Source organism: Salvelinus alpinus, chromosome 15, assembly GCF_045679555.1.
Source record: "Salvelinus alpinus chromosome 15, SLU_Salpinus.1, whole genome shotgun sequence".
In the NCBI taxonomy this organism is placed as follows: domain Eukaryota; kingdom Metazoa; phylum Chordata; class Actinopteri; order Salmoniformes; family Salmonidae; genus Salvelinus; species Salvelinus alpinus.
This window is the reverse complement of record NC_092100.1, coordinates 55,743,709-55,878,543: the sequence shown is the minus strand read 5'-3', so window position 1 is coordinate 55,878,543 and position 134,835 is coordinate 55,743,709. Positions and strand designations below refer to the sequence as shown.

General features: G+C 43.2%; 4 protein-coding genes and 1 pseudogene across 5 annotated transcripts; 3 read left to right on the top strand and 2 right to left on the bottom strand.

Annotated features, from left to right (window-relative positions):
• Positions 1 to 4,615, bottom strand: part of LOC139539355 (netrin-4-like) — an 11,447-nt pseudogene extending 6,832 nt beyond the window's left edge.
• Positions 4,616 to 13,482: 8,867 nt separating this feature from the next.
• On the top strand, positions 13,483 to 14,919 carry LOC139540386 (small nuclear ribonucleoprotein F-like). Its single transcript, XM_071344170.1, has 4 exons — positions 13,483 to 13,617; positions 13,930 to 14,055; positions 14,284 to 14,348; positions 14,628 to 14,919. The coding sequence occupies exons 1-4, from the start codon at positions 13,615 to 13,617 to the stop codon at positions 14,695 to 14,697; spliced, it is 264 nt and encodes an 87-aa protein (XP_071200271.1). The 5' UTR covers positions 13,483 to 13,614; the 3' UTR covers positions 14,698 to 14,919.
• Positions 14,920 to 45,045: 30,126 nt separating this feature from the next.
• LOC139540384 (ETS domain-containing protein Elk-3-like) lies at positions 45,046 to 57,705 on the top strand. The gene is made up of 5 exons (XM_071344169.1): positions 45,046 to 45,464; positions 51,282 to 51,490; positions 52,278 to 53,147; positions 55,064 to 55,186; positions 56,688 to 57,705. The coding sequence occupies exons 2-5, from the start codon at positions 51,284 to 51,286 to the stop codon at positions 56,784 to 56,786; spliced, it is 1,299 nt and encodes a 432-aa protein (XP_071200270.1). The 5' UTR covers positions 45,046 to 45,464; positions 51,282 to 51,283; the 3' UTR covers positions 56,787 to 57,705.
• Positions 57,706 to 57,875: 170 nt separating this feature from the next.
• On the bottom strand, positions 57,876 to 111,185 carry LOC139540383 (cyclin-dependent kinase 17-like). 2 transcript variants are annotated; one of them, XM_071344167.1, is made up of 16 exons: positions 110,787 to 111,185; positions 85,445 to 85,593; positions 81,229 to 81,405; positions 80,727 to 80,860; positions 67,285 to 67,410; positions 66,291 to 66,347; positions 63,476 to 63,685; positions 63,033 to 63,095; positions 62,581 to 62,704; positions 62,198 to 62,318; positions 61,780 to 61,877; positions 61,079 to 61,184; positions 60,336 to 60,378; positions 60,099 to 60,189; positions 59,788 to 59,865; positions 57,876 to 59,564 (listed from the first exon to the last, which is right to left on the bottom strand). In XM_071344167.1, exons 1-16 carry the CDS (start codon positions 110,840 to 110,842, stop codon positions 59,527 to 59,529), a joined length of 1,671 nt encoding a protein of 556 aa, XP_071200268.1. In that variant the 5' UTR covers positions 110,843 to 111,185; the 3' UTR covers positions 57,876 to 59,526. The 2 variants fall into 2 exon arrangements, with proteins under 2 accessions (XP_071200268.1, XP_071200269.1); XM_071344168.1 differs by lacking the exon at positions 66,291 to 66,347.
• A 15,142-nt stretch (positions 111,186 to 126,327) lies between these two features.
• On the top strand, positions 126,328 to 132,043 carry LOC139540382 (unique cartilage matrix-associated protein-like). Its single transcript, XM_071344166.1, has 5 exons — positions 126,328 to 126,447; positions 126,697 to 126,765; positions 127,026 to 127,121; positions 129,704 to 129,802; positions 131,745 to 132,043. The coding sequence occupies exons 1-5, from the start codon at positions 126,396 to 126,398 to the stop codon at positions 131,840 to 131,842; spliced, it is 414 nt and encodes a 137-aa protein (XP_071200267.1). The 5' UTR covers positions 126,328 to 126,395; the 3' UTR covers positions 131,843 to 132,043.
• Positions 132,044 to 134,835: the final 2,792 nt, after the last annotated feature.

Below are 134,835 nucleotides of genomic sequence, written 5' to 3'. Positions count from 1 at the left end.
ATACCCCTTGACTTATTCCACATTTTGTTGTGTTACTGCCTGAATTCAAAATGGATTAAGTATATGTTTTTCTCACTCATCTACACACAATACCCCATAATGACAAAGTGAAAATATGTTTTTCGATTTTTTTTGAAAATGAAATATCACATTTACATAAGTATACACAGCCCCTGAGTCAATACATGTTAGAATCCCCCTTGGCAACGATTACAGCTTTGAGTCTTTCTGGGTAAGTCTCTAAGAGCTTTGCACACCTGGATTGTACAATATTTGCATATTATTCTTTTTTAAATTCTTCAAGCTCTGTTAAGTTGATTGTTAATCATTTTTATACATTTCTATACATCTATACCATTTTCAAGTCTTGCCATAGATTTTCAAGCCGATTTAAGTCAAAACTGTAACTAGGACACTCAGGAACATTCAATGTCGTCTTGGTTAGCAACTCCAGTGTATATTTGGCCTTGTGTTTTAGGTAATTGTCCTGTTGTCACGTTAGTCGAAAGGAGCGGACCAAGGCGCAGCGTGCGTAGAGTTCCACATACTTTATTACAAAGTGAAACTTAACAAAAACAAAGAATAAACGAACGTCCAGTACAGCGCGCACTTAGGCACTAACTGAAAACAATATCCCACAACACAGGTGGGAACAATGGGCAACTTAAGTATGATCCCCAATTAGAGACAACGATAATCAGCTGCCTCTAATTGGGAACCATACAAATACCAACATAGAAATAGAAATGCTAGAAACCCCCCTAGTCACGCTCTGACCTATGGTTAGGGCGTGACACCTGTTGACAGATGAATTTGTCTCCCAGTGTGTTGGAAAACAGACTGAACCAGGTTTGTCTCTATGGTTTTTCCTGGGCTTAGCCCTATTCCGTTTATTTTTATCCCCAAAAACTCCCTCCTTGCCGATGACAAGCATACTCATAACATGATGCAGACACCACGATGCTTGAAAATATGAAGAGTGGTACTCAGTGATGTGTTGTGTTGAATTTTCCACAAACATAACGCTTTGTATTCAGAACAGAAAGTTAATTTCTTTGCCACTCTGTCATTTAGGTGAGTATTGTGGAGTAACTACAATGTTGGTGACCAATCCTCAGTTCTCCTATTACAGCCATTAAACTTTGTAACTGTTTTAAAGTCACCATTGGCCTCATTGTGAAATCCCTGTGTCACGTCGTGTATGTACGTGGCAGGGAAGTCAAGCGCAGGAGAATTAAACTTGGTATATTACATTTACATTTACATTTAAGTCATTTAGCAGACGCTCTTATCCAGAGCGACTTACAAATTGGTGCATTCACCTTATGATATCCAGTGGAACAACCACTTTACAATAGTGCATCTAACTCTTTTAAGGGGGGGGGGTTAGAAGGATTACTTTATCCTATCCTAGGTATTCCTTAAAGAGGTGGGGTTTCAGGTGTCTCCGGAAGGTGGTGATTGACTCCGCTGACCTGGCGTCGTGAGGGAGTTTGTTCCACCATTGGGGTGCCAGAGCAGCGAACAGTTTTGACTGGGCTGAGCGGGAACTGTACTTCCTCAGAGGTAGGGAGGCGAGCAGGCCAGAGGTGGATGAACGCAGTGCCCTTGTTTGGGTGTAGGGCCTGATCAGAGCCTGAAGGTACGGAGGTGCCGTTCCCCTCACAGCTCCGTAGGCAAGCACCATGGTCTTGTAGCGGATGCGAGCTTCAACTGGAAGCCAGTGGAGAAAGCGGAGGAGCGGGGTGACGTGAGAGAACTTGGGAAAGTTGAACACCAGACGGGCTGCGGCGTTCTGGATGAGTTGTAGGGGTTTAATGGCACAGGCAGGGAGCCCAGCCAACAGCGAGTTGCAGTAATCCAGACGGGAGATGACAAGTGCCTGGATTAGGACCTGCGCCGCTTCCTGCGTGAGGCAGGGTCGTACTCTGCGAATGTTGTAGAGCATGAACCTACAGGAACGGGTCACCGCCTTGATGTTAGTTGAGAACGACAGGGTGTTGTCCAGGATCACGCCAAGGTTCTTAGCACTCTGGGAGGAGGACACAATGGAGTTGTCAACCGTGATGGCGAGATCATGGAACGGGCAGTCCTTCCCCGGGAGGAAGAGCAGCTCCGTCTTGCCGAGGTTCAGCTTGAGGTGGTGATCCGTCATCCACACTGATATGTCTGCCAGACATGCAGAGATGCGATTCACCACCTGGTTATCAGAGGGGGGAAAGGAGAAGATTAATTGTTAATTATTAGTATTTAATAACTTAAAACATAAACTCCAAAACCAAAGTCCATAATAAAATAAATGTGGGTGCAAGAACCCGTCGCACACCAATCCATAAAACATGAACATAACATTAAACAATCTCTGATAAGGACATGAGGGGAAACAGAGGGTTAAATACACAACATATAATGAATGGGATTGGAACCAGGTGTGTAAGAAGACCAGACAAAACCAATGGAAAATGAAACATAGATCAATGATGGCTAGAAGACCGGTGACGTCGATCGCCGAGCACCGCCCGAACAAGGAGAGGCCTCGGGGATGACCCGGAGGACGAGGCGCAGGGCGATCCGGATGGAGACGGTGGAACTCTCGTAGCAGGGAAGGATCTAACACGTCCTCCACCGGAACCCAGCAGCTCTCCTCTGGACCGTACCCCTCGCAGTCCACGAGGTACTGAAGGCCCCTCGCCCGACATATTCGAATCCAGGATGGATCGAACGGAGTACGCCGGGACCCCCTCAATATCCAGAAGGGGTGGAGGAACCTGCCGCACCTCAGCCTCCTGGAGCGGGCCAGCCACCACTGGCCTGAGGAGAGAAACATGGAACGAGGGGTTAAAACGGTAATTGGGGGGAAGCTGTAACCTATAACATACCTCGTTCACTCTCCTCAGGACTTTAAATGGCCCCACAAACTGCGGATCCAGCTTCCGGCAGGGCAGGCAGAGGGGCAGGTTTCGGGTCGAGAGCCTCACTGCGGTGACGGTCTGCGCCAACTTTCTGGCGCAGTACAGCGCACTGAAGGTGGACGTGGGCGGCATCCCATGTTTCCTCCGCACGCTGGAACCAGTCGTCCACCGCAGGAGCCTCTGTCTGACTATGATGCCATGGAGCCAGAACCGGCTGATACCCCAATACACACTGAAATGGAGAAAGGTTAGTGGTGGAGTGGCGGAGCAAGTTCTGGGCCGCCCACTCCCCCGGCCGGTCCTGGCAATAAGACCTCAGAAACCTACCCACATCCTGGTTAACTCTCTCTACCTGCCCGTTACTCTCAGGGTGAAAACCTGAGGTAAGGCTGACCGAGACCCCCAGACGTTCCATGAACGCCTTCCAGGCCCTTGACGTAAATTGGGGACCCCGATCAGACACTATATCCTCAGGCACCCCGTAGTGCCCGGAAGATGTGTGTAAACAGGGCCTCCGCAGTCTGTAGGGCCGTAGGGAGACCGGGCAAAGGGAGGAGATGACAGGACTTAGAAAAATGATCCACAACAACCAGGATCGTGGTGTTTCCCTGTGAAGGTGGAAGATCTGTCTGGATAAAATCTTTTTTATCCACCTGTCTGGATAAAATCCACAGACAGGTGCAACCACGGCCGTTGTGGAACGGGTAAGGGTTGTAACTTACCTCTGAGCAGGTGTCTAGGAGCCTTGCACTGGGCGTACACTGAGAAGGAGGAAACATAAACCTTTACGTCTCTTTCTAAAGTGAGCCACCAGTACCTCCCACTAAGACAGCGCACCGTCCGACCGATCCCAGGATGACCAGAGGACGGTGACGTGTGGGCCCAATAGATCAGCCGATCGCGGACAGCAGACGGAACGTACAGACGACCAGCTGGACACTGAGGGGGGAGCGGGCTCTGCACGTGACGCCTGCTCAATGTCCACGTCCAGCTCCCACACTACCGGCGCCACCAAGCAAGAGGCTGGGAGTATATGGGAGTGGGATCCATGGACCGCTCCTCTGTGTCATACAGCCGGGACAGTGCGTCTGCCTTGACGTTCTGGGAGCCTGGTCTGTAAGAGAGGGTAAACACAAAACGGGTGAAAAACATGGCCCACCTTGCCTGACGAGGATTCATTCTCCTCGCTGCCCGGATGTACTCCAGATTGCGGTGGTCAGTCCAGATGAGAAAGGGGTGTTTAGCCCCCTCAAGCCAATGTCTCCAACATTCAAAGCTTTAACGACAGCCAACAGCTCCCGGTCCCCCACATCATAGTTTCGCTCCGCCGGGCTGAGCTTCTTAGAGAAGAAGGCACAGGGGCGGAGTTTTGGTGGCGTACCCGAGCGCTGAGAGAGCACAGCTCCTATCCCAGCCTCGGAGGCGTCCACCTCTACTATGAAGACCAAAGAGGGATCCGGATGCGCCAACACAGGAGCCGAGGTAAACAGAGCATTGACGTGCCTAAAAGCCCCATCAACCCCAGCTGACCACTGCAAGCGCACTGGGTCCCCCTTCAACAGTGAGGTAATGGGAGCAGCTACCTGACCAAAACCCCGGATTACCCTCCGGTAGTAGTTGGCAAACCCTAAGAATCGCTTCACCTCCTTCACCGTGGTGGGAGTCGGCCAATTACACACGGCTGCAATGCGGTCACTCTCCATCTCCACTGCCCTAAGGAAGATGCCCTAGGAAGGAGACGGACTGTTGACAGAACAATAATTTCTCAGCCTTGACATACAGGTCATGCTCCAACAGGCGACCAAGCACCTTGCGCACCAGGGACACATGCTCGGTGCGTGTAGCGGAGTATATCAGAATGTCATCGATATACACCACTACACCCTGCCCGTGCAGGTCCCTGAAAATCTCGTCTACAAAGGATTGGAAGACTGATGGAGCATTCATCAACCCGTACGGCATGACGAAGTACTCATAATGCCCTGAGGTGGTACTAAATGCCGTCTTCCACTCGTCTCCCTCTCGGATACGCACCAGGTTGTACGCACTCCTGAGATCCAGTTTAGTGAAGAAGCGCGCCCCGTGCATTGACTCAATGGCCGTGGCGATAAGAGGTATCGGGTAACTGTACCTCACCGTGATTTGATTTAGACCTCGATAATCAATGCACGGGCGCAGACCTCCATCCTTCTTCACAAAAAAGAAACTCGAGGAGACGGGTGAAGTGGAGAACCGAATGTACCCCTGACGCAGGGAATTGGAGACATATGTCTCCATAGCCACCGTCTCCACTTGCGACAGGGGATACACGTGACTCCTGGGAAGTGCAGCATCTACCAGGAGATCTATCGCACAATCCCCCCATCGATGGGGTGGTAATTGAGTCACCTTCTTTTTACAGAAGGCGAGAGCCAAATCGGCATATTCTGGGGGGATGCACAGGGTGGAGACCTGGTCTGGACTTTCCACCGTAGTAGCACCAACGGAAACCCCTAAACACCTACCTAAGCACTCCTGCGACCACCCCATGAGAGCCCTCTGTGGCCAAGAAATAGTGGGGTTAAGATAAGCTAACCAGGGTAGGCCTAGCACCACTGGATATGCAGGAGAGTCAATAAGGAAAAGACTCTTGGCAGAAGTCGTGAAGTCGTGACACCCTGAGCGGTTTGGAAAACCTCCCTGATCTTTGTGGTTGAATCTGTGTTTGAAATTCACTGCTCGACTGAGGTACCTTACAGATAATTGTATGTGTGGGGTACAGAGATGAGGTAGTCAGAAAAAAATCGTTAACCTATTATTGCACACAGAGTGAGTCCATGCAAGGTATTATGTGACTTGTTAAGCACATTTGTGACCGACCGGCTCAAATCGGCCTTAAGTAGCAAAATTTGAAATTGTGTTTTTTACATTGGATAAAAGTAGAGACCCAGAGCTACAAAATGGTAAATAATACACTGCATTTTTTAGGAACAATGGGAAAGTAATTCTGTTTTGAAAGTTGATAAACTTGTAAACTCACTTTTGAGAAAATGGCCTTTAAATGTTTTGGTACCTAGTGAAGAGCTCTTCTTTGTCTACACCCATTTAGCACCATTCACACCCTCTTAAGCTTTAGCCCCACCCCTCTCGGTTCGCTCTTGGAGCGTTCAGAGCACACACTTGATGCTCTGGCCGATGATTTGTTTACCTCTGTATAACATGACAACAGCCTAACCAGCAACAATTTCATTATGCTTTTTTACCAACGTTTACTGACACCGGCCATATTCAACGGGTGTTGTGCGTTCGTAAATTCATCAGTTATTCTGCACTCTGGCATACTCAGACTGAATTTACGAACGCACCCGAAATGGTTTCTTGCATAGTGGAGTCTTTTGTTAAGACATGTAGCTAAACAATGAACCTAGCTAAGTAAACAGCGTGTAAGACCATAAAATGTGTAAGATCATATGTTAGCTAGCGAGCCAGCCAGCTAGCGTTAGCTAGTTAAACAACAACGAACATAGTACCAAATCATGTCGTTACTACCCTGCATGAATCTGCTGGGAGTTAACCAACCAGGTTCAATGTTAGGCTCTAACTAGCAAAAAAAATGGCTCTAAGATACGAATAATAACATCATGCACGTAACGTTAGCTAGTGAGCCAGCCAACTAGCTAACATTAGGCTCTAACTAGCTAAGCAAACAGCTCTGGGATATGAATAATAACATCATACACGTAACGTTAGCTAGGGAGCCAGCCAGCTAGCTAGCTAACAGTACACTTTAGCTTGAAATGAAACCACTTTGTCAAAATTAGAAACATGTCATATCTGAAAATGTAGCTAGCTAGACTATCATGGATGCCATGTCATGGTTGCCCTTAGTTTGAAGATGAAATCCGGAGACAGGTGTTTTCTCCATCTCTTTAGCTATCATACTCTAATTCCACTGATTTCAAAACTTGATCCTCCAGAAAGTGGATATCAACACTTATGCAGCTCCACTTCACGATACGTTTTTTTTTTTAAATGCAGCGTTTGACAGGATTACCAACACAGACTGACCAGTTCAAATAGACAGAAGTCTTCTAAATGGCAGACCAATCTTAACTCTTCTCTCGGCATGTCCAGCCCAGTCATTATCTCAGCCAATCATGGCTAGTGGGAAGGTTGCTGACTTTTTCTGTTGCTTAACCAACTAGGCTCTAATTTAACAATTTTATTCGGATTTACAGATGGCATACAAGTGTGTTATTAAAGCACATGAACGTTCACGTGTTCCAGAAGGCATTTCTGCCAAAACACATTTTGATAAATCAAAAAGTTTATGTTCAAATGGCTCCTGTGAAGTATTGACCCACTACATATGCCTAGTTTCCTGAAACAAGTCACATTTTTACTCCTGAACTTATTTAGGCTTGCCATAACAAAGGAGTTGAATACTTATTGATTCAAGACATTTCAGCTTTTAAATTAATTAAATGTGTAAAAATTACTAAAAACATAATTCCACTTTGACATTATGGGGTACTGTGTTTATGTCCGTGACAAAATCTCAATGTAATCAATTTTAAATTCAGGCTGTAACACAACAAAATGTGGAAAACATCGAGGGATGTGAATACTTTCTGAAGACACTGTAGATGATTGATGATGAGAGTGAGTCAGAGAGAGTGTGAAAGGACTGATGGGCTAAGATAAATAGGTGAGGGTGTCCGAGTTCAGGTCATGGCTGTAAATACATGAGGTCAGGAGTAATTGCTTCTCACTCTGAACACGACTCGCCACTGTCTCACTAAATCATCCACACTCTCTACGTTTTCTCACTTTGGCCTGACTCTTTGTCAAACTCATTCCGTGGATGCCCGAGAGTCTGCGTGTTTTCTCTCCCCCCGTGTATTTGATTGATGAATTAAGGTCACTAATTAGTAAGGAACTCCCCACGTCTGGTTGTCTAGGGCTTAATTGAAAGGAGAGGAAAAAAACCTGCAGACACTAGGGCCTCCATGGAATGAGTTTGACACCCCTGTGTGAGTACATATAATGTTGGAGGGAGGAGTGTGTGTGTGTGTGTGTGTGTGTGTGTGTGTGTGTGTGTGTGTGTGTGTGTGTGTGTGTGTGTGTGTGTGTGTGTGTGTGTGTGTGTGTGTGTGTGTGTGTGTGTGTGTGTGTGTGTGTGTGTGTGTGTGTGTGTGTGTGTGTGTGTGTGTGAGAGTGAGTGAATCATTATTTCTTTGAGCCCGACCTGTCACTCGCTCACTGAATCATTCTCTTTCTGTTTTTCTTACTTTGGCCTGACTTGAGTGTGTGTGTGTGTAAAACTGCGTCAAAATAAGACTCGTCTCCATGCACAATTTGTTTTGTTACGAAAACATTCAACGATGCTGTGTGTCCTATGTTGTAAGGTTTGTGTTCATGTTTCAGTGTGTGTGCGTGCGTGTGTTTTGTGTTGGAGGTAGAAGAGAGAAGCATTCTGTTCCCCCCCAGGCATCCCAATCCTAGCGGATCAGGTTCAGAATGATGCGACTCTCTCTCGTCACTCTGACTGACGGGATTCTGCTTTATGTCTCTGGGGAACGGGGTTCATGTCTGCATGTTTACATTTTCATGGGTTATGTTCAGAGTCCTCGAATGATTAGATGGGTCAGGGCTGGGTTGATGCACCTTCAGCCTTTGACTATGCATCAGCAACATGTTTTCAATCCACACAACAAAAAAATCCCAAAGCATGGAAAACTGTTTCAGGAAGGATGTCTAATCTTCGTCTGTCTTTTTTGCTCTCCCTCATTGGCAGCAGGATGAAAGAAATACAGAACAAAGAGAAAGGCCTCTATTCTTGTTCATCCCTATTGTTTGTATTCTGTTGTCCTTCTACTATGCTGAACTTGTGTATGTGTGAACGCGACAAAGGAACACCCGAGGATAAAGGTGAAGGCAGCTTCCTGACGAAACGCTGGTGAATAGACAGACAGACGGAAGGACGGCGGGCAGACAGACACAGGCAGCCTGTTCCTCTACTACTGCTGTGCTTTATTTCTAGACTTTAAAAGGGTACTCCCTGCCTCTCTCTCCTCCCTACCCTCAGTACTTCCTGTCACCTAGTGACCCATGGAGAACTGGAGAGACCCTTGGAGGGAATCCGTCTACGTCCCTGTAAAAGTCAGACAATCAACCAGACATACTAGACAGCTAGTGTGAAATGTAACGCCTTGTATAATGCTATATGTGGAATGCTATATGGCACTTGAAATGACCCCTTCTATATTCTCCTCTGTTAGAATAGGTAAGGTTAAAGCAGATTTCTAATGTAACACGGCGTATGTGGCCCGGCCTATTATGGCACAGTTCATTAGATTCCTGCCTCCGCACCTTAAGACCCACAGTCCAAGTCCAATTTTCAGCCACCTTCTTCCTCCCTACACAGTGTCTGTAGTGTTTCTCAATGAGGAGAGAAATCATTACTAACATCATAGAAGGAGTACTGCAGGTTAAAGGGCAGTATTGATTGTTAATAAGGGAACTTGATGACAGGGTGGATGATATAGTGTCACTGTATTAAGAACAAATTACAAGCTGAAAGGGTCACATGATGAGAGACAAGATTGCAGATGGGCTGTGTCTGAAAACATTACTAGTCATCAAATCCTTGCTTCCTCCATCCTTGATAATTCCATTCCAACCAGGGTCTCCAATCAGGGTCTCTCCTGGACCTCCTCCTCCAAAGTTTAACAGCTAACATTTTCAGACATAGCCAGGATGTAGAAAAAGCAAAGTGCATGGGCTTTGTTTTCCTTGTGGCTTTCAGTAGCAGATATGTGCCCAGCACATATCTGCTACTGAAAGCCACAGTAGCAGTAGCAGATATGGGTGGATGTTGTCCCTGTTTCTACGGGTCAAGGCCATGCACAGCATAAGGATGTGATGGATACCACTAACCTCATGACCATGGTGTTAAAAGCATCACAAAGTCACGTTATTGACAGAACCTGATATTATTTATGTAGTGATTGAATATTATTTGCAGCTGTCAGGTAATGGGAAAACAGTAGAATACCAGCAACCAAAAAATGGGTGTTTACTTAGATATTACATGGTAAAATGGTAATTACACAATAATAACCTATGAGTTTGTTTCTTTGGGGTGGTGGGGTGGTGTTGAAGTGTTTTGTTGAAGTATGTGGAAGTGACAGATGGATAACTCAAGCTGTTCTGAAGTAACTGTAGCCTGCTGTAGCTAGGTGAGGACATCTGTTTGTTTTATGGATGCTGTTCCCTCCCCCCTCTCTCCCCCCAGGGGGTAATCAGGGCCTCTCCTGGACCCTGCATGGAGCACAGAGCACTGAGGACCAAACAGGAGGATAATCTGGATGGAGGATAGGGAAGGGGCTAGGAGCTGGGATCAGTGCGTGCATTATGATCGGAATGTCTACCGCCCCAATGCAGTGACCCTGCTTTAGGCTCCATGTCTGTGTGAGAAAGTGTGTGTAAAGTAATGCCCGTGTGTGTGTGTGTTACTACAACACACACACACGCACACACACACACACATGGGCATTACTTTACACACACTTTCTCACACAAACATGGAGCCTAAAGCAGGGTCACTGCATTGGGGCGGTAGACATTCCGATCATAATGTGTGTGTGTGTGCGTGCGTGCGTGCGTGCGTGCGTGCGTGTGTGCGTGTTGTAGTAACGACCATGTGTAGCACTCAGACAAACAACATATTTTATTACAATGTTTTGACTGCTAATTACATGCTGGCCTTCTGTCAAGCGGGTCAAAATAAGGTCAATGCTGTATATCTTCATCATTGACACAACCACAATATCTGGTTAGTCAACACCTTCAGAACTGTTATGGAACCAACTAGACAGCCTACTTTTAACACTGTACTTGCTAAGTGTAGGGGTTGTAGACTTGTAAATCTGGCTCAATGTCCTGTGTGTACCAGGCTGCCTCAGGCGGTGTCATATCCAGATGCTACCAGACTGTGCCAGTAGGGTAGTGTTATCCTAACAGATTGGTCACTCTCCATCAATGACAGGTGCAGATCAGGAATGGTTTTCATTATGTTGTTGTATCCTTGTTACATATCTCTTTAATGATACAGATCGTTTCTCAGGTTGTCCTCTCCCCTGGTAGATGATGCATGGACAATAGGATTACTGACCATGGTAGAAACATGTCCTGGCAATTGGGATCAATGCCGCTGAGGCATATCCTGTGTCTGGGTGGGAATTAGACCTTCAAATATGTTATCTGTGATTTATTAATCGTGCCTGTTGCAACGGGAACCGTTAGAACAGTTTATAAAGTGCAAACCCTGTCCACCTGTCACTCCAGGCAGGCTAAAGCATACTCTTTAATAATTGAACGATTTTTTAAGTGTTTGAATCCAGGTCTGGTAGGAATTGATGAGTCTCGCAGGACTGCAGCCAACTTTTTCTAGCTCTGATTTTGGGCACCCTAACTGAATCCATTGCTAAGGAATTCTGCAACATTGTCAAAAAAAATGTAAGTCATCATCAGTAGACTAGGCTCTATCACTGTCACGGCTCAGGAGAAGACCCAGATGCAGACAGTTTCGAAGTAACATGGTTTATTACAAAAGCAGAGAGGGGCAGGCAAACGACAGGTCAAGGGCAGGCAGAGTTCAGTAGTCCAGTGCAGTCCGAAGGTACAGAACAGCCGACAGGCCCAGGGTCAGGGCAGGCAGAGGTCAATAATCCAGGGTGGTATAACAAGGTAAAAAATGACAAGCAGGCTCAGGGTCAAGACAGGCAGAATGGTCAAAAACCGGGAAAGCTAGAAAACAGGAACTAGAGGTGGACAGGAGCACGGGAAAAAACGTTGGTAGGCTTGACGAAACAAAACGAACTGGCAACAGACAAACAGAGAACACGGGTATAAGTACACTGGGGATAATTGGGAAGATGGGCGACACCTGGAGCGGGGTGGAGACAAGCACAAAGACAGGTGAAACAGATCAGGGTGTGACAGTACCCCCCCCCCCCCCCCCCCGCTCAGGGTGCCGGCGTTGGAACTCAGCGATGAAGCCTGGGTCCAGGATGTCCCTGACGGGGAACCAGCACCTCTCCTCCAGGCCATAACCCTCCCAGTCAACCAGGTACTGGAATCCCCTGCCCCTCGGTCAATCCTTCAGGAGGCGCCTCACCGTGTACGCCGGTTGGCCGTCAATGAGACGGGGGAAGAGGGGTAGGCCTAGAAACAGAAGACAAAGGGCTGTGAGACATAGCTTTAATCCTAGACACATGAAAAGTGGGATGTATACGGAGGGTAGGGGGGACCAGAAGACGAACAGCAGAGGGGCTAATAATCTTGGAGATGGGGAAAGGGCCGACCAATTCAATCATCAAGTTTGCAGACGACACAACAGTAGTAGGCCTGATTACCAAGCATGACGAGACAGTCTACAGGGAGGAGGTGAGGGCCCTGGGAGTGTGGTGCCAGGAAAATAACCTCTCACCCAACATAAACAAAACAAAGGAGCTGATCATGGACTTCAGGAAACAGCAGAGCACCCCCCCCCTATCCACATTGACAGGATTGCAGTGGAGAAGGTGAAAAGCTTCAAGTTCCTCGGCATACACATCACTGACAAACTGAAATGGTCCACCCACACAGACACTGTGGTGATGAAGGCGCAACAGCGCCTCTTCAACCTCAGGAGACTGAAGAAATTTGTCTTGGCACCTAAAACCCTCACAAACTTTTAGAGATGCACAATTGAGAGCATCCTGTCGGGCTGTATCACTGCCTGGTACGGCAACTGCACTGCCCGCAATCGCAGGGCACTCCAGACGGTGGTGCGGTATGCACAACACATCACCGGGGGAAGACGACCTGCTCTCCAGGACACCTACAGCACCCGATGTCACAGGAAGGCCAAAAAGATAATTGAGGACAACCACCACCCGAGCCACTGCCTGTTCACCCCGCTATCATCCAGAAGGCGACGTCAGTACAGGTGCTTTAAAGCTGGGGCCGAGAGACTGAAAAACAGCTTCTATCTCAAGGCCATCAGACTGTTAAATAGCCATCACTGGCACCTTAGTGGCTGCTGCCCTAAATACATAGACTTGAAATCACTGGCCACTAGTCACTTTAATAATGTTTACATATTTTGCACTACTCATCTCATATATATACTGTATTATATTCTATTCTACTGTATTTTATTATATGCCGCTACGACATTGCTCGTCCAAATATTTATATATGTGTATGTGACCAATACAATTTGATTTGATTTGAATAGTAGATCTTTGCCAGAAAAGAGGGATAGGCCAATGAGTGATATATGTTTCAGTTAGGTTGGTTCTTAGTGTTCATAGAAATGGTTATCAACTGTACCGCAGAGATGGAACGTAAGTCACAGAAAATAGATGTTGTGGTGGCAGCTGCAGAAAAGTACTTGGGGGTACGAGATTTGACTTCAGAAAAGTTACAGGGTGTATTGAGTGGTAATGTCCCGTCCTCTCATGTCGTTGGCCTGGGGTTGGATCAGAGAGATTAGAAGAAGAAGAAGAAGAAGAAGAAGAAGAAGAAGAAGAAGAATGTACACTCCAGTCCAATTGGTGGCAGTAGTGCACCTTTTGGTTGCCAAACGCCATTAAAAAAAAACAGAAAAGTTCACCACTACTTCCTGCAACCAACAACAGCGTGTAGGTGTCGTTGGAGCTTATACAAAATCAAAATGGTAAATATAGACTATACTATGAGGTGTTGGATGAGTATTGATAATATGTAGTGAAGGGCCAGGCTATCATAAATTGAATTTGAGTAGCTATCATAAATTTGTGCGCTTTTGTTGGGATTATCCATATAGCTAGCTAGTTAGCAGCTAAGTTAGCTAGCTAACTTGTTAGCCGCTTTTGCTTTGCACTGTATGTGAAAGGCTAGTTTGACTAGCTATGAATTTAAGTAGCTAGCTGTGAGATGGAGCTAATGTGATCAAATGTACACTAATGCTAGCTAGTCTCAACAACACATGTGAACGATATAATTTCAGAGTTTACCGCTGAATCCCAAACCGTTCCTGAACGGTCTTACTGGCAAGCCCGTGATGGTGAAGCTGAAGTGGGGTATGGAATACAAGGGATACCTGGTGTCCGTGGACAGCTACATGAACATGCAGGTACGTGGACCAGGCGATGTCTAAAATGTGTGAACATTATTATCCTCAAATGGTCAAATGCACCAATGTACAGCATGTTCTGGAATGATTACCCAATGTGCACACAACTACATCCAGAGCCATACATAATGTACATGTCTGGTTTTGCATTGCCATTTGTAACATATCTATAATAACAGTCAATATCTATAAAGTCTAGCTATAAAATCTATTGTCTCTGATTTATAGTTGGCCAACACTGAAGAGTATGTAGATGGAGCGTTGGCTGGACACCTAGGAGAGGTGCTTGTCAGGTAAGTTCAGTGGAATGCTCATCGCTTTACTTGCACTTCACATAGCTTATGATTACACACACATTAGCCTGGTCCCAGATCTGTTTGTGCTGCCTTGTTCACTCCTATTATGGTCATCATAGTTTGGTGTGACAATGACCATAGGAGTTTCAAGACAACACAAACAGACCTGGGACCAGGCTACACGCATATCAACTGATTGTAGAATTAGCCCTTCTCTCTGTCATAGAACCAGCCTGCACTGAGCTAACAGTTTCCATGTGTTTCCCCTCCGCACAGATGCAACAATGTCCTGTTCATAAGAGGAGTAGAAGAGGAGGAAGAGGATGGGGAAATGAAAGAAGCTTGAAAGCTGAATGCTTCAGCAGGCTTCTTCTACTTTCTTTAGTTTTTTTTTTTTTTTTTTCATCCGGTCGCTAATCTTGTTCACTGAATTAGTCCTCATTTTTTAATGAAAAACATTTTGTTGTGAAAACAGTTATGTATTTTTTATATGATGATGATGAACCAAGCTGTTGTGCCTCTCAGGGCACAAGGATAATAAAATTGTGCATATTGCACTTTTCAGGAACATCTTTTTATGGTATTATTTTGTGGTGAGGCAAGAATATTAAACAATTGAGTTATTTTATCAAAGTGTACAGGACATTTAATTATCGATCTAACTGACGTAACAGACAATGGCACATTTACGAATAGTGCATTTTTGTAAATCATTTGGCTAGCTAAAATATAGACCTAACATAAAAGCTCATTTATAATCAGTAATTGTCTTCAGACGCCAACCTTACGACAATTCGATCTGAACTGAAATTAAGAGCGGTCTGGCATGATCATACAGAGTGTATGTCACTGTTTCTCATTTTTCACACAGGGTGGCATTCCTTAGCCTGGCGGGCTGTTTTGGGAACTGTTAGGTACAATTAAAAGTATACTTCAGGCACCACTATACCACTGAATACTCTCCCAAGTATTCAAATGCTAATGTCTGTTCGGATATTCAAATAACCGTGCCCATCCTTATTTGTCAGCCCGGTACTTTCCAAAGGAGAAGATCCTGAACTTATGCTCCAGCTCAGAGGTCTTTTCCTCCCTCAGAATGGTGTTTATCAGGATGTCTATCTGCTGCACTCGTATGCGGGTCTCACTCTTCATGTATGTTACACAAGTAGATGGACACAGTGTTTGCAGTTAGGCTGAGTGCCTGTCGGCTTTCATATGCCTACCCCAAATGTAGTTGTATTAAAAATAAACTATCGCATATACATAAGTATTCAGACCCTTTACTCAGTACTTTGAAGCACCCTTGGCAACGATTACAGCCTCGAGTCTTCTTGGGTATGACGCTGCAAGCTTTGCACACCTGTATTTGGTGAGTTTTTCCCGTTTGGGATGGGGAGCGTCGCTGTACGGCTATTTTAACGTCTTTCCAGAGATGTTCGATCGGCTTCAAGTCCGGGCTCTGGCTGGGCCACTCAAGGACATTCAGAGACTGCGTTGTCTTGGCTGTGTGATTAGGGTCATTGTCCTGTTGGAAGGTGAACCTTCGCCCCAGTCTGAGGTCCTGAGTGCTCTGGAGCAGGTTTTTGAGGATCTCTGTACTTTGCTCTGTTCATCTTTCCCTCGATCCTGACTAATCTCCCAGTCCCTGCCGCTGAAAAACATCCACACAGCATGATGCTGCCACCATCATGCTTCACCGTAGGGATAGTGCCAGGTTTCCTCCAGATGTGACGCTTGGCATTCAGGCCAGAAAATCTTGTTTCTCATGGTCTGAGAGTCTTTAGGTGCCTTTTGGCAAACTCGCAAACGGGCTGTCGTGCCTTTTACTAAGGAGTGGCTTCCGTCTGTCCACTCTACCATAAAGGCCTGATTGGTGGAGTGCTGCTGAGATGGTTGTCCTTCTGGAAGGTGCTCTGATCTCCATAGAGGAACCCTGGAGCTCTTTCAGAGTGCCAGCTTTAGGAAGAGTCTTGGTGGTTCCTAACTTCTTCCATTTAAGAATGATGGAGGGCACTGTGTTCTTGGGCACCTTCAATGCTGCAGAAATGTTTTAGTACCCTTCCCCAGATGTTAACCTCGACATAATCCTGTCTCGGATCTCTACGGCCAATTCCTTCGACCTCATGGCTTGGATTTTGCACTGACATGCACTGTCAACTGCACTGTGTGTGCCTTTCCAAATCATCTTCAATCAATTGAATTTACCACAGGTGGAGTCCAATCAAGTTGTAGAAACATCTCAAGGATGATCAATGAAAACAGGATGCACCTGAGCTCAATTTCGAGTCTCATAGCAAATAGTCTGAATACCTTATGTAAATAAGGTATTTCAGTTTTTTATTTTTAATACATTTGCAGACATTTCTAAAAAACGGTTTTTGCTTTCTCATTGTGTATATTAATGATAGTTTAATTTTTTTTAATCCATTTTAGAATAAGGCTTTAACATAACAAATTGTGGAAAAAGTCCAAATGTTTGAATACTTTGGTATTGGTCGTGTTCATTAGACATGAAACGGAAGAAATGAGGGACTGCTTGGATTTGTCCAATACGAATTGTATGCCCAACTGCCCTTCCTTACAATGTATTTATGTTCAGCACTCTCCTATTATGCAGACAATGCAGTCTAGTCTATCTCTAACTATATACAGTATTTAGCTGGTAGCCTATTTACACAGTGTACAAAACATTAAGAACACCTTCCTAATATTGAGTTGCATCCCCTTTTGCCCTCAGAACAGCCTCAGTTCATTGAGGCATGGACTCTACAAGATGTAGAAAACGTTCCACAGGGATGCTGGCCCATGTTGACTCCACTACCTCCCACAGTTGTGTCAAGTTGGCTGGATGTCCTTTGGGTGGTGGAACATTCTTGATACACACGGAAAACTGTTGAGCGTGAAAAGCCCAGCAGCGTTGCAGTTCTTGATACACTCAAATAATTTCGCCTGTCACATGCCATGCCCTGACGCAGGAAAAAAATTGATTTAGTTTTGGTACCAGACTAACTTATGATTTTGTTTGAAGAGCATACAGACTGGCTGCTTACTGCCAGTTCACCCTATGTGCACACGGGATAATTGGATAAGGTGTACAGCAAATCCCTGTGTGTGTGATCTCTTCCATAAGGCGCACATACCCAGAAGCAAGTGGCATCTACATAGGGTTTGAGTTTAAACAAAGCCAGTTAATTTAGTAAATCTAGCCTCCTGTACTTATTTCAAGACATAGATCTAATGCCAGCGCCTTGTGTAAAAAATTGTATTAGTTAGCTCGTCCACTATAACAACAAGTTCAAGTGGAACCAGAGAAACTTGCTTGGAAGATACAACTACTTTCAAAGTGCACTTTACCCGCTGGCCCTGTTGCTAGAGTAGTGACTTAAACTAAACTAGCTTTGGCTGCCATCTATTGTCAAGGAATGGTAACTACACTGGGCAGCTTGTTGGCAGGCTCAAAGAAGACTAATAATATTAGCAGATGCTTTTATCCAAAGCGGACTGGGTACATGGTGGTGGAAACAGATCACAGAAAGAAGATTACAATGCATAGTAAATTACAGGGTTATTACGTTGTTTTTACAAGTTCCAATATAACAAGAAGAGGATTCACAGGAAAGGCTGTGAAAGGCTGTGGTCTTTGCCTCATGCACAAGATCAATAGACACTACAACAGTAGCTTACCTAAAAGGAGCAAACAGCAATTGCTCCATACATATTTGCACTTGTAAATTAATGAAATGTACCCATTGACTCTTGAAGAATATGACTTATAAATGTCTCATGAGCTTAGTTCAACTGTCGTACCCCATCAGAACCCAAAATATAAGCTTGTTTTATTCCAACGTTTGTATTTAAAAAAAAAAAAATAACATTTAAACAAACACAATATAGCCCCAAAACATGGTTAAAACTATAACTTTGCTATCATGGATGGCCAGTACTTCCACCGATTGCTCTGTCTATGAATTTGAGAGTGATTAAATTTCTCCAGCCCCATCCCTGAGTTTTTTACCGAATCAGGGGCATGGAGAACACTTTGTTATTTTTTCTACTGCTTTAAGAAGTTAAGTTGCAGATTAAATACACACCAAAATATTACAGATACTATAAAAATGTCCCATCACTCAGACAATTAATACAAAGCATGCAACACAGCAAGCAATCAATAAATCAAATGTATTTTACAAAGCCCTTTTTACATCAAAATAATAACAACCACAATGGTTATAGAGGGTGCAACAGTTCAACACCTCAGGAGCAAATGTCGGCTGGCTTTTCATAGCCGAGCATTCGGAGGTTGAGACAGCAGGTCCGGGAGAGAGAGTCGAAACAGCAGGTCCGAGACAAGGAAACACGTCTGTTTAAAAGGTGAAAAAAAAATCTGTGGAAAAGCAATTCCACCCCGATTCCCTTTATGGATGGGTGTATCTTTGAATTCGCTGTTGAATGGCCTGCTCCTTCTCCATTTTCGGAAACACCAGTCCGCTTCCCCAAGGTGACCGCCACTCTCTCTTTTTGGGCACTCAAGAGAGTCTGCTGGGATGGTCCTAGATATAAGTTACACAAATCATTTTAGGTAATTTCCTCTCAACCAGCAGAGGAACTACCATCACAAACTGACTTGGCCATCTGTACTGTTGACCACAAGGCTATGTGCATAAACTTCTTTCACCCCATATTGTCAACTATTTTTATGTCTACATCTGACATAATATAGCACACTTACCATGGGCACAGCGGTCAACGATGCAGTCTAGAAGCTCAGGCCTGAAACACCATGTCTTCTCCCCCTTGGTGGGTTTCAACACAAATGCCCTGGCAGCCTTGGAGAACTCTTGCTTGAAACGGAGCACTCCCTCATTTGTTGTAGCCTGATGTCTGTCCACCGAATAATTGTGGCCACCTGGAGTCTTGCAGCATCCCCTGTAGGCCGGACTTGTTCCTCCTGGGCACGTATTTAGTGTACAGGGCATGTACACTCTCAAGTTCACCTATCTGAACACACTTCGTCACCTACAATAGAAAATGAATGTAACTAGAGATGAATAAGTAGGCTCCTACAATTATACTACAACCAATTGATAATCAATCAATTGGTTGTAGTTATTCACATAGGAATGCACAAATAACTAAAACAAGGTTTGAAAAACGTGCTTATCCATTTACTAAAAATGTTGCAATATATATCCAGAAATAGTTTAGAGTTTATTTACCTTCGAGATCCTTCAACAATCTCGGGTTGAGGATGTGTGCCTTCTTCAGGTGTGAAGGGGGGGGGGGGGGGGGGGGTGCTCACAGCAGTTGAGTGGTGCTCATTCGTAACGTGGTGAACTGTGGTGATCCACTTTTCTTTTAGCACCTGGACACTCCCACCAGCAGCGGCAGCACAGTACCGCAAGTGGTGTGTTAATGCCCTTGCCCATGGCAGTACCTGAGACAGACAGGGAATAAATGAGACACCTGAGTCACTGACTTGAATCACCATGATCATATAGTTCTGATCTTACTATCGAATACATGACAGTACCTCTGGCTTCCCGACGGCCACCGGCTTTTTCCTCACACCTTTGGCCATGTGCCAAAAGCTCATACTCATGCCAGATACTGTATGAGCATAGGAGTCCCTCAAGTGCACCCTCACATGTGGATGCCTGTCAGTGGCCAGGGTTTCAATACTGCATCCATGGGCCTGTTAGGAAAATAATAAAAGCATTATTACTAAAAAAGGTACCCAAGTGCTCTTCGTACATCCACCAAATACACACTTACAACCCTTCGGCAAGCTACAAAATATAGGTTAGGCTATAGCTTACCTCAAAATGATTTTAAAATAACTTTTAGGTTTCAGCATGCGATTGCTTTTCTTAAATATGTTTAATGGTGTGTATTATGTGTTTTACTATAGTGTGTTTTGTCGGGCTGTTGTGTTTTATTTATGTATTGCGTTTTATTTGGAAGCGTATACAGGGCTCTCTTGTAAAATAGTTTTATCTCAATGTTTACGCATGAAGGTTAATTAAAAAAATTATGTGTTGCAGGCATCTCACTAATCCCTCTGTCCCTCTGTCCAACCAGTAGCCATTCTTCAATTGGGTCACATGCACATGCACACCTGATCCTGGGCAGGATCAGGTGGGAAGCAGAGTCCAGGATGGTGTAAGTGCCAAAGAAGGCACATTGGCCTGGCGAATCACACCGTGCGTCTCCAGATACAATCAGTGGACTGTCACCAATTCTAGCCAGAATGGTCTCTGTGTGCTGGGTCCACATGTGTGTAACCTCTGGCACAATGTAGATGCGAGGTTGGTTTGCAAACTGTCGCAGTGACATGGACACCAGGCTGAGGCAACATGTTTCCACAAATGTGGAGTGGGAGCCGCCAGTTAGGAAGACCGGTGATGGTACCAACAGATTCCCTGCAAACATTTCCCACTCTGGTCTGGGACTCCAACTTCCTCCTGGGGTCCACAACACACTCGGTCTCCATGGTGATGGAAAAACCATTTCTTTTCAGGGATGAACTGATGACACCTGCTCGACATCCTGGCTCATGAACAACTCCTTCAGCATGCTATGTTTCAGATCTTGCACACACTCGTTGATAGTATCTCATGGTTCACACTGTGATGATTGTAATTCTGAGCTCTCAGTTTCATACAGCGGATCCTGGTCTTCCCTCATCTCACTCGTTCTCTCTGTCAGCTCCATCTGTGGCGGTGGTGAGCGCAATCTAGCTAGGCCTCGAGCTCTTTGGTGATGGCCCCGGTGAACCTCTTCTCCACCGCAGTACAGGAACACTCTGACACCCAGGGGTCAGTTTGGCATGCTGTACTAATCATTATTTCCTGTTGGTAGAAAAAAATGAAGGCATCTGTTAGGCTATAGCTACATTCTTCACAAATCACTATTATGCAGACAATGCAGTCTAGCCTATCTATAACTATATACAGTATTTTGTGTACAAGTATATTGTATATCCATTATTTTGTGTACAAGTATATAAAACATTAGGAACAACACTTTAATATTAAGTTGTACCCCCTTTTGCCCTCAGAACTGCCTCAATTTGTTAGGGCATGGACTCTACAGTACAAGGTGTCAAAAGTACAAGGATGCTGGCCCATGTTGACTCCAATGCTACCCACAGTTGGGTCAAGTTGGCTGGATGTCCTTTGGGTGGTGTATTCTTGATACACACGTGAAACTGTTGAGCATGAAAAGCCCAGCTGCGTTGCAGTTGTTGACCCAAACTGGTGCGCCTGGCACCTACTAACATAGCTGTTCCAAGCCACTTAAATCTTTTGTTATTGTAATCATTTTTTGAATATTCGATGATGGTTGTTGACGTCATCCGCCTATATTCAATGGAGAGAGACAATTTCGATATAAAGTGTTTTTCTCAAAGTTGCCTGGATGTTACGTCTCCTACTTACTTCAGTACACTCATAACAACTTAAGCATTGCGAACTTCTATTCGATCAAATAAACCTCGATCGAATAAACCTTAAAGCAAATAAGCGATCCATTTTTTATTGACCAAATTCGACAATCTCTCATTGACCAAACAAAAACTCCTTGCTGGTGGGCGAAACAACAACAAAAACGCCACCTGCCGGAGGGAGACAGATGTTCCACCTCGTTGGGCCTCTCTTCCTCTTCCTCACTTCCTCCTCGAGGATGACAGATTGTGTCTTCGAATGAACAGTAGCCTTAGAAATAACATGGATTTGCATGTACCTCCTACACAGGATGAAAACATTTTGAGGCATTAAGATGTCATCTTAAAAACAAACAAACGTTTTGTTAAGACAAATGAACCCAAATATATTATTTGGCATTAACAAGCTACCTATCTTGTATTTAACTAGGCAAGACAGTTGAGAACAAATTCTGATTTACAATGACGGCCTACCTAGGAACAGTGGGTTAAACTGCCTTGTTCAGGGACAGAACGACTGATTTTTATCTTGTCAGCTCAGGTATTCGATCTTGCAATCTTTCAGTTACTGGCACAACGCTCTAACCACTAGGCTACCTGCCGCCCCATGCTATATCAGCACAGTACAGGGGAATTTATTTTTCGGCAAACATTAGCTATGTCAACTTCAGTCTAGCTATCTGAGGTGGAGATCACAAAGCATGCCAAAAACAAATCTTTCAGCAAAATGTATTAATTGACAATCTGAGGTGGACGCTAGCTAGCTAGCTATCTAATAACAGGGTTACACGGAGAAACTGTGTTGCGATTTTAGTTGCAGTTGAGTTGCTTGCTAGCTGCTGGAGGTGATGCACAAAGTGGCGCTGACCACAGCTCAATAAACCCTGTTGACGATCAAAATACTAAATATAGAGATGCTTTTATGTTAAGAAATGCACATGTTTGAATACATCTCTTTGCTTTACTTCGTAAAGTGCTTCCATTCCCCTTTAAAGCTGCTTTATGGATTGTAAATACTGTACTGTGTGAGAGAGAGGGCCCCTTATGAAAAAAGATTGCAGTCAGAGTGCAGTATAACTCCAGTCAAAATGCACTATAACTGCAATATGCTGCAAATACTGTGTCCAAAAGAACACTGTTTTTTTACTACAGTAATTTTGCAGTATAACTGCAGTTTACTCTGCAATTACCGTGTCCAAAAAAAACACAGTCGACTGCAGTTACTGCACTTTTACTGCAGTTTCAAAACGGCAATCTTTTTTTGTAATGGGTGTTTGGGCACTGTATGATTCTTGAATCAATTTGGCTCATTGGACAGGTAAGCTTGTGTGGCCTACAACTTCGCGGCTGTGCCGTTGTTGCTCCTAGACGTTTCCACTTCACAATAACAGCACTTACAGTTGAACAGGGCAGCACTAGCAGGGCAGAAATTTGATAAACTGGCAGGAGAATGGCCTTACTGAAGATCTCAGTGACTTTCAACGTGGCACCGTCATAGGATGCCACCTTTCCAACAAGTCAATGTTTGTCTATGGAGATTGCATAGTTGTGCGCTCTATTTTATACGCCTGTCACCAACGGGTGTGCCTGAAATAGCAAAATCCACAAATGTTGCATTTGTATTTATTATGGATCCCCATTAGCTGCTGCTCCCTGGGGTCCAGCAAAATTAAGGCAGTTTATACAATTTTAAAACATTACAATACATTCACAGATTTCACAACACTGCGTGCCCTCAGGTCCCTACTCCACCACTACCACATACTGTATCTACATTACTAAATCCATGTGTATATATAGTGTGTATGTTATCGTGTGTGTGTGTGTGTGTGTGTGTGTATATATATATATATATATATATATATATATATATGTGTGTGTGTCTGGGCCAATGTTTGTGTTGCTTCACAGTCCCCGCTGTTCCATAAGGTGTTTTTTTAACTGTTTTTTAAATCTAATTTTACTGCTTGCATCAGTTACTTGATGTGGAATAGAGTTCCATGTAGTCGTGGCTCTATGATTTGAAGGGGTGTCCACAGATTTGAAGTATATATAGTGTATTCAACAGCAGGAGTGTTTTGGGCAAAAACTGGTTGAATTAATGTAGTTTTCACATACTTTATACCAACATAAATCTATTCGATGATGTTGACAGAATGTGGGAAACTGATTCTATTTGCAGAAAGTCATCAACATAAGGGCATTTCGTATTTTTTACAACTTTGAACCTAAATCCAATTGACATGGTGACATTTTTTTCTTTTCACGTTGAATTCACGTTAGTTGACAACTCAATGTAAATGTAAAATTTGATGTTGAACTGACGTCTTTGCCCTTTGTGGGGTGAACAGGCAGTGGCTCGGGTGGTTGTTGTCCTGGATGATCTTTTTGGCCTTCCTGTGACATCGGGTGGTGTAGGTGTCCTGGAGGGCAGGTAGTTTGCCCCCGGTGATGTGTTGTGCAGACCTCACTACCCTCTCGAGAGCCTTACGGTTATGGGCGGAGCAGTTGCCATACCAGGCGGTGATACAGCCCGACAGGATGCTCTCGAATGTGCATCTGTAAAAGTTTGTGAGTGTTTTTGGTGACAAGCCGAATTTCATCAGCCTCCTGAGGTTGAAGAGGCGCTGCTGCGCCTTCTTCACCACGCTGTCTGTGTGGTTGGACCATTTCAGTTTGTCCGTGATATGTACGCAGAGGAACTTAAAATGTACCTACTTACCTGAACTGTATCTAAATATCGTTCCGATGTGAAATGTCGAACTTTCACCTGAATCCTCAATGTTTGATTTGTTCCAATCTCTGCACATGAGAATGAAATCATTGACACACGTTTCGAATGTAAACTATTCATGCAACATTTCACACTTGTTATGCATGACTGCGTGGCTGCGAATTACTTCAACACCATTAAGTTTGCTGATGACACAACAGTGGTAGGCCTGATCACCGACGACGACGAGACAGCCTATAGGGAGGAGGTCAGAGACCTGGCCTTGTGGTGCCAGGACAACAACCCCTCCCTCAACGTGATCAAGACAAAGGAGATGATTGTGGACTACAGGAAAAAGAGGTCCGAGCACGCCCCCATTCTCATCGACGGGGCTGCAGTGGAGCAGGTTGAGAGATTCAAGTTCCTTGGTGTCCACATCACCAACAAACTAACATGGTCCAAGCACACCAAGACAGTCGTGAATAGGGCACGACAAAACCTATTCCCCCTCAGGAGACTGAAAAGGTTTTGCATGGGTCCTCAGATCATCAAAAGGTTCTACAGCCAGCTGCACCATCGAGAGCATCCTGACTGGTTGGATCACTGGCTGGTATGGCAACTGCTTGGCCTCCGACCGCAAGGAAGGCCCTAAAAATTGTCAAAGACTCCAACCACCCTAGTCATAGACTGTTCTCTCTGCTACCACACGGCAAGCGGTACCAGAGCGCCAAGTCTAGGTCCAAGAGGCTTCTAAACAGCTTCTACCCCAAAGCCATAAAACTCCTGAACACCTAATCAAATGACTACCCAGACTATTTGCATTGCCCCCCCTTTACACCGCTGCTACTCTGTGTTGTTATCACCTATGCATAGTCTCTTTAATAACTCAACCTACATGTGTCATGTTTGCTCCCGCTCTTCCCTTCCCCTGGCGCTTGAGGGCGCCAGATTACCCTGCATCACACGCTCCTGCCATCCATCACCCACACCTGCCTTCTCTCGTCACTCGCATCAGCGTTAATGGACTCACCTGGACTCACTTATTACATGTTAATTTCCTCCCCTATATTTGTCTGTTCCCTTGCTCTGTTCCCTGCTGCTGCATTGATTGTTTCTTGTCTAAGTTTTTGTTTGCTGACGCTGTGCTTGTCTCGTTATATGTCCGTCATTTATTAAATGTTACTCCCCGTACCTGCTTCGTCTCTCCAGCGTCATTTTGCGTGACAACATGTACATACTACCTCAACTAACCGGTGCCCCCGCACATTGACTCTGTACCGGTACCCCCCTGTATATAGTCTCGCTATTGTTATTTTACTGCTGCTCTTTAATTACTTGTTACTTTTATTTCTTATTCTTATCCATATTTTTTTAAACTGCATTGTTGGTTAGGGGCTCGTAAGTAAGAATTTCACTGTAAGGTCTACACATGTGACTAATAAAATTTGATTTGATTTGTATAACTTCAACTCAATCTTCTATCTATTTCCACCATGTATCCATACAGAAGTAGCTTAGGCCTACATTTTTTTCTCTTTAAATTAATTTAAATCCAGTGCCAATTTACCAGTGTGGATAATATTACCTAATTTCATGTAAATATAATTTACATACTGGATTCTAATCACACTCAATTGGGTGCAATGGGGTGGTTTCTCTCCATGCCATAAAATTGCTTGGTACAGCATTATGTCTTGCACAGAAACTTATTCAGTTGCATTTCTCAGAAAAGACATATTTACACAGTTCCTGTGTTTGACAGTTGGCCCCTAGTGTGTTTCTTTTGAAGTAAGCCTGTTCTACCACCAACTCCCAAATCCACTTGAGTGAGAGTGATACAAATCCAGTTGTTGGATATTTATTGTAGAATTTCAATGGATCATTTTATTACAATAACATTATCATGTGATTACTCATTTATGGAGTGCCAAAGCAGTGGTATTCTAACTTTTTCACAGGGACCCCATTTTTTCCACTAGAATTTCTGGGGACCCCATTTTATCCCCAATAATTGATTGCGACCCCACCCCAAATCTAATGACCCAGCCTTTCAGCCGTACATTTAGATTGTTACATCAACGAATGACCTACAATTCCTTGCATTTTCATCTCTTATCAAAATGAAAACGAACCAATAAATACAATTTTATTGAGTAAATGTATCCTTCATATTATCTTTCTCAAAAACGTCTGTATATTGCCCCATACATGAATCCATATTTTGCATAAACATGAAGAATACAGTGTGGACATGTAGGCCTAATGTAAGAATCTTCAGAATTTTCGGTTTATCTTCAGTTACGGGGAATCACCAGTGTAAAAACGCAAAATAGAATACCAAATCCATTTTCAGTGACGATTGAAAACATATTTGTTTACTGTTTAAATTCTTCAGGTGGACATTGAAGGTTTGAATTCATTATTTAGGGATAGATTCAATCCGTATCGTGGAAGTATCGCGGAAGATCCCCATTATAGTTCGATTGAAATTAAGACACAATGTTCACGCAGACTGCATTCATGGTTCAATCGGAATTTACGTTCAAACTTATTTAGGATCTTCCACAACAATTACGCGATAAGGATGGCATCCAGCCCTCACTCTAATTACAAAGTAACTTCTGTGCAAAATGTTTTTATAATTTCACATTGCTTTGTGAGTAATTGATTAAAGTTGAATACATTAAATCATGCTCTATCTATAGAGAATAAAATATAAACACAACATGACAAGTGTTTCATGATCTGAAATAAAAGATTCCAGGAATTTTCAATACGCACAAAAAGCTTTGTGCACAAATTTGTTTGCATCCGTGTTAGTGAGCATTTCTCCTTTGCCAAGATAATCCATCCACCTGACAGGGATGGCATATCAAGAAGCTGATTGAACAGCATGATCATTACAAAGGTGCAACTTGTGCTGGGGACAATAAAAGGCCACTTTAAAAATGTGTAGTTTTGTCACACAACACAATGCTACAGATGTCGCAAGTTTTGAGGGAGCTGGCGTGGTTGCAGGAATGTCCACCAAGGCTGTTGCCAGAGAATTGAATGTTGATTTCTCTACGATAAGCCGCCGACAACATTGTTTTAGAGAATTTTGGAAGTACTTCCAACTGGCCTCACAACTGCAGACCATGTGTAACCACGCCAGCCCAGGACCTTCACATCCACCTTCTTCACCGGCGGGATCGTCTGAGACCAGCCACCCGGACAGATAGCAGAAAGCATGTATGGCATCGTGTGGGCGAGCGGTTTGCTGATGTCAACGTTGTGAACAGAGTGCCCCATGGTAGCAGTAGGGTTATGGTATGGGCAGGCATAACCTACGGACAACGAACACAATTGCATTTTAGCGATGTCAATTTGAATGCACAAAGTATCAGTATCTGGTGTGAGAAGATCCTGAGGCTCATTGTCGTGCCAGTCATCCGCCGGCACCTCATGTTTCAGCATAATAATGCACAGCCCCATGTCGCAAGGATCTGTACACAATTCCTGGAAGCTGAAAATGTCCCAGTTCTTCCATGGCCTCACCAGACATTTCAGCCACAGTTTTTTTAATTTTTTAATTTAATTAATTTTTTATTTTTTATTAACAACAAATCAATACAGAAAGTACATAAGGGAACACAAGTATATATAGATGATATATAATGGACAATCGATCTAGGGCAGGGGTGTCAAACTCATTTCGCATCGTGGGCCACATACGGCCTAGGGAGATGTCAAGTGGGCCGGACCATTAAAATTATACCATACTCTGCTATAAATAACCAAAATATCATGTCTTTCCTTTGTTTTGGTGTAAAGAAGCACAGTGCGAACAACCACCTCCATGACGTGGTCCATTTTCAGCGACTTGCAACACAATGCCTCCTGGTGCAAAATACAGTGAAATGTCCAGAAACGATCTCCTCCATTAAGGGCTTGTACTTTGTCTTTGAACTTTGTCGCGACACCTGCTTTCTTTCCGACCATGGATGGCGCGCCGTCTGTAGCCAGGCTGACAGCGCGGGACCAGTCCACTCCAACTCTGTCCAATGCAGCAACGACAGAGCCGAAAATGTCCTCGGCTGTTGTGGTGTCCATCATTGGCACCAACTCAAGAAACTCTTCAGTAACAGTCAATGTCTCATCAACTCCTCGAATAAATATGGCCAGTTGGGCCACGTCTGTGATGTCAGTGCTCTCGTCAATTGCCACGGAAAATGCAATAAATGACTTGACTCTCTGTTTCAATTGACTGTCTAAATCTGCCGATAGTTCCGAAATCCTCTCTGCTATAGTATTCCTCGTCAGGCTAATATTGGCAAAAGCTTGTCGCTTCTCGGGACATACAAGTTCAGCCGCCTTCATCATGCATCGTTTAACAAAGTCACCGTCGGAATACGGCTTCGATGCTAATGCTATTTCGCTAGCAATTAGGTAGCTGGCTTTTACCGCTGCTTCACTGACTTCTCGGCTCTGGATGAAAGTTGACTGCTGTTTCCTCAGACCCGCCAGCAATTCGTTAATCTTATCTCTTCTCAGTTGTCCTTGCAAGCCGTCATATTTTTCGCTGTGATGAGTCTCGTAGTGGCGTCGAATATTATATTCCTTCAATACCGAAACTTGTTGCAAACACACCAAGCACGAAGGTTTTCCGTGCATCTCTGTAAATAAATAGGACGTGGTCCATTTTTCTTTGAAAATTCTACACTCCTTATCTACTTTTCTCCGTTTGGATAACGACATTTTGGCTAATGAGGGTGTAGCGGAGCGGTAGAGACCAAGGTATTAACAACGTCGTAACAAGCAGCAGATGGCGCATTGATACCGTCTGCTGTTTTCAGTCTGTCTCAGTGATGCGGCTTGTCTTCTACTCTGATGGAAAGAGTGCGCCCCTTAGCGGATAATCCATGAATTGCAGCGAATTAAAAATATTAATTCCATGTCTTTTATGCATTTTTTCCACTTTCAAATTATCCTGCAGGCCTGATCGAACCTCCTTGGGGGCCGGTTCCGGCCCGCGGGCCGTATGTTTGACACCCCTGATCTAGGGGGTACAAATATCACATTACAATTACACAAGGACCTTAAGGGACATACATACACTTACAATTTTAACAGCTTTTTTGTTAGTAGAGTATTTAACTGTCTTAAAATACAGTTCAATTCAAAGTACAGTTCAAAGAAAATTTGTTTTTTTGTTAGTAAATTTACATTTGTGTATATGAAATTTGGCCAAAAGAATAATGAAATGAATTACATAAAAATGTTTCAGCTTATTTTTATCGTATGTAAAGAATCCAAGCAGTACATCTCTCCACAATAGTGTAAAATCTTCATAAATGTGTTCAATTATAAATCTACTGATGTCTTGCCACAGTTTTCTTACATGTATACAATGCCAAAAAAGATGCAACACTGTTTCTGGGTGGTCATTACAAAAGGAGCAATTTGAATTTATGTTTTCCTTAAACTTCTTCATATAGTGGTTGGCAGGGTAATATTTATGAATAATTTTAAATGAAACCTCCTTAATTTTGTTAACCAGTAGGTATGTGTGTGGCAACATCCAAACTTTTTTCCAACAGATATTATCAATAAATCCATTCCAATAAGGCATGACATAAGGTATAGATACAACATCCTGCTGAAACAAGGTTCGTATCGCTCTGTTGTTGAATGGGCCAAAAGAGAAACAAATCTTTCCTACTGATGAGTCAACAGGGTCAATAGAAGGTAGGTTCTGAGGGTCAGGTCTTGACACGTTCCTGAATAACAGAGCAACACCTGAGGGAATGGCGTCTAAAACAATTGCAAAATCTTTAGGTGTTACAGGGACTTTGTACAGAGATAAGAATTCCTTATAACTGAGTAAAAGACCCTCTGCATTTACCAGTTGGCTCACCAATAGGATATTATTTCAGAACCAATATTCTAAAAACAAAGAAGTATTTTTATATAATATATCCCGATTATTCCATACATAATATCTGTGTGGAGAAAAATTGTGTTTATAAATTAAGGACCATGACAAGAAAACCTGCCGATGAAAAGCAGAAAGTTTCACTGGAATTTTGTCAATATTATAATTGCACAACAACATGAAGTTAAGGCCACCAAAAGTAGAGAAGACATGATGAGGAATAAAATTCCAGAAAGAAGTGGGTCTTCTTAGGAATTGTTTTATCCAATTGATCTTAAAAGTATTATTTAAAGTAGTAAAGTCCAGAAAATTCTGTCCACCATTCTCATAAGTGTTCATTACAACAGTTTTCCTAATGTAATGGGTACGGTTTCTCCAAAGAAAGTTGAAAAGAATCTGGTCTATCTCCTTGCTTATTTTACTGTCAAGATATAAAGATAGAGCGCCATATGTTAGTCTAGAGATACCTTCGGCCTTGGTTATTAGGACTCTACCTTTTAAAGATAAGTCCCTCTGTAGCCATTGATTTAGCTTCTTCTGGGTATTTTTAATAAGAGGGTTAAAATTTAGTAAGCCTCTAGACTTCTGATCCTTTGTAATGGTTATGCCTAAATATGTAAGTTCTTCTTTTACTGGAATACCATAATATGAAGGTGTCACACAATCTTTGACAGCTATGAGTTCACATTTATTAATGTTAAGGTATAGACCAGACGCTTTGGAAAAGGATTGTATCACATTGATCGATATGGGAATTTGGTTAGCGTCTTTCAGAAAAAGTGTAGTATTATCAGCCAGCTGGCTTGTAATAATTTCTTTACCAGCTATGGAAATACCTTGTACAGGACAATTTTTTAAAGAATTTGCAAGAAGTTGGGTGATTAATAAAAACAGATACGGGGAGATAGGACAACCTTGCCTAATTCCTCTCTTTAACTCAAATCTAGGTGAGGTGCCATATTTCAATTTGATAGAGCTGTTACCATTTGCATAGAGAGTCTTAATAGCCTTACAGAAAAAATCCCCAAAGCCAAGTCTCTCAAGGGAGTGGAAGAGAAACTGATGCTCTACTGTGTCAAATGCCTTATAAAAATCTAAAAATAAAATGAAGCTATCCTCAGTTATTAGGTCTGAGTAGTCAAGTATGTCTAATAGTAGTCTGATATTGTTAGAAACATGTCTGTTCCTCATAAAGCCAGACTGTGTTTCATCAATGATTGCATCCAGGACTTCTTTCATTCTTTTTGCAAGTAGTAAGGCTAATATCTTACAGTCATTATTAAGAAGACAAATTGGACGCCAGTTATCGATGAGCAACACTTCTTTTTTAGGCTTAGGTATCAGTGTTATTAACCCCTGACTCATTGTAGGAGGGAGAACATTGTTTTTAATACTCTCTAAAAAGACTTCAAATAGGAAGGGAGCTATTTGTTCAGAAAATAATTTGTAAAATTCTGATGTAATTCTATCAACACCTGGTGATTTATTGTTCTTTAGATGTTTGATAGACTCTATAATCTCTTCAACTTTGATGGGTTCATCACACTGTTTAGATTCTATATCACTGATAGAGTGAACATTATTCAGTGAGTTAAAAAAACATATCTGTGGATTCCTGACAGTAGTAGAGCTATACAATTTTCTGTAAAAATTGCTACAGTATTTAGAGATTATTTTTTGGTCATCTGTAATAACACCGTCAATGTTTAATTTATGGATAGCGTTATTTTTAGAGTGAAATTTCTCAAGTCTAAAGAAATAGGATGAATTCTGTTCTCCCTCCTCAATCCATTTTTTCCTAGATCTAATAAAGGCTCCTTCTGCTTTTACTCTATATATATTATCCAGTTTATTTTGTAACTCAATTAGTTCCATCTTCTCCTCCCCCGAGAGGCCGGCTGAGGACCTCTGAGAAAGGGAAGTTATCTTAATGATCACCTTTTCCTCCTCAGCTCGACATGTCACCCACTGATCACGTTTTGGATGCTATGGAACGACGTGTACGACAGCGTGTTCCAGTTCCCGCCAATATCTAGCAACTTCGCACAGCCATTGAAGAGGAGAAGGACGTGAATCCACAGGCCACAATCAGCAGCCTGATTAACTCTATGCAAAGGAGATGTGTCACGCTACATAAGACAAATGGTGGTCACACCAGATACTGATTTTAGTTCAGTATAGTTTCCGTGACGAATAAGATTAGAAATCTACTGTCTAGCCTCAATCAATGCAGGAGTTATCCGACAACTCCTTATTCAAAACGAATATAGAATAAATAATAATTATTGCAGTGGCTGGGGTTGCGGAAGGAAGAAAATATTTATCTGAAATACAGAGAGACAATACATTTAGACAAAGATGATATTGATATGAATGATATTAACGATTATTTCACTCGAGTCGGACTCGTTTCCATGGTGATGAGAAGGCAGTAGGAGAGAAGGGGCGGGACTCAGCAACTCCATCTTATACTTAAGCAATAAGGCCCGAGGGGGTGTGGTAAAGGGCCAATATACCATGGCTAATGGCTGTTCTTATACAGACACAACGCGGAGTGCTAGGACACAGCCCGTAGCCGTGGTATATTGGCCATATATCACAAACCCCTGAGGTGCCTTATTGCTATTATAAACTGGTTACCAACATAATTAGAGCAGTAAAAATAAATGTATACCACGACTTTCAGGCAATCAGCATTCAGGGCTCGAACCACTCAGTTTATACTGTAACTCTCAATGTATGGCTGAGCCATGTTCCACACCTGGAAAATGACATCAAATACACAAACCTGGTTAAAAGCGTTTTGCTAAATGACCGTATTTATATTTATTGAATAAATATAGGCTCAGAGTGACATCTATAATGACCACACACTTGCCTTCTGGTCTAGAAGAAGATGATGGACAGCATCAATGTCTGGTGACATGAACCTATACTTGATCCAGGGCCTGAGAAGAGGGGAGAGACATAGAGGGTGAGGAGACAGAGGGTGAGGAGAGGACGGGGGAGTCAGAGGGTGGAGTAGAAGAGATGGAGGCAGAGGGTGGGGGAGAAGAGATGGAGGCAGAGGGTGGGGGAGAAGAGATGGAGGCAGAGGGTGGGGGAGAAGAGATGGAGGCAGAGGGTGGGGGAGAAGAGATGGAGGCAGAGGGTGGGGGAGAAGAGATGGAGGCAGAGGGTGGGGGAGAAGAGATGGAGGCAGAGGGTGGGGGAGAAGAGATGGAGGCAGAGGGTGGAGTAGAAGAGATGGAGGCAGAGGGTGGGGGAGAAGAGATGGAGGCAGAGGGTGGGGGAGAAGAGATGGAGGCAGAGGGTGGGGGAGAAGAGATGGAGGCAGAGGGTGGGGGAGAAGAGATGGAGGCAGAGGGTGGGGGAGAAGAGATGGAGGCAGAGGGTGGAGTAGAAGAGATGGAGGCAGAGGGTGGGGGAGAAGAGATGGAGGCAGAGGGTGGGGGAGAAGAGATGGAGGCAGAGGGTGGGGGAGAAGAGATGGAGGCAGAGGGTGGGGGAGAAGAGATGGAGGCAGAGGGTGGGGGAGAAGAGATGGAGGCAGAGGGTGGAGTAGAAGAGATGGAGGCAGAGGGTGGGGGAGAAGAGATGGAGGCAGAGGGTGGGGGAGAAGAGATGGAGGCAGAGGGTGGGGGAGAAGAGATGGAGGCAGAGGGTGGAGTAGAAGAGATGGAGGCAGAGGGTGGAGTAGAAGAGATGGAGGCAGAGGGTGGAGTAGAAGAGATGGAGGCAGAGGGTGGAGTAGAAGAGATGGAGGCAGAGGGTGGAGTAGAAGAGATGGAGGCAGAGGGTGGGGGAGAAGAGCGAGGAGAATTGATGGGAGGAGAAGAGACGGAAGGCTCGGGCGTGTAGGAGAAGAGGGGGACGCAGAAAGGGGGAGCGAATCAGGGGAGTAGGAGACAGAGAATGATGAGAAGAGGGGTCACAGGAAGAAGAGGGACATTGGATAAATATTAACCAATGTGCTCAATAATTTCAGGGGACTGAGATGTGTGTTACAGTGTGTACACACTGGCCCGATCTGTTTGACTTACTTTGGTTACACTGCGGTACAAGGTCATAGACCTTCTCCAATGGTGTTGTGGTAAGCGGGGGGTGGAAGAACTCGATGCCCTGGCAGGCAGCTAGCAGCTCCATAGCAAGAACTGTAGGGGGAGGTAGAGGGACAGGTTACGGACCATTCATCACAGAATAACACATCATTCACATTAAGATGTTTATTTCTGATTGGATGAGTATCATCCGGAAGAGTATTATACAAGTTATTATACAGGATAAAATGTAATACAATTCTTATTTAATTTTGTATTAATGGTCAACGCACAGAAATATACCAAAATAGAGAACAAAAAAAAAGTATTTTTTCTGTTTGTATGAATTCCGCTACTGCTGTTGTCAGAATCACTGTAAAGTTACATACTGAGAATATCCACTGTCAGTAGAAGTAAGCCTAGGACATTTTCAAAGTAACTGGATCAATGTTTCCCAATTCAGACTAAGCTGAACAACCCTTCAACTACGTAAACATCAGTATGAGCCTCATTAGCTTCCAGTTGTTTGATGCTCACTATTTACATTACCATAATACTACTCATGATCAAAAGCATTTTGGTTTTGATTGAGTGATCCATTTGATACTCACAGCTCGTGGCGGGAAAACTATTCAACAATTAATTGAAACCTTGTGCAGACATGCCCCACCCCAGACTAGAACCAATGAAAATATTTCCTTATTTTTGCTGCTTGTATGTCACACCCTGATTTGTTTCACCTGTCTTTGTGCTTGTCTACACCCCCTCCATGTGTCGCCCATCTTCCCCAGTGTATTTATACCTGTGTTCTCTGTTTGTCTGTTGCCAGTTTGTTTTGTTCGTCAAGCCTACCAGCAGTTTTCCCATTGCGCATGTCTGTTACTGGTTTCCCGGTTTTGAGCATTCTGTCTTCTCTGACCCTGAGCCAGCCTCCTGTTCTGTACCTTGTCACATCACACTGGATTATTGACATCTGCCTACTCTTACCCTGAGACTGCCTGCCATTCTCTACCGCTTGGACTCTGCTCTGGATTACCAACCTCTGCCTGCCCTTGACCTGTTCTAGTAGTAAACATGTGTTACTACATCTGGGTCTTCCCTAAAACGTGATAGTATAATTTCAAATCCAAAGTGCTGGAGTACAGATCCAAAACAACAAAACATGTGTCACTGTCCTAATATATTTGGAGCTAACTGTATTAATCTTAACTTTGGTAGCTGTGTGGTTAAAAAGAAAGGCATATACTACAATTGAAGTCAGCAGTTTACATACACCTTAGCCAAATACATTTAAACTCAGTTTTTCACAATTCCTGACATTTAATCCTAGTAAAAATTCCCTGTCTTAGGCATGTTAGGATCACCACTTTATTTTAAGAATGTGAAATGTCAGAATAATAGTAGAGAGAATGATTTTTTTCAGCTTTTATTTCTTTCATCACATTCCCAGTGGGTCAGAAGTTTATATACACTCAATTAGTATTTGGTAGCATTGCCTTTAAATTGTTTAACTTGGGTCAAACGTTTCGGGTAGCCTTCCACAAGCTTCCCACAATAAGTTGGGTGAAATTTGGCCCATTCCTCCTGACAGAGCTGGTGTAACTGAGTCAGATTTGTAGGCCTCCTTGCTCTCACACGCTTTTTCAGTGTTTCAATATATCAACAAAAAAAATTCCCTCCTCATGATGCCATCTATTTTGTGAAGTGCACCAGTCCCTCCTGCAGCAAAGCACCCCCACAACATGGTGTGGCCACCCCCGTGCTTCACGGTTGGGATGGTGTTCTTCGGCTTGCAAGCCTCCCCCTTTTTCCTCCAAACATAACGATGGTCATTACGGCCAAACAATTCTATTTGTATTTCATCAGACCAGAGGACAATTCTCCAAAATGTACGATCTTTGTCCCCATGTGCAGGCTTCCTTGCTTAGCGGTCTTTCCGGTTATGTCGATATAGGACTCGTTTTATTGTAGATATAGATACTTTTGTACCTGTTTCCTCCAGCATCTTCACAAGGTCCTTTGCTGTTGTTCTGGGATTGATTTGCACTTTTCGCACCAAAGTACGTTCATCTCTAGGAGACAGAACGCGTCTCCTTCCTGAGCGGTATGGCGGCTGCGAGGTCCCATGGCGTTTTTACTTGCGTACTATTGTTGGTACAGATGAACGTGGTACCTTCAGGCGTTTGGAAATTGCTCCCAAGGATGAACCAGACTTGTGGAGGTCTACAATTTTTTTTCTGAGGTCTTTGCTGATTTCTTTAGATTTTCCCATGATGTCAAGCAAAGAGGCACTGAGTTTGAAGGTCGGCCTTGAAATACATCCACAGTTACACCTCCAATTGACTCAAATGATGTCAATTAGCCCATCAGAAGCTTCTAAAGCCATGACATAATTTTCTGGAATTTTCCAAGCTGTTTAAAGGCACAGTCAACTTAGTGTATGTAAACTTCTGACCCACTAGAATTGTGATACAGTGAATTATAAGTGAAATAATCTGTCTGTAAACAATTGTTGGAAAAATTACTTGTGTCATGCACAAACTAGATGTCCTAACCGACTTGCCAAAACTATAGTTTGTTAACAAGAAATTTGTGGAGCGGTTGAAAAACGAGTTCTTATGACTCCAACCTAAGTGTATGTAAACTTCCGACTTCAACTGTATGTCCTCTATCATCTCACTTAGTTCTAAAACGCAGAAAAACTCAGAACTAGGTCCACCAGAATCCTTTGATACCTTCACTGGGTAAAGGAAGGAAGTTCCCTCCAGAGATGGTCTCCCCTCTCTCTGCAAACACTATCTGATTCAGACATTAAGGATAAAACTAGCACTGAAGGTAAGAATTGTCAAATTTGGTTTGGGGAATAGTTGGTGAATAGTTCACACACACACACGCACAACACACAACACACACAGCGAAGGGCAGTGGCAGTGGCGTTGTTGGCAGTGGCGCTGTTGGCAGTGGCACTGTTGATCTCTGTATTGATCATTTTCTGGGCAAAGTCTATTGTGTTGTTGGCAATACCGTACTGGGAATACTGGGATGCAAGGAGAGAATACAGACAAGGCTGAGTGAGAATGGTTGAAACATTGAAATAGAATGGGATATGTCCATTCTAGTCATTCTATTTGTATTGGTTGAACTCTGACCCCCATATTAAGTCGACTGAGGAGTATAGTGTAGGCATCCTGGACACCAGAACCGATGGCCCTCTGCATAGAGAAAGACGAAGAAAAATATGACTTTATTGTCCAATAACTACTTTATTCCAACTCCTCTAAAAGACACACACATGGACGCACACACACAAACACACACACACACACACACACACACACACACACACACACACACACACACACACACACACACACACACACACACAGATTGGAGAGGTTGGAGCAGAGGGTCTGCAGTAGTACAGCAACCTAATCCATTCACTCACCTGCGATCTCTGAGGGGTGGTGGTCTGAGTCCAGTAGGGTGCGGAACCTCCTGGCCACTTCTATCTGTCCTGGATGGGGCCACAGGGCGTGGATATCTGGAATGATGGAGGACTGAGTTAGCATAGCATAAGAACATCAGTCTCTATCATGATGTTTTAGATCGGCTGTTGTTGTTGGCAGTTGGTAAGAGCGTTAGAAATGCCAAAGTTGTGGGTTTATGTCCCGCAGTGATTACTTACACACACTAAGGGCTAGATTCTAGATCCATGCTAACCGACATCCACATAGCGGTTGTTTTGGCGGTGTCGGAGGTGGAACTGCACTAGAGCTGTCAAATCCACAATCCTTGCATTACCTTATCGCGGACACTGCTATTAGATGCAACAAAACAACACCCAACATTATATCCAACAAATCCCATGCAGCCACCAAAATTTGTGATGTTCTATTGTCTACACCTCGATTAGACTGATATATAAATCCTCCCATTATAATGAACATGGAAACATGCATTATTTAATCAACAGAGCCGACACTTTCTATTGACGTTTTGAACTTCTAACGAGGTAGGGATAATAAGGAAGGGAGTGGTGACACACAAGAGCAGACTCTCAACGATTTCACAGCTCATACCACAGTGGCACCCTCAACACCGCCGAAACATACGCTATACGGTTGTAGACCAACTTTGGTTCTGATTGATTCGTAGTCTAAAAGTGTATGCACTAGGGTTGAATGGCGGAAACCCGATTACCGATATTTACCACCTAAAACCGCTCCTTTTTCCCGGGGTAAGTAACTATGAGAAACCAATAAATCATAATAAATTATTTATATCAACAGCATGACATGAAATGGACATGTTAAACGCAGTGTTTTTTAAAATCCAGTTGGATAAACACTCCAAACAGCCTACCCGACTGCTCGCATGGTCCTAAAGCACACTGTTGCCTTGTTTTGTATCACAATCCAATGATAAAACTGGGGGGGTACAAAAATGCAATTTTAGATTATGGGGGGGACATGTCCCCCCTGTCCCCAGTGAAAGTTTCACCCCTTGTTAAATTATATGAAATGTCTAAATTTAGCTTCTCTACAGCCTTCTCTCTGCATGACCAATCATCAATGCTCATGGTGGGGACAGACAGCCCATCTCGGTATGTACCGCAGTTCTCAATGCAAGCAGACCTATCATCTCATCATGGTAACTTTTTGTTCTTGTGACAGGTAGGGCTACATTTGCTGCAGCATAGCGTATGCTACAGTAATATAAGAAGTGAATGTGGGTCTAATTTACACATCTCCATCTGGCTATCGGGGGTTACCATATTTTTTTATTGTAAAGATAATCGTTTTAATTGCAGCTGCAGAGTTTTAAAACAGCCTATCACTTGAATATTGCTGCTTTAAATCAGAGCATGCGCGAGCAGTCTCTCTCCATCAATTCCATTCAAATTGCATCCAAAATAGATAATCCTGTTCAAAACGTATATATATATATACAGTATATGTCCTAGCCTACCTCTTTCAGGTAATACATTCAATGCAGTATTAGCCTTATAATTAGCTAATTAATGATGGGTTACGCATAATAAGCTTCTAACTTACAGTCTCTGTCTCTTGCGCAATACGCACGTACCTGTGATCTGCTGACCTCTCTCTTTAAAAAAAAAAATGCTCCTTAGCTCTTGGAGTCCCATGCAGGAAAAGCTAGACTAGAATAGCTTGCTGGACCTTCTTTTTTTTAGCATTTCTTATACCAATAGATTATTCGAAAAGGGACGCAAGCTCTTGTTTTCTGAACGTTAAATACAGCAGCCAACAGAACTCACGGGTAATTTGAAAGAAGAGCGAACGCGTGATGGCGGTAGGCTATGGCAGTTATTTATTCAGACCCATTCAATCTTCGTGAAGAGAAGTGAAAGCCGTCTGCATCTAATTCTAGTCATATATTATTTAAGCATGTCATTAGAATGATCAAGATAAGGACAACAAAACGTATTTCATTTAACTGTTGAAAGCGAGGACGGAATGAGCAACAATAGAGAGAGAAAGGAGGTAGGCCAATAGGCCCTATTTCAAATTCAAATCTAATTTGCTAGCCTAAACTTGTAACTTTGTAGGCCGCATGTGCTGCACCAGAATCACATGTTCTCTCAGCTTTATCAGGGTTTGAACAAGGTGCATAATTCCAGTCCATATAATACAGTATAATACAAACCATTACAGTAATACAGTTCACACTCAAAAAGATTAGCCTACTGGAGCTAGTTTCATTTATTTACCCAAGAGAGCATAGAGCTAGCTAAATCTATGGGCTTTTATGTTTTTCTATCGTGAGTAATGTGCAGTAGCCTATAAGGCTAGTATATAACACACAGTATGTATTGGATAAAGGCACAGTCACAGTTTGTGCTTTTTTGGGCTTGTGCTCATAACATGTCTTTAATATAGGGCTCATAAAATGTATTTAATGCATCAGGCTCAGGTAGCATCATGCTTGAATGTCCGATCAAAGCTCTAATCAAATCCAGACATAGGTCTAATAATATGCTTTGGAATGACATTTCTGGTTTTGGCAGGAAATTCTGGGTTACCCAGGAGGAGAGTGATCTATTCTCGGGATGGAACATTTGTAAAACACATGGAAAATATTCAACCGTAGTATTCACTCACTGTACTCACTGGTCCGATTTAGCATCTCAGCAGGGCTAACTGTAACCCGTAACTCTAGATTTAACCCTAACCCTCCCTGCTCACCGCTGTCGAAGGCCTTAGAGGTCCCCTTGAGCACTTCCAGGGTGATAGCAGCCATGATGTCCGCCTGCCTGGCGATGGCCAGCCAGTTTTGTGTTTCTTTGATTTCTCTTGTGTCACTACCCCTGTTCTGTAATGCCAATTGTGACAACTATATAATATACATTGTTTGTCATGTAATTTGTAATGTCTGTTATGACTATAATGCATTTTTTGTGGACCCCTAGTGGTCATAAGGCATCAGCTAATGGCGATCCAAAGAATAAAGAGGGATAGAGAGGAGTGGAGCCATACGAAAGGAGCAGTGAGTGGACCACATAGCTCAATACAGAGTAACATGGGAATGTTGTAAAAACAATGGGAATGTTGTACAGAGTAACATGGGAATGGGTAGAGTTGACTTGAAGAGAGTACACTGATCCAACACAAGACACACTTGTGTACTATTGACAAGTCAAACATTGGTGTATTATCCCATCAACAAACCAAGCCGGAGTTGGAGACCCATGTTTGGGAGCATCAAAGACAGAGGAGGCTGGTGGGAGGAGCTATTTTAGGACGGGCTCATTGTAATGGCTGGAATGGAATAAATGGAACAGAGCCAAACAGAGACCGAAAAACAGCTTCTATCTCCGGGCTATCAGACTGTTAAATAGCCATCACTAACACATTAGACTTGAAATCACTGGCCACTTTAATAAATGGAGCAGATCAAATTGTATTTGTCACATGCGCCGAATACAACAGATGTAGACCTTACAGTGAAATGCTTACTTACAAGCCCCTAACCAACAATGCAGTTTTAAGAAAATACAAACAACAAAAAAAAGTAAGAGAAAAAAATAACAAATAATTAAAGAGCAGCAGTAAATAACAATAGCGGGGATATATACAGGGGGCACCGGTGTCGAGGTAATTGAGGTAATATGTACATGTAGGTAGAGTTATTAGTGACTAGTGACTTATTATTAGTGACTATGCGTGCTTCCTGTTTTCATTTTTTCTTGAAAGCAGGAATCAGGAGGCTAGAATTATGGTCAGATTTGCCAAATGGAGGGCGAGGGAGAGCTTTATATGCGTCTCTGTTTGTGGAGTAAAGGTGGTCTAGAGTTTCTTTCCCTCTGGTTGCGCATTTAACATGCTGATAGAAATTTGGCAAAACGGATTTAAGTTTCCCTGCATTAATGTCCCCGGCTACTAGGAGCGCCGCCTCTGGGTGAGTGTGTTTTTGTTGTTGCTTATGGTGGAATACAGCTCATTCATTGCTGTCTTAGTGCCAGCCTCTGACTGTGGTGGTATGTAACACAGCTACGAAGAATACAGATGAAAACTTTCTCGGTAGGTAGTGTGGTCTACAGCTTATCATGAGATACTCTACCTCAGGCAAGCAATAGCTCAAGACTTCCTTAGATATCGTTCACCAGCTGTTATTTACAAAAATACATAGTCCACTGCCCCTTGTCTTACCAGGCGCCGCTGTTCTATCCAGTCGGTACATCGTATAACCAGCCAGCTGTATGTTGATATTGTCGTCGTTCAGCCACGACTCTGTGAAGCATAAGATGTTACAGTTTTTAATGTCCCGTTGGTAGTTTAATCTTCCGCGTAACTCTGCGATTTTATTCTCCAAGGATTGCACGTTTGCTAGCAGAATGGAGGGAAGTGGGGGTTTATTTGATCGCCTACAAATTCTCAGAAGGCAGCCCGCCCTTCGGCCCCTCTTTCTCTGCCTCTTGTTCACACAGATAACGGGGATCTGGGCCTGTTCCCGAGGAAGCTGTATATCCTTCGCATCGGGCTCGTCAGTCTGCCTTCTTCTTCGGCGCCATCTTACAGTGATGTGGCTTACGTATTTGGCGTTGGCTCATCTACTCTTGGGTGACCACATCTTGCCTTCTCCCAGAGTCAAATGAGAGAGGGGGGGCAGATCTCCACTGGCACCAACTTTCCCCTTCTCAGGGAGGAAGGACAGGCAGGACACTACGAGGACAAACAATCAGAGTGGTTAGAGACAGACCCCACTCAACAAAGTTTGTTTTATTCAAAGATCCTTCTCTGACCCATTTAATGGAAGCAATGGAACCAAAATAACTAACAGAACCAGTGGAACCAAAATAACTAAAGGAACCAACAGAACCAATGGAACCAATAGAACCACTGGAACCAATAGAGCCAATGGAACCAAAATAACTAATAGAACCAATGTATTGAACCAATGGAACCAAAATAATTAATAGAACCAATGTATTGAACCAATGGAACCAAAATAACTAATAGAACCAATGGAACCAATAGAATCAATGGAACCAATCGAAGCAAAATAATTAATGAAACCAATAGAACCAATGGAACCCAAATAACTAATGAAACAAACAGTACCAATAGAACCAATGGAACTAATGGAACCAAAATAACTAATGGAACCAACAGAACCAATAAAACCAATGAAATGTAGGCTACCCCTGAGGTCAGACTGAGGTGAGTCAGGGTTAAGGAGTTTACCATTGAAGGCCTGGATCATTCTATGCAGGGTTTCCAGGGAGATTCCACTGTATCCTTTAGCAAGGACATTAATCCTCAGAGCCAACAACATCCTGGTCCTCTCTGGGTTGCCCACACATAAACACCAGAGTGGAATGGGAAAGTTTAAAATCACTGATGTTCTGTCCATGGTATAGACCAGACCAGTGAAAATAAAAGTGAATATATAAGAATGGATATGTGCATAGGGAATATACAAGAATTACAAAAATACATAATTTGCATGAATTGAAATCAGGTTTTTGAGGTATGTGCTTTCTTAGTGGAAAACTTGGACCAGTTAGATATCAATACATGTACTGTAGCTATGTTATATATTAGGTCACTAACCTGCAGAGTGTGATCGCACCAGATTCTCCTATAGCTCCCTATGGGAATACAACACATGGCCACATAGTAAGCAAACAATGCACCAATGTCATCATAAAATATTCAGTGAAAAAGGAGAGAGTACTGTACTTGAGCTTGTGGACAGGAATGACAGTCCGAGTTAATATGCCAAACTCTTTAGTGGTTCCATAGACAATCAGAGAGACAGAAAGATGGTTGCATATAGGTTAATTCTCTGATGACAGTGGAATTTGTTGCATTCTATTCCTCGGATAGCTTTAATCTTGTGAGGACAGACGCTGGGAGACGAGAAGCAAGTACAGGGAGTGGATATTTAATGAATAACCGACAAGAAACAAACAAGGACAGCGTCTGGACAGGGGAAACATAGCGACATTAACGCTGACAAACGACTGTAATTGATACGCAACAAATTATTTGATAAAGGTTTTTAGTTTATTTACCAATTTTGATAAAGTCATTGTCTTCGAGGACATATTTGATGGGTGATGTCATCACCGTCCAACAGCCTCTGGCCTTGCACCTCCTCGCAAGGAAGCGAATGTCTTTCACCGCCTTCATGTCCCGGTTGCCCGGCATGTTCTTGGTGTAGCGTTTGAGCGCCTCATACCCCAGCCATTGGATGGTGAAGGGGGACTCGCCAGCCATTCGTCCCGAATGTGAACAGCATAGCGAGGCGCGTCACTTAGGATTCCGTTACTGTAGTAAAATGATTCCCTAGCGTCGCTATCCAAGGTACCAGGTTCAGGTTCAGGGGGCAAAAGGCAACAGCAAATCACGCCTCATTGTTTACCTTTCTCCATGGTGCGGTGGAATTGACTGGATTCAAAGAAACGTTTGGTGTGCTGTATATTTTCCATAGATCCGTGGTAGCCTACTGCCAATGGCTGAAGCTTACATGTAATAACAAAAAACACCATGGTCATTTTATCAACAGGTCAGTTGAAATTGTGGGCATTGCAGCCATTTTTCTCGTTTTGTAGGTGTCTCTAATATCCACCTATTTATTTTGTCAGTCAAGTTCTTGCTAAATAAACATATCATAGTTGAGGGTTATCTTCCGGTATTCCTATTCTTCACATAGGTTCTGTTTTTGGGAAAAAACATGCTTACAGGGAATATGTTATCAGGCTTTGACTCCAAACCCCATTAACCATGATTTCTTCAAATGTTGGCTATGGTTTTCAATAGGCTTGCTGTCACGTATTAAATCGATGTTTGTCAAAGAGGATGACTAGACATTTGCCCAACGCACCAACTCTGGTCTAAGCTAGTTCCAAAATCAATGTATCTGCCCTGACAATTATGCACCATTACGCACACAACATGGAGCAGCGGACATTGTGTTAACGTGTTACTTTTAAATCAGTGTCAATAGTAAAGAGTAAGGCCTAACTCAACAATCTATTCACTACAGACTATCCCATTTTGCCTCAGTAACTTTCTCTCTCGCACACTCATACGCTTTAGAATTAGCCATGACGTCACTTGAAATGTAGAGTAGTTGGAGAGTTACAATATTGCCATGTGTGTTATAATCGAAAGCTACTTGTTGGCCATCGGCGGGTAGATAGAGAGAGAGAGAGAGAGAGAGAGAGAGAGAGAGAGAGAAAGAGAGAGAGAGAGAGAGAGAGAGAGAGAGAGAGAGAGAGAAAGGAGGAGAGTAAAGCGTGTTTACACAGACGGTGAACCGCCTGGGGAATCGTAGGGGAGAGGAAGTCGGCCGGCTCTCTGTCTGCCTGCTCCAACTTCCTGCAAAAAAAAAAAAAAAAAGCCTGGATCTTATTTCAGTCCAGCAGAGCTGTGTAGCCTAACTAGACGACAGTCAGCATGGAAAAACAAGGGATCATACCAATTTAATCATAAAAGTTTTGTAAGGAGGGGAAGGAAAGGCAAGCAAGATATCGCAGGTAATGTGAAAACAAGGGATTTGCGTTTATTATTAGGTTATTATGTTTTTTTTATGGATGGCTTTGATAGAGAAAATGGGACATATATTTGAATGTGAGTGGTTGAATTAGGTATTAGGTCTCTGTTATTGTAGATGATAGCCTATATTTGGTGTGAGCAGGAGAATGACATAGTTTGTTTGTAGCCTAACCAAAGTTCGACGGACATAAACTTGTACGTATTGTTGCTGTTTATTCACATTGCTGTGTATTCATATTTATTCAACTGTAAACTCAATGTGCCAGAGGAAAAGTTTCTGGTTTGTCTCGTACGGAGTACACCACATTTCTAAGAGCTTCCGGTTTGAATCTGTCTGGTAGTGAACATCTTGAAAATGAATCAGTAAGGCCGAAAAAGAAATAGACAGTCTTGGAGAGTCTGCTTATTTCTACTCCGTATAATCCTATCTCCCTTGTGAATTATATTTTAATAGTCTATTCTAAAGGAAGAGAACGAGACAGACAGACATATAAATAGATCATTAAAAAAAGGGGGTACAACAGCGCTACCTAGATTCAACTGAACATACAGCAGCTTGTGCTTCACCTTCTGAGGCTATGCAAAGACTACGGCGCTTGCTCGCGATGTCTGGTTGGATTTTCCAGCGACGGACTGTGAATGTGAACAGGAAGAGAGCAGATTTAGTCATGGCTAAGTAATGTCTGCACACAGCACCTAATCACATTAGGAGTTTCCGTTCCCCAAACACTGGATGGCTTTGTACGGCGGCGCACCAGCAGTGTGACTTTTCAATCGTAGGCGACACTCTGAGCATCTGCAAAAGAGGCAAAGGATATTCACAACTCACAGCTTTGTGTGGGTGGCTAGGGTGAAGGGACAGGGGCTGGCTGTCGCAATTGTCGCATTAGAGACGGGGAGAGAGAGACTGGGAGACCGGAGGGAGAAAGAGAGGAAGACAGAGAAAGAAAGGGAGGGGGGACAGGGGCGTTTTTAGAACATGTCATTCATGTCAAAAGTGAAATAAAAGACGATTAATTTAGTACACAAGAACTCTGACTAACCAGCAAGAGCATGATTCTTATGACAAAGATGTCAGATGTGTTGTAATGAGTGCTGAGGTGATGTGGAAAGTACAACTCAAATAACCTTGAACATAGAACACTCTACCAAACAGTAATGTGTTGTCTCAGTACATGTCCCAGGGGTGGAGTGGGAGGACAGTTTGACTTGATCTCATGACCCAGGCAGAGTCGGAAGTGGAAGAGGATTGGGGAAATGCTCTCATAGTGCGGGATCCCCCACTCCCTACCATACATATGCCCTTGAAAGTAGAATAGGAGGAAGTCCTGACTTTGACAGTTTTGTGTGTTTCACATGGCAGATAGAAAACACTAGGGATCGATTGTGCCAGAAACATGTTGAATCAGCTTTGACGGTGTGTGTGGGGGACGGTTTCAACCTGGTCTCAGAGCATTTCATATAACTCTGTATGTAAATCTGAGAAATGCCATTTAGTATGATATGTTGTGTTTCGTATGGTATGTATTCATTTGTGGATGTCCATCACCCATTTCGTATGATATGTTACGAATTACAATTCGTATTATGTTGCAAATTTGCAAAATATGTTACGAATTTGCGAAACATAAGATATGTTACGATTTAGCAAAACGTATGATATTTTACAAATTCTAGCTAGGTGGTAACTTTAGCTAGGCTAGGGGTTAGGATTAGGGGTTAGGGTTAATGTTAGGGTTTAGTTTAAGCGTTAAGTTAAAGGGTTAAGGTTAGGGGAATGGTTAGCTAAAAGGGTTAAGGTTAGGGTTAGTTGAAGGGTTAGCTAAAATGGTTAGGGTTTGGAGAAACATGCTAAGTAGCTAAAAAGTAGTAAGTAACTAAAAAGTTGCTAATTAGCTCAAATGCTAAAGTTGTCCGTGATGAGATTCAAACTCACTAGACATTCGCGTTAATTGCCCACCTATCCACCCCGACCAACCACCATACTTTCGTTTTTGGCCTTAAGTAACCATCTGTCTTATGTAACCATACGAAACGTAACATATTTACTAAATGGAGTGTCTCAGATTTACGTACAGAATAATACGAAATGCTTTGAGACCAGGTTGGGGTGTGTGTGTGGCTGTGTGTGTGTGTGTGTGTGTGTGTGTGTGTGTGTGTGTGTGTGTGTGTGTGTGTGTGTGTGTGTGTGTGTGTGTGTGTGTGTGTGTGTGTGTGTGTGTGTGTGTGTGTGTGTGTGTGTGTGTGTGTGTGTGTGTGTGTGCGCGTGTGTGTGTGTGTACAGTGTCTTCAAAAAGCATTCAAAACCCTTGACCTTTTTCCACATTTTGTTGTGTTACTGCCTGAATTCAAAATGAATGAAACTGGCCAACACACAATACCCCATCATGTCAAAGTGGAGTAATGTTCTTCTATATTTTTACAAATGAATTAAAAATTAAAATCTGAACTGTCTTGAGTCAATTAATATTCAAACCCTTTGTATGGCAAACCTAAATATGTTCAGGAGTAAAAATGTGAATAACAAGACACATAATCATTTGTATAAACTCAATCTGTGTGCAATAACAGTGTTTAACATGATTTTTGAATGACTGCCTCATCTCTGTACGACACACGTACAATTATCTGTAAGGTCCCTCAGTCAAGCAGTGAATTTCAAACAGATTCAACCAAGGTATTCCAATGCCTTGCAAAGAAGGGAACCTATTGGTAGATGGGTAAAAAAAAAAGCAGACATTGAATATCCCTTTGAGCATGGTGAAGTTGTTCATTACACTTTGAATGGTGTATTGATACACCCAGTCACTACAAAGATACAGACGTCCTTCCTAACACAGTTGCCGGAGAGGAAGGAAACCGCTAAGGGGTTTCACCATGATGCCAATGTTGACTTTAAAACAGTTACAGAGTTTAATGGCAGTGATAGAAGAAAACTGAGGATCGATCAACAACATTGTAGTTACTCTACAATACTAACCTAATTGACAGAGTGAAAAGAAGGAAGCTTGTACAGAATACAAATATTCCCAAACATGCATCCTGTAAAGTAATACTGCAAAACATGTGGCAAAGCAATTCACTTTTTGTCCTGAATACAAAGTGTTATGTTTGGGGCAAATCCAATACAACACATTACTGAGTACCACTCTCCATATTTTCAAGCACAGTGGTGGCTGCATCATGTTATGGGTATGCTTGAAATCGTTAAGGACTGGGGAGTTTTTCAGGATAAAAAAGAAACGGAATGGAGCTAAGCACAGGAAAAATCCTAGAGGATATCCTGGTTCAGTCTGCTTTCCACCAGACATTGGGAGATGAATTCCCCTTTCAGCAGGACAAAAACCTAAAACACAAAGCCAAATCGACACTGGAGTTGCTTACCAAGAAGACAGTGAATGTTCCTGAGTGGCCGAGTTACAGTTTTAACTTAAATCTGCTTGTAAATCTATGGCAAGACCTGAAAACGGTTGCCTAGCAATGATCAACAACCAATTTGACAGAGCTTGAAGAATTTTGGAAATAATAATGGACAAATATTGTACAATCCAGGTGTTCACAGCTCTTAGAGACCTACCCAGAAAGACTCACAGCTGTAATCGCTGCCAAAGGTGCTTTTACAAAGTATTGACTCAGGGGAGTGAATACTTAAGGAAATTAGATATTCAGTATTTAATTTTCATACATTTTCAAACATTTATAATAACAGTTTTCAGTTTGACATTATGGGGCATTGTGTGTAGACGGGTGACAAAAAAAATCTATTTAATCCATTTTGAATTTAGGCTGTACACAATTTTTTGGGGAATAAGACAAGGGTATGAATATCAAATCAAATCAAATTTATTTATATAGCCCTTCGTACATCAGCTGATATCTCAAAGTGCTGTACAGAAACCCAGCCTAAAACCCCAAACAGCAAGCAATGCAGGTGTAGAAGCACGGTGGCTAGGAAAAACTCCCTAGAAAGGCCAAAACCTAGGAAGAAACCTAGAGAGGAACCAGGCTATGAGGGGTGGCCAGTCCTCTTCTGGCTGTGCCAGGTGGAGATCATAACAGAACATGGCCAAGATGTTCAAATGTTCATAAATGACCAGCATGGTCACATAATAATAATCACAGTAGTTGTTGAGGGTGTAGCAAGTCAGCACCTCAGGAGTAAATGTCATGAATACTCTCTGAAGGCACTGTATGTACTATGAACATGTGTGTATACGTGTGTGTACGTATGTGTGTGTGAGTAAGTGTGTGTGTGTACTATGTTCATGTGTATGTACGTTTGTTTGTACGTACGTGTGTCTGGGTGTGTATGTGTACGTGTGTGGTGTACAGTACGTGTGTCTGGGTGTGTATGTGTACGTGTGTGGTGTACAGTACGTGTGTGTGTAGTTGAGAAGGCATTAATTGATCAGGGTCACTGACATTTCACTTTTCTCATCACAACAACAATCAGTGAGTTTGCCTGTCTCAGCTGTTGAAAGAGAGACAGACGAGAACAATTTCCCAGGGTCATGTCCAAAAAGGCACCCAATTCCCTATGAAGTGCACTACTTCTGATCAGACTAGTCTGTGTGCTAGTCTCGGTTCTACCAGGCAGACAGGGGCTCATAGGGATACACATTCCTTTACTAAACGACAAACCCACCCTGGTCTCTCTCTCTTTCTCTCTCTCTGGGCCCGTCATACTTCCTGTAGCCTCAGCCAGGTTGGACCGCACATACTTCTGGTTTGAGCTGTTGTTCCTGCTTTTCTTTTTCTTTTTCTCTCTCTCATCTGCTAGTCTGTTACTTTACACTACACACTAATCAGTACTGTTATATTCCACACTATGGCTTTTCTTTACATTACAAATATCACAGTACAGGCCACTACAATGTAATACCACAGATAGAACAATGAGCCAGATATTTCACCAGAGTTATTGATGTGAAGCATCCGCTTGGCGTTTACACTCACTACCAATTATGGTAGTGAGAGGAAGCCCAGTGCCCGGCAGTGGGAGAAGATGGAACAAGATGGATTTTGGCCGACGTTCTGCACATTTTTCTCATCGATGAAACATCTGATCTCAATACACTTTTCTGTTCCCAAAACTAGAATCTGTTATGAACAGAGTGGATTAAGTTATGTAGACTTTACCCTTTGCCAAAAATTGCGTTGTTTAGAAGGAGTGCACAGGCGAATTGAGTTATTGCACACGCGGACCTCACAGAGGAGGTGTTCCCTAGCGGAAATATACAGGCGCGTGTTATAATGCGCCAATAGGAACTCGCCAGCTCGTGCTTGGCTCTGCCCACTGTTCCCATTGGAAACAGCAGGTTATGGTCTATCTTGTTTGAGTCATAAAGAAATATGTGGTAATCCTTTAGGTCTGCTAAATGACTTAAATGTAAATGTAAATGTGTACAATACAGTAAATGCTTATTGATCCATTATAGAATCAACAGAAAATGGTATTTTATATATAGAATCCTTACAGTGGCTGGCCGTCACTCTCCGGTGGCTGGCCGGCTTATCTAACCTCCAGGCTACCGCTGCCCATGAACAGTACCGTAACCCTGGTCCCATGTTGATGATGTCAGTTGTGTTTGAGAAAGGTCCCCACTGGCAGACAGTTCATGTCCCTCTAGGTGTGAACAGTGCCATCGCGTTGCGGCAGTCCTTGGAACTTGCCAACAATTGTTGAAGTTGGATGATGTTGATGTTGGTGATGTTGATGTTGGTGATGTTGTCGCAGTCCCATACTGAGGATGTCGGGTGTGTTCTTCTAACCACGGCCCTTATAACCCTTGCTGTAGGTATGGACAGCGCCATCACGTTGTGGCAGTTCCTGCTGCAACTTCTCCTGGACCAGAGCCACAAGCACCTGATCTGCTGGACGTCCACTGACGGAGAGTTCAAGCTGCTCAAGTCAGAGGAGGTGGCCAAGCTGTGGGGGCTCCGCAAGAACAAGACTAATATGAACTACGACAAGCTGAGCAGAGCCCTGAGATACTACTATGACAAGGTGCAATACACTCGCACTACACTTACACATAATAACACTACCCCGACACTACACCAACTGTACTACACGTACATAACACGACCGACATGAACTATGAGAAACTAACCAGAGAGCTCATGTACTACTATGGCAAGGTAGAATACAATCATATCACAATGCATTCTTATTACAAAAAAAAGGATTCTCAAAAGGTTCTTTGGAGAGGTTCTTTCATCCAGATTATTTGTTTGGTTCTAAGTAGCACCTTTCTTTCAAACAGTGTACTCAAGCACACACAAGTATCTATGATTTTTTTTTTTTTTTTTTAACATTTGGTTCCATGTGACCTTTCTCAAAACATTACTTGAGTGAGCCCATTCACATCAGTGTTAAACACTCTCACATGGGGGGACAATCTCACTTGGTTGTTCTTCTTTTTCAACCAAAGATCCCCACCGGGAGATAGTTCCACTTCCTCTTCTCACCTTACCAACAGCACAGCCATATACAGTGGTGCGTCTCTCAAACACATGTACGGGCCATTTTGCAATCATTTTGGGTGGCTTTGCTAGAATATTTCGATGACAGAAATGTGGTGAAATCAAAATGGCCCCGTCGACACTGAACATTCAGAGTTCTGTAATTCATTGACAACAGAAATTGAAATGTGTATGGTTGTTGTCGGCGTATAAATGTGTAACAGAGCTTTTGATTATTAACGAAGGAATATGAAGAAAATGCGAGGTAAATCAGGGACTCATTTGAAGGTTCAACCTGCACACTAATCCCACCCTCCTCTCTGTTCCAGAACATCATCAAGAAAGTCATCGGACAGAAGTTTGTCTACAAGTTTGTCTCATTCCCGGAGATCCTGAAGATGGACCCTGCGGCAGTAGAGATGGGCTTGACGTCCGGCATGGTGACCCTCCATGAGGATGACGTCCAGGACATAGACGTAGAGGAGGATGAGGAGGAGGCACAGCAGCAGAGGAGAGCCGTGGGGGCAGCGTTGGGGGCGGCTGCTGCGGCTCAGCAGGCTGCGTGTCGTAACGACTACCTCCGCTCTGGTCTCTACTCCTCCTTCAGCGTCAGCTCCCTCCATCATCCTCCAGAGGAGCTGCTCAGAGCCTTGAGGGAGAGGCAGGAGAGACAGCAGGACGAAGCCCGGTCCGGAGTCATCCGCTTCGGGGCTGGTACCACAGAGAGAACTCCGCCCTCACCCTCCCTCATCAAGCCTTCATCACAATCCTTCAGCATCCACAGTCCATCGAAACCCTCCCCCCTCCACCACCATCACCACCGGCGCTCCCCGTCCGCCTCCCCACCCAGCCCTAACCCCCAGCCGGGACCAGGGCGAGGAGGCTGGAGCCCAGAGGCTGAAGAGGAGGAGGGGGAGGACTCTGACCAGGGGGCCCAGCCCTTGAATCTCTCCTCAGGGCACAGAGAGAGAGAGAGGGCCCTGCAGCCTCCGGAGAAGAGGACCAGTGGTGGTAGTAGGGGTAGTGGTAGTAGTCATGGAGACAGGGAACATGGACTCCCACCCAAAACAAAGAAGCCCAAAGCCCTAGAGATCCCTGCCCACTCCCTGCTCCTGACAGGAAGTGACATTGGCTCCATAGCTCTTAACAGTCCCGCCCTGCCGTCCGGGTCCCTCACCCCGGCCTTCTTCACTGCACAGGTGAATTCTACTGCTATATAGCATGTTATAGGCTACTTGGCAGAAGCTTTTATCTAAAGCGTATTGTGTTGCAGTGATTTTCTATTTCCATCTCATCTGTACTGTTGCCTGTCTGGCCGTGGGGGGATGGGCATTATATTTTCTCAATTGTCAAAAAATAACTGAAAAAACTGACCAGGTAGAAGCCAGCCTACTCTATTAGAAAAAAATAGTTCCAAAAGGGTTCTTTGGCTGTTCCCATAGGATAATCCTTTTTGGTTCCAGGTATAACCATCATGGGTTCCAAGTAGAACCCTCTGTGGAAAGGGTTCTACATAGAACCCAAAAGGGGTTCTACCGGGAACCAAAAAGGGTTCTTCAAAGGATTTTCCTGTGGGGACAGCCGAAGAACCCTTTTAGGTTCTAGGGATCACCTTTTGTTCTAATAATGACTTTCCAATATTATTGTTTTCAGTCTTTTCCAATCAGTGTAGATTAAGGAAAGGAGACGAGGAGAGGACATATTTTTTAGACAGAGGAGAAAGAGCCATGGATCTTATCCAGACCTGAGGTCATCAGTCTCCCTAAAGTCCAGCTAAAGTAGCAAGGCTCTGCCACTGGCCACAGTCTGGCTCTGGAAACACTTATAGATGATATGGGCCATGGAAGATCCTGGGCCACTCTTCAGTACAATTTTATTGAGCTTACTCTCTGTTAAAAAGTTGCATTCCAACTCAAGCAGCATTAAAAATCCACATCACAAAGACGCATTTTTTTTTACAATGTTTCTTTTTTGTGAAAAAGTTATCAGTATCCCTGCTAGGCCACATTTGCATCATCATTACACCAGAACAGAAAACTTCTGCACACAGTGAGATACAGCCTATACAGCAGGGATCATCAACTAGACTCAGCCACGGGCCGATTTTCTCATGAACGGCTGGAGGGTGGGCCAGAACAATTACAAATCATTTGTAGGCTGCAAATTGAAGCCCAAACAGATATGTTTGACTAAAACGAAATAATTTCAAACCTTGCTAACATTTGTATACAATCGCGTGTCTCTTTATTATGTGGGGAATTCTTGGCAACCGATTTCTTAAATTAATGTCACTTGGAGATTATTTCCTGGTGTTTTTACAGTTGTTTTTGTCCAACAATGAATTTTTTTTTTTTTAATTTTTTAAAATGAAGAATTGGGGGGCCAAATAAAAACACCCACGGGCCAAATTCGGGCCCACGTGCCACCAATTGGGGAACCCTGATACACAGCAACAACAGAGCTGAACAACACCAACAGTTTATTGGGGTGCAAAGTGAGATCAGAGGGAAAAACCCGAGATTTACACAAAGCCTGTCCTCATTAGAGAGAGAGGGAGCGAGAAAGAGAGTGAGAGAGAGAAAAATGAGAAAGACAGAGAAAGAGGGGAAGAGGCCCTAATTGATGCCATATGCTCCAATCATTCCATTAATAGTGAAGGAAAAAGGCAGGCAGACCAGGCTCTGCTCTGCTCCCCCAACAAAACAGGCTTATTTCTCTCTCTGGAGGTGAATTAATTCAAACATATGGTGCTCTCTAGCCTCTGCAAGCGTTCCAAGGAAGGGCTGTGATGCCTAAGGAGTGAAACCCTAATCCACAACAATCACCCCTCTCCCCACTACCTCGCCCCTGTATCAAAAGGAGAAACCACAGACATTTGTTTTTGCTGTTCATAATAACACCAAGCTGAGAGAAATTACCATTTTAAATTTCAGGATGTTTTCACATTGAGTCACCTTATAAAAAAAGTGAATACTACTTTCAAAATGTATTATACCTCAAGTGAAGTTTTTTTTATTTCAAACAGTTGTCATTGCAGTTACTACCACTGATCCAAATCTCACATACTCTTTACTATCTCTGCACCCCCCTCCCCCTCTTCCTTCTCCCTCCCTAGACTCCGTCTGGCCTGCTGCTGGCTCACAGCCCTCTGTTATCAGGCATCCACTTCTGGAGCAGTCTTAGTCCCATAGCCCCTCTGAGCCCTGCACGGCTCCAAGGACACGGATCTCTGTTCCAGGTAAGCATGAGAAGGGAAAGAGGGGAGAGGAGGAGGGAGAGGGTAAGGAGGGAGAGCGATAAAGGAAGGGAGAGAGCAGTCTTAGTCCCATAGCCCTTTCTGAGCCCTGCACGGCTCCAAGGACACGGATCTCTGTTCCAGGTAAGCAAGAGAAGGGAAAGAGGGGAGAGGAGGAGGGAGAGGGTAAGGAGGGAGAGCGATAAAGGAAGGGAGAGAGAGCAGCCTGTGTCCTGTAGCCACTCTGAGCCCGGGCACGGCTGCAAGGCCATTGATCACTGTTCCAGGTAAGCAAGAGAAGGAGCGAGGGAGGGAGACGTTAGGGGAAAGAAAAGAGAAGTGCTGAATGGACCGTTTGTTCGTTTACTGAAGCTTGTTTGTTTATTCCTGAAGACTTGTTCCTCTATCTGTTGACATTCTCCATCCAACAGCATAGTGTATGCAAATGTGTGTCAGGCAGAATAAATGTCAGCATTTCTCTCCATGTCTCCCTTTCTCAAAACCCTTGACCTGCCCTGGTAATATTAACACGTAACGTTTTCCACGTTCCTCTTCATCCATTTGATCTCAAGTACACTTACCTGTAATTCCACATTCCAGGTCATTTTAAGATGTTCTATTATGGGGTACTTAGTGTGTGTGTGACGTAGACAACAAGATGAGGCGACATGAGCGGTCTTTGTTACTGACTGAGTTTGACTGCAGTAACAGAGTCTGACCTGGCGAGGTGTGTTACTTTAGGAGAAGTTTTCTCGTCTCTCAAGTCAGTATACCTCCGTCCAGCGGTTCCGGAGGTGTCCAGTTTCAGGACTCTGCAAATGCAGACAGGGAGAGGATATCCTGTGAATACTTCCTGTTTGAGCCCAAGGGAGCCGAGGCAGACTGAACAGTGTGGACAGGTTTCTGAGGGGGCGGATCCTGGACCACATCCAAAATGGAACCCTATCCTCTATATAGTATGCTACTTTTGAACAGAGCCTTATGGGCCAAAAGTAGTGCATTATGTCGGGAAGTGTGCCGTTTGGGAATGTAGGCCTGCTCCTCATTTGTGCAGCTAGGCTGCTAGCTAGCTCCCTCTGCTCCCATCAACACACGCACACAAGCCTAAGTGGCCTCTTTATGTACAATGCACTCACTTCTCCCTCTATACAGCCTGTTGTGGTGGTAGAAACGATCAGAGAGGAGTGAGAAGGGAGGGAAGGAAGGAAGAGGCACACAGTGCATAGAACAACAGGAAACCGGGAAACTGGACCAGTGACAACACGACAGTTCCTCTCGTGATAGGAGCATTGGCAGAGAGACCTGGCAAAGGCTTCTGTGAAGTGAAAACATTGTGAATTTGTTGGAAGATATAAAGCACTCGAGGGCAGCATTAAATACAGTGTACAGGCCTCTTTTTTCTTCATCCACACTTCTGTTTGCCAAGCACTAGTTTTAGAAAGTTTGGGATGTACAGCATACTGACACTTGAGTAGCATTGGCTGAATGCTCTCTCTCTCCACAGTTTCCCAGTCTAATGAATGGACACCTCCCGGTCCCCCTGCCAAACCTGGATGGGTCCCCCTCCCCCCTGCTCCTGTCCTCTGCCAATCACAAGTCCTGATTCAGACTCTCAAAACCCAAACCAGCCTGTTGGTTCTACTTTGATCATCAAGCATCTCTTCTCAAAGGACTCATCATTAGTCTTCTGTTTATTTACAGGCAAACTTGCTTTTGATTTTGGGGGGTCTCAAAAACTCCACATCATCCACCTCTATAAGTAGTAGTATTATCAGCATCTTCATCGTTAGCCTTCAGTTTCTGCAAAATTATTTTACGATGTAAATACTCATGATTGACTCTGCATTACATGGCATGTTGACCTCACTTTTTATTGCACTTAAGTTGGTTAAAGTTCCAGTTGCGTCGTTGAAAGCACTTGGTTAAAGCCATTACACCATGAGGTCTGTGAGACCTCTGGCGTGTTATAATTAAGTACACTTCCACAGCAGGACCCTGTCCAAGTGGACAATGGTTAGGGTTAGCCTGTCTCTAAGGTCTGTTTGTTCCATCTTGACAATGGTGTGACAGCGAAGAAGACGGCAACACAGCACAAACAGGTCTAGGACCAGGCTAGTTAAGCATAGCTTAGCGATGTTTAACAACATGTAAGACAGGATCCACATGTCAGCTACCAACTTCCCTCTCCAAGCACAGGGCTTGGTTGTTTTAATCTTGTAAAAATGATATTTCTTTTTGTCTTTTTTATGATCTTCATAACAGAATGTGAAACATTGTTTCCATTGAATTGTATTATATGCAGTGTGCTTTTCAAATAGTACCAGCTGTGCCTTTTTAAAATGTTCGATTTTTCCTCCTTAAAAAAGAAAAGAAAAAGTTCTATAAAGAGGAGATTCCAAATCAATGAAAAAGCTTTGTAACACTTTGTAATGTTTTTGTTATGCAGTATATATTCTGTATCATTTTATATGGGTGAAAAGTGTTGTTGTTTTGAATAAACCTGGAGGCATTGAATGCTGCAACTCTGTCTGTCTGTCTGTCTGTCTGTCTGTCTGTCTGTCTGTCTGTCTGTCTGTCTGTCTGTCTGTCTGTCTGTCTGTCTGTCTGTCTGTCTGTCTGTCTGTCTGTCTGTGAGTGATAGAGGCTAACTAGAGGAACAGATGGAGCAGAAGTAACACATCAGAAGTAGAAGTATTTTTCATCTTCAGTTTAATTGTATTTTCTCTGGAGAAAAAAAATCAAGCTCAAATAAAAAAAGGAGGGCATCCCAACAACATGCCACACCAATAATAACAATGATCCACAAATAAACTTTATGTAATAGTATCATAAAAGGTAACAGGTAACACTGTTAAGTAGACCATATGCAAACTCAGTACTGTATTCACCTAGGGGAAAAACTAGGCCTGTATTCATAAAGCGTCTCCGGGTAGGAGTGCTGATCTAGGATCAGGTCCTCCCAGTCCATGTAATGTTACTCATAGTCTCTTCTCCGAGCCGCTGGAGCGCGCAGAGCCGAGTGCCCAGAGTCTTATTCATTCTGATCATAAAAGGTATAACTGATCCGAGATCAGCACTCCTACTCTTGAAATGCTTCATAAATATGGGCCGTGGACTAGTACTAAGAGCACCCTGAATATAATTGGAAGGGTCCATCCGAAATAGCACCCTATACTCAACTACCTTTGACTAGAAGCCCATAGGCTCTGGTCAAAAGAAGTGCACTATACAAGGAGTAGGATGCTATTTCGGAAGCAACCAAGAAGTTCAGTGACTGTATGTGTACTTCTTTTCCCCATACAGAGCATGCATGCAACACAATTACGATGAAAGCAATCCAAAATAAGGAACCATTTTACAGATGGATGAAGGAGGGTCGGAATGAATGAATGGATGGATGACAGTGGTTGGACAGTACAGTGGGATTTCAGCTCCGCTCACACACCCTTCATGACAGACAAAGTTTGGTGCAATAGAGAGAAGAGTTGTCATCATGTTGTGGTAAAATACGCGATCCAGGTCGCCTACTGTACACTGTCGTCACGTTGTGCAGGGTGTTAGATTGTCAGGTCATATTGATATATTTACTGCAATTTTAAAAACACAGTACGGTGGAAGCTCCAGTTCTACATTGTTTATACCCACTAACAACGATGTGAACCTGTTTTCACCAAGTCAATCACTGCTCCCATATCTGCTATCCAAATGGAGGTACCGTATTTCAGGTTGACCACAGCTGGATATGGTCAGGGCTGAACTGGCCTCAACAGTATCTTGTGAAATGAAAGGTCCAGAAATATGGATGATGTTTGAATACATCACCATGCACGTCAACAGATAAGAGAACATCCAAAACGTCAGACTGCAACAGCGAAGATGTCGGTCGGGTCAGGGTTGGTCGGGGTCTGTCTGTCTGTCTTACACTCACACTTAGAGGAGTTTTGAGGTGGAAATAATATAAATAAATGATGACAAAACCACAAAAAGAATAAAACACCACTTCAAAATAATGAAAAATCTATACACATTGCATGTTTTGTTTTTTAAAGTGACTGAGCCAGTTAGAATCTTCTAGACAGTAGTTGGATTTTTAGCAGCAAATTCTCTATTCCCCAATAAATATAAATGTATAAACCTCTCTTTTATTGGGCCAGTTTCACTGGGCCAGAACCCCAGGGGCCAAACCGTACTGTAGATAGGGGACCCTGGCAGATGGAGGGGGGGCCACGTAGAGGGAGGAGGGATGGGGGGTTATCCTACCCCCCTGGCCCTTGTAGACATCCATCTCTGGGACTGAACTATCTCTGACTGTATGACTATACAGTTAGCTGTTGAACAGGAACCTAGAAGAGCATGCTCTGCCTTCTGTTCCTGCCGTTGCCTAAGGGATAAAACAAAAGCAAAGCACAAATTCATAATTTTAAGGGACTACTGTGGTTTTATCATAAACCACTAGGTAAATGAAGACTATTAGGTGATAATAAATAAACACCTTTTTTCAGGGTATTAATGTATATTTAAATATCTTTTTATTATTGTTTTTCGTTTTTGAAAAACGGAAACATAATAGGTATTAATATTGATCCCTGGGGGACACCACTCACCTGACTCGGGATAGTTAGAGTTCCTATAGCCAGGATCTCTCTGCAGTTGGACCTCCTTCAGCGTAAATAGGGATATGCCTGAGACACACACACACATGCAAAAGAGAGAAAAGGAAAAAAGATAAGGAACCCACACCCCGCAGAACAGCGTTACCGTAGCCAGAACAATTAGATGTCCATATTTAGAACACTCAGAGCTTTGTTACACAGTTGCAGCTGACTACTTGAGTGTGCAGACTGCCGACTCATATCACTGGAACAGTAAGCAGAGCCTGCCAAGTCTCCAGCCCTGCTTCCATCTCATCACTCACTCTCTGGCAGTGTGTATGCGTGCGTCCCCAGGCTCTTGAAGTAGGGCTGTCTCATTGACTCGTCTGCAGACATCCGCTTCTTGGACTCGTACTGGAAAAGCAACGACAGAGAAACATTACAATGTGTGTGTGTGTGTGTGTGTGTGTGTGTGTGTGTGTGTGTGTGTGTGTGTGTGTGTGTGAGTTAATGAGTTAATGTGTTTTTAACCGTCCCTATTCAAATATAGTGGAACTCACTTTTAGAAATGAAAGCAGGAGGTCGATGCCGTCAGTGTCCAACCTGAGAACAGAGAATCACAGAGAGAGAGAGAGAGAGAGAGAGAGAGTTAGAGAGAGAGAGAGGCAGAGAGAAACAGGGAGAGAGAGAGAAATACAGAGGGGGAAGAGACAAGGGAGAGAACAGAGGGATAGGAGAGAGAGAAACAGAGGGAGAGAAAGACAGTGGGAGGGAAAGAGAGGCAGAGGCAGAGAGACACAGAGAGAGTGGGGGGGGGGGTAGAGAACAGAGGGAGGGGTGTTAGATCGGTGGGAGTGACTCATGGTGGTATAGCAAACTACAGGAAGGAAGCAGAGTCGACTATTCCACAGGATTTACTTCACAGGAAGTGAAGTGAACACACACACAGAAAGCAGCACAGCACACACTTTTGGAAAACTTTTCTCTTACAAAGTCCTTTTTTGAAAGCAGAACGGCCAAGGTACTTCACTAAAAAAGAAACACCTGGATTTTTACACATAAGCCATTTACTTTGGGGGCTGACAAGAGACATGTGGTGTAGCTACTTGTTTGTGGGAATCTGTGGAAATCACTAGGGAAAAGGCGTCTGATAAGGGGTGAAATCCTAACTTACATTCAAGTCAAATGGTCACTTAGTCATGCATTGGTGACAATTTGAGAACATCTTGTTCATGTTGTTAGGACCGTATTTGTTCATATTAACCCCCTCAGCTCCAACCCCAGGCAGGCAACCCTTACATACCTGGGTGCATGGTTGATAAGGGGCTGTGTCTTGTACTTGGGGAACTTGTAGGACTTGAACTCGTCCATGGAAGAGATCCCAGGCCAGCTGTCCTCTGTGGGTGTGCCTGTTTCAGGGCGGTGGGGGGGGAGAAGATTTTCAGACATACAGGTGAGCTTAAAGACCCAGTGCAGTCGAAAACATGATTCTCCTGTGCTTTATATACATTCCAACACTATGAGGTTGGAGTAATACTGTGAACTTGGGAGAATTATGATAATGCCCTTTTAGTGTAAGAGCTGTTTGAAAAGACAGCCTGAGTTGGAAGTCCCAAACCTCTTTGCCAATAACAGCTAATTTTCTGTTTTCTGTTTTCCACAGTCCAAGACAGTCCTAGCTAAATTAAACAACCACAGTACGGTACTTAATTGTTACCCATAAATTATTTGATATTGAGATAAAAACAGCTGCATTGGAGCTTTAATCATAAAAGATGACTGCCTATACAAAGACGTAGGTTAAAAATAGACTTGGATAAACTACTTTTCCAAAGACAATTGTATGTGTGGTGCTGTGACATATACAAGCAGACCGAAGTTATTAATAACACACAACAGTGCACAACATTCAATGACATATGTGAGAGAGAGCAGAGAGCGAATTGATTTAATCGTAGCATGTCATGTCGTATTGCGCTCCTGCCACCAGATGGCAGCACTCACCCAGCAGTCTAAAGATGAGATGCAGTTCATCCTCCACAGTAGAACCAGGGAACAGAGGCCTCCCGGCAGACATCTCGTAGAAGATACACCCCACACCCCTGGGGTCAGATGGATTAGGTCAGGGTTCAAATAGATGTAGAACAAGTCAATGCCTGTCTTTATTAGGGGAGTCTATACACCCCCTTTCACTGAACTTTTCCTGCCCTTCGCTCTAAATTAGGTGCATGGCTATTCTCATTATTCAGGGGTAACATAAGGACTGCCAAAAGTGTGATAGATATAGGGGTCAAGATGGCTTTCAGTTTTGCATATATCATTCAGATTAGATTAAAAGAGCATGGCTCATTATAACCCTCAAGCAACACTCATGGTTCTATGTTGGTTCTCTCATGGTTCTAGATCACCTCAGCCCACTCACCACATGTCTATCTGTGTGGAGTACTCTGAGGAGCCCATTAGAACGTCAGGAGGCCGGTACCAGAGCGTCACCACCTCGTTGGAGTATGTCTTAGTGGGGACTGACTTGGCCCGGGCCAGACCTGGGACAAAATAACAATGAGGGACATTTCGGTCAGACTTTACAATGTCAGCAATCATGCCAAACTGAGCCAAGCTGACCTGGACTGCGCTGGCCTGGTTCCGCCTCCACCGTAGTTGCTGGAACCAGACCATGTGAAAAGAAAATATCCGAGCCAGCTCAGTACGGTTCAGGTTAGCACGATCGTGTGCAAAGCGTATTTGAGGAACAACCAGCGTTTTCAACCTCTAGAACCCAGGGCAGAATGAGAACGGATCTCTCACCGAAGTCGGCCAGTTTGAGTTCTCCTCGGTCGTTGATGAGCAGGTTCTGAGGCTTCAGATCTCTGTGAAGAACCTTCCGCTTGTGACAGTACGCCAGCCCTCGCAAGATCTGGAACAAGAATATCTGAGCCAAAACAACAAAGATGGTCAGCTCTCTCAAGGTAGTCAGATACTCGCAACTGTGTAAACACCAGCAAAAGTATTATTATCCGAAGCTATGCGAGTGGGGGGAAAAGGGTGTAGTAGTTTCCCTAAAATCTCCATTCGATAAGAATAACTTTATTTTTCCCAGAGAGAACTTCCATTTGTGGTGTGACACACTTCAATTCTTTGAGTTGACGTTGCGCTAGTCACCAGCAGAGAGCAGAGTGAGGATGTTCTCTACTACAGAAGGAGTCTGCGGAGACAGGGAGGCCTCGGCGGGCAGCCTGTAGTGTACTGTAGACACTCACCTTGACGTTCTGCATGCTCAGGATGTTCCCACAGTCGTCCATGTACTGCTTCAGGTCCTTGTCCTGCAGGAGAGAAGACAAGAGGAGTCACTGGACGCAGCAGCAACAGAGAAACACCACGACACAATTACCTCGTACCCTCCACACCGACTCGGTACAGGTAGCCTGTGAGCGTAGCCAAGTTATCGTTACTCATTGTGTATTTATTCCTCGTCTTTCTGTTCTTTTTTTCTATTTTTTCTCTCAGCATTGTCGGGAAGGGCCCGCAAGTAAGCATTTCACTGTTAGTCTACACCTGTTGTTTACAAAGCATGTGAGAAAAGAACGTTTGATTTGATTGATTTGACCAGGCTGTACTGTTCCTGAAACTATCATGTGCTGTCGCATCCTATTCGTCCTATCTTCAGTGATATGCGGCATCAGAAAGAGGATGCTGTTCTCACCAGGTACTCGAAGACGAGCGTCAGGGACTTGTCTGTGTGGATGATGTCGTGCAGGGTCACTATGTTGGCGTGCTTCAGGTCCTTCAGTAAGGACACCTCTCTGATTGCAGTGCAAGGTGCTCCCTCCTCGTGCTCCAGTCTGATCTCCTTCAGAGCCACCAGGTTGTCTGTCAGTTTACTCCTTCCTTTAAACACTGTAGCATACGTCCCCTGGAGGGAGAGAAGGGAGAGAGAGGGATGAGAGAGGTTGTCTATCAGTTTACTCCCCCCCCTTAAACACTGTTAGCATACATCCCCTGGAGGGATAGAGAGATGGGTGAGAAACTTTAACTTTTGAGTGAGACCTCACTTACTTAGCGGTTAGGCTTAAACACCACGTTACACTCCGGCCCCCATAAAACCAGAGGGATGAGAGATTAGAGAGACAGAGAGGGAGAAGGATGACAGTGAGCGAGAGAGAGAGAGAAAGGGAGTGAGAGGGAAAGAGGGATGAAAGAACTAACAGATCCAATTGGACAGACAAGTGATTGTGCGCGTCTGAGATCAACTATATTACCTTTGGACTGCGCACAGTTACGGATCTACAAATCACCTTGCATCCTAATTAAAGGGGAAATGTGACGTTCAAACAACAAGCTATTCTGGAAAAAAGGTGAGGGACGGGGCTGGCAAAATGTACCCACTCAAATTCATAGACAGAGTTATGAATGCAAAGACTGACCATCCATGATTTTAATTATTATTATAATGTTTTGCTATACAGAGTTTGTTTACAACACAATTACAATGTTTATCAACAGTGGAGTAAAACAACCATATATTTTAGATTCTGATGGGGAACGACAGTTGAACTGAGCTCATGAGCCATTTATAAGTTGTATTCTTCAAGAATCAATGGCTATATACAGTGGGGAGAACAAGTATTTGATACACTGCCGATTTTGCAGGTTTTCCTACTTACAAAGCATGTAGAGGTCTGTCATTTTTATCATAGGTACACTTCAACTGTGAGAGACGGAATCTAAAACAAAAATCCAGAAAATCACATTGTATGATTTTTAAATAATTAATTTGCATTTTATTGCATGACATAAGTATTTGATCACCTACCAACCAGTAAGAATTCCGGCTCTCACAGACCTGTTAGTTTTTCTTTAAGAAGCCCTCCTGTTCTCCACTCATTACCTGTATTAACTGCACCTGTTTGAACTCGTTACCTGTATAAAAGACACCTGTCCACACACAATCAAACAGATTCCAACCTCTCCACAATGGCCAAGACCAGAGAGCTGTGTAAGGACATCAGGGATAAAATTGTAGACCTGCACAAGGCTGGGATGGGCTACAGGACAATAGGCAAGCAGCTTGGTGAGAAGGAAACAACTGTTGGCGCAATTATTAGAAAATGGAAGAAGTTCAAGATGACGGTCAATCACCCTCGGTCTGGGGCTCCATGCAAGATTTCACCTCGTGGGGCATCAATGATCATGAGGAAGGTGAGGGATCAGCCCAGAACTACACGGCAGGACCTGGTCAATGACCTGAAGAGAGCTGGGACCACAGTCTCAAAGAAAACCATTAGTAACACACTACGCCGTCATGGATTAAAATCCTGCAGCGCACGCAAGGTCCCCCTGCTTAAGCCAGTGCATGTCCAGGCCTGTCTGAAGTTTGCCAATGACCATCTGGATGATCCAGAGGAGGAATGGGAGAAGGTCATGTGGTCTGATGAGACAAAAATAGAGCTTTTTGGTCTAACTCCACTCGCCGTGTTTGGAGGAAGAAGAAGTATGAGTACAACCCCAAGAACACCATCCCAACCGTGAAGCATGGAGGTGGAAACATCATTCTTTGGGGATGCTTTTCTGCAAAGGGGACAGGACGACTGCACCGTATTGAGGGGAGGATGGATGGGGCCATGTATCGCGAGATCTTGGCCAACAACCTCCTTCCCTCAGTAAGAGCATTGAAGATGGGTCGTGGCTGGGTCTTCCAGCATGACAACGACACGAAGCACACAGCCATGGCAACTAAGGAGTGGCTCCGTAAGAAGCATCTCAAGGTCCTGGAGTGGCCTAGCCAGTCTCCAGACCTGAACCCAATAGAAAATCTTTGGAGGGAGCTGAAAGTCCGTATTGCCCAGCGACAGCCCCGAAACCTGAAGGATCTGGAGAAGATCTGTAGGGAGGAGTGGGCCAAAATCCCTGCTGCAGTGTGTGCAAACCTAGTCAAGAACTACAGGAAACGTATGATCTCTGTAATTGCAAACAAAGGTTTCTGTACCAAATATTAAGTTCTGCTTTTCTGATGTATCAAATACTTATGTCATGCAATAAAATGCAAATTAATTACTTAAAAATCATACAATGTGATTTTCTGGATTTTTGTTTTAGATTCCGTCTCTCATAGTTGAAGTGTACCTATGATAAATTACAGACCTCTACATGCTTTGTAAGTAGGAAAACCTGCAAAATCGGCAGTGTATCAAATACTTGTTCTCCCCACTGTATAATTCATTTAAACGTCCAAAAATGGATGCAGCATATTGCCCCTTTAACTAATCATGATGTGATCAAGATCATTTGAGATTCTGTGCTCTGCTCAAACGGATCCCCTCACACACTGATTTTCAGCTAAGAGTAGAGGTCAAGGTCTCGGTCCATTCAATGACCAGGTGAAGGTGCAATGACTGAGTGTCTAAGTCTGATTAATGACCATGGGAGACGAGCAGGTGTGGCCTTTAAGATAGCGGGAGATTTGGGTGATGACAAGAGTGGAAAAACACACACACACACACACACACACACACACACACCTCTCCTAATTTGTCCAGTTTGATGTAGGTCTCCAGCTTGCCGAATCCAATTTCTGACTAAGAGAGGAAAAAGAGAGGAGTAAACAATATTATTAATGAGACTTATGTCCTCGTTAGCAGTGACGGGTTCACACACACACACACACACACACACACACAGACACACACACGCAGGCATGCACACACTTCACAAATCCTTCTAACGGCCTCACGTGTGTGTGTGTGAGAGAGAGAGAGAGAGAGAGAGAGAGAGAGAGAGAGAGAGAGAGAGAGAGAGAGAGAGAGAGAGAGAGCGTGAGTGAGTGCGTGCGTGCACATGTATGTGCATGCTCTATATGTTTCCATCCCATCCCTTCCTCCACTGACTGGGGCTAATTCCATCTAACACTGGAGGGACCATTAGCATATGGCACGAGAGGAAGCAGAGGAGAGGCAGTTTTGGTGCATGTGAGTGGAAGCATGTGATTCGCTCAACAGAACAGAAAACCGTACTGTTCCTCTATTCTCATCCCGACAGAGGCAAAAGCATTAACACATACACTCACTCACACACGGAACACAATTATGCAGTGTGCTCGCTGACAGATGCCCGAAGCATAAACACTAACACGGAGCACAATTATGCAGCGGTGCTGACGCAGGTCACTCTGAGGCTAGATGTAAACAGATGACAACAGAAAAGACAGTCCAGGTGTGAGCCCTCTCTCATCTTCGGTCGCACTTTCTTTCGCTCTCCCCAAAAGTCTCTCTCGATCTGTTTTTCTCTGACCGACTTACAGTCTTCTCTCACACAGTTTTGATCTACATGTTGTCCGTCTATTTCTCTCGCTCTTTCGCTCGGTTTCTCTCCTAGAGGCGGCGTCTCAGTGGCTGGTCGAAGGAGGGGCTTATATATTATATATATATGATATAGATAGATATGTCTCTCCTTTCCCTCCATCTCCCCCATCCTTCCCATCTCCCCAGTGTGTGTGTGTGTGTGTGTGTCTCTCACCAGTGATGCTCTTCGGGAGCGGCGGCTGAGGGGCTGGTCAAAGGAGGGGCTCGTCAGCTGTAGTTTCTCCAGGTAACCGTCTGGGATACGGATGTCGGCAGGCAGGGACAGACGCTTGTTCAGATCCTACACACACAAAGAGAGACCAGAGAGAGAGAGAGACCAGAGAGAGAGAGACCAGAGAGAGAGAGAGAGACCAGAGAGAGAGAGAGACCAGAGAGAGAGAGAGACCAGAGAGAGAGACCAGAGAGAGAGAGAGAGAGACCAAAGAGAGAGAGAGAGACCAAAGAGAGAGGGAAATAGAGGGAAAGAGAGAGAGAGAGAGAGGTAGAGAGACAGATCGACAGAGACAGACAAAAAAAACGACAGACAGCCAGAGAGAAAGAGACAGTGAAAACAGTGAGTAAACACGCAAGTGTAAATCCTGAACACACGGCGTTAAACCTTAGATAAACAGAGCAAGTTCCAAACAAATACTGTGGATCCTAAACTAAATGGTGGAAGAGACCCTTGGACCAACACAGCCGCTGCTAGCCCCATGAACAACCTACTTTAGACTCCATTAGCTCAGGGTTTTCCAAAACGTGCACCCAAAGGGGGGCCCAGGACCGAGTTTGGGAAAATCTGTAGTAATGTGTGTGTGTGTGAGTGTACATAATGAAGGGTGGCCCCTGAGGCTGTGTAACAGACATGGGATCATGTTATCCCCAGACGAGCCTTGTCCCAAAACATGAACCTGATGACGTGTTATATAAAAACTACTAAACACACACACCCACCCACCCACCCTGGATAACTTCCCATAATGCAATTCCTCTATTTGTTAGATTACTGAATGCTAATATCTTTGGCTGTGTTAAATCCACTCCCACCCCTTCTGAAGCAACACTGAAGTCACACCGGGACACTATAAATACTGAACTTTCAACAAATGACCAGTGTTGACTCATATAAACCTAGTGTTGAGATAATCTACAATTTATTGGCGTTGACTCCTATATACAGTGGGGAGAACAAGTATTTGATACACTGCCGATTTTGCAGGTTTTCCTACTTACAAAGCATGTAGAGGTCTGTCATTTTTATCATAGGTACACTTCAACTGTGAGAGACGGAATCTAAAACAAAAATCCAGAAAATCACATTGTATGATTTTTAAGTAATTAATTTGCATTTTATTGCATGACATAAGTATTTGATCACCTACCAACCAGTAAGAATTCCGGCTCTCACAGACCTGTTAGTTTTTCTTTAAGAAGCCCTCCTGTTCTCCACTCATTACCTGTATTAACTGCAACTGTTTGTACTCGTTACCTGTATAAAAGACACCTGTCCACACACTCAATCAAACAGACTCCAACCTCTCCACAATGGCCAAGACCAGAGAGCTGTGTAAGGACATCAGGGATAAATTGTAGACCTGTACAAGGCTGGGATGGGCTACAGGACAATAGCCAAGCAGCTTGGTGAGAAGGCAACAACTGTTGGCACAATTATTAGAAAATGGAAGAAGTTCAAGATGACGGTCAATCACCCTCGGTCTGGGGCTCCATGCAAGATCTCACCTCGTGGGGCATCAATGATTATGAGGAATGTGAGGGATCAGCCCAGAACTACACGGCAGGACCTGGTCAATGACCTGAAGAGAGCTGGGACCACAGTCTCAAAGAAAACCATTAGTAACACACTACGCCGTCATGGATTAAAATCCTGCAGCGCACGCAAGGTCCCCCTGCTCAAGCCAGCGCATGTCCAGGCCCGTCTGAAGTTTGCCAATGACCATCTGGATGATCCAGAGGAGGAATGGGAGAAGGTCATGTGGTCTGATGAGACAAAAATAGAGCTTTTTGCTCTAAACTCCACTCGCCGTGTTTGGAGGAATAGAAGGATGAGTACAACCCCAAGAACACCATCCCAACCGTGAAGCATGGAGGTGGAAACATCATTCTTTGGGGATGCTTTTCTGCAAAGGGGACAGGACGACTGCACCGTATTGAGGGGAGGATGGATGGGGCCATGTATCGCGAGATCTTGACCAACAACCTCCTTCCCTCAGTAAGAGCATTGAAGATGGGTCGTGGCTGGGTCTTCCAGCATGACAACGACCCGAAACACACAGCCAGGGCAACTAAGGAGTGGCTCCGTAAGAAGCATCTCAAGGTCCTGGAGTGGCCTAGCCAGTCTCCAGACCTGAACCCAATAGAAAATCTTTGGAGGGAGCCGAAAGTCCGTATTGCCCAGCGACAGCCCCGAAACCTGAAGGATCTGGAGAAGGTCTGTATGGAGGAGTGGGCCAAAATCCCTGCTGCAGTGTGTGCAAACCTGGTCAAGAACTACAGGAAACGTATGATCTCTGTAATTGCAAACTAAGGTTTCTGTACCAAATATTCAGTTCTGCTTTTCTGATGTATCAAATACTTATGTCATGCAATAAAATGCAAATTAATTACTTAAAAATCATACAATGTGATTTTCTGGATTTTTGTTTTAGATTCCGTCTCTCACAGTTGAAGTGTACCTATGATAAAAATTACAGACCTCTACATGCTTTGTAAGTAGGAAAACCTGCAAAATTGTCAGTGTATCAAATACTTGTTCTCCCCACTGTATACTATTTAGACACTGACTGACTTGACCCTTTGTGTTTGTCTGACTCAACGTGACTATGACCTCATCTGCCCTTTGGTTGCATGTTGTAACTAGCGGGATTTTGATTTATACTCCATATGTTAATAGAATATCAGTATGTTTATGCCTTAGGTAAGTGTTATTGCGGCTATTCCTGGACTGTCATTCTATTTGTTTAAATGACAGAATCCTATTGGTCGAATTTGATCCCTCCAATGCCAGGATTGGCGATATTGGGGGAAGGGGGTGTTGACCTCTGAACCCCCCACCCTCTCCAGTCGTCCAATCAGCCGGTCCTAATCCTGTACAACGGTGCCCATCTGGAACGCATTACAGTCTGTAATCCCAGGCAGTGATGTAATCCCCAAAACAGCCATGCTTCCTCCCTAGTCTAGCACTACATTAGTTGGGTAAGAAATCCCGCTCCGCGCTCAAAGTCCTTTCCAACCGCTCTGCTAAAAACCGCTCCACGGTCACAGGGGAAGGGAAAGAAACTGCCGCTCCAAATTCACTCCATTCATTAAAATCACAATTTAACCAACACCCATCTGTTTTTGCGACTACCTCGACCTACCATTTGGTTTCGAAGTACTGAAACTAAACCATATGATTTGAAAGAAAAGCATTTGAGTTAAACATCAAAAGGTGAATGTAAGAAGTGTTCATCATTTCAAATAGGCTACATGTCATATTAAACAGCATATAAACACTCTAAATAGGTCAGGAGCCAGACAGGGAGACTAAGAAGGAAGGCAAATGAATTATTTAGGCTATATTATCTCAATTATTTCAAGGCTTTGGCCTACAAAGAAATACATTGTGAAGCTTTTGCGAGTAGGCTGGTAGGAAGTCAGAGGTATTAAGCTCAACATTTTATTTGATTAAATAATTATAGTCTATAAATTGTGCATATAGGCTGTGACTTACTTAGAATGAAATACAAATGAAACAAACAGTGCCTTTTAATTAATTGAGATAAAAAATCTGTGGTTTCAGGCTCATGCGATGGTGCCTGGAGATCAGGCCAGCAGTGAAGAATATCCTCTCCACACTTGCAGAGCCACTGGGGATGCTAAACACCCTTTATGCCACTCTTGCCAGGCTGGGCAGGAATGCAGAGTTCTTTTTTTTATATATATACTGTATGTAGCCATAAAGGTTTATTGAAAGTTGGAACATGAAAGTTGGAATATGCCAGGCCTATTGGGCCAAAATCAATTACGGCCTTTTGTATAGATAATAGAACAAAAATGAAGGAAACTTTTAAAGAGATAATTTGTTTTGTTTATAATGAGACAGTTAATTATCTACCCACCTCGTCCTTGTCTTTTAGCATGTGCAAGTCCACCGTCATGCTTTCGGGATATGTGTCTTTTCAGATTTCACAATCATTCTTTAGTTCTGGACATTACATCACAAGAAATGGCTCTTGGTTCTCATCTTTGTAGGTATCCTTTATTTTGCACCTGCGTGTGTTATCAGTTTCTTTATGAAAATATTTTGCGAATTCCATGACAGTAGCTAAAGCAAGGGGCTATAGCAGCACACAAGTAACCTACAAATGCATGCTGGGCCGAGCATGCCCTGAACTCGTGAAGTGAGCGCTACCGGGGTGCTATTGGAGGGAAATTGGAGCGGCCGAGAAGGCCAACGTTCCAGCCTTTGGGAATCTCGCTCCGTGCTCCAGTCAAATTGGGCACGCTCCTCGCTCCGCTCCAGCTCCACTCACATACTCTGCCACAGACACAGTGGCGGCTCAGTCACGGAGAACAGGGAATCCCCTCCTGCTATTTGGACGCTGTGTGTTTTAAGTGTGTATGATGTATATGATCAGCCTGGGTACCAGTCTGTTAAAGTCATCATTCCACTCCGTGCCGCTCCTTGAAGTGAAATGTTAGCAAAACAGTTTCTGCATTTCAGGCTAGTGTATGATGTTTTATACATTTCGTATGGTGGATAATACATTCTATTCTTCTCCTCTGTGCCTTACAGGCAACGTCACCCCGGCGTGCTGGTATGAGCTGTGTGATAGGCTCCAAGGAGGCTCCAAGGATCTGCTATTGATGGAGCAGTGGAACAGAAAGGCTCCTCGTGTGTATAGCTCCTTTCGCTCTCCCTGATGACACTTTCGCCACTCACCAGGCATGGGATGTGTTGTGGTGCTCTGGGCTGAAGCTGTGCTGGCTGAAGGGAGCCAATCGGACGGCTCAAACCAACACACAAAAAGCAGGACTCTGTGAGGAGATTCAAACAGTCTCTCCTGTCTACAGGAGGTAGAGTTTGTGGAGGTAGAGACAGGAGGTAGAGTTTGTGGTGTTTCACGTTACAGTGTAGCCCCCCTGAAATAAGCTGAACGTATTTGGGGGTTTGGTTGTTTTTAATATGGCCTGAACACTTGGCCTGCATCCCAAATGGCACCCTAATCCCTATGTTGTGCAGTACTTTTGACCAGGGCCCATATAGTGGACTTCATAGGGAATAGGGTGCCATTTGGAATGCAGTGACAGGAGCCCCTGACAAATCTCCAGAGGTCCTGTGGTCAAAACAACCAATAAACACAGCTGGAGTGGACCTCCAATCAGACGCTCCCCCTCGAACGTCTCCCTGGTGATGGCCCAGCAAGTCGTAAAGAACATACAGTGGGTTTCCCTGTCTCAGAGTTCAACCAGTGCACCGCACAACCAGACTCAAACCAGTCATATAGTACATTGACAGATAATACTCTCTCTCTCTCTCTGTACTGTCATACTACACTATTTTGAAATAAAATCAAATAAATACATAAATACTTATCAAAGTTTTCTAGTCGCTCACACAGATTTGCAGAAATGCTTGTGTTTCTAGTTCCAACAGTGCCGTAATACCTAGCAATAGAAAATAAAACAAATAACACAATTCAGAAAAATAACAAAATAAGTTATATAGGATGAGCCATGACTAGAATACAGTATATACACATATAAAGTGGGTGAAACAGTATGTAAACATTATTTAAGTGATCAGTGTTCTATGACTATGTACATAGGGCAGCAGTCTCTAAAGTCCAGGGTAGAGTCCCGTGTGGTAGAACAGTGACTAAGGTGGTGACTGTTCAACAGTCTGATTCGCCTTCTTCACCTCACCGTCTGTGTGAAGGGACCATTTCAGGTTGTCACTGATGTGCACGCCAAGCAACTTGAAGCTTTTGACCCTCTCCACTGCGGCCCCGTCCATGTGAATGGGGCCGTGCTCTCTCTGCGGTCTTCTGTGGTCCACGATCAGCACCTTTGTTGTGTTGAGGGAGAGGTTATTTTCCTGGCACCACCCTGCCAGGGTTCTCACCTCCTCCATGTAGGCGGTCTCATCGTTGTTGGTAATCAGGCCTACCACCAATCAGGCCTCTGTCGTCAGCAAACATGATGATCGAGTTGGAGACGTGCTTGGCCACGAACAGGGAGTACAGGAGGGGGCTGAGCATGCACACCCCTGGGGCCACCGTGCTGAGGATCAGCGTGGCAGAGGTGTTGTTGCCTACCTTCACCACTTGGGGTCGGCCCGTCAGGAAGTCCAGGACCCAGTTGCACAGGGCGGGGTTCAGACCCAGGGCCCTGATCTTATTGATGAGCTTGGAGGGCACTACTGTGTTGAAGGCTGAGCTGTAGTCGATGAACAGCATTCATAGGTATTTTCTCTTATCCAGGTGGGATAGGGAAGGGTGCAGTGCAATGTCGATTGCGTTGTCCATGGATCTGTTGAGGCAATATGCGAATTGGTAGTGGGTCTAGGGTGTCGGGTAAGGTGAAGATGATATGGTACTACACCAACCTCTAGTTAAGGTGAGTGCGACGGTGCGATAGTCATTTAGTTCAGTTACTTTCTCTTTTCTGGGTATATGAACAATGGTGGACATCTTGAAGCTAGTGGGGACAACAGACTGGGATATGGAGAAATTGAATATGTCCGTAAACACTCCAGCCAGCTGGTCTGCACATGCTCTGAGGACGCGGCTTGGAATGCCGTCTGGGCCGGAAGTCTTGCACACTTAAAAACACACTTAAATGACTTACTCACGTTGGCCACGGATGTTGTTTTCCTCGAAGCAGGCGAAGAAGGTGTTTAGCTCATCCGATTAATTAGGGACGATTTCAAATTTTCATTGGCTAATCGGCCGATTACATTGCATTCCACGAGTAAACTGCGAGGCAGACTGACCACCTGTTACGCGAGTGCAGCAATGAGCCAAGGTAAGTTGCTAGCTAGCATTAAACGTATCTTATAAAAAACAATAAATCTTCACATAATCACTCGTTAACTACACATGGTTGATGATATTACTAGTTTAACTAGCTTGTCCTGCGTTGCATATAATCAATGCGGTGCCTGTATATTTATCATCGAATCACAGCCTACTTCGCCAAATGGGTGATGTTTTAACAAAAGTGTATTCGCGAAAAAAGCACAATCGTTGCACGAATGTACCTAACCATAAACATCAATGCCTTTCTTAAAATCAATACACAGAAGTATATATTTTTTTTAAACCTGCATATTTAGTTGAAAGAAATTCATGTTAGCAGGCAATATTAACTAGGGAAATTGTGTCCCTTCTCTTGCGTTCATTGCACGCAGAGTCAGGGTATATGCAACATTTTGGGCCGCCTGGCTCGTTGCGAACTAATTTGCCAGAATTTTACATAATTATGGCATAACATTGAAGGTTGTGCAATGTAAAAGCAATATTTAGACTTAAGGTTGCCACCCGTTCGATAAAATACGGAACGGTTCCGTATTTCACTGAAAGAATAAACGTTTTGTTTTCGAAATTATAGTTTCCGGATTTTACCATATTAATGACCAAAGGCTCGTATTTTTGTGTTTATTTTATTATAATTAAGTCTATGATTTGATATTTGATAGAGCAGTCTGACGGCAGCAGCAGGCTCGTAAGCATTCATTCAAACTTTACTGCGTTTGCGAGCAGCTCTTAGCAGTGCTTGAATCACAGCGTTGTTTATGACTTCAAGCCTATCAACTCCTGAGATTAGGCTGGCAATAGTAATGTGCCTATTAGAACATCCAATAGTCAAAGGTATATGAAATAGAAATGGTATAGAGAGAAATAGTCGACGCGTCATAATTCCTATAATAACTACAACCTAAAACTTCTTAACTGGGAATATTGAAGAACTGGGAATATTGAACCAGCAGCTTTCATATGTTCTGATCAAGGAACTGAAACGTTAGCTTTTTAACATGGCACTTTTACTGTGTTTTTGCATTATTTAATGTGTATACCGCTGTAGCTGTTCATGAGGAGTGCCAAATTGAGCAGGGATGGGAAGACTTGATTACCCAATGTCTAGTCCTGGCTCAAACCTCTTTGCATGCATACAGTACATCAATAGAGAATAGATGTGCTCTCTGTCAATATGCTACAGTATGAAAGCCAATACATTTTTATTTTATTTTTTTATTTAACCTTTATTTAACCAGGTAGGCAAATTGAGAACACGTTCTCATTTACAATTGCGACCTGGCCAAGATAAAGCAAAGCAGTTCGACACATACAACAACACATAGTTACACATGGAGTAAAACAAACATATAGTCAATAATACAGTGAAAAAAAAAATAAGTCTATATACAATGTGAGCAAGTGAGGTGAGATAAGGGAGGTGAAGGCAAACAAATATATGTATAAATAAATAAAAATATAAAAGGCCATGGAGGCGAAGTGAGTACAACACAGCAAGTAAAATAAAAACTAAAAAAACAATGGAATGGTTGGTTTGCAGTGGAAGAAAGTGCAAAGTAGAGACAGAAATAATGGGGTGCAAAGGAGCAAAATAAATTAATAAATAAATACAGTAGGTAAAGAGGTAGTTGTTTGGGCTAAATTGTAGATGGGTTATATACAGGTGCAGTAATCTATGAGCTGCTCTGACAGCTGGTGCTTAAAGCTAGTGAGGGAGATAGGTGTTTCCAGTTTCAGAGATTTTTGTAGTTCGTTCCAGTCATTGGCAGCAGAGAACTGGAAGGAGAGGCGTCCAAAGGAAGAATTGGTTTTGGGGGTGACTAGAGAGATATACCTGCTGGAGCGCGTGCTACAGGTAGGTGCTGCTATGGTGACCAGCGAGCTGAGATAAGGGGGGACTTTACCTAGCAGGGTCTTGTAGATGACCTGGAACCAGTGGGTTTGGCGACGAGTATGAAGCGAGGGCCAGCCAACGAGAGTGTACAGGTCGCAGTGGTGGGTAGTATATGGGGCTTTGGTGACAAAACGGATGGCACTGTGATAGACTGCATCCAATTTATTGAGTAGGGTTTTGGAGGCTATTTTGTAAATGACATCACCGAAGTCGAGGATTGGTAGGATGGTCAGTTTTACAAGGGTATGTTTGGCAGCATGAGTAAAGGATGCTTTGTTGCGGAATAGGAAGCCAATTCTAGATTTGACTTTGGATTGGAGATGTTTGATGTGAGTCTGGAAGGAGAGTTTACAGTCTAACCAGACACCTAGGTATTTGTAGGTGTCCACATATTCTAAGTCAGAGCCGTCCAAAGTAGTGATGTTGGACAGGCGGGCAGGAGCAGGCAGCGATCGGTTGAAGAGCATGCATTTGGTTTTACTTGTATTTAAGAGCAGTTGGAGGCCACGGAAGGAGAGTTGTATGGCATTGAAGCTCGCCTGGAGGGTTGTTAACACAGTGTCAAAAGAAGGGCCAGAAGTATACAGAATAGTGTCGTCTGCGTAGAGGTGGATCAGAGAATCACCAGCAGCAAGAGCGACATCATTGATGTAAACAGAGAAGAGAGTCGGTCCAAGAATTGAACCCTGTGGCACCCCCATAGAGACTGCCAGAGGCCCGGACAACAGACCCTCCGATTTGACACACTGAACTCGATCAGAGAAGTAGTTGGTGAACCAGGCGAGGCAATCATTAGAGAAACCAAGGCTGTCGAGTCTGCCAATGAGGATGTGGTGATTGACAGAGTCAAAGGCCTTGGCCAGGTCAATGAATACGGCTGCACAGTATTGTTTCCTATCGATGGCGGTTACGATATCGTTTATGACCTTGAGCGTGGCTGAGGTGCACCCATGACCAGCTCTGAAACCAGATTGCATTGCGGAGAAGGTGTGGTGGGATTCGAAATGGTCGGTAATCTGTTTGTTGACTTGGCTTTCGAAGACCTTAGAAAGGCAGGGTAGGATAGATATAGGTCTGTAGCAGTTAGGGTCAAGGGTGTCCCCCCCTTTGAAGAGGGGGATAACCGCAGCTGCTTTCCAATCTTTGGGGATCTCAGACGACACGAAAGAGAGGTTGAAGAGGCTAGTAATAGGAGTGGCAACAATTTCAGCAGATAGTTTTAGAAAGAAAGGGTCCAGATTATCTAGCCCGGCTGATTTGTAAGGGTCCAGATTTTGCAGCTCATTTAGAACATCAGCTGACTGTATTTGGGAGAAAGAGAAATGGGGAAGGCTTGGGCGAGTAGCAGAGGGGAGGGCAGTGCTGTTGTCCGGGGTGGGGGTAGCCAGGTGGAAAGCATGGCCAGCCGTAGAAAAATGCTTATTGAAATTCTCAATTATAGTGGATTTGTCGGTGGTGACAGTGTTTCCTATCTTCAGAGCGGTTGGAAGCTGGGAGGAGGTGTTCTTATTCTCCATGGACTTTACGGTGTCCCAGAACTTTTTTGAATTTGTGTTGCAGGAAGCAAATTTCTGCTTGAAATAGCTAGCCTTGGCTGTTCTAACTGCCTGTGTATATTGGTTTCTGGCTTCCCTGAAAAGTTGCATATCACGGGGGCTGTTCGATGCTAATGCAGAACGCCATAGGATGTTTTTCTGTTGGTTAAGGGCAGTCAGGTCAGGAGAGAACCAAGGGCTATATCTGTTCCTGGTTCTAAATTTCTTGAATGGGGCATGCTTATTCAAGATGGTGAGGAAGGCATTTTTAAAAAATGACCAGGCATCCTCTACTGACGGGATGAGATCAATATCCTTCCAGGATACCCCGGCCAGGTCGATTAGAAAGGCCTGCTCGCTGAAGTGTTTCAGGGAGCGTTTGACAGTGATGAGTGGAGGTCGTTTGACCGCTGACCCATTACGGATGCAGGCAATGAGGCAGTGATCGCTGAGATCTTGGTTGAAAACAGCAGAGGTGTATTTGGAGGGCAAGTTTGTTAGGATGATATCTATGAGGGTACCCGTGTTTACGGAATTGGGGTGGTACCTGGTAGGTTCATTTATAATTTGTGTGAGATTGAGGGCATCAAGCTTAGATTGTAGGGTGGCTGGGGTGTTGAGCATGTTCAAATTTAGGTCGCCTAGCAGCACGAGCTCTGAAGATAGATGGGGGGCAATCAGTTCACATATAGTGTCCAGAGCACAGCTGGGGGCAGAGGGTGGTCTATAGCAGGCGGCAACGGTGAGAGACTTGTTTTTAGAGAGGTGGATTTTTAAAAGTAGAAGTTCAAATTGTTTGGGAACAGACCTGGATAGTATAACAGAACTCTGCAGGCAGTCTTTGCAGTAGATTGCAACACCGCCCCCTTTGGCCGTTCTATCTTGTCTGAAAATCTTGTAATTGGGGATGAAAATGTCTGAATTTTTGGTGGTCTTTCTAAGCCAGGATTCAGACACGGCTAAAACATCCGGGTTGGCAGAGTGTGCTAAAGCAGTGAACAAAACAAACTTAGGGAGGAGGCTTCTAATGTTAACATGCATGAAGCCAAGGCTATTACGGTTACAGAAGTCATCAAAAGAGAGCGCCTGGGGAATAGGAGTGGAGCCAGGTACTGCAGGGCCTGGATTCACCTCTACATCACCAGAGGAACAGAGGATGAGTAGGATAAGGGTACGGCTAAAAGCTATGAGAATTGGTCGCCTAGAGCTACTAGAGCAGAGAGTAAAAGGAGGTTTCTGGGGGCGATAAAATAGTTTAAAGGAATAATGTACAGACAAAGGTATGGTAGGATGTGAATACAGTGGAGGTAAACCTAGGTATTGAGTGATGATGAGAGACCCATCATGCCCACATCATGTGTTGACGTCACGAGAATAATCAACAGAGGCTTTTGATGTTGTGTGAATGCCCATTGATTTTTCTCTTCAGTTTTTTGTTCGTTCCCAAGGCAGGTTTTGTTGCTATGTACTTGGCTGGAAAATCACCAGTCTCTTTTCCTCGCGGATATCCCTCAGCATACGCACTTTATAGTCTAACGTTTTTCAAAGCCAAACATCCATATGCAAAAGGAAGACTTGAAACCACCCCGTGTTAAGCTGAGGTGAGAACATCTGGATCGTTTAATGAGGACATACGTGTGGTGTCCCAGCAAACCATAATTGGTTTTGTAAAAGTTCCCAGAACATTCGTTAGGTCACGGCAAATGTTCTCATAATACAAAAACTGTCCAGTCGTGTTGATGCTAATAAAATGTCTGTATTAAAACATTCACCTGACGTTGCAAGAACGTTCCTAGAACACATTTCATTTGTTCTTTTAAAGGTATACAAACATTGTATAATCATCAGCATGACTGGACAGTTTTTGTGTTATGAGACCATTTGATGCAGCCTAACAAATGTTCTGAGAACTTTCACAGAACAAATTTTTGGTTTGCTGGGAAAACATTCCCGGTACATTGTGTTATTATTTCCAAACTGAAATGGTCCAACCACACAGACAGCGTGGTGAAGAAGGCGCAGCAGCGCCTCTTCAACCTCAGGAGGCTGAAGAAATTCGGCTTGTCACCAAAAACACTCACAAACTTTTACAGATGCACAATCGAGAGCATCCTGTCGGGCTGTATCACCGCCTGGTACGGCAACTGCTCCGCCCACAAGAGGGTAGTGAGGTCTGCACAACACATCACCGGGGGCAAACTACCTGCCCTCCAGGACACCTACACCACCCGATGTCACAGGAAGGCCAAAAAGATCATCAAGGACAACAACCACCCGAGCCACTGCCTGTTCACCCCGCTATCATCCAAAAGGCGAGGTCAGTACAGGTGCATTAAAGCAGGGACCGAGAGACTGAAAAACAGCTTCTATCTCAAGGCCATCAGACTGTTAAACAGCCACCACTAACATTGAGTGGCTGCTGCCAACATACTGACTCAACTCTAGCCACTTTAATAATGGAAAAATGTGTGTAATAAATATATCACTATCCACTTTAAACAATCCAACTTTATATAATGTTTACATACCCTACATTACTCATCTCATATGTATATACTGTACTCTATACCATCTACTGCATCGTGCCTATGCCGTTCGGCCATCACTCATTCATATATTTTTATGTACATATTCTTATTCATTCCTTTACACTTGTGTGTATAAGGTAATTGTTGTGAAAGGGTTAGGTTAGATTACTTGTTAGATATTACTACATGGTCGGAACTAGAAGTACAAGCATTTTGCTACACTCGCATTAACATCTGCTAACCATGTGTATGTGACAAATACAATTTGATTTGATTTATTACATTACCTGGTAAGCTAATGAGAACATTTGGGGAATGTTCTGTGGTGGTTGTTACAGATGTTGAGCACAACATTTTAGTGAATCTTAGAACATTACAAGGATATTTCATTAAAAAAAGTGTTGAACAAAATCGTTCAGCAAAAAATGGTTTCATCCTAATGATAGATAAAACAAACCCTAACAAAAAAATGCTACTGTTAAAAACATTTGAAATGATTAAAAACCTGTCCTCCAAGAGTGTATGAATCGCTCCCAAACAGCACTTCCTTTCCTCCGTATGAGTTGGTAAAGAAGTGATGGAGGGATGTAGCGATAGAGGGATGAAGGGGGTGTCAGACTCACCTCTGCGGAAATGCGCCGGTTGCCCCTGTTCCTTAGACACACCCCTGTGGGAGACTGCACCTCGTCTGAGCTCGTCCCTGACGCCTGGTCGCTCTCTCCATCAGAACTCATCTTCATGTTCTCATGGACAATGTCTGAGAGAGGGGGAGAGAAGGGGAGGCGGGACAGAGACAGAGAGACCGAGATATTTTTTTTACATGAAGTCAACATTTCAAAAATGTCCTGGATAACTGTACAATCAGTGTTTGATAAGACCAGGGGGCCCATAAACGTATGAGTGAGGTTATTCTTTCCATCGACTCAACTTGATGTCATCCACAGCTGCTGCTGCTGGGGACTATAGCAGCCACTCCCTGATTAGTTTCCACTGTCCTGCCCTCTCTCCTGACTCAAGTGACACTGTGTGTGTTTGTGTGTCCATGCCCGTGTGTGTGTGTGTGTGTGTGTGTGTGTGTGTGTGTGTGTGTGTGTGTGTGTGTGTGTGTGTGTGTGTGTGTCTCACCGAGGCGGCTGCCGTTGCGGGGCATGGCCATGAGAGACCCTAGCCCTCCTCCTCCTCCTATGACACTCTGAGGTCTCCGTAGCGGGGGCTTCTTAAAGGGACCAGTGTACTGGTGCAGGAAGGAGTTAACACTGTGGGCTGAGGGGGGGCGACCATGACCGTTCCTCACCATGGGCTCTGTGGAGGGGGGGTAGAGAGAACTATTTGACAACCAGTTCAGTTCAGTCCAGTACATACTACACAGACACCTTGGCTTTGGGCACCAGCTATCATACTGTAGGTAGGGTCAGGAGGCTACACCTTGTTTTAGTCAGGTCATATGGTCAGACTGAAAAAACAGCTTCTATCTTAAGGCCATCAGAATGTTAAACAGCCATCACTAACATAGAGAGGCTGCTGCTCAACATACAGACTCCACTCACTAGTCACTTGAAATAATGCCACTTTAATAATGTTTACATATCCTACATTACTCTCATTAGTATTTACTGTACTTTATACCATCCATTGCATCTTGCCTATGCCGCACGGCCATCGCGCATCTGTGTACATATATTTGTATGTACATATTCTTATTCCATCTCCTTACATTGTGTGAATAAGGTAGTCGTCGTGAATTTGTTAAGATGACTTGTTAGATATTACTGCACTGCCGGAACTAGAAGCACAAGCATTTCGCTACACTCGCATTAACCATGTGTATGTGACCAATAGCATTTGATTTGACCTGTCAGGGGGATTGATTGTTTTGGCAAAGGAGAAATGCTCCCTAACAGCGATGTAAACAAATTTGTGCCCAAAATGTGTTTTTGTGCGTATGGAATATTTCTGTGATCTTTAAATTTCAGCTCATGAAACATGGGACCAACACTTTACATGTTGTGTTTATATTTTTTGTTCAGTGTATATTGTTTCTCAACAGGGAATCCATGTTCACTTGACAGAACACACAATCTTTTTGCTTAGGTTTTAGACACAATAAACTCAACTGAAAGAGTAGACTAGACAAATGTGTTTCTTGCTAGATTACTAATACACCGCCTTTCCTCAAAGTCCCACCCACAGAGATTGATTGACAGGTCTGAAACTGTACCAACTCTGTGACTCACACACATTCTGCCCCCACACCTGACAATCCCACCCACAGTGATTGATTGACATAACTATTAAAGGGATAGTTCACTCAAATTACAAAATTACCCTAAGCGAACATAGTAGCCCAGCCGATAAAATACATCATTTGAAGAACAAACATCATTGTGGCAATTCATACCTTAGAACTAAAACTGTAAATATGACTTCAATCTCAGGTGATATCTATAGTCCTGGTCATATAGGCCAATAACAATAGGTTAAAGATCAAAGATCGAGGAAGCACATTACATTAGAGAGGAAACAAACGATGTCCATCAACACAACAGATGACCACAAACAAACTCCCTCCCAGAGCTACTAGATAACACACGCACGCGCGCACACATTAAATCTCTTATCCCACTACTACTGCTGTGTGCTGCTGCTGTTATGTTGTTCTGTTACACAATCAGATCAAGGCTAAGATATTAGGATTCATCCCAATGGATGACACCATGGTGGGTTCATCTGATCTCATCTGGCCACTCCATTCTGTCTCCTCTCTCTCTCTCTGAGACTTGTACTGTCCCCACACACTGCAGACTGCCCAACGCAATCCCTCTCCGCACAGAATACACAGGTGCGTACACCATGCTCATGGGCAAACACAATCACACACACAAAAAGTGAACACACACACACACACACAAAACAACATCCTCTGGTAGGACAAAAGGAGAGCGGAGCCAGGGAAAAGGAGAGGGAAGCTGAAGCTGTCGAAGAATTTAAGGAGAGGGGATCTGGGGAAAACCTTAAGAAAGCCAGGAGAGGAATAACGAGATAAAATGGAAGAGGAGGACGCCCGGCTGCTTTCACAGTCCTCCCAAGTCGCTATGGCAATGTCATGGAAAGTCTAGAATGTTCCAGACCCTGAACAGGCGGCACCATAGCAACGTCATGGCAGCCACCGTCAACACCAGGCGCTAGACCATCCCAGGCTTAGAGATAACTAACCAGCTATGTCACCGTATCTTTGTTTTGACGCCTCGCCGGCTACAACCTTCACTGGACTCTCTTCCGGATGTTAAAGAGAAAAAGAATCTGCTGTGTGCAGTGAAACGACACACAGCCAGACATAGTCTTATTCATTGACTTACAGTACATTCGCAAAGTATTCAGACCCCTTCACTTTTCCCACATTGTTACGTCACAGCCTTATTCTAAAATGAATTACTATTATTCATGTTTATCTCATCCCTCTACACACAATACCCCATAATGACAACGCAAAAGCAGGTTTTTAGACAAAGAAAACTGAAATAACTTATTTAATAACTCATTTGCTATGAGACTCAAAATGGATTGATTGCACATGATTTGGAAAGGCACACACCTGTCTATATAAAGGTCCTTTAGTTGACAGTGCATGTCAGAGCAGAAACCAAGCCATGAGGTCAAAGGAATTATCAGTAGAGCTCCGAGACAGGATTGTGTCGAAGCACAGATCTGGGGAAGGGTACCAAAACATTTCTGCAGCATTGAAGGTCCCCAAGATCACGGTGGCCTCCATCATTCTTAAATGGAACAAGATTGGAACCATCAACACTCTTCCTAGAGCTGGCCGCCGGGCCAAACTGAGCAATCGGGGGAGAAGGGCCTTGGTCAGGGAGGTGACCAAGAACCCGATAGCCACTCTGACAGAGCTCCAGAGTTCCTCTGTGGAGATGGGAGAAACTTTCAGAAGGACAAGCATCGCTGCAGCACTCCACCAAATCAGGCCTCGATGGTACAGACGGAAGCCACTCCTCAGTAAATAGCACATGAAGGCCACTTGGAGTTTACCAAACGGCACCTAAAGAACTCTCAGACCATGAGAAACAAGATTCTCTGGTCTGATGAAACCAAGATTGAAGTCTTTGGCCTGAATGCCAAGCATCACGTCTGGAGGAAACCAGGCACCGCTCATCACCTGGTCAATACCATCCCTACAGTGAAGCATGGTGGTGGCAGTATCATACTGTAGCAATGTTTTTCAGCGACAAGGACTGGGAGACTAGTCAGGATGAAGGGAAAGATGAACAGAGCAAAATACTTGATGAAAACCTGCTCCCCATCCAACCTGAAAGAGCTATAGAGGATGTGCAGAGAAGAAATGGGAGAAACTCCCCAAATACAGGTGTGCCAAGCTTATAGTGTCATACCCAAGAAGACTCACGGCTGTAATCACTGCCAAAGGTGCGAGAAAATGTCTGAATATTTGCAAAAAGGCACCCAAAGAACTCTCAGACCATGAGAAACAAGATTCTCTGGTCTGATGAAACCAAGATTGAACTCTTTGGCCTGAATGCCAAGCATCACGTCTGGAGGAAACCAGGCACCGCTCATCACCTGGTCAATACCATCCCTACAGTGAAGCATGGTGGTGGCAGTATCATACTGTAGCAATGTTTTTCAGCGACAAGGACTGGGAGACTAGTCAGGATGAAGGGAAAGATGAACAGAGCAAAATACTTGATGAAAACCTGCTCCCCATCCAACCTGAAAGAGCTATAGAGGATGTGCAGAGAAGAAATGGGAGAAACTCCCCAAATACAGGTGTGCCAAGCTTATAGTGTCATACCCAAGAAGACTCACGGCTGTAATCACTGCCAAAGGTGCGAGAAAATGTCTGAATATTTGCAAAAATGTCTAAAAACCTGTTTTTGCTTTGTCGTTATGGGGTATTGTGTGTAGGCACAGCCAGAAGAGGACTGGCCACCCCTCATAGCCTGGTTCCTCTCTAGGTTTCTTCCTAGGTTCTGGCCTTTCTAGGGAGTTTTTCCTAGCCACCGTGCTTCTACACCTGCATTGCTTGCTGTTTGGGGTTTTAGGCTGGGTTTCTGTACAGCACTTTGAGATATCAGCTGATGTAAGAAGGGCTTTATAAAAATACATTTGATTGATTGATAAGGAGAAAAAACGATTTCATACATTTTAGAATAAGGCTGTAACATAACAAAATGTGGAAAAAGTGAAGGCGTCTGAATACTTTCCAAATGCACTGTACATTACATCCACATAACCACACATTCACACATACACTCTCTCCCTCACGCAATCCCCCCCCCCCCCCCCCCCCACACACACACACACACACCCTCACCGCTGTCTTTGGTGCCGTTCTCCTCTATAGTAATCTGTTCCGCCAGTTCAGACAGAGACTCATCGATGGTCTGACTCCCTCTCAGAGTCTGGGACAGCCTCCTTCTAAACCGCTTCATCTTCTCCATGGAGCTCTCGGGAAGGGGAGGCCTGGGGATGGAGAGAAGAGGGGACAGTCAGTTACACACACACACACCAGGCCTGGGGAGAAAAAGATACCCGACACACCGTTACTGTTAAATGGTCCCACAGTTTATTTTGTTGACTGGAATGTTAACGCAGAGAGAGACGTCGGACACAGAGAGGCAGTGAAGAAAAGCTACGGAGGACACACTCTCAAAGAAAAAGAGGGACGATAAAGTATTAGAATACATATGGCTGGGAGTTCTTCTTGGTCAACCCTGGAATATGATATAAGGCCTTCAAAAAGCGAACCAGAGGGTAAACTGGGTCTTTCTTTGACAATAACTGCCAGTACTACTTGTGCTTGAGAAAGCTGGACAAATAGTGTATCTTGTAATACAAGGGTGCGTGTCAAAAGGTGTGCTCCTTTTGAAAAGCACTCCCTGTGCGAGTGAGGTCTGAGCAGGCCCCGGCATGTTCGTGGGCAGGTCCCCTAATAAATATTGCTTTTAAAGATTTCACGGAGAATATAGCCATCAAACACACGTCAAGCTATACATACTAACTCCATATCTATAGTAAAATGAGTTCATTATAAAAATAATAACCATCAAACTGCCTCAAGATAAATATCCTAGTAATCCCACATCTATACTTAAATGAAGACAAAAAGAAGACATTGTATGATACAAGATTTATAGCTACTGACTGGAGCGAACACAAGAGCCCATCAACACTCGAGGAAACAGGCCTAATTTATGAGTCAGTAATATAGAGCCTAATGAATTTCCCACACTGGAAAAACTTTGTATTGGGAAAGATAATCATTCATGTAGCTCCAGGACGGAACTAATCTAGTGTGAAGACGAACCAAAACATACACACATCATTTAGACCAGTTATACACTGAGTGTACAAAAAAAATTAGGAACACCTGCTCTTTCCATGACATAGACTGAATCCAGGTGAAAGCTATGATCCCTTATTGATGTCACCTGTTAAATCCAATTCAATCAGTGTCGATGAAGGGGAGGAGTCAGGTTAAAGAAGTATTTTTAAGCCTTGAGACATTTGAGACATGGTTTGTGTATGCGTGCCGTTCAGAGGGTGAATGGGAAAGAAAAATCTGTTAAGTGCCTTTGCAACGGGGGTATGGTAGTAGGTGCCTGGCGCACCAGTTTGAGTGTGTCAAGAACTGCAACGCACCAAAGGCCATCCATCCAACTTGACATCTGTGGCAAGCATTGGAGTCAACATGGGCCAGCATCCGTGTGGAACGCTATCGACACCTTGTGGAGTCCATGCCCTGGCGAATTGAGGCTGTTCTGAGGGCAAAAGGGGGTGCAACTCAATATTAGGAAGGTGTTCCTCGTGTTTTGTACACTCAGTGTTTAACAGTCCTGGTAACTCATTTTCAACAGTGGAAAAACATGATTATTATTATATTGGAAGAGATACATGTTTGATTCATAGGGGATGGAATTAATGTGAACTGGAGCGAACAAGAAAGAACCTATCAACATTCAGGGAAAAATACATCATTTTGACATTAGTCAAATAGGCTAATGAATTTCCCACACTGGAAAAACGTGATGTATTTGAAGAGATGGATGGAGTGATGGCACAGTCCATGAACTGTGTTAGCAGATGGTAAAGCAGGGGATTTATGAGAGAATGGAGAACAGGACTAGCATAGGCTGCATCCAGTTCAAGTCACATTGCATCACCATTCTGTCTGTCTGTCTGTCTGTCTGAGAGACAGACAGAGAGACAGACAGACAGACAGAGAGACAGACAGACAGACAGAGACAGACAGAGAGACAGAGAGACAGACAGAGAGGCAGACAGACAGACAGACAGACAGACAGACAGACAGACAGACAGACAGACAGACAGACAGACAGACAGACAGACAGACAGACAGACAGACAGACAGACAGACAGACAGACAGACAGACAACGAGAGAGAAGATGTCAAGTGTATTTGTGTGAGAGAAAGTGAAAGCAAAAGAGGTGGAGGGAAAACAATTGACAGAGAAGGGAGTGAAAAGAAAGGACATGCTGGTGCAAGAGAGGTGAGGGAGAAGTGAATGGGGTTGTTTTTCATCCTGCCGATTCAGATATCTCCCTCCCTGCCAATGCTATCTGACCTTAGTGAGGGGGAGATTACAACACTACTACACTTTTACAGATATGGACATGTGTCTGTTTGTCTGTCTGTACAGGGGATGAGTAATAAGAGACATGAAGCCACATGAGTTAGGCCCTGAAGGTCTGTCTGTCTGACTAACACTCTCCATTACAAGCCTTTGTCTTCCCAAACATCACTCAGGAGCTGGAGAGAGATGTCAAATACAACACGGAGTAAGGCAGGGGGGGGGGGAAACGTTGTTTTGAAGGAAAAAGCAGAGCTATTAAATTAAGCTACCATCTATTCACTGTCTGACACATAGCTCCCCGTTCATTCACTGATCAGGGATAGTCGGTGACGATTCCTGCCCTTCTTTCGCATTCTATTGCTCCATGATTTAGCTCTGACAGCTCTTCCAGAATGTTACAGCCAGCTCCTCCGGTCATGACACAAGGCCATTTTAGGACAGCGGAGATGACATGAGGTAGTCAGTCGGACTCTGGAGTCATCACTGCCAACGGAACAGCTCATAGCCTTCTCATTTCTCACAGTTGAGGGTACAGCTCAGCCTCGGCGCACACTGTGTTCCATGGAGAATGGATGGATGGATGGATGGATGGATGGATGGATGGATGGATGGATGGATGGATGGATGGAAGAATAAATGGCTGGATGAATGAATGAATTTCACCAGAGTAAATTAATGAATTTGACTAGAGTTTTGATGGCAGTTTCTAACCCATCCCGTCCTTGTTCACGTCCCCCCATCCCATTCTGTCCCCTTTCCATGGCTTGGCTCTGTGAACTAGTCTGGAGCCCTGGAAAGTTGGATGTGATCCCTGCTCCCATGAGTAAGTAGGCCGTGCAGAGAACTGGGCTCCAGATCCACTGGGTTAAGGCCAAAGAATTAGACCCATTCAAGCACTAATTCGGATTTGTTGCCGTGGCAACATTCTTTACCCAATGTCTAAATGTAAAGTCCCTGCAGGAGACTAGGATGATATTCTGTCTCTTTTTATCAAACCACCTGGCTTACGACACACACACACACACACACACACACACACACACACACACACACACACACACACTACAGTCTGTGGTCACACACATAGTTAACCATGATTACCCCAGATGGACAAACTGATAATTCCAGCTGTATGCAAAAGTTTTTGCAGTTTGTCTGGCATGGACAGTGGGGATAGGAGGGGTTAGGGGAAAGACTAAGAAGAGCAGGGTAAAGGAGGGAGAGGAGGAAGAAGAGGATGTAAAGCAGAGAGTAGAAGTAGTTTAAGCAGCTCAATAAGACCGGGCCTTATGCGACAAATATGTGGTACGTAAACTTGCCACCAGGCACACAACTATTATTTCACTGTGTCCCTTTCAGGAAATTTATCTTGCATCTCAAACATAACAGCATCGCCACATATAGTGCATGCCGGGCCAATTCCAAGGTAACAGAGTGACGCGGAGACTCACTTTAAAATGTATGACAAGCCAAAACCATTGACTGCAGAGTTTAACAAACCATACACCTATATGCAGAAGTCTACTTTTAACAATTTCCACCGGACATTTTACTAAAACATTAACTTGACGAACAGTGCAGATGCAAAGTTTAGTAACGGAATGACAGTAAAATCTCCCTACGTTTTTTTTTACATGACCACATCTTCCAAAAACACTTACATATCTACTCCGAGTTAAGACTAAAAGATGTCTGCAGAAAGAATGGTGTGTCAGCTATGATATGACCCTTTGAGTTGAAAAAAAATCTATTTTGGTTATTTAACTACAGTAAGTGAAGTGGATTAACACCCGGTAACAGAATGACATCATGGGTCCCTGATCTGTACAATACAGAAATGCATAATTATGAATGTCCGTCTCTTCATGGTGATGCATCCTGAATAGGTACACAAAGGTAGAAAAATCTAATATCCTCTTTTGCATACTGGGGTATTATTCTACACACTGGTTATTATTCTAATGAGCTCCACCCTAAACAAGACCACATTTGGTTGGTCCAGACCAGAACAAATCTGTACCAATCATAGATGTCTATGTTTCACAAGTTTGGACATCACAGTACAGTAGAGTACAGTAGAGAAAAGTATAGTATAGTTCAGTACAGTAGACTACAAAGAAGAAAATAGTATATTTCCATACAGTAGAATACAGTACAGAAAAGTACAGTTCAGTACAGAAAAGTCCAGTATAGTATTATATTGTACTTTACTCATGTGTACTCTACGTTACTGAACTATACACTACTTTTCTGTTCTCTACTGTACTGTGCTGTGCTCTACTGCAACAGTGGTTTGTGACTACTATGACTTCTCGATGTGGCCAACTCAATTGAAGTCATTCTGTTGCTGATTTTTTTGGTAACTCTGTTACCGATGTGGTGGCAGAGCGACGCGTTTTAATCACTTAATAATTCATAATGTAACCCAGGTCAACAAATGGGTTAAAACCACGTGAAATGTGAGTGAAACGACCAACTAGAAAATCAGCCAATCAAAAGTGCACAAATTCTTTAGGTCCCGCCTTCGACAGTTCAATCGTTGCAATCTCGAGCAAGCCTTCTAGAGGAAGCGGCATTTTTATGACAAACTTTCTCCTGGTTGGGAAGTCAGAAAACTGAGCTAAAGTTAGAAATAAAACCTAGACATATCTTCAGAGAAACACTGACAATTGATGGTCCGTTCATCGCATCGTCTTCAGAAGCGGTTGAATGGGTTGATGGACCATTTACTTGGTGAGTTTTATTTTTCATGAATGAAGCCACTGTATTAGCGCTGCGTTAGCAGGCCAATGCTAACTTTTCTATATGTTAGTGAATATAAATTGTGCCATTTATGCTAAGCACATTTTTTGTAGAAGTAAACATACTTTATTGTAACACTACAGATGCATTTCAAATCAAAGTTTATTTGTCACGTTGTTAGGATTTATGTTTATGCACTATAGCCCGCTACCATATTGTTTGAAGATGAATATTGTTTTGTTACACACACACACAAACAATACAGATGTGTGTGTGTGTAGGTGTGCAAAGACTGATCAACATAGTGACAGGCTATACAAGCTGTGGTCAATCTGGAGAGGGGAGGGGTGCATATCTCTAGGCCAACCAGGGACAATACCAAATAAGGAACTGTTTGAGTGTAGAATCGGGGGGAGACACAAGACAGATCTAATCTACGCAACGACCAGATGTGGACAGATGTGAGCACCAAGGGACTGGGACCAGTCCGAGTGCCAGCATAGGCTGAGCAAAGTTTAAACCGCGCTCAGCCTCTACTGTGATAGGCCAACGGACGGGTTGGAACTAAAGCTGTCATACTATAAAAACTGTTGTATGAGCACATTCCAGAGTTCTCTGTTTTACCCTGCACGGTGACACAGTGAACCCGTATATACGAAAATTGCATTTACCATTTATCGCTTGAGTTTAATTAAAATACTTAAAGTATATTCGGTGACTCTGAATCACATTTTGTCCTGATACCAGATTTGAACTGACGCAAATCTCTTTCAACGTGCGCCAAATACAACAGGTGTAGACCTCACAGTGAAATGCTTACTTACTATTATGTGAACAATAGGTAAGTAAAGAAATAAAAACAACAGTAAAAAGACAGTGAAAAATAACAGTAGCGAGGCTGCATACAGGCACCAGTTAGTTGGGCTGATAGTATGTACATGTAGATATGGTTAAAGTGACAATGCATATATGATGAACAGAGAGTAGCAGTAGCGTAAAAGAGGGGTTGGTGGGTGGTGGGACACAATGCAGATAGCCCGGTTAGCCAACGTGCGAGGGCACTGGTTGGTAAGGCCAATTGAGGTAGTGCGTACATGAATGTATAGTTAAAGTGACCATGCATATATGATAAACAGAGAGTTGCCATGCGGTAGTAGAGAGAACAGTCTATGACTGGGGTGACTGGGGTCTTTGACAATTTTTAGGGCCTTCCTCTGACACTGCCTGGTGTAGAGGTCCTGGATGGCAGGCAGCTTAGCCCCAGTGATGTACTGGGCCATACGCACTGCCCTCTGTAGTGCCTTGCAGTCGGAGGCCGAGCAATTGCCGCACCAGGCAGTGATGCAACCAGTCAGGATGCTCTCGATGTTGCAGCTGTAGAACCTTTTGAGGATCTGAGGACCCATGCCAAATCTTTTTAGTTTCCTGAGGGGGAATAGGCTTTGTCATGCCCTCTCCACAACTGTCTTGGTGTGTTTGGACCATGATAGTTTGTTGGTGATGTGGACACCAAGGAACTTGAAACTCTCAACCTGCTCCACTACAGCCCCGTCAATGAGAATGGAGGCGTGCTCGGTCCTCCTTTTCCTGTAGTCCACAACCATCTCCTTAGTCTTGGTTACGTTGAGGGATAGGCTGTTATTCTGGCACCACCTGGCCAGGTCTCTGACCTCCTCCCTATAGGCTGTCTCATCGTTGATCAGGCCTACCACTGTTGTGTCGTTTGCAAACTTAATGATGGTGTTGGAGTCGTGCCTAGTCGTGCAGTCGTGGGTGAACAGGGAGTACAGGAGGGGACTGAGCACGCACCCCTGGGGGGCTCCAGTGTTGAGGATCAGCGTGGCAGATGTGTTGCAGGTGGGAAAGGGCAGTGTGGAGTGCAATAGAGATTGCATCATCTGTAGATCTGTTTGGGCGGTATGCAAATTGGAGTGGGTCTAGGGTTTCTGGGATGATGGTGTTGATGTGAGCCATGACCAGCATTTCAAAGTATTTCATGGCTACAGACGTGAGTGCTACGGGTCTGTAGTCATTTAGGCAGGATACCTTAGTGTTCTTGGGCACAGGGACTATGGTTGTCTGCTTGAAACATGTTTGTATTACAGACTCAATCAGGGACATGTTGAAAATGTCAGTGAAGACACCTGCCAGTTGGTCAGCACATACCCGGAGCACACGTCCTGGTAATCCGTCTGGCCCCGCAGCCTTGTGAATGTTGACCGGTTCAAAGGTCTTACTCACGTCGGCTACAGAGAGCGTGATCACACAGTTGTCCGGAACAGCTGATGCTCTCATGCATGTTTCAGTGTTGCTTGCCTCGAAGTGAGCATAGAAGTGATTTAGCTCGTCTGGTAGGCTCGTGTCACTGGGCAGCTCGCGGCTGTGCTTCCCTTTGTAGTCTGTAATAGTTTGCAAGCCCTGCCACATAAGACGAGCGTCAGAGCCGGTGTAGTATGATTCAATCTTAGCCCTGTATTGACGCTTTGCCTGTTTGAAGTTCGTCGCAGGGCATAGCAGGATTTCTTATAAGCTTCCGGGTTAGAGTCCCGCACCTTGAAAGCGGCGGTTCTACCCTTTAACTGCGAATGTTGCCTGTAATCCATGGCTTCTAGTTGGGGTATGTACGTACAGTCACTGTGGGGACGGTTCAAGTCCGGGCTCTGGCTTGGCCACTCAAGAACAATCAGAGACTTGTCCCGAAGCCACTCCTACGTTGTCTTGGCTGTGTGCTTAGGGTCATTGTCCTGGTGGAAGGTGATCCGTCGCCCTAATCGGAAGTTATGAGCACTCTGGAGCAGGTTTTCATCAAGGATCTGTCTGTACTTTGGCCGCTCATCTTTCCCTCGATCCTGACTAATCTCCCAGTCTCTGCCTCTGAAAAACATCTCCACAGCATGATGCTGCCACCACCATGCTTCACCATAGGGATGGTGCCAGGTTCCTCTAGACGTGACACTTGGCATTCAGATCAAAGAATTCCATCTTGGTTTTATCAGACCAAATAATCTTGTTTCTCATGGTCTGAGAGTCTTTAGGTGCCTTTTGGCAAACTCCAAGCGACTGTCATGTGCCTTTTACCTTATATAGGCAGGTGTGTGCCTTTCCAAATCAGGTCCAATCAATTGAAATTTATCACAGGTGGACTCCAATCAAGTTGTCGGAAATCTCAGGGATGATCAATGGAAACAGGATGCAGCTGAGCTCAATTTCGAGTCTCATAACAAAGGGTCTGAATACATTTTTTTTTATACATTTGCAAAAATGTCTAAAACCCTGTTTTTACTTTGTCATTATGGGGTATTGTATGTAGATTGATGAGGAAAAATAAATATTTAATCAATTTCAGAATAAGGCTGTAACGTAACAAAATGTGGAAAAAGGGAAGGGGTCTGAAAACCAAATGCACTCTAATGTATAAGTTTAATATTTCAGATGTCTCCTATAAAAAAAATAGTCAATGGTGTACAACAAATGTGCAATTTTTATGTTCTTACCTTTCGCTATTGGATAAGTTTTGGCCTGCTTATTCAACATCCAGGGCAGGTTATTGATGGAGTTTGAGTCTTCTTGGAAGGCGAGCGAGAGATCAAGATTTTCAGAAGAAAGAAGACATCTGAAGACATGGGTTGGCAGGTAGCCTAGCAGTTACGAGCATTGGGCCAGTAACCAAAAGGTCGCTGGTTCGAATCCCCAAGCCAACTATGTGAAAAATCTGTCAACGTGTCTGTCAACGTTATCTTGAGCAAGGCAATTGCTCTGGATAAGAGTGTCTGCTAAACAACAAAAAATGTAAACTTTTTTTATTTTTATTATAAAATCTCTTCAAGAGGGCCTTTTCTTGAAGGACACTTAAATACACTATTCTCCACAGCTTTACTGTGTTTGTTGGGACTGATCACCCCCAACTGTGAAATATTGAATCTGTATTCGAATGTCATTTTGTTTTCCGAATTTAACTTTACTGGTGATAATTGATACTATAGAAGGTAGAACTGATTTTACCTGAGGTATTGAAATAGATCCATAGATTATGTGAACACTGAGCTTATTTACTGTGAAATACTATTATTGTGAATTTTATTTTGTTGTTGAGAACTACAATTTGTTTTATTATAAAATAAACATGCCCGGCATTAGCACTATCTCTAAACTTTATATCTCGGTCTCTAGTCTAATCTTTCTATGCTAATCTCATTACTGTTCTTCCCGGATCTAGTCCCAGTGGTCAGTTGCGTTGTTGGTGTTCTATGCAAAGCACATGGTACAATAAACAAAATTGTTATGAATAAAAACCGTAACTAATTGGTAGGTCAACCTTAACTTCTTACTTCTGTGAACTCTCCTTATCTGCAAAACTAAATAGAAATGTTCAACATGATGGTATTTTGATGCATTTATAATACCTTAATACTTTTTCTAGGAGATGTTTTTTTAACAACCCTTTTCCATCCGTGTGACCAGAAATCAAAGCCTTTGTTAATTCCACATTTTTAGGTTGGAAAATGGTTGAAAAATGTAGCAATGATTTAATTTCCCAAACATATAGACTCTTAGCTCTCATTTGACACCAAATTTGATATGCTCCTATAAACTTAACTTAGTGCTCATGGGTCCTTTTACATAGAAATGACTTGCTCCATATAAGCTAGTACATACACTGCATGACCAAAAGTATGTTGACACATGCTCGTCGAACATCTCATTCCAAAATCATGGGCATGAATATTGCCCCCCCCCCAGAGAGACACAGCTCCAGCAATAGCCATGGCCATGACAACACTGTCTGTAACCACCATAGCTGTCTTTGGACAGGCAGGTCCAAGATATGTAAAGACATCCTTTATACTGTGTTCTCCCGCCAATTGACATCTCCGCACAAAACCGCATCCCCCCAAATAAAAAAATGTTCACGATACCATCGTATATCAACGCTGTTTGAACAGGACAACGGGACGATGTCATATCCAGACATCGCCCAACCCAAGTCGGGCATGGTTCTAGTTTCTACATTCATTTTCCATTACATTCACCCCTGATGAAGTAAGCCTACATTGTATAAGATCAATACATGTGTTCATACTGTTACTTACACAGTAGCTAGATAATATATCTCCTCTCTGGTTGTCACCACAATCGGCTACACAATACCAGCGCTGTGTAGCCGGCGCGGTTCTAGGTTCTACATTCTGCTCCATTACTACACGGAACCTGAGGAGTCACTCTGAGAAGGGGATTCCAGATTCCACTAATAAACAAAGCACACAGACTTTGTCTTTGTATTATTATGTTATTACTAAGTACTTAGGCTTAATAGCAAGTAATTACACCAAAGCATCCTAATATGACCAGCTATGCGGACTAATGTTTTTCACCATTTCTGACATTTAATCCTAGTAAAAATTCACTGTCTTAAATCAGTTAGGTCACCACTTTATTTTAAGTATGTGAAATGTCAGAATAATGGTTGAGAGAATGATTTATTTCAGCTTTTATTTCTTTCATCACATTCCCAGTGGGTCAGAAGTTTACATACACTCAATTAGTATTTGGCAGCATTGCCTTTAAATTGTTTAACTTGGGTCAAACGTTTTGGGTAGCCTTCCACAAGCTTCCCACAATAGTTGGGTGAATTTTGTCCCATTCCACCTGACAGAGCTGGTGTAACGGAGTCAGTTTTGTAGGCCTCCTTGCTCTCACACGCTTTTTCAGTTCCTCCCACAAATTTTCCATAGGATTGAGGTCAGGGCTTTGTGATGGCCACTCCAACAGAGGTCGACCAATTATGATTTTTCAACGCTGATACCGATACCGATTTAATGGAGGACCAAAAAAAGCGGATACCGATTAAATCGGCCGATTTTTATATGTATGTAATAATGACAATTACAACAACACTGAATGAACACTTTTATTTGAACTTAATATAATACATCAATAAAATCAATTTAGTCTCAAATAAATAATGAAGCATGTTCAATTTGGTTTAAATAATGCAAAAACAAAGTGTTGGAGAAGAAAGTAAAAGTGCAATATGTGCCATGTAAGAAAGCTAACGTTTAAGTTCCTTGCTCAGAACATGAGAACATATGAAAGCTGGTGGTTCCTTTTTAACATGAGTATTCAGTATAAGAATAATAAGAATTTGTTCTTATCTGACTTGCCTAGTTAAATAAATAAAGGTCAAATATTCCCAGGTAAGAAGTTTTAGGTTGTAGTTATTATAGGACTATTTCTCTCTATACCATTTGTATTTCATATACCTTTGACTATTGGATGTTCTAATAGGTACTTTAGTATTGCCAGCCTAATCTCGGGAGTAGATAGGCTTGAAGTCATAAACAGCGCAATGCTTGAAGCATTGCGAAGAGCTGCTGGCAAACGCAGTAAAGTGCTGTTTGAATGAATGCTTACGAGCCTGCTGCTGCCTACCACCGCCCAGTCAGACTGCTCTATCAAATCATAGACTTAAATATAATAACACACAGAAATACGAGCCTTAGGTAATTAATATGGTCAAATCCGGAAACTATCATTTCGAAAACAAAACGTTTATTCTTTCAGTGAAATACGGAACCGTTCCGTATTTTATCGAACGGGTGGCATCCATAAGTCTAAATATTGCTGTTACATTGCACAACCTTCAATGTTACGTCATAATTACGTAAAATTCTGGCAAATTAGTTTGCAATGAGCCAGGCGGCCCAAACTGTTGCATATACCCTGCGTGCAATGAACGGAAGAGAAGTGACACAATTTCCCTAGTTTAATATTGCCTGCTAACATGAATTTCTTTTAACTAAATATACAGGTTTAAAAAAATATATACTTCTGTGTATTGATTTTGAGAAAGGCATTGATGTTTATGGTTAGGTACACATTGGTGCAACGACAGTGCTTTTTTCGCGAATGGCTTGTTAAATCACCCGTTTGGCGAAGTAGGCTGTGATTCAATGATAAATTAACAGGCACCGCATCGATTATATGCAACGCAGGACAAGCTAGATAAACTAGTAATATCATCAACCATGTGTAGTTAACTAGTGTGAAGATTGATTGTTTTTTATACGATAAGTTTAATGCTAGCTAGCACCTTACCTTGGCTCCTTGCTGCACTCGCATAACAGGTAGTCAGCCTGCCACGCAGTCTCCTCGTGGAGTGCAATGTAATCAGCCATGATCGGTGTCTAAAAATGTAGATTATCGATTGTTATGAGAACTTGAAAATCGGCCCTAAATAATCGGCCCATTCAGATTAAATCGGTCGACCTCTACTCCAATACCTTAACTTTGTTGTCCTTAAGCCATTTTGCCACAACTTTGGAAGTTTGCTTGGAGTCATTGTCCATTTGGAAGACCCATATGCGACCAAGCTTTAACTTCCTGACTGATGTCTTGAGATGTTGCTTCAATATATCCACATAATTTCCCCTCTCATGATGCCATCTATTTTGTGAAGTGCACCATTCCTTCCTGCAGCAAAGCACCCCCACAACATGATGCTGCCACCCCCATGCTTCACGGTTGGGATGGTGTTCTTCGGCTTGCAAGCCTCCCCCTTTTTCCTCCAAACATAACTATGGTCATTATGGCCAAACAGTTCTGTTTTTGTTTCCTCAGACAAGCGGACAATTCTCCAAAAAGTACGATCTTTGTCCCCATGTGCAGTTGCAAACCGTAGTCTGGCTTTTTTATGGTGGGTTTTGGAGCAGTGGCTTCTTCCTTGCTGAACAGCTTTTCAGATTATGTCGATATAGGACTCGTTTTACTGTGGATATAGATACTTTTGTACCTGTTTCCTCCAGCATCTTCACAAGGTCCTTTGCTGTTGTTCTGGGATTGATTTGCACCTTTCGTACCAAAGTACGTTCATCTCTTGGAGACAGAACGCGTCTCCTTCCTGAGCGGTATGACAGCTGCATGGTTCCATGGTGTTTATACTTGCGTACTATTGTTTGTATAGACGAATGTGGTACCTTCAGGCATTTGGAAATTGCTCCCAAGGATGAACTAGACTTGTGGAGGTCTACAATTTTAGGTATTTCTTTTGATTGTCTCATGATGTCAAGCAAAGAGGCACTGAGTTTGAATGTAGGCCTTGAAATAGATCCACAGGTACACCTCCAATTGACTCAGGCTAATTGACATAATTTATCAGAAGCTTCTAAAGCCATGACATCATTTTCTGGAATTTCCCAAGCTGTTTAAAGGCACAGTCAACTTACTGTATGTAAACTTCTGACCCACTGGAATTGTGATACAGTGAAATAATCTGTCTGTAAACAATTTTTGGAAAGATTACTTGTGTCATGCACAAAGTAAATGTCCTAACCGACTTGCCAAAACTAGTTTGTTAACAAGAAATTTGTGGAGTGGTTGAAAAACGAGTTTTAATGACTCCAACCTAAGTGTATGTAAACTTCCGACTTCAACTGTATATATATATATATATATATATATAAGTCATACATCGCATGATCACTTAGTCTGTGTCCAAAATTTCACCCTATTCTCTATGTACATGTAGTGCACTACTTTTGACCAGGGCCCATAGGGATGTGGTAAAAGATAGTGCACTATATAGGGAATAGGGTGCCATTTGGGATGCATGCTTAATTAATGCTTGTGCCAAAACAGTGGAAAGGCTAACACTGCACTCTTGTACCTGTGTAGTAACACTGTACTTACAATAGTGTAAACAATATTATATTAACCATAGACAATATCTATATTATTAACATGTAATAATACCTGAGAATCATTGAGTGTAATGTCTACATTCATCCATCTAACCAAATAGGGCCTTAACCAGCTGACACTCGGTGTAGGGTGTAGTTATCCTTAAACGCTGATCTTGGGTCGGTTTTCCATTTCCCCCACTAATGCTTCGGGTGAGAATTGGCAAGAGGGAATGCTAATCCTAGATCTGTACATAAGGGGAAACTTCACCCCGAAGCCGAACCCTCTGACTGCTGGGTGGCTACTGTATGCTGAGTGAGACTTTCACATTCAGCCTGACTGTAAAGTGAGAAGAAGAAGAAAAAAAGAGTTCGGTGAGAGTTCGGGAGGCTACAAATTTTGCTTACACGAGCATGTGTTGTCTATCGCAACTGCATTTCAGGAGGGGCCGCTTTCGGAACCTGAGTGCCAGAATTCCTATGTTAATACCGTAGAGAAAGAGGAAGAGTTTGTATGAATGGCTATGTATAGACCAGAGTTACGGGACGGGGGGAGTGTGTGGTGTGGATTCTGTGTGTGTTTGTGTGTGTGTGTTTCATGGCAGCTGCTCAGTGAGGACTAGGGAGAGGCGGACACTAACCTTCAGCCAGCTGTCCTTGGCCTGGTCGCTTAAACATGAGCCCTGTCCACCACACACACACGCACCCCCACGGTTATGCTCATACACAAACACGTATTTATGCTCACACACACACAGGAAGGCACTCAAAAATGCATTCACAGAATGCATATATGCACTTACATTTACATTTACATTTAAGTCATTTAGCAGACGCTCTTATCCAGAGCGACTTACAAATTGGTGCATTCACCTTATGACATCCAGTGGAACGGCCACTTTACAATAGTGCATCTAAATCACTTACTGCTGGCATTTCAAACACACACACACACACGCACACACACACAGTTCCCTAAAATAAAATTAGGCACCGAGCAAATTTCAGGTCTGCTGAGCGCAAACGTGAACATTGTGTGTTTACTATGAACACTGAGGATGTACCCGCTTTAAGTTACAGTTTTAACCGTGGCCAAATGGCTTCTGTGGCTATTTGATCATAATGTAGGCCTACTAGAGTGGCCTACCATAAAATAATCTGGAGAAAATGCATCCCATAACATTTTAACATGGAAATAGTTGTTCTATCATTCAGCCTACAGTAGCAGCCAATGTGTGGTGTTCAATGTAGGCCTACATTCCATGACACGTTTGAAAAAATATACAGGGCCTGACATTAACCTGTTTATCCACTTATCCTTCAGACAAGGAGGAGACTGAAAATGTTGTGTTGTTTGATGCAAAAAACACTTTACAAAATAAAATGCATTATTATTCCCATACCATTATTACAGAGAATCAGACAAATTATTCTACCCACTGCCTATTTAGCTTATTCAAGACTGTCTCAAAATACAACACTGCCCCTTTAAGACAAAAAACAAAACCTCTTTACATGACTCGCTTTTCAAATATGTCTAGAAATGTGCACTTTTTGTGCTCTTGTAAGAAGCAATCTTTCCCCTATTGCTAAGTACAAATTATCTATAACTGGACTATTAACTCACTAACTAGCAAAGGATATTCACAAAATGTCTACACGTGGCTACATGCAGCTCTTGCTTTGATCTCAAAACAAGCACATTTGATCTCAAAACAAGCACATTCATTCTGTAAACACAGTCCAGTTCAAAGTAAATGGCACAGCTCCATATATGGCAATGGTCTATTTGCATACAGTGCATTCGGAAAGTATTCAGACCCCTTGACTTTTTCCACATTTTGTTACGTTACAGCCTTATTCTAAAATTGATTCAGAAATAATAATAATTCTCATCAATCTACACACAATACCCCATAATGACAAAGCAAAAACAGGTTCTTAGAAATGTTTGCTAATTTATATATATTTTTAAACAAATACCTTATTACATAAGAATTCAGACCCTTTGCTATTAAATTTTAAATTGAGCTCAGATGCATCCTGTTTCCATTGTTCATCCTTGAGATGTTTCTACAATTTGATTGGAGTCCACCTGTGATAAATTCAATTGATTGGACATGATTTGGAAAGGCACAACTCTATCTATATTAAGGTCCCACAGAGCTTGCCGCCTGGCCAAACTGAACAATCGGGGGAGAAACACCCGACAGGGCCAACATCCCCGTTATTTGCAAGAGGAAGCGACGCAGGTACATAGGACAAAGAGCAGGATGCCTGGTCAAGACCCGGAAAAGGCGAGTGGGAAAGCTGCCGTTACCATCAATACTACTCGCCATTACCATCAATACTAGACGAGGTACGATCACGAATATCCTACCAACGAGACAACAAAAACCAATCAAAATCAAAAATCCTATGTTTCACGGAATCGTGGCTGAATGACGACATGGATATTCAGCTAACGGGATATACGCTGCATCGGCAAGATAGAACAGCACACTCCGGTAAGACGAGGGGGGTGGTCTGTGCATATTTGTAAACAACAGCTGGTGCACGAAATCTAAGGAAGTCTCTAGATTTTGCTCGCCTGAAGTAGAGTATATTGTTATAAATTGAAGGCCACACTACCGGCCTAGAGAGTTTTCAGCTATACTTTTCATGGCTGTTTATTTACCACCACAGACAGATGCTGGCACTAAGACCGCACTCAGTCAGCATGTACCCTGTATAAGGAAATAAGCAAACAGGAAACCACTCACCCAGAGGCGGAACTCCTAGTGGCCAGAGACTTTAATGCAGGGAAATAAAATCAGTTCTACCAAATTTCCATCAACATGTTAAATGTGCAACCAGAGAGAAAAAAATTTCTAGATCACCTGTACTCCACACACAGAGACGCGTACAAAGCTCTCCTTCTCCCTCAAACACCAGTGACACAGTCTATGAAGCAAATACTAAACTACAGGACTGTTTTGCTATCAGACTGGAACATGTTCCGGGAATCTTCCGATGGCATTGAGGAGTACACCACATCAGTCACTGGCTTTATCAATAAGTGCATCGAGGACGTCGTCCCCACAGTGACTGTACGTACATACCCCAACCAGAAGCCATGGATTACAGGCAACATTCGCACTGAGCTAAAGGGCAGAGCTGCCGCTTTCAAGGTGCAGGACTCTAACCCGGAAGCTTACAAGAAATACTGCTATGCCCTGCGATGAACAATCAAACAGGAAAAGCATCAATACAGGGCTAAGATTGAATCATACTACACCGGCTCCGACGCTTGTCTTATGTGGCAGGCCTTGCAAACTATTACAGACCACAAGGGGAAGCACAGCCGTGAGCTGCCCAGTGACACGAGCCTACCAGACGAGCTAAATCACTTCTAGGCTACCTTCGAGGCAAGTAACACTGAGGCATGCATGAGAGCATCAGCTGTTCCGGACGACTGTGTGATCACGCTCTCCCTCTGCAACTGGATCCTGGACTTCCTGACGGGCCGTCCCCAGGTGGTGAGGGTAGGTAGCAACACATCTGCCACGCTGATCCTCAACACTGGAGCTCCCCAGGGGTGCGTGCTCAGTCCCCTCTTGTACTCCCTGTTCACCTACGACTGCATGGCCAGGCACGACTCCAACACCATCATTAAGTTTGCAGACGACACAGCAGTGGTAGGCCTGATCACCGACAACGACGAGACAGCCTATAGGGAGGAGGTCAGAGACCTGGCCGGGTGGTGCCAGAATAACAGCCTATCCCTCAACATAACCGATTGTGGACTACAGGAAAAGGAGGACCGAGCACGCCCCCATTCTCATTGACGGGGCTGTAGTGGAGCAGGCTGAAACTAGAATGGTCCAAACACACCAAGACAGTCGTGAAAAGGGCACGACAAAGCCTATTCCCCCTCAGGAAACTAAAAAGATTTGGCATGGGTCCTGAGATCCTCAAAAAGGTTCTACAACTGCAACATCGAGAGCATCCTGACTGGTTGCATCACTGCCTGGTACGGCAATTGCTCGGCCTCTGACCGCAAGGCACTACAGAGGGTAGTGCGAACGGCCCAGTACATCACTGGTGCTGAGCTGCCTGCCATCCAGGACCTCTACACCAGGCAGTGTCAGAGGAAGGCCCTAAAAATTGTCAAAGACCCCAGCCACCCCAGTCATAGACTGTTCTCTCTACTACCGCATGGCAAGCGGTACCGGAGTGCCAAGTCTAGGACAAAAAGGCTTCAACAGTTTTTACCCCTAAGCCATAAGACTCCTGAACAGGTAACCAAATGGCTACCCGGACTATTTGCAAATTGTGCCCCCCAACCCCTCTTTTGTGCGCTGCTGCTACTCTCCGTTTATCATATATGCATAATCACTTTAACTATACATTCATGTACATACTACCTCAATTGGGCCGACCAACCAGTGCTCCCGCACATTGGCTAACCCGGGCTATCTGCGTTGTGTCGCACCCACCACCCGCCAACCCCTCTTTTACGCTACTGCTACTCTCTGTTCATCATATATGCATAGTAGAGGTCGACCGATTTATGATTTTTACCAATACCGATACCGATACCGATTTATTGGAGGACCAAAAAAGGCCGATACCGATTAATCGGCCGATTTCTTTTATTTTTATTTATTTATTTGTAATAATGACAATTACAACAATACTGAATTAACACTTATTTTAACTTAATATAATACATCAATAAAATCAATTTAGTCTCAAATAAATAATGAAACATGTTCAATTTGGTTTAAATAATGCAAAAACAAAGTGTTGGAGAAGAAAGTAAAAGTGCAATATGTGCCATGTAAGAAAGCTAACGTTTAAGTTCCTTGCTCAGAACATGAGAACATATGAAAGCTAATGGTTCCTTTTAACATGAGTCTTCAATATTCCCAGGTAAGAAGTTTTAGGTTGTAGTTATTATAGGAATTATAGGACTATTTCTCTCTATACGAGTTGTATTTCATATACCTTTGACTATTGGATGTTCTTATAGGCACTTTAGTATTGCCAGTGTAATAGTATAGCTTCCATCCCTCTCCTCGCCGCTACCTGGGCTCGAACCAGGAACACATCGACAACAGCCACCCTCGTTTCAGCATTACCCATGCAACAACTACTCCAAGTCTCAGAGCGGGTGACGTTTGAAACGCTATTAGCGCGCACCATGCTAACTAGCTAGCCATTTCACATCGGTTACACCAGCCTAATCTCGGGAGTTGATGGGCTTGAAGTCATAAACAGCGCAATGCTTGAAGCACAGCAAAGAGCTGCTGACAAAACGCACAAAAGTGCTGTTTGAATGAATGCTTACGAGCCTGCTGGTGCCTACCATCGCTCAGTCAGACTGCTCTATCAAATAATAGACTTAATTATAACATAATAACACACAGAAATACGAGCCTTAGGTCATTAATATGGTAGAATCTGGAAACTATCATCTCGAAAACAAGACGTTTATTCTTTCAGTGAAATACGGAACCGTTCAGTATTTTATCTAACAGGTGGCATCCATAACTCTAAATATTCCAGTTACATTGCACAACCTTCAATGTTATGTCATAATTACGTAAAATTCTGGCAAATTAAGCGGCCCAAACTGTTGCATATACACTGACTCTGCGTGCAATGAACGCAAGAGAAGTGACACAATTTCACCTGGTTAATATTGCCTGCTAACCTGGATTTCCTTTAGCTAAATATGCAGGTTTAAAAATATATACTTATGTGTATTGATTTTAAGAAAGGCATTGATGTTTATGGTTAGGTACACATTGGAGCAAGCACAGTCCTTTTTCGCGAATATGCACCGCATCGATTATATGCAACGCAGGACACGCTAGATAAACTAGTAATATCATCAAACATGTGTAGTTAACTAGTGATTATGATTGATTGATTGTTTTTTATGAGATAAGTTTAATGCTAGCTAGCAACTTACCTTGGCTTACCGCATTCGCGTAACAGGCAGGCTCCTTGTGGAGTGCAATGAGAGGCAGGTGGTTAGAGCGTTGGACTAGTTAACTGTAAGGTTGCAAGATTGAATCCCCGAGCTGACAAGGTAAAAATCTGTCGTTCTGCCCCTGAACAAGGGGAACAACCGTTCCTAGGCCGTCATTGAAAATAAGAATGTGTTCTTAACTAACTTGCCTAGTTAAATAAAGGTGTAAAAAATATATATATAAAAAAATATATAAAAATTTAAAATCGGCCAAATCGGTGTCCAAAAATACCGATTTCCGATTGTTATGAAAACTTGAAATCGGCTCTCATTAATCGGCCATTCCAATGAATCGATTGACCTCTAATTGATAGTCACTTTAACCATATGTACATACTACCTCAAATCAGCCTGTCTAACCGGTGTCTGTATGTAGCCTCGCTACTTTTATAGCCTCGCTACTGTATATAGCCTGTCTTTTTACTGTTGTTTAATTTCTTTGCCTAATACCTTTTTTGCACTATTGGTTAGAGCCTGTAAGTAAGCATTTCACTGTCAGGTCTACACCTGCTGTATTCGGCCCACGTGACAAATAAACTTTGATTTGGTCAGGGAGGTGACCAAGATCCCAATGGCACTGACAGAGCTCGAGAGCAGCCTACCACTGCTGTGTCGTCTGATGGGGGAACCTTCCAGAAACACACCATATCTGCAGCACTCCAACAATCAGACCTTTATGGTAGAGTGGTCAGATGGAAGCCACTCCTCACTAAAAGGAACATGACAGCCTGCTTGAAGTTTGCCAAAAGGCACTTGAAAGGACACTCAGACCATAGGAAACAAGATTCTCTGGTCTGATGAAACCAAGATTGAACTCTTTGACCTGAATGCCAAGTGTGACGTCTGGAGGAAACGTGGCACCATCCCTACGGTGAAGCATGGTGGTGGCAGTTTTGCAGCGGCAGGGGCTGGTCGACTAGTCAGGATTAGTGATGTACTGATATAACATTTTTGGCCGATACCCAAAATTTTCCCTTGCCAAAAAACCCGATACCGATATTAAACATTTTAGCGGCCTTTTAAGCGTTCTAGTACAGTTAAATAGTTAACACACACACGGACGCAGCGGTCTAAGGCACTGCATCTCAGTCCTTGGTTCGAATCCAGGCTGTATCACATTCGGCCGTGATTGGGAGTCCCATAGGGCGTTGCACAATTGGCCCAGTGTTGTCTGGGCCGTCATTGTAAATAAGAATTTGTTAACTGACTTGCCTAGTTAAAGGTCACACACACACACACACACACACACACACACACACACACACACACACACACACACACACACACACACACACACACACACACACACACAGACCAAAAAGTTATTTTGTTGGCATTTACGTATGGCCCCATTACCAATAAAACATAATCAAAACCTATTTCTTTCACTTACTTGCTGTGCTGTTTCATTGTTCATTTGTTCAGTCGTTTCATTCTCAACCAGGATTTCTATGGAATGCCATTTGGGCTTTGCGTGTCAAAATGTAAATAAAACACTATTTGACGTGTCAAATAAGCTTGTTGACCAATCAGGACCTGAATATGACTGCACGTCACAATTTAACGCGTTCATTCATTTTTTACGTAGTTATTACACATTGATTACACTATCACTCGTATTTCATGTCACGATTCATCGATACGTATGCTATGATGCTGGTAAAGTTGTCTCGCGCACCTACAGTGCTGGTCATAAAAAAAAGCTAGCTAGCTCATGGATGCAAACAATGTTCTTCCCAAAGACATAGCAAAACAACATAATCTGTTTCAGTAGATATAGTTAGCTAACTATATAGCTAGGTGTCATCATCTAAAACAAACCTAATCTATAAAACAGTTCTTTTTTGATTAATGGGGGTCCGACCCATCTATGTTAAGCTAGCCACAATAGTGGACTTTTATTTTGAAGGCAAACTGCATATTCCACTATTGTGCCTAATCCTTATTGTGGTTAGCTTCACAAGACATAACTCGGTCCGGTCGAGCTTCACTAGCCAGATGAAGCTTGCTGGCTGCTACTAACGTTAGCTTTTGGCAACAGGGTGAAGTAGCTGGCTTGCTATTTATTTTCATGAACTGAAGTTCAAGTTCAATAGGCGAACAACAAGTGGCAACCTTGCTAATACTTACAAGGATTCCTAAATCATTGCTAAGAATAATGTAAATGATTGCAGTTTCTACTGATCATTGTTTTCAGGCTGGTTGTATTGGTGCTAGCTAGGTACCAAGCTAAAGCTAGCTACCCCAGAAGTTGCGGTCGAACAAATTATGCTGGGGTTTGCTTGTTTGCAAACTTTTTTGTACAGCTTTGACAGTGCTATTGTACCTTTTTTGACCCAAACCGCATTCCATAGTATGTATGTCGTGAAGCTAATAGCAGTGACGCTATTACTGTGTATCTCCGGGAAGGTAACATCTGAAAAATAGCATACTTGGTAGTGTGTACCGGTGCTCGACCAATTGGCGAAAGCTAACATCACCCACGACAGAGAACGGTTGATTGTCAAGGGCAATGAATTCCATTATCTTGGCTTTAATGGATTTCCCCTTTGAGTTGTCTCGCTGAAATGTTCTTACTCTTTCAAATGACTGCTCGACTTGTTGATTGCTCGATCCACACAGCAGACATTGTGTGGGCTAGGTTATGAATGCTGTGTTGCACATGTAGCGCAAAATTTGACATGGCGTCATTACATCATGTACCTACGTTTATATAGGTATGCAAGGTTGCTTTGACATCGGTTTTTAACTTTGGCATTAAACTAGACATTTTTAGCTAATATCGTCCGATATGTTCATCGATATATCATGCATCCCTAGTCAGAATCGATGGAAAGATGAACGAAGCAAAGTACAGAGGAGATCCTTGATGAAAACCTGCTCCAGAGGGCTCAGGACCTCAGACTGGGGCGAAGGTTCACCTTCCAACAGGACAATGACCCTAAGCACACAGCCAAGACAATGCAGGAGGGCTTCGGGACAAGTCTCTGAATATCCTTCAGTGGTCCAGCCAGAGCCCGGACTTAAACCTGATCGAACATCTCTGGAGAGACCTAAAAAATAGCTGTGCAGCAACGCTCCCCATCCAACCTGACAGAGCTTCAGAGGATCTGCAGAGAAGAATGGGAGAAACTCCCAAAATACAGGTGTGCCAAGCTTGTAGCGTCATACCCAAGAAAACTGAAGACTGTAACCACTGCAAAAGGTGATTCAACAAAGTACTGAGTGAAGGGTCTGAAAACTTATGTAAATGTGATATTTCCTACTGCAGTTCTGACTGGTTATGTCACCGGTCTGCGTAGAGTACGGTCTGCGTAGAGTACGGTCTGCGTAGAGTACGGGCTGCGTAGAGTACGGGCTGCGTAGAGTACGGGCTGAATGAATGTCAATGCAATGGAATTAAAACAAATTTTATTAGTCACATGCGCCGAAGAGCGTTCGCCTACCTGGCGAGCTGGGCAACTGAATCGGGAGCACCTACCAATACAAGGCTTTATCACTGGGTTTTGTACAGAAATGTTTGGCAATCGTGTAGGAATGCCATGGAGATCAACAAGTTGGTGCCCACTGCTCTAGAAAGTTGTAGGTAAGTTCAATCTCTCACTTCTCTCAGTGGGCTAATATTTCTTCTGCACTGCAGCCCCGGGGGAGCGGCGAGACAGTCTCGGGAAACTGCGCACCCACGCACATGTGCAGCTTATAGAGACAAGTGTGATAGCACACACACCGTCCCAAGCCGTCCGCATACACACCCAACCCCACACACACACCCTCAGAGAGCACAATCTGATATATCCTACCCATCCTACCCTGTGGGGATCAGTGGTGCGTGGCTACAGCTGTTTCACAGAAGGTCACGTTACCCTGCCTTACAATCCCACCACCATCCCAAATGTCTTCACCAAGGTAATACAACGACGTCAAACACACACACACACAGGAAAGACTCAACTCCACCTTGGTGGCAACCATCTCCTTACAACCTCAGTGGGGCACCATGTAACACAAAGGGGTATTTACACACAAAAGCTTGACATTTCTGAACCAAAAAGAAGAAACAGTCCCACAACCAGATCTAAACATGGGTTAACGTTTGAATCACAGGCTGACATGAGAGAAACTACAACTTCCACTGCAACCAACCACCGAGAAGGACTACAACTATATACACATAGGTTATTACAACTCTACAATGCCGGTAATCAATAACACTATAATGATCAGCTCCAGGCTAAACTAAACGTGCAGCTAGTGGCTGCTCTGGGTCAGCAGTCTGTTCGTGTGTGTACTGTTCCTCCGTGAGCTCGCATTCAGAACAATGACGTCTTCCTTCAGGACATCCTGCCAACCCCCCCCCCCCCCCACACACACACACACACACACACACACAGACAGAGGGTCGTATAACGGGTTAAGCCCAGTCAAACAGTAACCATTAAAGGAAGAGGAATCCCAACAAAAGGAAGGAATGCCATGAAAACAACTGACTACCACTTGCGTCACCCTTGAACCCACAGACACTTTCCTGTAGTCTACTGTAAACCTGCTCTACAGGGTTCTGTCTGCCAAATGGCAAGGCTCCATCATGCCAACAATGTATTGCCATGTATCTATCTCCACACAAACATAATTCAAAGGTTTTCAAGTCAAATGAATCACTACTATTTCAAATACTTATTTACAAGCCCTTCCCAACAATAAATATAGAAATAATAACACAAGGAATAAATACATGGATACTGGTTGCAATCCATTGAATACCACTGCGATAGCTTCCTGTGATATTTTAACTCGTACCTCCTTTTTGGGGGGGAATGGGGATATATACTATGGGTAAACTGTAATATTATTTCATTCAAAAATGCCCCCCCCCCCCCCCCCCCCATTATGTAATTAAAAAATATTTCAAGCCTGGTTTACAGCAGAGATTACTTTGTGTTTTCCGAAACATTTATAGGACAAACATGTAGATGGATTTGAAATGTAGGTCAGTATATGAATTTGGGGTATCACTTTACAATAGGGAATACAAGCCAAGTCGATACAATCATGCATAAGCCTGCATACTGTAGTGTACAATAACTAGTAGGGACAATGTGGTGTTATTAGTGGTGGTTTTTGCCAAATATATTTTCAATTAATAATTTCGTTTAGTTCCTCTTAAACCCGGTGGTTTCCTCATTAAACGACAACATACAGTATTTCTGCGAATTCAGCACTTCCAAATTTCGCACGCTTATCTATCCCATATTTTTTTAAACATGACAGCAGTGGCTTAGCTCCTGTCTGTGTACCTTTTAAATGTTTAATTATTCTGTGTGAAGAGTATCCAGTTTACCTTCCACAGCCTAATAGGCAGGACGGGACAACGCCAATTTGAATAGAAACAGCCTGTCCCCCACAACAGAAAGCCATTCACACACACACACACACATACATACATACATTGGGGAGCGCTGTGAAGTAAACAATGCAACATTGTTACCCCATTTTGTGACAACGCAGGGGTGGAATGTGTCTTGTTGTGGCCACCACAACTCGTTGCTATCATCAAGCCACTTGCACAGTATGCATTTGCTGCAATTTCGTAAGGACCCTTCAGAAAAATGTTACCATAGCCCTCACCAGAAACGATGTGCGTTGTTCCGACCGGTGTCCCCGTCCCCGGAGCTTCTGTTCATGCCGGATGCCGTCTTTCCACTCGATGTAAAAAGAGGAATGCTTTGTTGTCTCGATGTAGTAGTTTATTATCTCCAATGATATCACCTAAATCCGCGAGGATGTTGCTCCCGCCATGGCTATCGAGGATTCGAAGTTAGAACCTTTGTGGGGGGGACAGTAGCGAGTGAACTGTTCCCTTTTCGGTTGGAGAACATACCAGCGTGAGAAACAGATGATGACGATGGATCGGTGTTGAGGGGTGTGTGCCTGCCTGACTACTGCTTGCTGACGGTGCCACCACCACCGTGTCATCGAACGTATTTTTTTCAGACAGAAGAATTTCAACCCTGATCACTAGGGGAAATAGCGCCACCCACTTCGCTATGATCGCCAGTTCATTGTTAGAAACTTCATTAAATTACCGAACTGTTTAAAAAAATATCGAGTTACATAGTACCCGCAAAACACCAGTCTCAACGTCAACAGTGAAGAGGCGACCTTGGGATGCTGGGCTTCTAGGCAGGGTTCCTCTGTCCAGTGTCTGTGTTCTTTTCCCCATGTTAATCTTTTATTTTTATTGGCCAGTCTGAGATGGCTTTTTCTTTGCAACTCTGCCTAGAAGGCCAGCATCCCGGAGTCGCCTCTTCACTGTTGACGTTGAGACTGGTGTTTTGCGGGTACTATTTATTGAAGCTGCCAGTTGAGGACTTGTGAATCGTCTGTTATTCAAACTAGACACTCTAATGTACTTGTCCTCTTGCTCAGTTGTGCACCGGGCCTCCCACTCCTCTTTCTATTCTGGTTAGAGCCAATGTGTGCTGTTCTGTGAAGGAAATAGTACACAGTGTTGTACGAGATCTTCAGTTTCTTGGCAATTTGTTGCATAGAATAGCCTTAATTTCTCAGAACAAGAATAGACTGACGAGTTTCAGAACAAAGTTCTTTGTTTCTGGCCATTTTGAGCCTGTTATCAAACCCACAAATGCTGATGCCCCAGATACTCAACTAGTCTAAAGAAGGCCAGTTTTATTGCTTTTTTAATCAGAACAACTGTTTTCAGCTGTGCTAACATAATTGCAAAAGGGTTTTCTAATGATCAATTAGCCTTTTAAAATTATAAACTTGGATTAGCTAACACAACGTGTCATCAGAACACAGGAGTGATGGTTGCTGATAATGGGCCTCTGTACGCCTATGTAGATATTCCATAAAAAATCTGCTGTTTCCAGCTGCAATAGTCATTTACAACTTTAACAATATCTACACCCTATTTCTGATAAATTTTATGTCATTTTAATGCTTTTCTTTCAAAAACAAGGACATTTCTAAGTGAGCCCAAACTTTTGAACGGTAATATACTCAAGAGAACATTCCTGGTCATCCCTACTGCCTCTGATCTGACAGACTAAATAAATGTAAACAATTAAAATGGTGCCGTCTAGTTTGCTTAACATAAAGAATGTGTGAAGTGATTTTTACTTTTGAGACTTAAGTATATTTGAGCAATTACATTTACTTTTGATACTTAAGTATATTTAAAACCAAATACTTGCAGACTTTTACTCAAGTAGTAAATTACTGGGTGACTTTAACCTGAGTCATTTTCTATTAAGGTATCTTTACTGTTACTCAAGAATAACAATTGGGTACTTTTTCCACCCCTGGTCGTTAGATACTTCTTTGCTCTTCAACGTCACTTTTATTCACGGAAGACCTCCTCTGACTGTGACCGCAAATAACTTCAGAATGAAGTTGACCAAAAATACAAATTGTTACCAACAAGTGAATAATACAAAGACGCCTCCATTTAAAACCCAGATGACTGCATCTAAAGTTCAATGGGTTTCCATCGCATTTTCAACTCTCCCGATGGCTTTCTACCGAGATAAAGTTAGTTTTATATTCACCCATTCGGACATTTAACAGACATTCAACAGACGTTCGCCAAAAGCCATTTAAAGTTTTAAAAATCAATAACTTGTCCGTTTGTAACAGGATCATCAAACTATATATGATATATTCTATAAATGTCTAGCATACATTACATTTACATTTAAGTCATTTAGCAGACGCTCTTATCCAGAGCGACTTACAAATTGGAAAGTTCATACATATTCATCCTGGTCCCCCCGTGGGGAATGAACCCACAACCCTGGCGTTGCAAGCGCCATGCTCTACCAACTGAGCCACACGGGACCATACTTTTACAACCTTTGTTTTGAGGACAAATTCCAGTTTAGATTTTATAGAAATACATAACATCTATAAAATGCTATATAAAGCGGTATAAATCAATAACTTATTCACTGTTTGTCACAGCAACATCAAACTAGGTATGATTTATTCTATAAATGTCTAGCATACTTTTACAACCTTTGCTTTGAGGAAAAATTTTCGTTTTTTTTTATAGAGGGCATGTGGTCAAGGTTCTAACGAGTCTGTTATACCCTATTAGAAGGGGCCTGGCAGAAAATTCTACATCTTCAGTCATATTAAATTAGATTACAGGAAAAAACTACAGGATGAAGGGGTCAGGCCTTACTAACAAAGAAGACAGGTGGATGGATCAAGAGGACCAAGATAACCAAGAGGATCAACATGGACATTCCACAGTGAACCGTAACATACGTATATACTGTATATATATATATTAGCATGGGAATTGAAAGATACCAGAGGGTGGATAACAAAAAAAAGCACTAATATAAGAAATAGACGGTACATGTTTGGTTTTTGGGCTGAATGTATGCAGTCGTGGCCAAAAGTTTTGAGAATGACACAAATATAAATTTTCACAAAGTTTGCTGCTTCAGTGTCTTTTAGATATTTTTGTCAGATGTTACTATGGAATACTGAAGTATAATTACAAGCATTTCATAAGTGTCAAAAGCTTTTATTGACAATTACATGAAGTTGATGCAGAGTCAATATTTGCAGTGTTGACCCTTCTTTTTCAAGACCTCTGCAATCCGCCCTGGCATGCTGTCAATTAACTTCTGGGCCACATCCTGACTGATGGCAGCCCATTCATGCATAATCAATGCTTGGAGTTTGTCAGAATTTGTGGGTTTTTGTTTGTCCACCCGCCTCTTTAGGATTGACCACAAGTTGGTACCATTCTTTATTCATGGCTGTGTTCTTAGGTAAAACAGCCTTGTCCTCGTCAACACTCACACCTGTGTTAACGAGAGAATCACTGACATGATGTCAGCTGGTCCTTTTGTGGCAGGGCTGAAATCTTTTTGGGGGGATTCAGTTCATTTGCATGACAAAGAGGGAGTTTGCAATTAATTGCAATTCATCTGATCACTCTTCATAACATTCTGGAGTATATGCAAATTGCCATCATACAAACTGAGGCAGCAGACTTTGTGAAAATGTATATTTGTCATTCTCAAAACTTTAGGCCACGACTGTATATTATGATTTGCCTCTAAACTGAACCCCTCCACAATCTACTGCCACTAACCATTAAAAACTGGGACTTCATCTAGTCTGTCCCTATGCTATTTGCTCTCTTAAACTGCTAGCACAAAGCCTACGTGAAAATGTGTTTTTTTACAAAAGATGATGAAAAAAAATATGAACTGTCCCATATCAGCTCTACATAATTCAGCAGGGAGGTGTGCAACTACTACACATTATACCCATTATACCAGTGTAGAAACTACGTCGCCTACGTAGGTATCACCATATCCCTTTCAATTCACATTCCTTGCAGAAATAACTATTTGCAAAACTTTTAAAACGTCCAGAAAGACAGTGGTTTGTTTAACACTTTTTTGGTTACTACATGATTTCTATTTCATAGTTTTGATGTCTTCACTATTATTCTACAATGTAGAAAATAGTAAAAAAATAAAGAAAAAACCTTGAATGAGGAGGTGTCCAAACTTTTGACTGATACTGTATTTATATAATCTAATGAAGTTAGACCTATAAACTTGTTTATACAGTGGGGCAAAAAAGTATTTAGTCAGCCACCAATTGTGCAAGTTCTCCCACTTAAAAAGATGAGAGAGGCCTGTAATTTTCATCATAGGTACACTTCAACTATGACAGACAAAATGAGAAAAAAAATCCAGAAAATCACATTGTAGGATTTTTAATGAATTTATTTGCAAAATATGGTGGAAAATAAGTATTTGGTCACCTACAAACAAACAAGATTTCTGGCTCTCACAGACCTGTAACTTCTTCTTTAAGAGGCTCCTCTGTCCTCCACTCGTTACCTGTATTAATGGCACCTGTTTGAACTTGTTATCAGTATAAAAGACTAAATACTTTTTTGCCCCACTGTATATACCATTATACCAGAACATTTCGAACCAGTTTTTAATAAAGTAGTACAATTTCAAGTGACTGTATGTTTACAGTTGTTTCTGATTAATAAACAATGACATGCTAGCTAGTGGGTGGTAACATTCAAATAAAACCCAGCCCTGAAACAAAACGTTTGGCTGAAAAGAATATCATAAGAAAAGACACAAATTTCACACAGATTTGCACGAAGTGGGCCATTTGGATTTGTCACTTCAAGCCCAAATATATCATACTTTGACTAAAACTATGACTTATTGACTTAAATAGTTGTGGAACATCACGGGTAAGCTCTAGCCATCATCTTTCATCTCGAAAATGTGGGAAAAAACAGAAACAAAACATGTATATTCCAAATGCTAAAATGAGAAATGAAATTTGTCATAAAATTGCTCATTTCTCTTCGCCCCATGTCAAAATGTGTATAGAATTGCAGAGTTGCTTTAAAGATCAAGATAAAACCCAACTAATCCTTTTGAAAACAGCCTATGTTTAATCGATATGAGTCATCAACATTTATTCTAATGTCAAAATTAACTACAAAGTGTGAATAGGATAATTTTGGTAATAAAGTTAGTCTTGTCTAAAACAGAGTTTGAAACCTGAGTGCATCACAACGGGTAAATTAAAGTTGATTTTGGATTACATTATGTCAACAATTCATGCCTGGTTCCCACTGGAACATCTTCCAGTGGAAATACCCCATCCATGGTGCCGCAATGGACTACTCCTGGGCCTGGGTGAGTAATGCCAACCAGTCAGTACCATGCTGGCACATGCAGGGATGCAAACTAGTCACCTTTCGGGGGAATTCGCCGTTTTGAATCCAAAAATAGGTGACCTACGTGATTCGTGTGGATCCGAGGGGGGTTGGACCACTCCTGGCTGTAAGAGAACGAGTGGTGAACGTTTGGAGCAATACTGACTGTATCCAAAGCTCAGCCAATCGTTGACATAACAACAGAGTGCAGCACACGACTGAAGAGAGATGAGACAATCAATTTTCTAGTTACCACATCAGCTTTGGAAAGACAGTAGACATTTTACAGCATCACGTCCCCTGAAGGAAAACGAAGAGGTAGGTGAGAAGCCTGACCACGGAGACGGGGCTGAGAAGGTGATGAAGCGTACTTCATGAGGTGTAACCGAAAAACAATGGTCCATGAGGTGTAAGCGAAATTAAATAACGTTATCTTGCTTGCTGCATCGAATTATCCGTTATTTAGCCAGAGAAATGTTGAGCAACATTAGCAAACTTAACTGATCAAATAATTGAGTTTATGGTGTGAAAACTAGTTGGCTAATAAAGTCAGACAGCTAACTTTAGCTAGCTAAAGTTACAACATCAGATGAGCTAACATTAGTAACCTAACCAATTCGCTATAGTATTAACTGGTATAAGGTTACGACTCCTTGCCGTTCATAAGGTTAAAACAAGTTAACATTAACTGCTTCCCTGGCAATCTGTGTGAAATGTCGACTAGTTAACTAGCTAACGATCAAACTATTATCAGTGAACTAATGTTTTCCCTCTACAATATGGTTAATTTTCAGAATGAGAGAATTAGGTGAAAACGAGGCATTGCTTGTTAAACAAGTGGATTCAGGGATCAAGTGTAGCTGGAGCTGGATGCCACAATATAGAGCAAAAATAGAAGGCCTGTTTGTTTCATTCTATTTCTACTTTAAGATGTTTTTTTCCCAAGTGCAATATTTAGATGTGTGTGTGGTCACAAGCGTTCAATTATAAAGGCTGTCATGGCTAACTGCAATATTAGTGTATTGTTTTTTTCTCAAGACTTGAGTGTCATTTGCAGTAAAGTTTAGGCAACGAATAATATTGGTTAGCTTTCTTAAATTTTTTTTAGCCGTGAATTAGGTTCACATTAACCACTGTTTATTTTGCACACAGACTGAGCATGTAAACTCAGCAAAAAAATAAACGTCCTCTCACTGTCAACTGCGTTTATTTTCAGCAAACTTAAAATGTGTAAATATTTGTATGAACATAACATTCAACAACTGAGACTGTTGCCGGTGATGTCTGGTGAGGACCTGCCTTACAACAGGCCTACAAGCCCTCAGTCCAGCCTCTCTCAGCCTATTGCGGACAGTCTGAGCACTGATGGAGGGATTGTGCGTTCCTGGTGTAACTCGGGCAGTTGTTGTTGCCATTCTGTACCTGTCCCGCAGATGTGATGTTCGGATGTACCGATCCTGTGCAGGTGTTGTTACACGTGGTCTGCCACTGCGAGGACGATCAGCTGTCTCCCTGTAGCGCTGTCTTAGGCGTCTCACAGTACAGACATTGCAATTTATTGCCCTGGCCTCATCTGCAGTCCTCATGCCTCCTTGCAGCAGGCCTAAGTCACGTTCACGCAGATGAGCAGGGACCCTGGGAATCTTTCTTTTGGTGTTTCTCAGAGTCAGTAGAAAGGCCTCTTTAGTGTCCTAAGTTTTCATAACTGACCTTAATTGCCTACCGTCTAAGCTGTTAGTGTCTTAACGACCGTTCCACATGTGCATGTTAAGGAATTGTTTATGGTTCATTGAACAAGCATGGGAAACAGTGTTTAAACCCTTTACAATGAAGATCTGTGAAGTTATTTGGATTTTTACGAATTATCTTTGAAAGACGGTTTAGATCACTTTTTTTGTTATTTAATTAGATAAAACCTACATTTACCCCTAGCAGGGATTATTTTATCATGTTTTGGTGCAAAAAAAATAAGTGTCACGTTTTGGGCCCTCACCAGTTTGCATCCCTTTACATGTCCCTTGTGAATTAGCTGTGAATCATAATCTCTGATTGGTTATGTTAAACTGTGTATTTACTGTTGGCTTCCATAACTGTATGGTGACAGTCTTTCTCTCTCTCCCTCACTCTCGTTCTCTGTGATTGGAGCTGGGTTAGATCTGTAAATCAGGCTCCTTCATGACCAGTATTTGTGATGAGAGGAGCCTGGAGCTGATCTACTGGCACTGGCAAACACCTCAGAAGGGACAAATGGGATTACTAATAAGATAGGACATCACAAGTGTTTAGTAATATCAGAACCAGAATCACCTTTATTCGTCAAATACATTTGCATATACAGGAAAATAGTGCTGCCACAATTAGCAGAATTTGCAGACGGACAATAAACTGAATATACGGACAAGATAACACCACCCTTTCAATACATGTGTCACTCATCAACTCCTGAATTGGGAAAGACCTTGTACATAAAAATGATAATAAACACATTATTAATGTTTATTGTATTTTGTTATTATTAAATCGAATGGTACTATCAATGGGGCGGGGACACACATACCCTACAGGAAGGTATGACGACTGACATATTCGGCAAGGTAACCCCAGCACCACCAGACAAAATGTTGATACAGTAGGTACAGTATCTGTATCGGCTGTTAATGACAATAAAAGATGAAAGACAATATTTGCACGTTGTTATATTAGCGCACTGCTTCTACACTAGTAGATGATCATTGAGACTCTTGGAAGAATGTTCTATGGACATGATTTGAAAGTATAACTTTTTGGACGACATGGATCCAATTATGCCTGGTGAAAATCAAACACTGCATTCCCCAGTAATGCATTCCTCTGCATTCCGCCATGCCATACCCTGTGGACAGTGCTTAATTGGAGCCAATTTCCTCCTATAACAGGACAATGACCCAAGCACAGCTCCAAACTATGCAATAACTATTTAGGGAAGAAGCAGTCAGCTGGTATTCTGTCTATAATGGAGTGGCCAGCACAGTCACCGGATCTCAACCCTGAGCTGTTGTGGGAGCAGCTTGACCGTATGGTACGTAAGATGTGCCCATCAAGTCAATGCAATTTGTGGGAGGTGCTTCAGGAAGCATGGGGTGAAATCTCTTCAGATTACCTCAACAAATTAACTAGAATGCCAAAGGTCTTCAAGGCAGTAATTGCTGCAAATGGAGGATTCTTTGACGAAGCAAAGTTTGAAGGACACAGTTGTATCCCTTTGAGCATGGTAAAGTTATAAATTACACTTTGGTTGGTGTATCAATACACCCAGTCACTACAAAGATACAGGCGTCCTTCCTAACTCAGTTGCCAGAGAGGAAGGAAATTGCTCAGGGATTTCCCCATGAGGCCAATGGTGACTTTAAAACATCTACAAAGGGCCTCCCGGGTGGCGCAGTGGTCTAGAGCACTGCATCGCAGTGCTATGCTGCGCCACCAGAGTCTGGGTTCGCGCCCAGGCTCTGTCGCAGCCGGCCGCGACCGGGAGGTCCGTGGGGCGACGCACAATTGGCTTAGCGTCGTCCGGGTTAGGGAGGGTTTGGCCGGTAGGGATATCCTTGTCTCATCGCGCTCCAGCGACTCCTGTGGCGGGCCGGGCGCAGTGCGCGCTAACTGAGGGGGGCGGGTGCACGGTGTTTCCTCCGACACATTGGTGCGGCTGGCTTCCGGGTTGGAGGCGCGCTGTGTTAAGAAGCAGTGCGGCTTGGTTGGGTTGTGCTTCGGAGGACGCATGACTTTCGACCTTCGTCTCTCCCGAGCCCGTACGGGAGTTGTAGCGATGAGACAAGATAGTAATTACTAGCGATTGGATACCACGAAAATTGGGGAGAAAAGGGGATAAAAAAAAAAAAAAAAAAAAAAAAAAAAAAAAAAAAAAAACATCTACAAAGTTTAATGGCTGTGATAGGAGAAAACTGAGGATGTTTTTTTATTTGTTTTATTTCACCTTTATTTAACCAGGTAGGCCAGTTGAGAACACGTTTTCATTTACAACTGTGACCTGGCCAAGATAAAGTAAAGCAGTGCGACACAAACAACACAGAGTTACACATGGGATAAACAAACGTACAGTTAAAAACACAATAGAAAAATCTATATACAGTGTGTGCAAATGTAGTAAGATTAGGGAGGTAAGGCAATAAATAGGCCATAGTGGTGAAATAATTACAATATAGCATTAACACTGGAGTGATAGATGTGCAGAAGATGAATGTGCAAGTAGAGATACTGGGGTGCAAATGAGCAAAATAAAATAACAATATGGGGATGAGGTAGTTAGGTGGGCTATTTACAGATGGGCTGTGTACAGGTGCAATGGTTGGTAAGCTGCTCTGACAGCTGATGCTTAAAGTTAGTGAGGAAGATATGACTCCAGCTTCAGTGATTTTTGCAATTCGTTCCTGTCATTGGCAGCAGAGAACTGGAAGGAAAGGCGGCCAAATGAGGAGTTGGCTTTAGGGATGACCAGTGAAATATACCTGCTGGAGCGTGTGCTACGGGTGGGTGCTGCTATGGTGACCAGTGAGCTGAGATAAGGCGGGGCTTTACCTAGCAAAGACTTATAGATGACCTGGAGCCAGTGGGTTTGGCGACGCAAAGGAAGTGAGTGCCAGCCATCGAGGGCATACAGGTCACAGTGGTGGGTAGCATATGGGGCTTTGGTGACAAAAAGGATGGCACTGTGATAGACTACATCCAATTTTCAGGATGATATCTATGAGGGTGCCCACGTTTATGTATCAACCACATTGTAGTTACTCCAAAATACTAACCTAATTGACAGAGTAAAAAGCCTGTACAGAATACAAAAACTGGAAGATGAATTCAACCCTTTTTGAGGCTATATAGGTAATTATCAATAAAACATCACAATAAGGTGCAGAGCCTTGGATTTGCCTGCTGTGGGGCAAGGAGACCCCCAGCTCCTCTAAAACCATTGACAACTATGTGCCATTGCCAATGGCTTGTTAAATAAATGGTAACTATTTGGTTGTAATATCATCACCTCTTGATGAGCATAGTCAGAACTATAAATGTCCGATTATTCCATACAAAACAATTGCACATTTTTAACTCTATTATCCAAGTAACTGCATACTTTAAATGATCAGTAAACATCAACTGATCATGTAATTTCAGGTACGTGAGGATAGCCGACCCACAATATATCTCAATATTGGCCACCATAAATTGGATATTTCAGTGATATAAAATAAAAGTGAACGATACCTCAGAAGTATGAGTGGTTTAGGTTAATTTCCCATCCTTTGTGGGCTCTGCCTGTCAAGAAGCCGAAGGGCGCATTTGCCGATGTACAAGCTGATCATGTTTACTTAGCAAGATACCGGTAGAAACTTTGTACAGTTGACTAAACATAAGTAAGTAGACCTAATGTACTTTTTTCTCCAACTAACGTAGGCAATACCTTGCTAAGCTAGCTAATGTTATCACCTTTTCAAAATTGTTTTTAAGAGTGTTTAATCACGATTGCTGGTGTCAGACATGATAGGCTACATTGATTGATTGACTAACAAGTTATGTCAAATTGGCTAGCTGGCTAATAACAGATCACGTCAATATGGCTAGTTAGCAAGTTAACTTTCAGGGGATAAACAAATATTATTTGATTTGCTTGCCATCTATAGTGGTGATGACTAGTGCCTGTAATCTGTTTCAGGTTATTAAACTGCAGCTGGCCCAGAACAGAGCGGCACGTCTTCCTCGTCATTGTAATCAGAGGGCTAATATAAATACTATGCATGCCAGTCTCTCTTGGCTCAGAGTTGACGAGAGACTGACTTTATCACTTATTCTTTTATAAGAAACATCAATTTGTTGAAAATTCCAAATTGCTTACATAGTCAATTTACACACAGCTCTGACACACACACACTTACCCCGCCAGCCATGCCACCAGAGGTCTTTTCGCAGTCCCCAAATCCATAAGAAATGTAAGAAAGCGTAAAGTATTATATAGAGCCATTATTTCATGGAACTCCCTTCCAGCTGATATTGCTCAAGTGAACAGCAGACCTGGTTTCATAAAACAGATAAAGCAACATCTCATGGCACAACGCCTCTCACCTATTTGACCTAGATATGTTGTTTGTATGTATTGATATGTAAGCTAATTGTGCTGTTTTTTTAAATTTATGTAGTTCTGTACTTGAGCTGTTCTTTTTTATTAACTTTCTGTATTATGTCAAGTTTTATGTTTTGTGTGGACACCCAGGAAGAGTAGCTCCTGCTTTCGCAACAGCTAATGGGTTCCTAATAAAATGTCAAATACCAATGACAGTTGTCTGACTGGAAACTTTACCAGGATGAGGACTTGCCAATGTCAAACTCTTCCAAAAGCTAAATGACATATTGTTTTTTTTAGCTAGCTTCATGCCATATACCAAATGGATCGGCTACTGTCGCTTATCTGAAAATACATTTTAAATGGATGTTTAATGATCGTGAAAAGCATGCAGTTAGTTCCTGTATAACTCCGATAGAGCTAAATGTGTGCACGTGTTTTGCATGCAATAATCAGACATTTGTAGTTCTGACTATACTCTTCAAGAGCTGATGATATTATAAGTATTCAGACCCCTTGTCCTTTTCCACATTTTGTTACATTACAGCCTTATTCTAAAATGTGTTAAATAAAACATTTTCCTCATCAATCCACACACAATACCCCATAATGACAATGTGAAAACAGGTTAAGTTTTTTTTGCAAATGTATTAAAAATAAAAAACAGAAATACCTTAACATTCAGACTCAAAATTGAGCTCGGGTGCATCCTGTTTCCATTGATCTTCCTTGAGATGTTTCTACAACTTGGAGTCCACCTGTGGTAAATTCAATTGATTGGAGATGATTTGGAAAGGCACACACCTGTCTATATAAGGTCCCACAGTTGAGAGTGCATGTCAGAGCAAAAACCAAGCAATGGGGTCGAAGGAATTGTCGGAATTCTCCGAGACAGGATTGTGTCGAAGCACAGATCTGGTGAGGGGTACCAAAACATTTCTGCAGCATTGAAGGTCCCCAATAACACAATGGCCTCCATCATTCTTTAATGGAAGAAGTTTGAAACCAACAAGACTCTTCCTAGAGCTGGCTTCCCGGCCAAACTCGGGGGAGAAGGGCCTTGGTCAGGGAGGTGACCAAGAACCCTCTGACAGAGCTCCAGAGTTCCTCTGTGGAAATTGGAGAACCTTCCAGAAGGGTAACCATCTCTGCAGCACTCCACCAATCAGGCCTTTATGGTAGAGTGGCCAGACGGAAGCAACTCCTCAGTCAAAGGCACATGACAGCCTGCTTGGAGTTTGCCAAAAGGCACTTAAAGGATTCTCAGACCATGATAAACAAGATTCTCTGGCCTGAAGAAACCAAGATGGAACTCTTTGGCCTGAATGCCAAGTGTCACGTCAGGAGGAAACCTGGCACCATCCCTATGGTGAAGCATGGTGGTGGCAGCATCATTAGTCCATAGAAATGACATTAGTCCATAGAAATGCAATGAATAACAGATTCATACATGGAAAAACAGATAGTAAAAATAAGTTTGCTTTGAAGTGTCTGTCCTATATCTGAGAGATCTAAGAAAGATCAGAAAATGATTTATATATTTTTTTCTACACATATTTAACCGCTCTTTTAAGGCACTAAACTACTTCCATACAGTATATACTGTACTTCCATTTTTTTTAACAGGTACCGGACTACCTTCAGACGAGTCTTGTGTGGCTTGTGGGCTTCCTAGAGCCAAACAACCGACATGTACAGTACGTGTTTGTGAGAGTTTTAGAGAGTAGCCCAAACTGTTCGGATGCTACAGACAGAGGTTGGCAGCTCGGTGGTACCCACATCGACTGATTCAGACACAGCCCATGAAAAAAATCCAGATATCTCTAGTTTACACAGACAGATTTATATGAAGATTTTTGTAGTACGCCAACTTGATTTCCACGGAGGCGCGGACATTGATTCTGATTGGTTTATTAACACATTAAATCAGGTGTGCTAGCTCTGGAACGGCTGAAGGTCCCCCTGAGGAGAGAATTAAAAACCAATGACTGATTTAGTCGAACATTCTCAAATGACTCCCGGGCGTATGTGAGTCTTTCACAATACACCGTCACTAGCCATAGTCAAATGTAACATGTCACAGCATAACACAACAGATTAGATCAACTGGGATGACTCTGACTCATGGTTGCAGAAAAAGAGCTGTGCGTAAACCACGCCCCCAGAATATGCTCATGAGCCACTGCCCTTACATTTGAATTATCACTAGAAGAGGAAAGAACCCACTAGAAGAGGAAAGTGCTCAAATGGTTCAATATGGTTCACACATAGAAGCATCACCCTTCTCAAAGAACCCGCATTCTGTTGTGTGCATAGAGATGATATGGAGTTGTGTTTACTCGGCTAATGTGATTATAATCCTAGCTACTTTCTAACATAATACCCACTAGTTTGATTTACTGGTTTCTCATCTCTATTTATTTGGACAATGTTTATTTATTCTATCTATTTGGCACAACATCTATTTGGGGCTTTCTTGATAAGCTTTACAGTAGAAGCAGAGTTTTGGGCACATGCACATGCTTCCTTATAAATCCCAACTTTGTAGGAAAATAGCAGTCCATCTGTGTGTGAGAGAGAGCACAAAAAAACATCCCTCTCTATGTTGATGTACAGTGAGTCTGTACACCAGAATCTCCTTATCACTAGGTTGCTGTTCATTCTCACCACAGAAAATACACACACACACAAACAAACAAACACACACACCCTCACACACACAGCTTTATTTTCATGACATTTCAGGACTTTTTAGGGAGTAAAAATGTTTGACCATTAAAAATGACTAACCCCAAAACCTTTAAGCTTCAAGTTGCATTTGAACAAATTCAGGACATTAAAAAAGTCCTGCCTTTTCCAAAAAGTTCTTGTTTCCTACCTTGTCAGGACATTTAGGTTAATTGTTAGGGCACTGGAGTCCTGATAAGGTAGGACAACAACTACACACACACACACACTATATCCTTCCTCCCTTTCCTCCAATTTACTTTGGACCCCTGGGAAATAATCCATAAAGTCCCTCCACCCTGGATAGCCTAGCATACTTCTCTCTCTCAACAATTTACACATTCACTCCGACCTGTGTCGAGCCAGCTATTCAGGTGGGGGAAAACTCAAGCAAACAAAAGTCTACATACTTTCCTGATGGAGTTTCTGCTGAGCAAAGAAGGCGGCCTTGTTAAAGGGGCCAGCTCAGTTCCATCTGGATGGAGAGACCTGGCAGTGTGTGTGTGTGTGTCAAATCAAATTATTTGTCAAATCAAGAGGTGTAGACTAACAGTGAAATGCTTACTTACGGGCCCTTTCAACACAACGCAGGGAGAAAAAAATAGAAAAATAATAGAAAGATAATAACACGAGGAATAAATACACAATGAGTAACGATAACTTGGTTATGTACACAGGGTACCAGTACCAAGTCGATGTGCAGAGATACGAGGTAATTGAGGTAGATATATATTGAACATATGGTTCTGTCTGGATGGAGAGATTTGGTGGGAGGCAACACAGGCAAGTCGGTGCCCTCAAAATCACTTTTGTCATTGCAGTGTTGTAGTAGTTGCAAGTCATCCATTGCTTTCCTGTCTGATAGGTGTAAACATAAAAGATATACTGTACATGTCAGTAAATCTCTGGTGTACAGCTGTATCCTGGAGTCCTGCCCAGCAACGAGCCTCCACACACGGCAGTTATGACAAAATAACACATTTGTCAACGTCAAACACAATCAAAGCTCTCCCTTAAATATGTTATGGAGCCTTATGTTGAGTGGAATGATGTACAGCACAACCTCGGGTAAGACTTTGCTGCAGGTGTACATTATGAAGCTGTAATATTGCAACGCAATACTTGTGGCATGAATGATCTCTCATTGAGTCCTTCCCATTTGAAATCTCTAAATGATGTCACAGGCAACTAAAAGGAGCCCCCCAGAGCATGTGCTCATGAGCCTGTGCCACCTGAGACAAGGTGAAAGGTCATCTGGACCATTACCATATATTGTTTAAGTCCAGCTCCAAAGGTTAAGGGTCGGGGGTATATTACTTTCGAGGGTTTTCAGATCAAACTGTTTAATTACTTGAAAAACTGAAATGATGTGGCTTATGTGAGGAAACCTTGACGTTTTTGTGCTTCTATGGTCCCCATGGATCCTCTCTTCCCCTCCCTGACCAACGGTTTGTCAAAGCCTCTGAAATTCCAACCAGCTGATCTTCTCCCCGGCCCCCCCTTCCAGGGTGCCATCTGCTCTCTTTTAACCTCTCTTTCTCTCTCGTTCTCTCTTACTCACCTCCTTCCTATCTTACTCTCCTCCTTCCCCCCGCCCTCTCTCTCTCTCACCTCACTCACCTCTCTCCTATCCCTCAACAGCTCAGACACAGCTCTCAAGATGTCCTGGCCGCATGCAACCTTCCTTGTCGCTGTGCTCCTGTCACTGTCCTGTGAGTGAGTCTGCCTGCAGGGGGACTGTATTGTCAGGGAATAATATATATTTACGAGATGTGAATGAATACTTGAGGAGGATGGTGCATGTCATATTTTCAGGTGATATCGCTAGAGAAACTTAAGAGTGCAGTCTGAGAGCAGAGTGACTCTGTTACTAGTGATAGTGGTATGGGAACATTGTGATAGAGAGCTCAACGCTGATCTGATGTCTTGTCCTATCATCATGTACCTCTGAACCCATGCAGTATCTCAGGAGGTAGACAGTGCAGCTGTCCCCGATGATAAGGGCACTACCAAGGCAACCGACCCGAGAGGTAAGCTGCTCGACCTTCACCGAACCCTCTTCGTCTTCTGCAGGACGTACAACCTAATTTCCTGGTGCGGGCTGGGACTTCAAACCTTACGGAACTCCCTCTTTTTTTGCCTGCTGTTAAATCTACCCTCCTCTCATCTCTTATGCGATTGTAACAGAATGGAAATGTGTTGTCTTTGTTTTCTGGGCGCGAACTCACCGCCCTCTGCATACCAACACAACAGCTCTCAACTCTCTCTTTTCTGTCTCTCTTCTTCTCAGGTCCACTGAGGGAGATCTTCATGCCCGAGGCCGATGCAGCAAACTTCTTCAGACGCCGCAGCAGGAGAGCTGCCAAGTCTCAGGACGAAATTGACGGTGATTGAAGCTTTCTCTGTTTGGATCTCTTTTAAGATCTATATGTTGCTTGGATGTTTTTTGGGGTTGTTTTCCACCAATGGTCGGTGGTGAACTGGCAGTGGATGGTGTGGTGTTGGGTGCCTCTGTCTGTGGATGCCTGAATGAAGCACAGCTTGTGTGTGTAGCATAGATGGATGGTTTGGTCCCACATCTCTAGATCGATCAATGCTTCTTAAGGTCAGCTGAACGTTTTGGTTGCAGAGGTAGCCTACTACTGCACCACGAGTTTATATTACTGGATGGAGTTTATATTGCTGCAATTGAATACAGCGATGGCTGAAGTCCCAGTGTTCTATCTGTCTTTGCAATGATTCGGTCCCGTGTGGCTCAGTTGGTAGAGCAACACCAGGGTTGTGGGTTCGATTCCACTGTGGGACCAGTATGAAGAAATATGAAAATGTATGCACTCACTACTGTAAGTTGCTCTGGATAAGAGCGTCTGCTAAATGACAAAAATGTAAAATGATTCAGCTGAATAGGTAATGTTATGACACGGAGTGAATACTGTTATGGCTGGACTGAGCTGGAGAATAGTGTTTTTACTGTGAGAAGGCTGGCCGGCGACTGGCAGCTGCAAAGCCTAGAGCCCTGGACACCTCAGGTGCTATACTCTTGCCAGACCGCCTCAGACCAGAGTTGTGTTCAGTAGGGCACACTGTAGCAAAATGTTTTGCAACAGAAAACCAAACCCAGTGTTCTCATTGGACAAGTTTAGATATGGTACCTCTCAGTTTCAAAAGTTCTCTCCCCACTGAACATGACCCAGCTAAAAACGGTAGCATATTGGAGGCTGCTGCAGGAGCTACAGGGTAGCATGGAGCATTGAGCTTCTCTCCTTCTATCCTACTCAGCTAAAACTGAGGAGTAGACAAAAATCTCCACTTTCACAAGGTACATGTATTATGCAGGGAAAGGTGATACTTACTGCTGTAGTCAGTTGCAAAACTGAATGCATTTTCCACAACCCCTCTGAATCAGAGAGGTGCGGGAAACTGCCTTAATTGACATCATCAAGGTCGGGGGAGAAGTTGTTGTGAGGGTTAACCGCCTTGTTCAAGGGCAGAACGGCAGATTTTTCCACTTTAGGGATTTGAACAAGCAACCTTTCAGATACTGTCCCAAAACGCTCTAACCGCTAGGACACGAGAGGAGACCTTGTGAAAGTTCCCAGAAGTGAGTTGTTTGATTGTTCTCTTTAACTACCCAGTTGACGGCCAGGTGAGAGTTTAGCTGGAGAAAGAGAGCCGGTGAGAGGCGAGTTACGTAAGTACATAAACCCAAGACAAATTGAAGTGTTCGCTGAAAAGAGTTAGAGCGAGAGAAGAAAAAGAGAGAGAGAGAGTGAGATGGAGTGATGTTTGTATCCAGTCTGGGTATGGAGAGAGCAGTTAGAAGTTGCGTGTGGAATGTGCCAACACTGACACAGTGGAGGGAGGGGGGTCAGAGAGATGGACAGAGTGAGAGAAAAATAAGTTTACTTTTTGAGAGCCACTTTGGCAGCCACATGTTGACACTACTAAACCACAGTAAGTCATATGAGAAAATGTGGATAAACCTATAGTGTGTGTGTGTACATCTACATTGCTTGCTGTTTGGGGTTTTAGGCTTGTGTTTCTGTATAAGCACATCTTTCTACATTTATTTGATTGATTGTGTGTGTGTGTGTGTTTTTACTATCCTTGTTGGGATCAGAATTCCCCACTAGGATAGTAAAACATGGAAAATATAGTCAAGAGGGAACATTTCACCGGTCGCCACAAGGAAAAAGGCTGTTTTAAGCTTCGGGGTTAGAGGTTAGGTTAGGAGTTAAGGTCAGGGAAATTTTGAATGGGAATCAATTGTTTGGTCCCCACAAGGATAGTATAACATGTGTGCGTTTGTGTTATCTGTGTGACCACTGAGTGGTTACAGTGAGGTTCAGCTCTGTTGCCAGGTAGGTATAATCAACATCAATGTGGCTTTCACCTGTGTTCAAATGGGTGAACCTGTTTGACTTTGGGCTTTTAGGTGGCGAGGTTATGCCAGGTAGAAGTGAGTGGGTGGGTCAAATACTTTATGACAGGAGTTAGGAGCATATCACTGATGTGTAAATAAGTGACTTGCATACAGTGCAGTATCCCAATGATTGACATAACCCTTGGTTGATGATATGGGTGGTTACCTTTTGAGTTTTATTTACACTGGGTCATTAGTTCACAGCTCCCTGACCACCGACCTGCGAAGGAACGCTGCAAGCTTTACCATTTCAACTGTTCATCTGATTGCTTCTCCATTTAGTTGTTATTTACAACTACCTGACTGACCTGAATTCCCCAAAATAAAATTCCAAAAGGGAGTCGTTATGCAGGCAAAGACCTGTCCCATGGAACAACAATGAAGAAAAGGTCAGAGGTGGGGTGTCAGGACTAGGAGAGGATTCCATGGCCCAAACCCAGCGTCTGCCTGTACTCTGCAGAGATTCAACCCTACGTAATGTTGTTGGTGCAGTTTGACCGCAAGTGATACAATTTAATCGACTTCCTTTTTCTCCTCCCCTATAGCTGAACAGAGGCAGGTGCTGGCTGCAGATAAGCGGAAGAGAGAGAACCATGAGGAACAGATGAATGAGTTTGAGAACTACGCTGAGGAGGAGCATGACGGTATAATAATACAGTGTACAAAACATTAGGAACACCTGCTCTTTCCATAATAATAATTTATTCAACTTCTTTTCAAAATCTCAAAGCGCTTCATACAAAAACAAGCAATGCACCATCATGAGTAGCCTAACTATAGTTAGGTCAACCAATATAGGCCAAGTCTTTTGAGTTCATGCATCCTCCAAAGAGAGGCAGTTCATCGCGGCTTGAGAAGAGGAATGTGGTCAGGGAGATGGTTGATGATGAAGGGTCCAGTGACGATCTTATAGAGGGTTGCTCTGGGAACCAGCCTCATTCATGTAGCTACTGGACTTTTCTTCCTCCTGTCACGTTCGTCGTAGTGATGAGACCAAGGCGCAGCGTGATGTGAATACATTCTTCTTTAATAAACGAAGAACACTAAACAAACTAACGTGAAGCTATATACAACTGAGTGCTGACATGCAACTACACATAGACAATAACCCACAAAACCTAAATGGAAAATGGCAACCTAAATAGGATGCCCAATCAGAGACAACGATAAACAGCTGCCTCGGATTGGGAACCAATTCAGGCCACTATAGACCTACAATAACCTAGACTTACAAAAAAAACATAGATCTAAAAAAAAACCTAGACAACACAAAACACGCATACCCACCCACGTTACACCCTGCCCTGACCAAAATAATACAGAAAACATATATAACTAAGGTCAGGGCGTGACACCTTCACAATGTATGTCACCCACTTGAGTGATGCCTCGCCAGGCAGAAAGCTCACCACACACAGTTCAGAGTAGTAGCCAGTTGTCCTCACTACGAGCCCTCTGCCTCAGCACTGCATTCCTCTACTGCATCTCCCATTCCTCTCAAGCTTCAGGTGATTCTTCAATTGATGCTTTCAAAAGAACAGGGATCAGCAGCCAAGTGAAACAAAAAAGCTGATTGTTCAAATGATGCATCTGGACACTATTAGCCAGCTAGTTAGCTAGCCAAGCCAAAAAGAGTTGACCTGCCAGTCCATCTGCAAATCTGTGGATCAAAACCATCACAAATATGCAATAAAAATCAATGTTTTCAAAAAAAAACAGCTGATAAAAAACAACAACATATTTACAGGAACTCTTTGCTTAGGCTGCTACAAGGGCGCCATGGCAACTACCATGACATAGACTGACCAGGTGAATCCATGTGAAAGCTATGATCCCTTATTGTTGAATCCACTTCAATCAGTGTAGATGAAGGGGGGGGGGGGGGGGGGCAGGATAAAGAAGGATTTTTAAGCATTCAGACATGGATTGTGTATGTGTGCCATTCAGAGTGTGAATGGGCAAGACAAAAGATTTAAGTGCCTTTGAACGGGGTATGGTAGTAGGTGCCAGGAGCACCGGTTTGACTATGTCAAGAACTGCGGCGCTGCTGGGTTTTTCACGCTCAACAGTTTCCTATGTGTATCAAGAATGGTCCACTACCCAAAGGACATCCAGCCAATTTGACACAACTGTGGGAAGCATTGGAGTCAACATGTGAGCCACAGATTTGCAGATGGACTGGCAGGTCAACTCTTTTTGGCTTGGCTAGCTAACTAGCTGGCTAATAGTGTTCAGATGCATCATCTACACATCCTTGTGGAACGCTTGACACCTTGTAGAGTCCATGCCCCGACGAATTGAGGCTGTTCTGAGGGCAAAAGGGGGTGCAACTCAATATTAGGAAGATGTTCCTAATGTTTTGTACACAGTGTATAATACCCTAATACACAGTATAAACAATAACAGGTTATTTTGTATTCTACTCCTGTAACAGTTTCTCTTTATTGTTGGTGTATAATCAGAGCACAGTATGGCAGTAGGAAGGTATTCTATGTGTATCTGTGAATTGATCCAGTAACACTTCATCCAGTAGCGTGATCTGTCTACCCTCTTCACCCCCCCCCCATAACTTACCTCTGACCTTAGAGCAAGACGAGAGGACCCGGGAGAGCACCGAGCAGTGGCGAGAGTTCCACTATGACGGCCTGCATCCCCCCCAGGAGTACAACCGCCAGTCTACCTGAGACATCACCGCCCTACTGGAGAACAGTGGTATTACAGCAGGCAGGACACAGAGGGCTACGCCCCCTACTATAGACGCACCTCTACCTGTAAAATGTAACTTTTTATAATGTCATGTACGCTTTTATAAATACTTTGGAAAGACTTTAGGTAGGTGTTCTCTTTTAGATCTGCCTTATAAATAATATTTTTAAAGAAACAAATGAATGTTATTCTTCTGTACTGGTTTGAACGTTTGCATGTGTGTTGCATTTTCGCATGCTGTGTGACTATACAATGATGTAGATTTGAACATGTTTATACTTATATACAGCTGAAGTCGGAAGTTTATATACACTTAGGTTGGAGTCATTAAAACTCGTTTTTCAACCACTCCACAAATTTCTTGTTAACAAACTATAGTTTTGGCAAGTCGGTTAGGATATCTACTTTGTGCATGACACAAGTAATTTTTCCAACAATTGTTTACAGGCAGGTTATTTAACTTATAATTCACTGTATCACAATTCCAGTGGGTCAGAAGTTTACATACACTAAGTATCTAAGCATGCCGTTAAACAGCTTGGAAAATTCCAGAAAATGATGTCATGGCTTTAGAAGCTTCTGATTGACTCAAATGATGTCAACTAGCCTATTGGAGGTGTACCTGTGGATGTATTTCAAGGCCTACCTTCAAACTCATTGCCTCTTTGCTTGAGATCATGGGAAAATCAAAAGAAATCAGCCAAGACCTCAGAAAAACAATTGTAGACCTCCACAAGTCTGATTCATCCTTGGGAGCAATTTCCAAATGCCTGAAGGTACCACATTTATCTGTACAAACAATAGTACGCAAGTATAAACACCATGGGACCACGCAGCCGTCATACCTCTAAGGAGGGAGACGCCTTCTGTCCCCTAGAGATGAACGTGCTTTGGTGCGAAAAGTGCAAATCAATCCCAGAACAACAGCAAAGGACCGTGTGAAGATTCTGGAGGAAACAGGTACAAAAGGATCTATATCCACAGTAAAACGAGTCCTATATCGACATAACCTGAAAGGCCGTTCAGCAAGGAAGAAGCCACTCCCCCAAAACCGCCATAAAAGAGGCAGACTACGGATTGCAACTGCACATGGGGACAAAGATCGTCTTTTTTGGAGAAAATAGAACTGTTTGGCCATAATGACCATCGTTATGTTTGGAGGAAAAAGGGGGAGGCTTGCAAGCCGAAGAACACCATCCCATCCGTGAAGCACGGGGGTGGCAGCATCATGTTGTGGGGGTGCTTTCCTGCAGGAGGGACTGGTGTACTTCACAAAATAGATGGCATCATGAGGTAGGAACATTATGTGGATATATTGAATCAACCATCTCAAGACATCAGTCAGGAAGTTAAAGCTTGGTCGCAAATGGGTTTTCCGAATGGACAATGACCCGAAGCATACTTCCAAAGTTGTGTCAAAATGGCTTAAGGACAACAAAGTCAACGTATTGGAGTGGCCATCACAAAGCCCTGACCTCAATCCTATTGAAAATGTGTGGGCAGAACTGAAAAGGCGTGTGCGAGCAAGGAGGCCTACAAACATGACTCAGTTACACCAGCTCTGTCAGGAGGAATGGGCCAAAATTCACCCAATTTATTGTGAGAAATTTGTGGAAGGCTACCCGAAATGTTTGACCCAAGTTAAACAATTTAAAGGCAATGCTACCAAATACGAATTGAGTGTATGTAAACTTCTGACCCACTGGGAATGTGATGAAAGAAATAAAAGCTGAAATAAATCATTCTCTCAACTATTATTCTGACATGTCACATTCTTAAAATAAAGTGGTGATCCTAACTGACCTAAAACAGGGAATTTTTATTAGGATTAATTGTCAGGAATTGTGAAAAACTGAGTTTAAATGTATTTGGCTAAGGTGCATGTAAACTTCCGACTTCACGTGTGTGTAATTATTTATTTATATATATATATACCGTACCAGTGAAAAGTTTGGACACACCTTCTTATTCCAGGGTTTTTCTTTATTTGTACTATTTTCTACATTGTAGAATAATAGTGAAGACATCAAAACTATGAAATAACACATATGGAATCATGTAGTAAACAAAAGAAAGTGTTAAACAAATCAAAATATATTTCATAATTGAGATTCATCAAAGTAGCCACGCTTTGCATGCTCTTGTCATTCTCTCAACCAGCATCATGAGGTAGTCACCTGGAATGCATTTCAATTAACAGGTGTGCATTGTTAAAAGTTGATTTGTGGAATTTCTAACCTTCTTAATGCTTTTGAGCCAATCAGTTGTGTTGTAACAAGGTATACAGAAGATAGCCCTATTTGGTAAAAGACCAAGACCATTTTATGGCAAGAACAGCTCAAATAAGCAAAGAGAAAGGACAGTCCATCATTACTTTAAGATATGAAGGTCAGTCAACACGGAAAATTTCAAGAACTTTGAAAGTTTCTTCAAGTGCAGTTGCAAAAACCATCAAACACTATGATGAAACTGACTCTCATGAGGACCGCCACACGGAAGGAAGACCCAGAGTTACCTCTGCTGCAGAGGATAAGTTCATTAGAGTTAACTGCACCTCAGAAATCGGCAATTAACTGCTTCTCAGATTGCAGCCCAAATAAATGCTCCACAGAGTTCAAATAACAGACATCTCAACATCAACTGTTCAGAGGAGACTGCGTGAATCAGGCCTTCATGATTGAATTGCTGCAAAGAAACCATTACTAAAGGATGCCAAAAAAAACACGAGCAATGGAAATTAGACCGGTGGAAATCTGTCCTTTGGTCTGATGAGTCCAAATTGGAGACTTTTGGTTCCAACCGCTGTGTCTTTGTGAGACGCAGAGTAGGTGAACGGATGATCTCTGCATGTGTGGTTCCCACCGTGAAGCAGGGAGGAGGAGGTGTGATTGTGCTTTGCTGGTGACACTGTAGGGTATTTATTTAGAATTCAAGGCACACTTAATCAGCATGGCTACCACAGCATTCTGCA

What these genes read in the sequence shown, in the direction of transcription:
- LOC139540382 (XM_071344166.1), top strand. Translation starts at nt 126,396, where the DNA reads ATGTCCTGGCCGCATGCAACCTTCCTTGTCGCTGTGCTCCTGTCACTG. An exon ending in CAAGGCAACCGACCCGAGAG is followed by an intron (nt 126,766 to 127,025) that starts GTAAGCTGCTCG and finishes TCTTCTTCTCAG; the next exon opens with GTCCACTGAGGGAGATCTTC. An exon ending in GTCTCAGGACGAAATTGACG is followed by an intron (nt 127,122 to 129,703) that starts GTGATTGAAGCT and finishes CCTCCCCTATAG; the next exon opens with CTGAACAGAGGCAGGTGCTG.
- LOC139540383 (XM_071344167.1), bottom strand. Translation starts at nt 110,842, where the DNA reads ATGAACAGAAGCTCCGGGGACGGGGACACCGGTCGGAACAACGCACAT. An exon ending in AACAACGCACATCGTTTCTG is followed by an intron (nt 85,594 to 110,786) that starts GTGAGGGCTATG and finishes CTCCATCCCCAG; the next exon opens with GCCTCCCCTTCCCGAGAGCT. An exon ending in AACTGGACAAATTAGGAGAG is followed by an intron (nt 63,686 to 66,290) that starts GTGTGTGTGTGT and finishes CTCTCCCTCCAG; the next exon opens with GGGACGTATGCTACAGTGTT.
- LOC139540384 (XM_071344169.1), top strand. Translation starts at nt 51,284, where the DNA reads ATGGACAGCGCCATCACGTTGTGGCAGTTCCTGCTGCAACTTCTCCTG. An exon ending in TGAGATACTACTATGACAAG is followed by an intron (nt 51,491 to 52,277) that starts GTGCAATACACT and finishes TCTCTGTTCCAG; the next exon opens with AACATCATCAAGAAAGTCAT. An exon ending in CGGCCTTCTTCACTGCACAG is followed by an intron (nt 53,148 to 55,063) that starts GTGAATTCTACT and finishes CTCCCTCCCTAG; the next exon opens with ACTCCGTCTGGCCTGCTGCT.
- LOC139540386 (XM_071344170.1), top strand. An exon ending in ACAGCTACATGAACATGCAG is followed by an intron (nt 14,056 to 14,283) that starts GTACGTGGACCA and finishes TCTGATTTATAG; the next exon opens with TTGGCCAACACTGAAGAGTA. An exon ending in CTAGGAGAGGTGCTTGTCAG is followed by an intron (nt 14,349 to 14,627) that starts GTAAGTTCAGTG and finishes CCCTCCGCACAG; the next exon opens with ATGCAACAATGTCCTGTTCA.